Consider the following 122,500-nt stretch of genomic DNA (forward strand, 5'->3'; position numbering starts at 1 on the left):
CCAGATAATTTGACAGTCCCTAATCCACAGTTTCAACTTAAAGTCAGGCAAAACAGTACCACCATGATAAAATCACTGCTCGGAGGTTTCTATATTGAAGCCCAAACCAACGTTTAGGGTATTATCAAATCAAGAATAACAAGAAAAAAGGTCAGTAGGTCTTGTGCAGGCTAGAAGGAAAACACCCTTAACGATCTTAAAAATTTTAACCATCTTTTACCATGTTACAAGCACCGTCCAAGGCACAATACAATTAAACTGATTTCATTAAATATTCAAAGTTTTGGGATTACGTTTACACTCTTCATAGATAGACAAGTCGCCTCGTTAAGAAATATAAAATTGAAACTGGGAAACGTTTGAGAAGTTTCCTTTCATTGACCATTCTTATGTTCATCTAAAAAGTGAGTGATGGTCAGTCAAACCCAATCCTATAGCAAAAAAGATAACATAGACCTTAATCCTTTCATTTACCGAAACTAACGCACAACTTTCCTTTTCAGGACAGATATTCTTTCCAAAAGTTCGACTTGGACACGCGGAACTGCTCGTTTAAGCAAACATGAAACGCGGCAGACATGAAAACCTTCAAAGGAACTAGGCTTTCCGGGAAATACCTCTAAAACAGTGGCAACGGGATACTTCTAAATTCAATGATATACTTCTAAAACAATGCTACGCATACCTCGTTCTTTAAGCGTGATGCCAAGCCTCGCCTATAACTCGAAACTTGCGTGTGGCAAACAACAAAGAGAATGTGTTTATACCTCTTTCAGGTTTTGCCAGGTAGCTAGGTAGCCGCTTATTCACTTAGCCACGTAATCAAAGAAGCGAATAACTTCACTGACAGACATGTAATTTGAAATATCATTTCATTCACCTGTTCAATTCAATTGACGAGTTCGCTCACAGAGCGATTTCATCTCCTTGGCGTTTTTCTTTTTCTTTTTCTTTTTTTTTTTTTTTTTACAGCAAATGGATTTCAGAAACGACTGTTTGCAAATGTTGAAATGGGAAGAAACGAATAACTTAAAGTCGGTATGTTCATTTAAGGTGGTTGTTTTCAATTTTGATCGAATTTAATTCAATAGTGTTTGAATTTTTTGACAGTCAATGAATATTTTTAGCTCAGTCGAATTCACCAGAGCGCTGGTTGTTAGAAACGGAGTATCAAACTGAAATGAGCATTTCTTGATGCTAAACTAGTTTTTGACTACTTCCTTTTACCTCCCAGCAAATTAATTTTAGCGTGTCAAGCGTGCTGACAAAAATAAGGCACTAAAGTTGAGCTCGGTGACCAGACAAACACATATTACGCGATTGTTTCAACAAACCGAACGAGTAAAAATTCGCCAACTTCGCAATATGTAAATTAAACAACTTACTATATATTACAGAACGAAACCTCGCCGTTGTACAACGGCGAAGTGAATGCTTCGGTATAAATTACAGATCATAAAAAGCCGTAATAAATTAGTGCAACCCCGCAATTAATACTGTCAAGATTGCGATTAGAGAAACTGAAACTGAGCCATTTAGCCTTGTTCCTCGTAGCGCTTTCAAGATTTGCGCCATTTTCACGCCATTGTTCCGTTCGCTTTGAGCAATAAATCGTACAAGCTTAACACATTCGTTTTCCACGCGCCCGCGTGCGGAACACTTTTACAGATAAGTTTATGTTCTGAAGTTAAAATTAAGGAATAACTTATTCTACTAGGTTGTCTTGGTTAGGTCTCTCCGCAGCAGCAAAAGGACAGTGACTCATTCGATCAAAAAAAGTGTGAGAAAGTTGGTTTGTTGGTTACCAATGCTTGCCATAAGAGTTTCATTTGCTTTTAATTCCGTGCGCTACTCATCACTATCAATAAAATCTCTCAAACAAACAGTGCTGCAAAGTCAACTTTGATTGCTAACGGTTTGCCAACTGGTGTTGTTGAAAATCATTACGATATTAAACTATCAAACATTCAGCAAATTATCCAGCGAAAAAGAAGTTCAGGCAATGTAATTTCCAACAAACATCGATCCGTGAAATGTGTTTTCTGCTAAAGATTGTGTGCGCGCGCGACGAAAACAGCTCACGAAATACGTCTTTCAACAAACCCAAGCGACTTTTTTCTGGTGTTCTAAACTCCTATGTTTTTGGTTAGAAAGAATTGAATGATCGGCTATGAAAACAAGAGGCCAAGTTTTGTAAAATAAATACGAGCGTGAGCAATGAGCGTGCATAACGCTCTTTACCGTCGTCGAGGGTTTGCTCAGTTGCCATTACTTAATATGCACGTGTATCATTACCGAGGAAAGAAACCTCAATCAAAAGTACGAATTGTGTTGAAATGAGTTGCTTTAAGTTTCTCGATGTCCTGACGGTAATTTAACTGACCCAGTTTCAGTCTTAAAAAGGACGGAACTATACAAAAAACATCGTTCTTACAATCAGTTCACTGCGCGACCGTGAGACAACGCAGCTACTCACCCACCCTATGTCGTTTGGTGTCCCACTTAACACTTCCCGCCACTAGAACCGGCCCATTAGGTGATAAAATGTCATCACCGACAATTTGCCGATTGTCTCCGATTTAAGCGCGAACGGCATACAATTGAAGAGTCCCTTAAAATGAGAAACAAAAGCCCTATTGTCTTCTAAAAAGTCAACCATAACAATAGGCAAAGTTTGATACGACTACTTGAGGCAAGTCTAGATACGCCCCTATGCAGTCCTAGTTTCGTCCCAATTCGCCAACGGTATATTTCGGTGAATATTTCTTCGGAGGGCCTACGTCGCAACAGAAAGTCGTGTTTTTCTGGAGTTTGGCTAAAACTTCAGTAACACGGGCCTGAAATAAGTTTCTTTTTAGGAGATACGTGACCAACAGTCCGTTACTATATGGAGTACTCACATCGCCCGGGTTCTCAGAGCCGGCTTTTTTACGTTGTCGTAATGTCCGGGGGGTGCGGTACTATAGAGGGATGTCTGGCCCCGGAGGGTATGGTTTTGAAGCCGTTTATATGTTTATATGAAGAAGGATGGTTTGGCCAGCCGAAATTTAGTACTCTCTAAAACGTAATTCTACGTTGTATCGGTCTCTGCTTCTCTTATCATTTATATGTTTTGGTCTGAAACAGGAATTAGCGCTGATTTTGGACTCTGAAAGTCTGAAAACGGTTACCAAAAAATTACATGTGTTGGTGTGGAAAAACTGGGTCAGCGTTTGGAGAACCGAGCCTCCCCCCCTCCCCTCTTACCAGTCCACCAAAAATTGCGAGGGGATTGGTTCCGCCCGGTACGTGGTTTGACCATATACAATCTTTTACCGAAATGGTACCCCTTTCGCATACCTTAAAACAAAGAAAAATGTACGTCTCTGATATATTTCAAAGATCATGACCAAAAACAGGAAAATCCCCCCTCCCCCCACCAAGTTTTGGCGGCAAGCGTAATCTCCGTTAGGAATTTTAATACTTTGATCAGTATCAGGCTATTTCCGAGTTGCTTTGAATCTCATTATGAAAGCAAGGCTTCGTGCACAGTTCTTAGCGGAGCGCCATTGGCAAGAAATTTTAGTAAACCCATCAATGCCAGAAATTTTGGTTTGGTTATGACATCACTTCGTCTGACCGTCCGTCCGTCCTTCCGTACGCTCCGCCGTGTAAGCCAATGTGAAATGAGACACTCAAACGCTGTACTGCAGCCCGCGTTCTTCCCGGCGGTAAGTTACGTGGCCAGCTGCTTTTAGAAAAACAAACGAAAATTTTGAAGAGAAAGCTATAAATTCATGTATCGTGCGTTGAACATGTCGAGAAACGTGAAAAGGAGAGGAAGGGAGAGAAAGAAAACGTAGACGCAGGCGATGAATAAGTAAACTTCAACGGAGTTTAAAAGACAGCGACTGGCGAATGCCAGCCGTAACGACAGAGTATTTTGCCGTTTCAATCGGCTCGGTACACCTTGTGGAAGCGGAGATAGTAAGTACTTTTCTCTTTTTCTCTCCGGCTCTGTTTTTGAGCGGGAGGTATCCTGAAAGTCCTACAATCTACCTGGGTCCGGGAGCGGCAGAATTTTCCTATCTCTGACCACGGTAACCTGAATGCGCGGGAAATCTTGAAGTGACTTCATTTTACTCCGATCCGGTGCATCGAAACGTATTCTCTATGGCATGGGATAAATAAATGTATCACTTACTATTACGAATACGAATGGGTCGCTTTGACAAGCGGAAGAGGACCTAGGACGAATTTTGTCAGTGTAAGTTACTGGTTCAATATCCTCAGCGCAATCGGTTACGTGTTCCAACGAGTGTACTTTAGCCAAGTGCGCTACATTTATTCAACGGCCATACAATTTTAATTAATTACAATTACATCAAAATGTAAATTATTATAAGGTATAAGAGAAATTTATATTTAGAAGCACGCCACAAAGTTTTAAACCAATCAAGTTGTGTAATTGAATCATACCTTCCGGACTCTGGTGTAGCTTGGACGAACGAACTTTAACCAGCTTTAACAACCCGAAACAACGCAATTCATATCTTTGTACTTTTTAAAATAACGAAGTTTTCTCTTCGTCGATTTCACTGGCCAGTAATACGCTGTGTTCACGTTCTAGCTAGCACTATGGCCAGACTTTATCGTAAATCAAACCCAAAACTTAACTGAACCGTTTTTTGTTTGTCTTGTACTTTCTTTTTACCTAGCTCAGTCGACCTCAATCTATCTCAATCCTATGATTTGAGTTCAGTAATCAAACGCGGTCGAACTCACACTAAGTCTTGGCAATCGAACGCGATCGAATGTTTGATTGCTCAACTCTTGATTGCTAAGTTTACTGACAAGCTCTGTCGACGATTCAGTTCAAATTTCCGAAATCCTTTGAACTCAGTTTAAAACCGCATTTAACTTGATCGAGTACGATTTTCGAACTCAATCCTTTGGATTTTAATCCAAAAAAAGTTCGATTACTCTAGTTGGCTATATATACAGGTCTGTGAAGCTTGTTATTTCCCTTGTTTCTCAGTTACTTTCAGTTATGTTGTTCCTACATGGCTTCACTGCGGGAAATCTGTTTCAGTTGAACATAGAGGATTTAAAAATTCTATCTTCAGGTCGATCAAAGTTCGAGGTGAGGCTAGCGCTCTGGGTTGTGAACTGCATGCCAGGATAGCTCTTTCAGCTGCGATCAAAATAAAAGGGCTAACTGCACCATTTACAACGCTTTACATGGTTGGTCGGAACAACAAAATAACGAACAACAGAACAATGCTCCCAACCCTAAAAAAACAAAGGCAGCTGCGGGTTATCATAATGCAGTGCATGCGCAGTGAAAATAGAGCTTTTGAAGGGTGTAGGTTTACTGAAAATAATTTCACGAAAACACTGACCAAATACCATATTTCAGAGCCAACAATTGCAGAACTTTATTTAACATTCAGAGGCATCCAATGGTTCGGAGCGTGTTGCGGTGACTGAGTGTCTATTAAAAAAAAATCGCCTCAGAAAATTGGTATTGAATTGCGGAGAAAAACTAACGTTTCTCAGTTTGGGGATATGACTCAGTTTCGTAAGATGGGAAATTTAAATTCCTTTTGTTTTCTCAGGTGCAAAAATGGTAGTTAGACCAACTAGGATTTTCGGAGAGCAAAAAGCGCCTCGGAAATTCACGAAATATAAAATTTCTTTAGCTAAATTTCTTCATAGTTCGGGGTCACCCAACAGTTCGTTTCGGTGACTGAAAATCTGTTCGGAAAGACAGGGGTTAGACATAACCAGCCTCAGAAATTCGGACTAAATTCAGTGAAGAAAGACTTTTCTTTAGCGAAGGGTCACCTCAAACTCTCCCAAAGCTGAAAAACATCCGTGAATAAAATTTCCGTTCAATAAGGGGGGTTCACACCTAAACGCCATTTTCCCGCCACTTGACATGGAAATATCTCGTTCACGTTTCAAGCAATCCAAAAAAGTCTATCGTCATCCCGTGAATCTGTGTTGTGGGGTCTTTCGTGAATTTTTTGTTATATTTGGGAGGAGTAGTTTTTCTAGAAAGATTGGTAAAATTAAGAGAAATAAGAAATATTTGAGATTTAGTGAAGTTTTAAAATTAGAATTTGTAGTTAATAATTAATAGACGGACATCAAGTTAGTCCACTGGCAGCCTGGGGTGCTCTTGCGTGGGTATCAACTGTCTGTTGGTGTTCCAAAAATCATTTTCTTTTTTCTATCTCTTCTTAAAACCTCTTCGAATTTCATTCAAATTGAGGTGTTAACCCCCCTTAAAATTTTCGGCTATCCGGAATCTGCCCAGTAGCTAACCAGAGTGCACGAAAAACACCCACTGTTCACTGGTTTGGTATATTCAAAAAATGAATATTCTGTTTTGTTCCTTGAGGAGTCCGAAACGGACCTCAAGGAACTAAACAATGTTCTTTTTTTGGTATAAACCAAACTGGACACGTACCACTCACGATTTGATTTCGATCTTATTTTGTTTAATTTTTTGCGAACGAAGAAAGTAGAGCTTTTAGATTCCCATCACGTTGGCTGAAAATTTTGGTCGAATTCCTGCGAAATTATTTTTGTGGTAGCTTTACTTTTACTTGTCGTGCTCATTTGCCGACATGAATGTACTAGTCAGCGACTATTAATTTTATAGTAAAATAATGCTATTTTAAAATTTGAAGAGCAACGATTGCCATGTGCGGTAAAACCTTTACTGAAATAGTTCGATCGGTCGAAATGAGCCAGTGGATAAAACAGCGGACTACATTCAAGTTCTCGCATACATTTATTTTTTAATTCTACCAATAAACATTGTGAGGGTTTATATATTATATAGAAACACTAAGGTGCTAAGAGTTCGAACGGATCTTCCGTGTATACAAGTCAGGGAGCCATCCCCAGATTTATGACTGGATTCTATATAACACGCGTGATCTATATCTCAGGATTGTCTGAGCCCAGTCTAACACTTAAAAGTGTTCTCACTTTCTTCTCTGTCCACGCAAAACCTGATCAGAAGCGATTGTTCATCCGTGCGAAGCCTATCTTGAGCGGCTTAAAAAAGCTGTTTGTGAGCGCCGAAAGCTCCACGTTCAAGGGACACGAAAATGACTCTTTCTGCATTTTCTAGGGGAAATTTTTGATAAACCTAGCTCTGAGAACTTGTACAATGAAAGTAGCAAAAATTGCTGTTAATGGATTACAACTTGAAAACGTGGACCAACTTTTTTTTTTAGCTGATTCTTTTTTAGCCCAGAAAGTGGAAAAAAAACCTTATTATGGTCTTATTAATAAAACTAATTATTATCTTGTAATCCATACAAATTAGTCTTGTATATTTCTCTTGGTGTATAAGAACAAGGATATATATTTAGTTATAAATTATAGCGCAATTTTAATATTAAAATACCCAGCAAAATCCACATGGTAAAGACAGTGTATGCTACAGGGATTTGCAAGAAGCAAGGAAGTTTTGGATATGAGGTTTTGGATGAAAGCAGCTCCATCTTCGGTAATTCCTCTGAACGGCAATGTTTGCTGGACAAACAGTTTCGTTTTAAGTTAGCTTGTGTTTACTGTCCACTGCCTTCTTCCATCCAACATTTTCCGCTGTACCTTGCACGTCACTTCAGTCTGTCAATAAACATGCACCATTCCATACAAAAACCTGCATGATGTTAACGGAATAACCACATTCTTGCAAACATTCCTGTTAAAATACAGTATGGTTGATAAACATTGAAACGTCGGCCCTTTAGCCCCTAACATCAAAGAACAAATTCCCCTATCTTGTCCCCATACTTTTCTTATTAAAGTACTGTGGAGTAGTTATTAAAATATCAGGAAAATTCACCTTGGGTGATCATATCCTTAAATCTCATGATCTCAGGGGTTGAATAAGCATTGATATTACAAGGAGAAATATGATGCTGATCTTTGTTGGGGCTTAAAGGGTTAAGGATGGTTAGAGCAGAGGTTTCGAGCTATGCCCACCCACTTTACACTGAAAATCCGTACACACTGTATATTGGTGTAAGCACAGAGCCTCATCAAACCCTACTGTTCTTTCTGTGCATAAAAACAAATCAGCCTGATTATGTTTTATTTTCCACGTGTCTAAGCAAACCAGAGGCAATCCTTTTTGTTTCATGTAGCAAAGAAATCAGATACTGCATTTCCCCTCATAAAGACCCACGCTGTTATAAATGCCCTCCCTTGAATAAGAGCCCACCCTCCCTCGGCCAAAATAGACTAGAAATATGTGACTCGCAAAACCTCGCAAAGCTAGGGCTGGGTGGACAGTTGATTTGAAGTGAAGGATCCCCCCCCCCCCCCCTTCTCTCTTTCTTAAAATGTTAATACTGTTATTAAAGATATCAGGAGGAAAGCTCCTTTTTATATTGTCACTCACGTCAACTACACTGGCATCAATAGGAGAAAAGTTTCTTCTCCATAAAGTCACTTCCTCCATGTGCTAGTGTTTACAGATGAATCACTCATGTTATAGTTTGTTAATAAAATTCCAGTTCGTTTAAAAAAAAAAATTTTTAAGTGTCCCCCCTCCCACCTCAACTAAGCACCCTCCTTTGAATATGCGTCAAATATTGTAAAAACACTTAATAAATACTCATATAATACTATGTTAAATATATTCAAAGTAAGGATACGTCCAAAATAATAAGTATGTCTGGAATGTAAATGAGGAAAAAAGTGAAAGTCAAGGAAAACAGTGCACAACAGACAGTTATCTTATACAAAAACCAAAAGAAAACAAAAACAAAAAAAAAAAACTTTGCAGAGATATATTATTTTAACAAGAGCAAGTACTTGTCTGAAAGTAAAGTGTACCATATTAGTATACATACACGCACAATACAATATATGAACTGACACTCCTGTTGTTGGGCTTTTCAGTGACAATATGCTAACATTATAAAATCAAAATTAAACAAATACCGGTACACAAATTGCTAGCTTAAGAATAAGTACTAGATAAAAAAGGGAATTGAAAATACTTGTGAGCAGTTGCTGTTTAAAAAGTCTTCCAGTATCAGTTATCCAGACAAAAGAAACAAACCCCAGAAAAAAAAATCATTGATTTAGCCGAGCAAAAATTTAATATTTGAGGCAAATGAATTCAGCAGGTTGCCTGCTTAATGAGTGAACCCATTCAGATTGAGTGTGAGGTTGTCTTGAAGTTAATAGGGACCATGACGGCAATTCCAATGAAAACGTCACTTGAAAATGTAAGTTCACTTTACTTCAACTACAGTACTTTGCAATATATTCCATCCAGTTCAACTTGTACAATGTGGCCAAACTGACCAGGTACAGAATTAGTAGGAAAGGAATTCAAGTTAAGACAGAGAATGAAAAAAAATTCACAATCAATTGTGCTCAGGCCCTCCACAAAACCTTAATACTTGTAATCATTTCACTTTGTTGCCTGGCCAAGTGCAGGGCATCTGTTTTTCTCATTAAATCTTATTGTTTGTGATGTTCTTGTTACCATCGCCATAGTAACTGCCTAAACTCATTAATAATTGGTCAAATCCTATGCCCTGCGCACAAAATAATTTAACTTATCCCTGATGGGTATGTTTCTTCCTTGGGACACACTCCATGGTCTTACTTGAAGTATCTGTCCTCCTCTACCCATATGACTTTATTTATTTACTACTCTGCAATACCCAGTAACAATAAGGATACAAATATTCCTCCAAATATTCCAGAAGTGCTAAGGTCCCACCAGGAGAAAAAAAATTTTCTCCATTGTGTTCCTGCTTTTAAACAAATAAGAATCTGTGGAGAAAGCAGCAAGGAAGAATGTTACACACTAAGTCTTTATCGTTGAGTAAAATACATGACTTTTGTATGATCATTCTGTAGCAAAAAGAACAAACTGGCTAGAGTACAGTGAATAGTTTTTAGCCTAGGAAGGAGATCATGCTACATGTACAGTGTAAAATATATGGAGTAAGGAGTTTGAAAAAAAAAAATACTGGTGACCAAGCTGTTACCCTGGTCTGTTATGTGTGAAGTGTTGATGATGGATTGACAGTGTTTTATTTCCGAAATAGGAAATGGCATGGAAGGTTACATAACCTGATACAAACTGACAGGGAGTTTTTAAGAATCAAAATATTTTTATGGACCTGTGCAAAGAGTTTACAAAAGTACTTCCAAATTCTCCCAGACTGGCTTGCACGTTTGTATCAGCTTATGTAAGTATAAATTAAATTAGTGGCCATCTTCTATTCATTTTACAAAATTAAAAAAAATGAGACCTGTTTAACATGGAATTACCTTGCCTTTAGCATTGGCACATGAATTTGAAAGGACAACAATTTATTAATATTAGCTACTTACAGACATGAAGAAGGAAGCTATAAAATAGAAGATGAAGCCTTTAAGAGCTGGGAGTCCAAGAATTCCAGCTGAGATGCCAGCCATGGATGCCAGTGATGTCCGACTAAAAAACATAAAGATAATACACAGTCACAGTCACCCTTTAACGAGTCCCAACAAACTGTTTCTACTGAATTGACCTACTATAAATGGTCACCTTTTAAAAGGAAATCACTCAAATATAATACGAAACAGCCTGCCAGGGTACTTGAATTTCTAATGACATGCAATACAGACTGTAATATCTTGTCGTTATTTTGTTTTATTAGTCTGTTTTTATACTATGTCCTCCTTTGTCATCAAGGTTTTCATTAAGGGCCAGCAACCAGGCAAATCGACCATCTGTGAACACAACTTTGCCCAGCTTTTTTTCAACATCTCAACCAAGGTTTTCAATAAAAAAACATTTCCAAGTTAACTATCCTGCCCAGGTGCAATAACCTCTTGCCCAACTGTTCAAAATCTTCAGTTAATGAAACCCCTGTTATTAGTGCTGTTTCTTAACTGAGAAAGTGATTTTAATTTGTGGAGCACTTTTGTTTATAAACTGTACAATAAGCGATCAACTATGATATAGAATGGCATTTTAATTGTGTTTTACCTGTATTCTATGCAACCTGTATTAAGCGGTTACTTAGCCACTTCCTGAGGGTGACCGCTTAATACAGGTTCCACTGTAATGAGTAAAAAGGTAGAGTTTGGTAACAAGTCCATATAACCCTAGCCTTTTAGCTCCAAATTCATGATCACAGTTCAGGTTAGGTCATAGATGCATTCAAAATGGCTAGCACAACTAGCAGAACATCTAACATTAAACTTTCCTTAAAGCAAAAGTTGAATGTGTATGGTTTTCAAACATAAACAAGGACCTATCTGAGTTACATTTTTAAATCAGAGAAGACTTGTTGTTGCTGTTGGGCAAAAATTATTGACATGACTGTATAGGCCACAATCTCTACAAAGCCCTTCTTTTGTGGATTACATGTAAGTAAAGGCTCTGCGACTCAACCTCTATTCGCGCTCACTGGTTTTGAAATAGGGTTAGTATGACAGTGGTACATGTACAATTAATGTATGGGGCTGTGTGGAAATATTTCCCAAATTACCACTGTTTGCAGTACACCTATATAATATTATAATGCTATGTACAGTATTCTGCATATTTAAAACTTACCAAAAATCAATGATACTATTGTTGGCCATGATTGAAAAGGGACTGAAGGCCTCCTCCTTCCCTACACATGTAAAAAAAAAAAACCCGTTTCAATATTAACATGAACTTAACAAGACGTTCAGTTAAAAGATTAGGTTATTTTGTATAAAGCTTGACATGCATTCATGCTGATCAATTCATGTGACTCATTGACAAAATGCTGTACACAGATTTTGTCCTAGCAAGCAAATAAACTAATTTGTGACCCAAAATAGATAACCAAAATATATGGTCATCGTTAGTACATAGATGACAAACAAATGGTAAATGGCCACGACGTTCAAAAGGGAAAAAAAGTTGAAGATAAAATGTTACCGTGAACATGTTCACCTTCCGCCATCTTGGACTTTTTAAAGTTTCCGCTGTTTAGTGAAATTTGCAGGCTCAAGAATCTGTAGGTTACCAGTCCCTCTCCGTCGTTCTACAGGATGGAAGCAATGACAACATAGATGACCAGCAGTATTCGACGAAATCTATGCCAACTTCTGGCCAAGAAAGGGTCTTTTTTTGTTCTTTGAATGTTTAAACCTTTCGCCATCAAAAAGAATAGAATTTATATAGTTTAACTCCGATTTTAGCTGGTTTAATTTGATGTAGAAACCGTATTTGGGCGGATGTAATTGTTGTCGATCAGGATGGTGGATGTTTTACTTTGCTCCACTTATGAAGATCAAAAGCAAGACTTCGTGTTTGACTTCAAAGACAGAGGAAAGCTACAGAGACTCACAGTGCCAATACCAATTCCACTTAAGATTTCAGCCAAGGAGTTTGTGCAGAGGTTGATTGCATTTCATAATCTACCATGTTACCTTGAATCTGGTAAGAGATATCTTCCATGTACAAGTGAAAAGTGTTCAGTGGGCTGGGGTATGCGCGGGGTAGGGGGGGGGGGGGGTTTGGGATTGAGAGGAGGAGTCGTGAGGATAATGTACAGCACTGGTAAAGGAATGTTACTGTTTTCTCCTGTTGAAATTGAATATATGGAAATTCATACATTTGAACTGAGGATGAAAGAATGAATAAATGAATGATCATCGCAGTCACAGTGTATATACACAACTTAAGCAGGCTCTCTTTTCGTAACTCGGCTTAAGTTGCATATATAACTGAGATCATGATCATTCACTTATTCATGCATTCTCCTGTGTTGGACGGCATGCAATCAGATTAAATGTGGCTAAATGTAATTTAGGCAAGGTTAAAGTCAGCTCAATGCCGGTCAGCAGTCGGCTCTGATCACGGCTCAGGGGTGACCTTTGTATTCTTTGCTGGGGGGCACCCCATGGTTCGCATTGCATTCGCTTGCTTGCTGGCCTGTGAGATAAGTCATTTTTCTTACCTTATTTTCAAGCGCCCCTCTCTGCCCTCCCTTTGGTAAGTACGTATTGGGTCTGGTAAGTATTCCACTGATTGGGTTCAGTTTGATGGTGCCGTTGGTGCTGGCCGCTCGCAGGGTTGCCATGGATACCTCCTTCCCAATGCCACCAACCTTCTAGGCACCACCTCCCAAGCTCATCTATTGTTGATGAGTTTAATCCTCCTTGGGTATAATATTATAATGAACTTACAAAATGGCTGGCACCCAGTTGGCTAATGACAACTCAGTTGGTAGAGTATTGCATCGGTATCACAGAGGTCATGGGTTCAAATTCTATTCCGGCCTGAATTTTTTTCAAGTAAAAATGAGCTCATTTAATGTTACTACAATTGCCCTTATTTTTTTAATATGTAAGTCAAAATAGTGTTCAATAGTTACAAATTATTTCTGTGAGCACTTGTTATCGCATTTGATTACAGAGCCTAATGCAAATGAATCCAAGCGTGTGATTGAGCTTTACTGAATTTAATTTATTTTGATTAAAACAAATGATTTGAGTTCAATAATAGTTATGCAGAGAGTTTGTCTCTTACAGAGTTAACCAAGACTTTGGATGCATTCAACAAATCATCATGTCAAGAGCTTTATGACACCATGGCATGTGCAGCTCTTGAACAAATGAATTCTCCACAGAATATAAGTGAATATGTTTCATCATGGACTAATGCCTTCACTCAGGAACATGCCAGTTACAGCTCAGTCAGTGACAAGAGTGAAGAGACAGTATTCTCTGAGATGTACAAGTCACTGGTTCATTCAGCTGCACTTGAAACTCTCTTGCAGCTGGAAAATACATATGCACTGGCAATGGATGATACTGTCATGAAAAAGGAGAGTGCAATAAAAACCATGGAAGAAAAGTATGTACTTTGAATCTGTGATATTTCAGCTGTAAATGTGCAAAGTTAACTTTCCTACAGTATATGATGATTATCCTGTGGTGGGGACTCCGATATAAAAGTGATAGGGGTGATCGCCGTACCTTTTAGGGATTAAAATTCATAATTTGGTAACCCTTAGCCTAGGGTGTGTTAAAATCTAAAATGTCAAGTCTGTCAGAAGTACATTAGCCTGCAGAACAGGCATTATTTTTTGCACTTTTTAGGCCAGTGGAGACAAGCATGAGGCATGCATGTAGCGCGAGTCACGCGCAACGGGAGGTGCGCAAAAAAAAATAGCGCCTGTCTGTACACCATTGTTCATGCTGTTCCTGCATTCATAGATGAACGCAGCTATCCAATTGGTTATTTGATGTCATGTGATCATGAGATGTTACTCGACAACAAAATGGTGGTCATGTCATCGTGTTCTGTTGACGAAGCTATTCGAGAATCACTTCAAATGTGGCAAAGGAAAAACAAAAGAAATGTATAGGTTTATTGTTAAGAAGGAAGGATGTACTTGGATTGCTTCAAACTGGGTTTGGAAAAAGCTTATTCCGGCAATTGCTTCTGTTTCTTTGCTGTTTACTAAACAGAATGCTCTTATAGTTTTTTTCCACTGCTCATTGAACAATTTTTGCTCAAGAATATCCTTGCAATCAAATTCACGTCAACCTTGACACTTTCTGGATGGCCCATGATAACCTATTGACATGCACAATTTAAGAAAATAAAATTGGGTTCAAGTGGACTGTTGACCTAAGTAACAACTGGTAACAAAAGGATGCAAGTGTACTAATATAAATCTATTGAAGGCTGCAGAGTTGTTGTTGGCTCCAAGGACAATTTTTTCTCCGTGCTGTTGAGCTGTTGGTGTATGTTTTCATGTGAGTTTTAAAGTTGGATCCGTAGGACCGGCATTAGTTGTCCATACCAAATGTTGTGATTGGTTGGTGATTGGGGGTGTGTCTCGGGGCGGAACAGCATGAACAATGGTGTGTGGACAGGCATGATTTTTTTCACGCCCCTCCCGTCGTGCATGACTCATGCTCAGTGCTCGCCTCGTGCTTCCCTCTGCTCGCCTGAAAAAAGCCAAAAAATAGCGCCTCTTCTGCAGGCTACCAGTAGAAGTACATGTATGATGGTACCTTTTAGGGTATTGAACTGAAATATATGAGCGGAAGTAAATGTCAGTCAACTGATTTAAATTTTGTGTCATTCATTACTCATCAATAAAAGAACAATAAATATTATGATTTCAACTTATTTTATCACTTTAGTGTTGGTACCTCTTAGGAGTAAAGGTACCTTTTAGGGGTTCTTTTCAAAATTTCTGACAATCAACCCCATCACTTTTATATGGGAGTTCCCCCCAGGCATATTATATGGTCATGTTGAGTTCAAAAGTGTCATTTGTAGGATTATGGTTTTCTTGCTGGCCGAGCTTGCAAAAGAGGTAAGAAAAAAAGTTCTCATGCAGCAAACAGGGGGCTGGCTATGATTCTGGATATCTGGTTGATGCTACAGTTGTATGACTCCAGCTGTCATTAAGGGTCATAACCCATATCATCCTTTATGGCTGAATACCCTCAAAAGAACCTTGATGTTACGTGTGATATTAATGCATGGTCATGAGGTCATTTTACTCAGAAAGCAGCAAGATGGTTATGTACAGGTAAGAAACTCACTGCAACATGTGTCTAAACACTTGATGACAGCCCTGGACACGTGATCCAGTTCTTCTTCTCTTGCTATTAAAAGCATTAGCATACCCACCCTTTCAACCCTCTGCCATTCTGCAGGGTTTTTTGCTACCTAAAGTATGTTAATGTACAGTAACTAATATAAGGTGACAGGTAATTGGTTTTATCAACTGAGTTGTTTAGGTGAGTGTTAGCCCTTTGTCTGAGTGTCAGAAGGTCAGCCAGATTTCATATCTTGTTTTCACATGGGCCGAGTCCCTGATATATTCTGTAAACTTGGTTGATATTGCAGACTGAGTCACTTGATAAAGATGTACAAGTGTTATAAACTTTTTAACACTTATTTCTGTTAGATGTATGTTTCTTTGATACTCAGGTGTACGTCCACCACAAAACACTAAATTGTGATGCATTTGTTTGTAATAATTATAAATTTATTATTAACACATTGACAACATTCTTTATTCCTAGACAACAATGTGAAATGGAAGACTCCATTAACAACCTTGGTGTTGTCACAACTGACAAAGATGTCAATGATTTAGCAGCTAGACATTGTGAAGATGCTCAGGTAAGAAAGCAAAATAATATGATTTTTTTAAATTCTTCCTATGAGAGATCAATGATAAACTTCTCTTTGTGACTAGCCTGTGAACGCAAACATACTTGAAATGTGTATCGCTACTCTCCGCTGAAGGGACAGCCGGAAATACGTCTGCGTTCACAGGCTACCTTTGCAACTGGCACCGTTACATTATTTTATTTATCCATCCAAAAAGAATTATGGTGAAACCAAGGGGAGTTTCTTTTTTGTAAAATATCAGGATTACCATGGACTGGGAAAAGTCAAAGGATTTTGCAGTTCCAGAAAAAATCCATACCCACGCCATGGAAGGTCATCGGAAATTCTTAGGGGGAAGGGGGTCTTAAAAGTCAAAATTTAGAAGCAAAGTATGAGTCTAAACTGGAATTTCCTTGGGGGGTGGGGGGGGGGGTGGGGGAGTGCAAAACAATAAATCTTCCGTGGGGGGAATATGGATATTTTACGGAACTGCACATTGCATTAAGGAAAATTAATACTAAATTATCCTCAAAGCTAGTGAAGAGTCAGTGAATTTTATTTTTGGCCAGCCACTAGGTTTTGTCAAGGGTTTTCTTGCTGGTAAAGCCATTATTGTAAAGGTATTACCTGTTGTTGTTGTAAAGGAATTGATTTCTGTGGCTTTGTCCCTGTTTTTATTGGTAACAAGTTTGTCTTCTATGGTCAGTGAAAACTAGTTTGTGCAAGTCATTGAAAAGTCAGGGACTTTTCATTATCCTCACAAGTGGCAAACCTGAAAATACCAGAAAAATCTCTTAAGACATGGTTAAATTTTGTGAACATCATAACTTAAGTCTGTATGTATCCCAAATTATAGCAAATTTAGAGAAATTTGGATTCTTTGGCCAAAAATCGTCACTTGTGCCAGTTTTCCACTGTGCCCTTCAATATACATTCTGTAGTTCATGTTATTTCAACTATTACGCCTCCTTAATTTACAGTCAATTCACGTCACATGTGACCAGTATTTCTGAGAATGAAATGAACATTCAAATTTCTCTTTGTAATGTCTGACATGTGAATGGAATTTGTTGAACATTTCTCTGGAAATGTTTCCGAAAAAGATGCATTAACAGAAAGAAAAGATTCAAAATACTTGGGAAACAATAATATTATTATAATGTTATTCTTAAAATACTTAATGCTGTAATGTAAAGAAAAATTTATAGCTTTATACTGTCAATAAACTAGGGAAATTTCTACAGGAACTCGGAAATCTTGTTGGCGATGCTCAAAACTGACATGTAAATTTCAAAACTACGTTCAAATTTCAAAAATACCAGTCACTTGTGACGTTAATTGACTGTAATAATGTTGTCCTAATACAGTAATAAAAAATAAAAAAACCCATCAAACACAATAAAAACAAAAATATTCTAGTCTGAGCCACCGTCCTGTTTTGTTCCATAGATGCTGGAAACATACTGGTCCAGTGAGCTGTCACAACTGCATGAATTACAAAAGAGGGAATACAGAGAGTGGGTAACGAAGGTGCATGAAGACATGGTCCGCGTCTCTTCAGGTTTAGTTAATGTTCATATTTCATTATTTTCCTTGGTAGATGGTGCAAAATTAAAAAGTAGAAATCAGCTGTAGAGTAAAAAGTAAAGTAAAGCCAATTTTTTTATAGTTAACATGGTACTCGAACCTGAGATCAGTCAAGATTACGAGTCTGCGCCTCTTTAGAACCACTAAGCCATACCACCTTTGATAGAACCAGATCTTGACAAAATTTTAGCAGACAGCTTCTATTTTAATTACGGATTTGTTTATCGTGAGATGATTCCAGAAAATATCCAGACCCACCACTTGGTCGGTCATTGAACTTCAGTGAATAGGGAATGGGGGGGGGGGGGGGGGGGGGTAGGGGTGTGGTCGGGGTGGGTGTTTCGAAAGCAAGATTTTGAAAGAAAGTTGTATGAAGCCAAATTGGAATTTCCAAAGGGGTGGGTTTGGGGTTCAAAACTAAAACAACTTCTGTTTTGTCCAATTTGTAGTATTATTAAATTTATACTTAAAAGGGTGTTTGTTAATGATTGTTTTCATAGACCCATCATCAACTTTTGAGTCTTTTACAATTGGCAAGTGAGTACTGTCTTCGAAGGTACAACTGTTATTTTAGTTACTGTGCCATGCTTATTAATTTGCATGCAATTTCTCATTAGCTGGTCTACAATTCACAGTTTGTGGAAAAACCTAATCTATGGCAAATAATATTTCCTCTGTTTAGCACCAAGGTTCTCCTATAGCTCAGTGGTAGAACGTTCAAACTAGTAATCAGAAGGTCATACGGTTTAACTCCTATAAGGAGAACTAGGATTTCTTTTTTCCAAGTATGTCTCACTAGTGTCACTGGCTGAATTACACATCATTCTTAAATATTTCCTAAGTTTATTTACCCAATCTTTTGGTATTTACCTTTTTTGTTATTGCACACTATAGGAATCGTAGTCCCTCTGTTCAGAGCATACCAGTGCACAATGAATTTTCAAGCACTGAACATGAATTTCGGCTCGAAGAGAGTTTCACTATCCTTCTAGGTGAGTAAATATTTTATTTATTTACTAAGTATTTATTTTTAGTCAAACCCCTTCACGATGAACGTCATCAAAACCTAGATTTGGTGTGCATGATCATGATAGAGAGATAGCCAGTCTGATTGTAAGAGTTTTTGGTTGTAATGATTTTAGGAGCCCAAAAGAAAACTACACACAATCTTCGCCTGATTTGCGGCAACGCTCTTGACCTGTGCAAACACAAGACCAGACCCGGAGGGTGAGGATGCTGACAATGATCCTTTTCAATCTTGAAGATCAACTCATTTCTGTAGAAAATGCAGTATAAATTTATGTCAATTTTTTTTATTGTCCTAGATCAGTGCTGTCACAGCCTCACAGAATCCAGACAGCTCTATCGCTGTACTCTGAGACACTTACAGGGTTAATTCTGTTGGTGGAAGATCGTATTAACACTTACTCTGGAATCATGAAACGTAGGTTTGCTTTATTTGTCATTAATATTACATTCATCATGTACCGATCCCTTGTTAACTCTGAAATCTGGGAAGATGGCAAATTTGCTCACTGAGGGAGTGGGAGGTAGATTGGCCCCACCCACATCCAGTTCTCACTACCCCGACCCCCTTGGTACTATTGTGCTTTTTGAGAGCTCACACGTGAAAACAGGGGACTGTGAATGGTGTAAAATAAATTAACAGTGCTTTCTGTTTCTATGGAAAAATCAGTTGTTCTGGGGGGAATAATATGGAACAATGTCTTTTCCACTGGAAATGTTTTGGAAAAAAGGACTGTCCTCGGAGGTACACTGCATTCCCCTTGTCTCATTTTTTTACTGGAATTTTCGGAACATTGATAGATAGATAGATAGTTTTATCTAAAATCACCTTGCAGCCTAAAGGCTGAATTTCGTAATTAATATTATTATCTGAAAAAAGACCTGAGACCTATCTCACTCACACCCTGTGTTGCGAAGGTGGCTGAGGGGTTCATTGTGGATGACTACCTTATTCAAGTGGTTATGAGTGTCATTGACGACAGTCAATACGGAGCGATACCTAATTTATCAACAACAATGGCTTTGATTAGTATGCTAGATGATTGGTCTCTTGGCACTGATGGAAACGGCGCGACTGTAAGAACAATTTTATCACTGTACATGTACCATTTGGTGCATCATACTAGTACCATGTTCATTTTGTTGCCCAAAATTTTCAGGGAAAAGGACCATTCTATTTGATTTTCTACCAGAACAAAATGGTTTTCCATGTAAATGGACAATGCTCCAGAACTGTATTGTTTGAGTTGGTGGAGAATTTTCCATACAAAATGGAAAAAGCTTTAAATCTTTTCTTGAGGAACTCTGGAGTGTTGCCCAAAGCTGTCCAAAGTTATTGAAGGGTTTCTACTCAATCATGTTATTTTAAATTGACAAACATTTCGAGAGCTGAACACTACGTAACAATTAGATTATGAGCTCGAGATTTCTATCGCGTGATAGCTGATGAGGGCGCAGCCCGAATCAGCTATTATGCATAGAAATCGAGAGTGAATAATCTAATTGTTTTAGTATAAATCTACGAGTCGTTCAAAACTAAAGAAGTAAATTATCTATATCCTCATCGCAGACACTTCGAAAACGTGAGGAAGCGACCGCCATTTTTTTTTTTTGAAAACCGCTACTCACTATCTATCACAGAATAGATAGCGAGTAGCATAGCCAATCAGAGAATGGCATTCGTGATAGAACACTAGTAGATTTATACGTCTAATTTTGAATAAAAGTGCACCGACTTTTAATATTTTATTACCAAAGTCAAATGAGGCTTTGCTGTGGACGTATTTGTGATGTGATCTATTTGTGTTACTCTCAGATTTTGCCAGCATTTGCCAACAGTCCGGCACAGAATTTCATTTTCCTGATCTTGACAAACAGCTGTGTCTTATACAACAAAGCTTTGAAAGGAGAGATCGCACTAAATCCACAGCTAGCACCCAGCAACAACAACAACAACAACCACCACCAACTGATGTCGCACTTCGACCAACTACTCTCAATACGGGTAAATTTAGACAAGCGTTTAATGTCAGGAGTATCACTCACTACAGTTCACTTGCTTATCTTGTGTGATTGTCCAGACAAGAGTAGTTGTTATATAGTGTGTTGTTTAGTAACTGGCTTGAGACCAGCAATTTCAGTACCCGGTCTAGACAGTACATGAATCTACGTGGGGTTCCTGGTTGAAGTTAATGTGATCTTTCAAACGGTGAAAGTCATTATGCTTATTTTAGGAGTCAATTAGTCAATCAATCAATCAATCAATCAATCAATCAATCAATCAATCAATCAATCAATCAATCAATCAATCAATCAATCAATCAATCAATCAATCAATCAATCAATCAATCAATCAATCAATCAATCAATCAATCAATCAATCAATCAATCAATCATTATTTGTCCTCACTCTTGCTCAAAAATAAAATTACAACAAAGAAAATATTAAAGTAATAATTGGAGTACTGGCTCACTCAATCAATCAATCAATCAATCAATCAATCAATCAATCATCAATCAATCACTCAATCACTCAATCAATCAATCAATCATTATTTGTACTCACTCTTGCTCAAAAATAAAATTACAACAAAGAAAATATTAAGGTAATCATTGGAGTACTGGCTGCCTGGAATAACCATAGGGGCTAGTGGAGCCAGGCAGCCAGCTGACATCAGTATTAAATAGAAATAAAATACAGGTCAGCAAGAAAGCTGAAGCACAAATGCACACATTAAAAGAAAAAGAGGAGAGGAAAACGCTGGGATATTTGCTTGATGAAAAATGTTTATACACAACGAATAAAAAAGTGTTTTCTGCTAGGGGCCATAGGTGAATTGTCAGTTACCGACCTAAATTAATAATTGTACACCGAACCAGTGGGGAATGTTTTCACATGCTCTGATTAGCTTATTCACCTCTCGCCACTGTCTTGGGTTTTCCACCAATTTTTCAGCAGATATAAAGTGAGTTACTGGGTCTTGCTATCCACTGGTTTGGTATAGTTATTATACTAATTAAAACAATTATTCACCTCAGTGTTGGCGAATAGTTAACAATTATTCCACGAGCGCGTAGCGCACCGGCAGCTGTTAGTGAAAAAGCTTTAGTTACAAGAATCACAAACAAGTAAGTAAACATGTAAAAGTGCCAAACGTGTTTATTCGCAAGGAAAGACTTGTGTACCAGATAATCTAGTTGCAACTGGATTTGGCACGCCGTTTCACAAGTGTTTTTTTTGTTTTGGCGATTTTAGGAGAAATCTTCATCACTCGGCATTCTAACCTGGCTGAAGTCCATGTTGTGTTTCATCTGGTGGCGGATGACAGCATGAAATCGTCGACTATCAGCACACGGAATCCTGTTATAGTTGGATTGCGGAATGCGCTACACACGGCTGTGAGGCATGGCATTACCACCATCACCATACCACTGTTATTGTTCCATGAAATGACAGAGGTTAGTTCGCCCCCAAACCAGAAACTTTCTCGGCACTCTTAGTCCCCATGGAACCAATGGACGCTTTTCATTCGACTAATTTGTTATTGTTTTCCACATTACTATGCTCTCACCAAAAGCGTAGCTCCACTGCTCATTGTATAAACCAGGGCCCAGTTGTTCAAAGCCCGATTAAACTAATTCTGGGTTAACGTGAACTTTGATCGAGTTTAATTACTAATCAATAAAGATTCTTCTAAAAGAATTTTGGCCCTCAGTTTTGACTTAGACTTTTATTTCCTTTTAGCTTGAAATTAGCCTTTAGAACCATTTTTAACGAGCGGGATGAAAACCTCGATTAAATTTTAATCGTAGATTAGCGTTAATCGGCTTTCGAACAACCCGGCCCAGAAGGGCTAACGCTCGAAATGTCAGCACTCGAATCTCTTTACCGTGGCCAGTATACCTTTAGTTGTCAACTCTGTTGACAAAGTTAACCTAGCCTGTTCCAGGCTCCTAGAGAGACTGGAACAAGCTAAGTTAACCAAACATTCGTTTCCACTACCGACGCAGTACCACAGTTTCTTTACAAACAAACTCTCTTATCCAAACGTTCTCAAGCAGTTGATGATGTTGCATGGCGGTTTAGCCCTTGCTTGCGGTCACTGTTTTCTTTTTTCTTTTCACTTGAGTCTATTTTCGTAATCATGATCCAACTGGTTCGACACGAAATGTTTCCACTGACCTTTTGACACTTTAAAATGACTAAGACACCTAGAAAAAAGTTTGGGAGAAGAAAGTTTCGTTACAAAGTCGTTTGCCATTCCAATCCATAGTCGTTGCGCTACAGCGTTAAACATAAAATGCGATTATTTTGCGTTCTAAGAACCCCATCTACACATCCGAAAAACAAAAAATTGGCCTTGCACCGTCTAAATTGGGCACGATGCCGTCGAAGTTTTGGCATAGCAATTCTACTTTCCGGCTACGTTTGGCGGACAAAATCACCTATGGTGCTTCTGTATATGACATTGTTGATATAAGGAGTAAATTAAGCTCAAATATTCCAGTTACCACATTTCTGTTATTAAGGAAACGAGGCATTCCACCAGTCAGGGTCAGGGGTTTCATTAAGGGCCAGCAACCGGGCAAATTGACCATCTGTAAACACAACTTTAGCCAGCTGCTTTAAACATCTCAATCAATGTTTTCAATAAAAGAACATATCCAAGTTTACCATCCTGCCCATGCGCAATAACCTCTTTCCCACCTGTTCAAAATTTTCAGTTAATGAAACCCTGCAGGGTGCGTGTTTTTGCAAAAGGTTATGGTTATTTTATGAAAGCGAAAATTGCTTCACGTGCGGGTTTTCTTTTCTTCAGGAGATGACTGTTTCCTGGTGCATGAAAAGAGCAGAACTTACACTGAAGTGCGTCAAAGGTAAAGGAAATCAAAATGCTGATGAAAACGTTACACTTGAAAGAAGTTTTCTGGACTCCCCTTCGTGTTTAGGGGCATCATTGAATCTTACTGGGCCTACATGAGGTGCTTTACTCATTGTTGACAATGTCAGACCACTAAATGATAGGTAGAAATGAGACTGAAATACAAGAAATGTTAAAGGCCAGAGAAAAGCGAGGATCATCAAAACTGAACAACATTGAAACAGGTTGCGTGAAGCAGATGAAACTAATTTGTATCGGCCGGGAGGGGGGGGGGGGGGGAAATGCAAGACCGGCTACCGACCACTTGTGGGTAAACATCGCGGCTGAACACATTTCTTGCCTCCTGTGTGTTCTATTTTTCTGTTTGTTTTATTTGATGCAGGTTTCATGATGGAATGCAGCACTTGGAGCGGAGCAGAATCGTTCAATTTACAGTTCATGGTGCCTAAGGTAAGTGCTGGTCAACAGCCAATTTCTTCTTTACAGTATCCACAAATTACGAAGCATGCATGTGAATAGAACAAAGAGCATCATCGCCAAGTCAGGGGATATTATCTTCATCGCATTCTTTGATAATTGAGCGGTTTTCATTTGAGTGTCGAAAGCAATTTCGCTTTCGCTTTGGTTTTGTTTTACTGCGCTCTTTGGTTGGTCAGGACATTTCGCGCCATTTTCTTAACCAATGAGAAGCAAACCCAAATCAATCGTGCCTCGTTCCCACGCGTTTTCCCGCGCTTGGCGCCGATGACGTGAATTTGCTTCGAATTCTGATTGGTTCATCGCGCTGTTTGCACCTGTTGTGATTGGCCAGGGTAATTACTTTGGTTTTGGTTTTGCAACACGCAGTTGAACCTTTTAGGGGCACTGTCACGCGATTTTGCTGTATTTCGGTCAAAACTACTCAAAATATTGACAAAAGAACCTGTTTTGTATCATGAAATTGCTCTTACAACACCGAGAGGAAAATATTAAGGTTTTAGCGACCTTTCTAAAATACACAGGAAGAACCTGAAAAATTGGCCAATTTTTTCAAGTTGCAATCCACTTCCATCCCAATCTCGTACCCAGGTCCTCAGGCTTTTTGGTCAGCGGGTGGGCGCTCGGAGAGACTCTGGAGAATTCAAAAATATTTAAATTTTTTGATTGGCTGCTCTATTTTAGCTACGTTACGACTTCCATTGTTTTACCGCAGAAATCCTGCGGTAATAAAATTCCAGTACCCCAGAGTCTCTCCTGGCGACCAACCGCTGGCCAAAGAGCCTGGGGACTCTGGGTACGAGATTGCTTCCATCTTAGCCATCCGCAACCAAACATAATTTCTACTAGTTTCTGTGCACTGGTAGGGTTATTGTTAACAAAAATGAAACATTATTTTAACGATTCCATTGAAACAAATACGTTTTTTGGCTATTCATAGAGACACTAAAAATAGGGTGACAAGGTCCCTTTAACGGGGAATGTAGTGGCAACTAGAAAATAGGCTAAGATCGGAGGAATGAAGAATTAACTTGGGGATTATCTCTCATCTCTTGTACAGGGCATCTCCGAGGAAATGTTTCAGTCGTTTAGTCACGTGCTTTCCGGTATCTTCAGAGTATCTACACCACTTGATCTCACCTCAACATCAAGCAGATGACGTCACTTTCCCATGATGCTTTCGTTCAGTATGTTCCACAGGATACCCATCTGGCAACATTGATGATTTGTGTTTGCAGAATAGAACAGTATTGGACAAGTGATGAGGGGTACTTACCATTTACGCAAACCACCTGGATGGAAATTTTCGGCATAAATACGAAATGATTTAGCTTGTCTTAACAGAAGATGGATAGCACGCAAAATGTATGAACATCAGCTGTAAATCCCAAAACAAGCAATAAAAATACATCACTTTGGCCAGAAGCTCATAATTTCAGAAGTACTCCAAATGGAATAGTGCATACCATTTGATTTTTCAACTGGAATTTCCGGGTTTTCCATGTAAATGGTAAGCACCCAAGATCTTATTGGGAAGCAAGGATGGTTAGCGATGCAGAGGACGGAAATTGTAACTGATTGCAATTAAGATAAACTTGAAAACGAATGTGGAATCTCATAGCAGCATAGATAGAACATAGGAAACACCACTTCATGAAAAACATGTTCACAATAAATGTAGAGCTGCGGCGTTGCGTAATTTCTCCGGCAAATAATAATTTACTGGCGCTTAAAATTTTCACCAGTGCGTCAAACGTGGAGCACAAAGCCTTTCTTCCTATAACAAAGAGGCTTAACAGCTCACAAGCTTTTTGGAACAGTTTTTCTACAAACCTGAAAAGGTTAGACAATTTCAAGCTACAATCGACTCCCTTTATTGCGGACAACCTCGGGACCGCGAGTTAGTGTCCTTAATAGCGAGAGTCCATAATAGCGGGAACTTATTTTAGTCAAACGTCTGTAATTTGGTTTTGCCGGGGATTTAGCTTCTGTTCATATTATCGGGGTGTCCGTAAGGCGAGAGTTGACTGTATTGATATCTCAAAATAATAATAATTGTTACGCCACCAGTGTGTTCCTAAATTGAAAGCCGTGCATGAGACTTTTTTCTCGGACCTAGTCCTTCCTCTTCCCCAGGCGCAGACAACGGTGACGGCAACGATAACGTCACAAAACAAAAAACTTTATGAGCAAAAACAAGCGTTCTGCACGTGCGTTTTAAATTGTGTTACATTTCTGTGCCATCCTCTACAAAACAACAACGGGAAATGACCAAATTCAAGGCATTGTGGAGAACGTGAACAGACAACGGTGAATTTTGCATTCTCTTTCTTAACTTGAACGCCACTCCTACCAATTTAGTTTCTGGGTAGTTCGCCATTACTGTGGAAGTTGAACGATCGAGTTGAAATAATGGTGAAGTAGTACAGACGGCGGGAGTACAGCTATTTTCTAGTGACGTTTTCGTTGGCGTCACCGTCGACTGAAAGATAAATCAGAGCGGGAAATCAGGGGCGCATGGCTTGATGGACTGCCGTCCCAGAGCACCATGCGCACCACTTTGGACTGAGGAGAGGTATACCTACCCGCCCGGTACGCCTAATAAGCTATGTCGGGGCCCCTTCAGGGAATTGGGAGGGGGGGGGGGGGGGAGTAAGCGCATTTATCTGAGGGAAGCAACGACAACGCTGCAAAACAATAGGTATAATGAGGAAAAACATAGGGAGCTTTAGCAACGACGGCGGCGACGACAGCGAAAATGTCGCTATTAAAATAAATTCGCGCTTTTTTAGACGTCGTCGCGATTATTCCAACTCGCTCTTAAGTGGCAAATGTTGGTTAAATTAGCTGAGTTGAATTCTCGGCGACCGCACCCAAGTTTAGAAAGAGAAAGAAAACTTCGTCGTCGTGTGTTTACGTTCTCCATAAAACGCCCCATCAGGAAATTTCACTTCCTAGACGTGCAGTGATTGCAAAGAAATGTACCAAAAAGTGTAATGCACGTGCAGAGTTATTGTTTTGGTTATTACACCTATTGCCTTTTTGACGTTCTCGTTGGCGTCGTTGCTTAAACTCCTTAATAGTTCTAGAATAAACCCTGCATCACATAAAATAAGTTCTTATGAAGATAAATATTAAAAAGAATTTTTAACAACAGAGGAATTTAGAATCGTGTTTACGGCAGAGGACATGAGATTCGCGCTTTTGTTTTCTTAAAAAAAAAAAACGAGTAGATAGCTTAGAATAGTGGAAAATAATTCTGGACTTTGATGCTATTAAAGGCGAAACCACTCAAATTTACAGAGAAGCAGGCGAACGGAGGATAAACATGGTCACGTGGTCATTCCTGCAGTTATGTTGGTATAATTTGACCAATCACTACACTCGCACCAGAACTCGAAGCAAAATCCTGTATCCGAGGCTGTGGACAGGCAAGTTCAATTTCTTGCCACTTTGAGAGATGACACAATGTTACGTGTTTGCAAAGCAAGTACCGTTTCTATGACGCGAATAACCAGTGAAAGTTATGAATATTCCGTGTTGTGCGCCGTTCAATTTGGACACGCAGTCGACAATTCTCAAGTTTCAGCAGGCGAAAAAGATTGGTTTCCGATCACAACACTGTGTCTGGGTAGGTGGAATTTATCTTCTATTCGATCAAAAGGAGCCCTCTGAATAACTGAAAATTATTCCAGACATTCAAGCAAGTTACAGTAAGTAAGTTGAATAATCATAGGGTTTGTTCATAAGATTACGCTAGGCTGTAGACGGGACATAAGACTTAAAGGGACAATCTTTTTTATAACACCTTCCTTTATACACAAACATATATACAGCTTAAAGTTTTAAAACAAATTGAGCCATAATGATTTGTTTCAGTACAGACTGTGAAAGATGAGAGACTGTCCTATTGGTTGTTTGTTTCTCCTGCTAAGTTTAAGTAGTGAAATGTCAAAATTATAAAATGAGTTTGTAAACGTTTAAGATTCTGTCATCGTCATCTGAAATTGTTTGCGTAACTCGTTTTATCCGAAAGCAAGACACTTGGTTGCCATTTATTCTAAATTCAAATAGACAACAATTTTATTTTTCCTCGGCGCTGTATGACGCGCGTTACGCGCGTCAAAATTGAGCTAAACATCGTCACTTTCCCTTGCCTTTTAAAGTTGCTTTTGATTGAAAGACGAAGGCATAAAGCGGCTTGACGTCACTCAACAATGAACGAGACAAGAGAGACTTAGCATCGCGTTTACGGCAAACGGCAAACGCCAGGCTGAAATTTTCTCTTTGATGAAAAACAATGAAGCTTTTTTGGTTTAAGCTTATCTCCACCCAGTCGGCGACAGCTATTGAGCAAACACGAAAGTTTATGCATTTTAGAACAAACAGCGGCTTGACGTGTCCCGTTTGCCGTTAGCCGTAAACGCGAAGCTAAATCTCTCTAATAGTTGGAAATCAGCCGAGAAAAACAATTATCAGCTTCAGTTTGTAGCTCAGTCGCCGATAAGCGGCAACAATGACTACAAACGAAAACTACAATGGCACTAGAAAAGTGCGAATTTCCCACCGATCTTGGATTCCCTTCTCTGTACTGTAGAAATTTGATTATCGATGAGCAACGCTTGTCTGCTAGTCTACTAATCTAAGAGTTTTACCTTATGGCAAAAAGCTGTAAGACACGCGATAGAGTGTCTTGTTTTGTCCTCGGGCATAGGTTTTTTTTTTCTTGACTGGTCATTACTGTAGTTTTATGGATTTGCCAAATTTCTTGGTCATCTCTTTTATTTTTTAGTATTTAATTGTACATTAGTTCTGGAAATCCCGTACGTAGGTGTTAACTAATAAAATGTAAAATGGACCACCGTGGTAAATAATAAAAGTAATAAGAAGTCATAGACTAAGAAAGGTGTAATACATATCCATCGTGCCAGTGGGGTGACACAAAGAAAGAATTTGAATCGAGCCCATCGTTTTCGGACACTGATCGGGTGCTCTACCACAAGACATTGTGATCATTTACCAGTCATATGTACTACGCATCCCGCGTAGTGCTAGGATAAGTAGCAGGGGAGCGGCGCTTCCTCGCTTTGCGCTAGCCCGATTCCTCTCTACTGTGGCTAGGGCCTACCACGCAGGCTAGGATCAGCAGCATCGAATGCGTCTCGTGTGGTAATTAACAATTATTCCACGAGCGCGCGTTGGATATGAGATGATAGATAGCCAAAGAGGCGCGAAGCGCCGAGTTGGCTATAATCATCTCATATCCAACAAGCGCGAGTGGAATAATTGTTTTATTAAAAACAATCAAGAAATATTGTAAGTTATGGCTGGTTTCACTTAGCAAGAACAACCAGAAGACCATTTTAATGATCCCTATCCTCGGGCATGGTATAATAGCTCATATACCATGGCCGCTAAGCCAATCAAATCCCTGGAATTGCATTATACAATGATCCAGTTTTTAATAATGAATAATAGAACATGTACCGAGCGATAACTCATAATCTGGACTCGGCAGAGGCAGGGGAGCACTTCCTCGCTTCGCGCGCGCGCACACAGGCTAGGATCAGGAACATCGAACGCGTCTTGTGTGGTGATAAATAAAAGAACAGTGAGAATAATTCATAATTTGGGCTCGGAACTGAAATGAGAAAGATCTGTGTATTTCACGACCCCGTGACATGATCATGTTTTCAGACTCGTTTCTTGGTTGCGTCAAGCTCTTGTTTTCAAAGCCAGCCGAACAGAAATTAATCGTGAGGCAAACACCGTTGCTATGGAGAATGCCTGCTGCAAATGCTAGTTATGTTAAATTATTTTACGCATTTTACGTTTGGAAAGCGAGTGTAAAGACAAGTGAGTGTGCTGCTTCCGAGAGACGCTCTTTTAAACAGAGTCAAGAAAGACTTTATTGCAGTAGGTTCACATAGAAGCTGAAGAATTTTTTAAGCTGAACATTTTTCCTTTGTAAAACCAGGTAATTATATTTTGAGGTATTGAGGGTAGGCTATCAATGAGAGTTTTTGAAATGATATCATATAACTGTGCTCATTTTTCTTATGAAATTAGATTATATGTCAATCAAATGAAGGTTTCCCTTGGTTTATTGATCGAATTGGTCGCGATTGGCCTCTAGTTGACGACCATGGCTATAATCGAAACCTGTCTTAAAATTTAAAAACAGCAAAGTATCGATACAGGTCAATAATATAATGCGCCTTTTTTAAAATAAGGTTCATGCGTGTAAACGACGTCTGTTATGTCCGGCTGCTAACTTTAATATCAATATTTAAATATAAATTTCTATTTGCAGCAAAATGAAGCATTTTAGCAAGATTCTCTTGTTGCTGTTTGTGCTGTCCTTGGTCAAAGGAAGGCCCGCGCCTGATTCAGAGAACTGGAACGAGGATGAGGAAGATTGGGGCGTTGAAGAAGGAGATTGGGAAGATGACGAGGAAGACTGGGGAGATGAAGAAGAAGATTGGGGCGATGAAGAGGAAGACTGGGACGATGAAGAAGAAGATTGGGAAGATGACGACGAAGACTGGGGAGATGACAAAGAAGCCACGAACGATGAAGAAAAACCAGGAGAAACCTCGAACGACGAAGATGAAAGTGACGAGCCAACGTTCAAAGAGGAAGACGAGAAAAACAGTGATGCTGTACAAGGTAGTTGATTGTTGAAATACATACTAAATGACACATTCTTAATAAAGTTCTTTATTGATTCCAAAAAATAAACTTTCTGGATTACAGTAAACTGATCTCAAACAACATTCATTATTACTGATGCGAATGTTTCATCCAGAATGCCCCTATGTAAGTTATAATCAAACCTTAGAGGAAGTTACCATAAGAGTGAAGTAAATTGTGGAACGTGAGTAAATGGTATAAATGTCTCTGGTTATTGATCGTGACCTGATAGGTCAACGAAGTCGAGATGTTACAATGCCTCTCTTTCCCCGAACTGAAAAAAAAATCCCTGTTTATTTTGATCCTGATTTGTATCATTTCTGACCATACAGAGAGCGGCAGCAAATTAGACAAGTTGGAGAATCTGCTTGTGACTTTCAAGAGAGGTAAGATCGATCGATATCATCGGGATTTATAAACTGGTGTATATCAATGTTCTTGGCATGTAATTCCATCGAGATCGTACGAATGGCTTGACGTATCGCTAAGGGAAAGAATCCGAGGGATAATGGATAACGTAAAGAATCTCAGAGGCGTAAATAAATTAGTTTTGCCTGAGGTTAAAACCACATGGCATGGATTGAAATCCACAGTGTATATTGCTTCCAAAGCTTGGAACTCTCTCTCTCAGACGAACTTAGGTCGATGACTAATATCAAATTATTTAGACAAGAAGTGCGAAAATTTCATTTTTCGGATAACTCTTTCACTTAATTACATATGTACATATTATTTGTTTCTTTCTGGGCACATTAGCGTGTATTTTGCTTGAGGCCTAAACAACCTCAATCAGATCCGAGGGTAAATAAAGTTTCATTCATTCCGAAATTTTCTAAGTGGCATTTTGTCGTTCTCTAATCTGATCCACTTTCTCACTTTTATCTTATTTCTTTTAAAGAATTGGACCAGATGGAGGAGACACTGGAAGATGTTACAGCGTAGGAATGAAGCCTTGATAATACTCGGCAGTCAATAAAATCGTAGTTGTAGATAAAACTCTAACCCAACGATGTGATCGTAGCAGATTTTAAGGTTGCAACTGTAAGTGCGCTTATAAGGGATCTTAACTCATTTAGCTCTGATATCAAAATGCAGATTCTCTTTACTGTTCCCATAAATTTCTTACGGTAAAAGTTGAGAGAAGTTGTTGAAGTATCAAGATATTTTATCCATAGTGCGCATGCATTTCCTTCCATACAACTTACATGTTTTGACATCAAGTATAAGTGGTAATGGTGAGGAGAAATTTAATTTTGGTCACTACTGATCATTGACGGTGCAAACGTCGGGTAACACGGACCAACATGAAATTTCTCCTTTACATTGTTACTACTTGATCACAATTATTGCAAACATATAGGTCGCGAGAATAAAGATAAAATGTCTTGATGTTTAAACAAATGCTCTCAACAAGAATTACATAAAATGTATAAAGTTGAGTAAGTAGAATATTATTATGAATGTCGGTTGTGATTAAGGGTTAAATTGCGCGTTTTGTTGTCCTCAAAAATTAGACCTCCGTTTGCCGACACGGTGTCACCGAGTTTACAACTCTGGCAGACTGAAAAGAAGTCATTTTCACAGAACTAAGTTATCAAATTGTTGTTACACACATTTGATTAAATATCGCTTACTTAGTGACTATAGACCTAAACGCTTAAATAAACTGAATGGGATTAAGCAAAATCTGACTTTTTTTTTAAACGATGAACGTTTCTGAGACTTTCTTGTCTCTGCTAGAGATTATCCTACGCATGCAGGCTTTGCTGGTTGTTCCCAACTCAGTCTATCAGCTTCGATCTGACTGCTTAATCGTTCCCCAGTTTTTATCACACTCTATTAATTCGCTTTTCTGTTTAGCTTGTTGCTTTTTTGAATTGCCTTGCCGTTCTGTTGCAGTTTTCTAGATCAAATAGCTTCTTCAAAAGTGTTCTGAACTCCCAATATTCCACGTCACAATTTGCATATTGAACCCTCCTTCTGCAGCATTTGCAGGAGAGTTTAAAGCGCTCGTTAGCGCCACTCCGGTGAACTTCGTAGTTATCGCATTCCGTCGTTTGCACTTTCTCAGCTACCCTCCTGTATACACTCGTAACGAGGCTGGAGCAAGTGTTCACATACTCTCCAAGTATCTTTTCCAGTTCGTGTATCCTGGTTTTGAAGATTTCTAACTTCGTTTTATCGGGAAGCTCGTTGAAGCATTCGCTATTTTCTAAAGCACTTAACGGTAAATATTTACTCTCCTGAAGAGATTCTTTCATCACAGAATCAAGAGCAAATTTATCTGCAATCATGTAGAACTTTACACAGTTCGTGTCTTGAACATTGCAAGAAAGATATTCGCAGCATAACTCTTTGACTCTCTCCATTTGATATTCCTCAGCAAGTTCCAGGAGAAATTGATAGTTTTCACCTATAAAGAAGAAAATCAGTTTGCTGAGTACATGTATATGCCTAATTTATCCCCACCCGCTATGTATAGTGCGATCCTAACCTGGAAGAATAGAAGTTGAAATGCCAAACCCACAGCAAACATATACATTCTTTTTCAGTTAATTCGTGAAACCAAAACCAAAGTAACCATACTCTTCAATCAAAATCACAACAAACGTAAGTAAAAAAATGAACCAGTCAGAATTTGAAGCATATCAGAAGTAACCGACTGGCTCAAGCGCGGGAAAACGCGTGCGAGCAAGCCACGATCGGTTTTGGTTTTTATTACTTCTGATTGGTTGAGAAAGTGGCACGAGTTGATTATTTTTAACCAATCACAGCGAAGTAAAACAGAACCACTGCAAACGCGAAGTTAATTATTTCGACATTCCATTGTAAATTGCTCTAGAAGTAGGAAAAAAACTTATTCTGACTTAGCCATTGTTAAATATATATTAAAAGTTATCGCAATGGGCTGAATAACAATAGTCACAAAGTTTGAACGCTAAGAGCCAATCAGAGCCCTAAGGAGCTGGTTTCAAGGACGATTAGGCACGCCACGATTGGTGTTCGCTTTGCTCGTCATGATTCAGTCTGAGGAAACAGCGTGTTAACTGTTAGCTAAGGTATTGATACAAAATATTAACGGCAGACTGATCCCAACGGCGGAGGTGACGAGCTTGATAGAACAAACAACAAAGGCTAGAATAACTGAAATATATTTGTTTTTAAAAAAACAAATTTTTGTCCGATATTTCGGTTTGCAATACAAACCTTTCTCGGGGGCTGAACGAAAAAGAAAAGTGAGAAACGTAAAAGGATCGTTACAAAAGAAGATTTACAATATAAAATGCGTGACAATGATTGGTTGTTTAGGACTAAGTTACAAGTGATCCGGCACCTCTCATCGGTTTGTCGCTGTGGAATTGCAGATTTTATTGTATTTATTGAAACAAGCCAATCACGAGCTAAAAACAATCACGCTGTATCCTGTTTTGTCAATAGTACGGAGTTTTCCAATATTCTGTTCCGAACGGGGGCCGGGAAAGAGAAGCACCTCGGAAGCTACCTGACTACAATTTCCATTCCTATCGAAATGGTCGGATCCTTTTTTTTTTGGCAAACTGGTTAAGAGGAGGAGCTGTGTGAGGATCCGGTAAAGTAAAAAACAAAACAAAACAAACGCACAAGCAAACAACAACAACAAACCTTACCTGTTATTTTCTGACCCCTCCCATTCGTATACACGACGTTAAGCAGTACTTCAACCTCTCGAGCCTTTTTTCCTGGTAGCTCTATCTCCTTGGCGTTCTTCTCTGCGAAGTCGGACGTGAACATTTTCTCGAATACTGGGGACCACATTGACAAGGTGCTCTTGTGGACGTGAAATTTGGCCCCCTCTACAGACAGCACCACATCGCTGAAGTGCCATGGTTGCGAGAAATCAGGATTATACATTGGAAATTAACCTGGAAATTTTAACAGTGGCAAATGATTGTAGAGCAAATTCGGCGTTGTATATACTTCACGCCGGCATTCTGCTCAACACCCTACCCCACCTCAACCCCCCCGCATCTCCCAGCCCGATAGTGAAATTGACGACGTTGTAAGGTCTTGTAACCAAGGATTCATGGTGTCCCATTCCCTACCATCCCCTCCCTTCAGGTATATCCTGCGTGTTGCCACAGACAGATTTGCTAGGAATGTGTTGTGCATGGGTTTTAGTAAAAGGTGCTCGCACTTGGCTGCTTGTGTATACTATAAATCAAAGGCGAATTTGAATTTTGTGAGGTTGAAAGGATTACGATGAGCGACAGAGAAATTGAACAACAGAGCCACAAACTAAAATTCCCCAAATGCAAGTTATGTAATATGAAAACATACCAGGCTTTTGTCTGAATGTTAACTTCACTCCAGTCGTAAGCTTAGAGCCCTTTAGCATAAGCATCAGATCTTTACCAACCTCAGTACGCTGCGTATTACGAGCAACTGTCCTCGAGAAAAGCTGTAAAGCGTCCAACGATTAACAACAGACAAGTCAGTAAACAGACACAGAAGATTTAATTATGCTATCTACTAAGGACACAATTGGCGACCCACCGTCACGCATCCATAACCTTTAAGAATGCAAGAACCTGTCAATCAACTACCGAATTCAGCTTAATCCGTGCAACATTGGTGATGAAACACCATACAACTGACACGGACTAAAAAGAACCAAAAACGAATTTTGCAGTGAAGCATACGCATGAAAAAAGGTCGATTTTTGATGTTCAGCGGAAGCTACGGTAGCTCTACGATCCTGCCGATACCTTTCGCCCGAGTTTATTTCCCGTTTTCTGATTTAAGCCCTACCGTTTTATACTGAGATAAGCCGTTACATTGGGGACCTCAGGAGAATTCGCTTTAAACAGACGTTGAAATAGGATTTTTTTTCAACTAGTAGCAAAGCTGCTAATATGTAAGTGTTTGCTCCAAAATTAAAATAAAAAGCAGGGGAATTCGCTGAACTCATTCTTGATCTCAGCGCAAATGGGAAAAAAAGATTTATGCATATTTTTAAATATGCATAAAAAAGAGAAGAACATTTGCTAACAAAAGCAATTATTTGCTAAAAAGAATCGTTGACAGCTCATGAATAGCCTTTTATTGTTGTACATCAATTGAACTAAATTCAGTGTCAAACCATTATATTCCTGGATAAGGGGCCACTTTCAAAAGAAACTCAGGGCGGTGTTGAGTTGGTGAGGAGTAGAAACGAACGGTTTGGCCTTATCAATAGAGTTATACTGCTAAGCCAATTTACCTTTTGTCATTAACTCTGTTGATAAACCAAACATTCGTATTATATTTCTGCCCAGTGTTATTATATTGAGTGAAAAATCATTCAACATTTTATTACCTCAGTGCAAGGACTCCAAAATTTTCATTGGACTGATTGATATCGACACAAAATTGGTGTATAAGGTATTCTGCTCAAATTTTTGCACTCTTTTGTGGACGTTAAAAGAAATAAAAGAAATCATGAAGAAATCACGGGGTCATATTTGCAGGTAATCAGATAATATTTTCTGAAAAGCTGTACCACTGTTTTTGTTTTGTTTTTCAAGAACAAAAATGTAAATTATTTTTTTATTATTATTTTTAGAAAAGATTGAATAATATTTGGCAGTTAGCTATAAGTGTAGATAGAATTTTTTCTTTAATTGCATACTGCTGCCACACAGATAACCTTTTAAGTTTGATACAGATAATTATGTTATCGAAATAACTGATTTCGTTTTCGTTGAATTATATTGTTTACGCTTTATTGGAAAATTAGACAAAATTACCCTGTTTGTTCCATAATGTTACAAATGTTTTGAAATTAATCTTATTCCAGATTAGCTCCCGCTTTCTCAGAACTTTGAGAACTTGCTGACCAGCCGGTAAGACTGAAAGTTTTGAGCAAGGGGCGCATTCCTTTGGTCAAAGGCAAGACAGCTCTTGAAAACGGATTTGGCATATTGCATTTTTTTCAAATTTGTGGTTCAAAGGAACGCCAAATGCCGAAATTAATCAACCTCGTTCTTGGGACGGGAAGAGGAGAGACCCTTACCAGCTTAACCCGCGGATCTGTCTCTCGATCTCCCCCCCCCCCCCCCCCCAAAAAAAATAACCTCTGGCACCCAGGGGTAAGAGACCGTGGGAACGAGGTTGGAAATGGATTTGTGTTCGCCATTTAAAACGCCCAAAGCAATGCAATTGCGAGTCAGATTGAAGCGTCCAGGGCCCGGTTGTTTGAAAGTCGATTATCGCTAATCCACGATTAAAAGTTAATCGAGGTTTTTATCTCGCTCGTCGGAAATGGTTTAAAAGTCTAATTTCAAGCTAAAGGTTGAGAAAAGTCTAAGGCAAAACCGACGGCTAAAAATCTTTTGGGAGAATCTTTATTAATTATTAATTAAACTCGCACCAAAGTTCACGTTAATCCGAGATTAGCTTAATCGGGCTTTGAACAACTGGGCCCAGGAGGAACATTTATCCTAGACTGCGAGCAGTCTCTCTTTTGCTCGAGAATCCGCCGGGAAGAACGCGAGTCGTGCGCGCGAGCGCCCGCACGACTCGCGGCGCGCGAAACTCGCCCTCCGACGGTTCATTTCGGTGGATAGCTCAAGCTATTTCGATGAAAATCATTTCGGTGAAAATCTCAAGTTTTCTTCGCAAAACGACTGCTCAAAAATTCCTAACACTGGAAAACTGATATTTGTCGTTTTCGAGGAGATAGGGGCAAGCTAGATACCGGTCGTCAAAAATGCGAAAAAGGCCACTATAGCATTTTCGTAAAGCCACTGACAGGTCGGAGAAGATTCCCTAATTCCTTAAAACTTTCTACCACTTACGTTTTCAGCTAATTTAGCATCCGAACAAATCATTGAACTGAATTAGCTTTAGTTCAAATATGCCTTTAAAAGGCGACATTTATATTTAAACGATTTTGCTTGAATGTTTGCGCTGGATGCCCTGTCAGTAACTTTTGACGAACAATAGTCTGCATCACCCTGGCTAGAAAATAGTACGTTTTACATGGTATGATAGAGGCCAATTTGTCAAAAATTCACCAAGGAATGTCTTACTTAAATAACTGACTATTTCCAATTGCTGGCAAAGTTGGATCTATTCCCCAACCTTCAGAAGAAATACAGGGTATGTGTAATAATAATAATAATAATAATAATAATAATAATAATAATAATAATAATAATAATAATAATAATAATAATAATAATAATAATAATAATAGAAGGATGCAGAAGGCTACCCTCTCGAGTTCTCTCAACATAGTGAGAACTTTCTAAGCTACCGTCACTTGACTTTCCCTGAGGGAATAGCTTAGGATTAGGAGCTCAATATAGTTTTAGTATCAGAGAGATTTAGATTGTCTATAAGATTTTTTATCTTTTATTGCCATTTTTTTGTTAACTCAGCAGTTTTCTTCTTATAGTTCCTTCAGATCGCATAGGTTACGCTGTGCGCCCTATGACAATGTGGTTCTATTTTAGCATCCATACGTTTATCAACTGCACATAATAATAATAATAATAATAATAATAATAATATTAATAATAGCATATGATGTGGTCATGTCTAATAAGTAAAAACTACAAATACGAAGCATGAAGTTCTGTTTCCCATCAAGGCCTCAAAAAAGGCTCCACACCAGGAATAAGGAAACATGATCTTCACAAAATACAAATGCTTAAATGTGTGTGACTGGAAGCTCCACCTTCACTGGAGCTACTTGAGTGCCGTATATCGCTAAATCCATGCTGATTTTGTGATATTTTCTTTTTCTCCTGACACATACTCTTGCCATCATTTGTAGGGCGTGGTAAACTATTTGTGGACTGGTTATTAAACCAATCAAAACTCTGGAACTGCATTATTCAATGAGTTTGAGTTTTTTAATAACACAGTGTATCTTTCACATGTCATTATTACAGTATATCATTCATTCTTCATTTACAAAAAGATTACAAAAGACCCCTACATTGAAATTGAACAGTACATGTATAATGTTGATTTATATCTTTTTAAATTATGTTCTTAGTTTTTATTAAATATTTTATAGTAATAATTACTACACTATACAAAATTTTTAAGTTCATTCTTTAACTTGCGACTTGCCCCAATCTCCCTTCACAAGAGTATAATTATTGTAGTTTATAGTGAAAATTTCTATCCAACTTAAGTCATGGACCAGCCATGGTAAAATTACACTGCTGGGGTTACCCTGGAAACAGTGCCAATATGATGTAAGGGTGCACCAACTTCATAACTGTTTTTTTAAATTGACCAAATAATAAGAGAATAATATTTAAAAATGAACCAATATTCACAGCTTTTTATATCAATATTTTGTGGCACCACTGTGCATCATATCAAATATTGCAATGTTATTTACCCAAGGTTATGTGCCCAGGCTATTAATTGAGTAAAATGCAGAGAATGCACGAGGTACAAAGGTGGGCTGTATCATAAAACTCAGTTCCAGTGCAGTATTAATAGTATATGTACAAACAGGAAAAAGTTATTAAATTATTTGATTTGTACAAGAAAACACTAATAATACTTGGTATTAAAAATTATTCTTTTTTTGCAAAGAGAATTTTCTCAAACATAGTGTGAAATATTCATGGGATTTCTTGTTTCAAGAGGCAAATAAAATGATTGGCCCATCCTTAACATGAAGAAGCCCTTGAGCATCTGTTATTCATATGTTCAAAGGTGGGAATTAAGTGGAGAAAACACACTCCGATGAGGAGATGCTAAGACTAACTTGGCACCTGTCAGATTGAAGAACTGAAGTCCACATAGGAGAGACAAATTACTCAGTGATGTCAAGAAGGTGTCCATTCGGTGAATAATTTGGCTGTATACAAAGAAAATTATTTAACAGGTTTTTCTTCGTTTCTTGTATTGTCCAGTTCAAAATAGATTTAAAAGCTTAAGCTGATGACTAATTTTTTAAAATATTAAGCATGCAAACTTCACATGCATCTTACCCACTGATTTACAAGTAGGGCAAAATTCGAGATGTTTCTCTTTACAGAAATACTATTTCATCACTGGACAAATTCAGGTGTTGCGGTGGTGGGTGAGTCTACTTCACTTCCATAGTCGAAATAATTCTCCCTCACAGTTGATTTTTGATCATCCTTAACTTTTGAATCTGTAGACCCTGTGCTGTCATTCCCTTGTTCTGAATCACTGCCACACAAGCCCAGGATATCAAGATCTGCTGCAATCTTTTTAGCTTGCTCTTCTGTTAGATATTTTGCAGTACCAGGCCTTGCCATGGAAGCTGGCTGAGTTGTTGTTGTTGGTCTTGCAGAAATAGGCCTTGATGACTTGGGTTTGGGTTGTGATAGTTCAGCAGTTTGTTGAGTTGGTTTATTCACTGACACTTCTTTTTCTAAACCTCTCCCTGATTCCTTCAGCTTCTTTATCTCAGCATCAAGAATATCTTTAACTTTTTCGATTGATGGCTTCAGCTCGTTATATTTCGCATCAACTTCCTGACAGATGTCAAGCTTGGGTTGTTTGCCAGAATCAGCAGTACTTTGATCATGATCAGATTTAGCTACTAAATCTGTAGCTTTTGCATCACTGTCATCAGCTGTGTGTTGGTTATGAGATGCCACAGTCCTCTCAGTTCTCTGAGCTTCTGGATAATCACATCCCTGTGGTTCTGGTCTGGGTTTTTTGCTTGTTAACCATCTATATGGACTGCTTTTACTTGTCTTGGAGTTGGCTGACCGAGCAGATACTGGTGAGCGCGAGAAATTCTTCAAACCTGTATCAACTTGTTTTCGTGGCGACATGATTTTTTCCACTCGTTTCTTGCCCAGCTCTTTAATGACAGCTTCTAAGTGAGAATCAATCAACTCTCGCTTCTTCTGAATTGTCCTTTCTTTGTCTCCTTCTCGCTTCACTCTCAACCACTCATCATAACTGAATGATTGCATCTTTTTTGGTGAATCACTGCTAGCTATTGCTGGCGCAGTACTTTTTTCTCTTGCTGTCTTTGGCCTTTTTAATGCCGTTTTAGGTCTAGTGTGTGACACAGTTTCACTGCGATCAACAGCAGTTTTTGGCCGCTGTTTAATTTTGTCATCACGTCTTGCTTGATTCTCTGATGACTTCCTGACACTTGAATGTTTTTTGTCCTCAGTGTCCTGAATGACAAGTTTATCATTGGATTCACTGCAAGATGGCATTGGTGCTTTGTTCATCTGGTTTGAAATATTCACAGGATTCTCCTTATTTGTGTAATCCTCAAGAACATTTTTGACTACAGGGGAGGACGCAGTAGACCGAAAACTCCTCACAACCCTGTACTCTGGGGGTGGTTGTGGGGGTGAATCCTCATTTGAGATGCCACCCACTCTTTGGGGTTCAACCCTGGTACAATTTCTCCTCCATGAGATTCGTGCCTGTTTACGCTTCTTTTTGAGCCACTCACCAACCTTTTCAATAGATTCTACTTCTCTTTCAGCTTTAATCCTGGCTTCTTCCTCCAAAGCAGCTCTCTTGGCTCGCCGCTCCTTTCGCTCTAGCTTTCTCTGCTTGCGGAAAACTATAGCCTTTTTATGAAGCCAAGCTTGTAGAACAGGGTTATCAGTCTCCTTAAGCTGATGTTCTGATTTGAAATCTTTCCTCGTTCCATCTGTATTTTTCACTTTGCTTTTGAGCTTTTCAGCATCATTGTAATCTTCAACATCAGTATTTTTGCTTGGTGCATTTTCAGCTCTGCGTTGCTTTCTTTTCTTTTTCAAAGCTGTGGATTTCTTCCTTTTCTCTGCTTCTTCATCGCTTATCCATTCCGTCTCCTCTGGTAAAGGAAACAGTGGGAAGGAAGACAGCCTTGTTTGACAGCCTTTATTCTTACAAGTTTTCATGAACAACACAGGATATTTTCCTGTTGGGCCAGTACTTTCTCTTCCTTGTTTCTCAACACTCTCATCACTCTTTGAAGCACGTTCTGACATTGCATCTTTCTTTCGATCGCTTTCCTTGTCGCTGGACGAGTCTTCAAGAATTTGTTTCAGAAAGAGAAATTTCTCCTTTCCTCTCGACTTGGGCATCATCTCAAGGACCGATAAATGGATTTCTACACCTGTAGCAGAGGCTGACAGTCTCTAGATAAGTTCCAATCAGTGTTATTTCCTTTCAGCGTATTTTCCGTGCCTCAAAGTTGAGTTATTCTGCACACAATATCGATCACGATCGATCACACAATGATACATGTAGCAAACCTTGAAGATCAAAATATGGCGACCACAAGGGTGTTGTCGCTATAGAAACCGACTGAGGGAACCTGGGTACAACGCGGTGTTGTGCGAAATGGCGGCAAAGCAGGAGGAAGTGGGCTGAATATGTTTATATTGTGTTGTGATTTCGCTGAATGGAAGATCTACAATCTGTGGATAAACCAGAGGAAGCTCTTTACTTAATTGTCGAGGGTGTCCGTTACGAAGGTTTGTGTAGTTGTGTAGTTTTTTATAAGAGTAAGATTTGAGCTTACTCCCGTGCGTGTGCGTGACCAAACTCAATGAAGCTCACAGATTCTATTCTGAAGCGTTCTAATGACCGATCAGCGTTCCAGGTATCTTCCTCACTATGCGTTCGTAACGATTTGTACACTTTACGTACTGTGGGGAAGCAGTTCTTCATATAAAGTTCGGGCTCTGTCATGGTTAGACTGACAAATTTCATGCCTGAAGTCCTGGGTTATTTTACACACGTTGCCTCTCATTTCAGTCATTTGTTGTGCTTAGAAACTTATTGTGCCCGTGGATTTTGCATCTATAAACCCACCTGGGTTTATACACAATAGCCTTGTATGGTGAATCAGGGTCACAATTCCACATCTGCTTGGGGGGATTGTATAAGTCGGAGGGCTACATGTGCGCTGGTCTGGCATGTAATTCCAATAATTTGGGAAATTGACTGATACCTAAAGAGGATGGTGTAACTGGACTGATTTTTTTTAACTTAGAGAGATCTGTGATAGTTTGACTAAGAACGGCCATGATTGGCTGAGTTTGTTATATAAAGTGAAAGTTCAAAGTACCTGTCTTCATTGTAAGGAGATAAGCAGGTACCAGAGAAAATCGAAATCACCTGACCTCAACAGAATTGTAAATCCTGCAATATCAATTTTCTGTTTGTTACTGGGATCTAATTTCTCTGTATCATCCATTTTAAAGTCCTGTAAATAACTTACTGCAAAGATGTTTTAGCCTGCTGAGCAGGAGGACTTTGTGTCTATTGCAAAGAAACTGGAGGGCTCATGGTCTAGTTGGGAAGCATGTCACTTTGGTACTACAAGGATGTCTATTGTACATGTAGTCACCCTGTGGTGATGGAATCATGGATTGGAATAATAATTTTGGAGAAAACAGTTGGTCACCTTAATCTAACTTCAAGAGCCAAGGTTGACATACATGTAATTTGTGACCATTGAACAATTTTTTAGAATAAGTGAGCCCTGATTGATATCTGTACTTATCACTCACCAAATTTCCACTTGTCAGTGATGCTTGTTTTAGATGGCTGTTTGTGATATTCCAACTGTGAAGCCAAAACATGGAAGACTTATTTACATTGGATTTATTTTATTTGGGGTTCTGCTGTCAATGCTGACATTTTTACCTGGTTTTAGAAGATTCTTTGTTTTGCATTCCCACTTTTGTAGCAGGAATACAAGCCAAGGAAAATGTGATGCTCTGGTTGGACACATTCTTCTCTACAGATTTTACATTGGAATGATGGTGTTCTTTCTAATACTAGCATTGATTAATTGCCAGCTTACGGTGTTCACATCGTTCAGTAACTGGCTTGAGAATGGGTTGTGGTTTATAAAGTTCCATGTGTTTTGTCTAAGTATCCTCTTAGCACTTTTGATTCCTGAAGGACACATCAGTAATGCCCTAATGCATGTGGGCTGGATTGGGAGTTTTGTTGTGATGGTCATTCAACTTGTTTTAATCATCGATCTAGCAAAATCTCTGAATGCTTACTGGGTAGAAAGAATGGAACTGTCCACAAGACCAAACACATGGTATTGGTCTCTGTTGCTCTTCACGTCTTTGCTATATACGATGTCAGTGTCGTTTGTTGTTTATTTTTATGCCAGATATACTGTGCCGCTGAGATACTGTAGAACAAACCTAGTTTTTCTTACAGTTGTTGTTCTACTGTGTGTTGTAGCTTCGTTGTTATCGATACATCCAAAAGTGAGAGAAACTGGACTCCTCCAAGCTGGAATTGTTACTTCATATTCAGTTTATTTTGCTTGGACATGCATGGTGCATTATCCATATTCCGTCTGTAACCCAACTTGGAACCTCTTACTTGGAAGTGAATTTAATTTCCACTTTCAACTGAACATGATTATTGATCTCTTGACAACATTTTCATTGCTGATTTATGGCGTTGTAAAGGTGCCATCAGTTCAACATCTGTCAGCTGCCATTAATCTTACAGACTGTTGCATTTTTCACTCAAATGATCATGAAGACCAAGAAAACTCTGACCATGATGACAGACCAATGCTGGTCTCAACATACCTCATGTTTTACCTCTTTCTCATTTTGATATGTCTGCATCTTTTAATGACGATAAGCAATTTTTATACCCCAGAGGGAATAGTTGGCACTGAGGATGAAGTTGTCGCATCTGAACATAATCTGATAGACATGGATGAATATGTTAAATCACTGAGTCAGTGGGTTGCGTCATGTCTCAGGATGGTAGTCTGTGTCATATTTCTACTCATGTACATGTGGACCATTCTAGCTCCACTGATTTTACCAAATGTTGACCAATGACAGCTTTTGAAATTTAGTAACAGAAATGACATTTGATTAATAAGGTACATATACAGCCATGTATTTATTAACAAATGTAACTTTATTTCCTTAATTCAATGTGGTTAGTTATACTGGTGGTATAGAAGTACTTTGTGTTACACGGAACTTGTCTTAGAGAAAAGTAACTGACAAAAAGTATTTTACTTCCCAAGGGAATATAGTACTTAGACTCCTGTTATCTCAGCGATGTAGCTAACATTCCCAACGGTGAAATTTTGATAGAAGAATTTTTTAGTTAGCGACACTGGCATACTTACTGTAGAAAAAGAAAACCCTAGTTCTCTCAATAGGAGTCAAACCTATGACCTGATTGTAGGTTGGATGCTCTACCACCAAGCTACAGGAGACTCCTGGGAGCTATAAGGCCATACCTAGTTTAATGCCAGCCTCAGCTCCCACGAGTCTTCTGTGGTAGAGCATACGAGCTAGTAATCGGAAGGTCTTAGGTTCGACTCCTGCTGGGAGAACTCAGATTTTTTCCTGTGCATGTCATCTGAGGTTAAAGACACAACATCTCAAATTTCTTTCACAATTTTATGCCTGTAAACAACAAGATTTCAATTATTGAAATCTTGTTGATTACAGGCATAAAATTTGGGTGACATTTAAGAGAAGAGATGACACATTTTACATTCCTGTGTCTTAATAATAAAGTGAAACAAAGTTTGTTTGAGAAAAAGAAGTTCAAGATAGCCAGGTCAGAGTAAATGTTAATTTTAATGGTCAAACAGCAGTCACCTTTAATGTAATTTGAATGGCCTCAGAATCATAAATGAAGAGTTTTTTTTTTTTGCAAAAGGGGGGTATATCGCTCTTTTGGCCAAAAAGTCAGAAAAATGCTCAATTGTTTTACAGAGTTTTAGGACGCACTGCAGATTTTGTGCGCTATAACTCAAGAAGGTATTTAAGTTTTTGTGCCAAGGCTAATTAACTAGGAAGTGGCAGTTTCATTTTAGATTTATTCCTTTTAGATTCAGTCTTTAGGCAAAAAGCAAGTAATTGGGTCCACATTTAATGCACAAAATCCTAAATGCATACTAAAACTGGACAAGTTGTTTTTTAAAACTTTATTTTGCCACACAAAGAAATTACAAACAAGGCACAATGAAAGATTTTAAATTTCAAAGAAAAAGTGGCAAGGAGACCGAAAAGAAACTACCGTAGAAAGCTTATGCGTGATTTGGCCTCCCCAATTAAACTAAGTTGACAATGACCAAGTTTGGAGTGTTTTTTCTGACTTTTTGGCCAAAAAGAGAAATAATTTATGTCCCTTTGTTGAGAAGCAATCAATTGCTCCTAATTAGTTTTACTTTATAGTTGGCACACCAACTGGTTATAATGTGTGGTAAATAGTAAAAAGTCCATTTGTGTATCTTTTGCCATAAGACCTGAATTCCATTTCTCTCAATAACTTATTGCCTTTTCCTTTCTGGTAGATCTTCCAGAAATTTCAGCTGAGGAGGTCACTTATTCACAAGAGATCCTCAGCAAAAAAAGATCCAGGAGACGCACAGGCCGACTGGTGACTGTGAACAGACAGAAAATTGCATTGTTCAAATACAAAGGAATTGTGTATGCTGTGGATGAAATGTGTCCTCATATGGGTGGGTACACATACTGTGTTCTTACATAATGTGTAGCATGATATTGACAGTTTTGTAGAATACAATGGAAGTGCTAGTTAAAGCCCCCCCCCCCACCCCACCCTGTCTTTAGTAAAGCCCCCACCCTTTCTCTTATAAGCCTCCTCACCCCATAAGTAAGTTCCGCCACCCATCTCAAGTAAGCGCCACCCCATCTCTTAAATAGAGTCCCCCTTCTAATAAGCCCCTTACCCCATGTGGAACATCAGAGTTTGTACTTTGCCAGCCCAAAATTGTGCATGTAATGCACCCTCTTCAAAACTTGTCTCACAATAAGGAATTGCACTGCAAGCTTCATGTAAAGTAGACTAGTCTTACACTTATTGCAATGTGCAGGACACTTTGCTCAGCAATAGTCAGCATGTCACTTGTTTTCTGCAATTTGTGATGGAATGCTGGTTGGAGCATTACTGCCTTGTGCAACTGTGCCTTAACCGCACACCCTTACCAAAAAAATGGTACGATCCACAGTCCGTTAGCTTGTCTGAGTTTATTCTCAAGTGATTTGTCATTATATTCTTTCACTGATATTTCAAACAAATGTATCAAATCACTAGGGAGAAAGAGTGTTTTGAACTTTTGTCTCATGTGTTCATTCTGTTCAGGTGGACCCCTTCATCTTGGGGATATTGAAGACCTTGGTGAGGCAGCATTGCCATGTGTTGTGTGCCCATGGCACAGTTGGAAGTACTCTCTTAAAACTGGCAGCTTGAAAGTTCCTGACAAGAAGAATATAACACTTGTTACCTATCCCGTGAGAGTAAATGAGAAAGGAGAGGTGTATCTTGGAGTGAAATCTTTGTTGCCGGACTGTTTCAATGGTGCAGTTGATTTCTGAAAACTAGCTGGCGGTAGCTGCATCAGAGTTGGAATTGTGAGATAGTTGTCTGTGGTTGGGTGTTCTGTGGCATCATAGTCATTCATGCAGAATAGAGAGTGTCACGTGTGCACAGATATCTTCAGAGTGCCCTGTGGTTGAAGCATGGATTACATACAGACAACAGTGTGTTGGAAGTTCCTCACAAGGTGTATTCAACAGTAGATTTTAGGAACAAGGTCATGGGGGATTACCAGAATATTGTTCACTCGAGAGAATTCAGTCAGCCAAGTTGCATGACTATTGACACATAATTATAATGAATCAGTAGCCTTCTTTGTGGACATTCTGACTGTGGGATTCAGAATGAGAATCAGTTTCATCACATTAAACTGATGTTCTTATTGATGAATAAATAAATAAATAAATAATAAAATAAATAAAGACTGTCTATTCACAATTTTTAAGGAAAAGTGTAAAGGAGGTAAAAGAGGTTATCCCTTTGTAGTTTATATCTTTCCTCGCTATAATAAAAACATAAACAAATAATACATTTCAAAATAATACATGAATGAGCAGTGCCTTTGTAGTAAGCCTCAGTGTCCGCTTTGAAGTTTTTGTTGACTCAATGCAACCACTCCTTATGGTCAAACATTCCATCTTATCTGCACACAATGACAATATAGCAATGAGTCGGTTCTCTATGAATATTTGCCTTGCCAGAAAGGGGACAACGATTGCTTCTTGCAATCTTTCCTGTTGGTCTGCTTTCTTATACTCAGCAGTGCTTCTCTCTGCCGCTGTTAATTAGCCTATGATGACCCCATCAGAAAAATCTCATTATCTTTATCTTCATCTTTCTTTTTCTTTCAAAGCCTGCAAGTCCATTGGTCATAGTTATTTGGATTATGCACCGTAAACGTAAGAAATGCAGGCTCTTTCTTTTCATTCCCTTCGTCTGTTCGTCTTGCCTTTCTTCCTCCCTTCGTTCGTCCCTTCCTTCCTCTGTGCGTCCCTCTTTTCCTTTCTTCCTCCGTCTGTCTTTCTGTCAATTCTTCCTCCCTCCCTCCCTTCTTTCCGTCCTTTCTCTGTCCATCGCTCCCTTCGTTCCTTTCTCTGTCCATCCATTCGTCAATCCTTCGACCTCCCTCCCTTCCTTTTTCTGTCCATCCATCGTTAACCCCCCCTTTCATTCCTTTCTCCTTCCTTCCATCCACCCTCCCTCCCTTCCTCCCTTTTGTTAGATTTGACTTCAAGTCTTGCCATTTCCGTTATTAGTTAGAGCCAAAACACTAAAAAAACCCAAACAAACAACAACAACGACAACAACAATTCATTACATGCGATCTAAAGATCTGCTTTTTCCATATTTATTTGCAAACCATACTTAAGTTACCACAACGTTATCCTCCCCAACTTTTTTAACTCTTGGTCATACGTGAGCGAAAAGCACTATGATGTACTATCCCAAAAATAAATAATACCGCTAGTTTGCAAAAATGTACATAACGGAACTTTTCTGCTTTACACTCTATATATTTATGTAAACGTTTAAAACAATTAACTTCTTGTTCATTCATGTAGTTTTTTTCTTTCGTTTTCTTTTTCTTTTTGTTAATTCTCCCTACAAAAAGCGATAATTTAACCATCTTTGTATGTTAAACTAAGTATTAACTAAGGGTTAAGTATTAGTTAAACTGTTTTTTGCTTTTTCTCCGTTACATTTACACATTTTTTTCTCTGTTTGTCAATAATTATTACTGTTCTAATGTATTATGTGGAGATAAAGAAAAATACAACTCATTCACGTAGTTTCGGTCGAATAATACTATATAATGCAAAGAATAATAGTTTAGAGAAATATTTGTACAAATAAAGAGAGTTAAAAATATTATCAATCAACAATGTCTTTTTATCGCTTTTTTGCCAAAGCTATCGGTACTTGAGGAATTTGAATGGAACTCCTCTAACTTGTCTTTTACTAAAACGAGTTCACCAGGGAAGCTGTTTCTTCTTTAACCCATCCTTGCATTTTACTCGGCGGTTTAGCATCCCAACTTGGACGAAAGGTTCTTCTAAGCCGAAGACCTTCGAGTTTTCAGTGTGTTCGTGGTTTTCACACACCGCTTACTCTCCAGGAGTCTCTTTGCAACTAAAAGTGAAAAGTAGGTTGACTGTTAAAACACTTGGTAAAATTAATGCGGACACATTCACAATGCGCAGTATAAATACCTGGTTTTATAAATGAAAATACTTATTACTTATACTTAAGGACTGTGCCTACTTTTGTTACTGCACATACGTTCTGCGCATGTCGAGATACTCGGGTTTCCAATGGGTGGTGCGTACTAATACAGGGATATTTTTGCGCGGTTTAAAACTATGCTGAGAAAGCAGAACTTAGCAAGAGCTTTCTTTTGGGGGTAACCATGCATTTTTCAGAGATAATAAAGCTTCAAAATGGAAAAAAAAAAACGCCATACATTGCTTTGTATTTTACTTTTTTTTTTTAATTATTGTTGCTTAATTATCTCTGAAAAATGCGTGGTTAACCGCAATTTTCTTTTTGGATTCCAATAGCCTGTTCTAAAATCTGCTTTTCCCGCTTAGTCATAAACCGCGCAAAAATACTTCTGTATTAGTACGCACCGTCCTTAATTCCTTTTTCTTCTTTTCTTTTTTTTTTTTCAAGTGAAACAAACAAACAAACAAGCAAAAAAAAAAACAATTAAACAAAACATTATCAAGACAAACACCTGATCCGTGGAGTGTGGCCGTTTTCTTGCCCCAAGTTGCACCCAGTCCTCTTTACCGTCTGATTGAGGGAGGCCTGTGGTCGAGTTCCACCTTTCCCGTTGGCTTGGCAACCAGCTAAGCAGCCATAACTTGAGTGGAAATACTAGTTTAGTGTCGACGCTTGTTTTCTTTTCCTTTGAAGTTTCTAAAGAGATTAGAAAGGAAGTGGTTATTTTGGATTTCGCAAGCTGAGGTCAAAGCAATTGAGGATACAGAAGTTAGTATGAAAAGCTTTGCTGTTAGCCACGCTTTCATAATGAGGTTCAGAGCAACTCGGAAATGGCCTATTTCCAAACCACTCATATTCAATACACGTAAACTTCTGTTACTCACCGAATACCAAGCTTGTCACTGTACCTATCACCATAGTAACTGTCCAACCAATAGCGCAGTACCACAAATAGGACATGCTGTAAAATCTCGCCATCGGATTGCTAAAGGGGAATTTAAAAAAATTCTTGATTAAATGACGCAATTAACCTCACACCAACAGATTTGCAGCTTTTCTCACTTACCCGGGTAGATGGACACTTGGGTAACGCATGCCTGTGTCATTGTATAGAGCAGCCTGGGTTTGGTTGAATACGTCAGAGGAGCAGTCCGAGATAGACACAGGGCCGGACGAATCACTTGGCGGGAAGAGCTGGGCTCCAATGAACAGCCATATCGTCATAGCGAGACCGCTGGCTACTCCAATATATGCGCCCTACGAAACAACGAATACACTTAATTAACGCCCCTGCTACTTTGCCACAAAAATCAATGTGAGCGGATGGCTTGTCAGTACACATTTCAGCCCTCTTCAACTGACACTCTTAGTAACATCAATTTCACCCTTTGATAAAAGAATTGAGCTTTTAGGCGCGTTTTGGGTGCATGTAAATCGTACCATTAGTGACGTCATCATGCTTAAATCTCGATAAGATATTTTAATGCGGTTTTGGTCTTGCTTCTTATTGGTTGAGAAAGTGGCGCGAGTTTTTGCTAACCAATCACAGAGCGTAGTAAAGCAAAACTGGATTCAAAAACTTATTAATAATTCATAAGCCTATTGACCTATCAAATCGTCGATAAAACATCACGTGCAGTGGTTTTATATCCGATAAAACCTCCTCCTTATTAGCGTGCGGTGTTTAATGTTTTTCTTGTATGCTAATTTCCAACGTTCACAAAAGCATCTTTGTTATGAACTCTATTGACACATGCTTTTCCAGGAATATTCTTGAAGCCGTTCAAAAAACTCGCAGCACGTGTTTTATCGGGCCTAAAACCACTCGGCTGCGCCTGGTGGTTTTAAATCCCGATAAAATACTGCTGATCGTGTTTTAAACATTACATAAACGCAAAATTATTTCTAACACTCAATTGAAAATCCCTATGATGACAAAGCAAAATAAGAGACACTTACCCTGCTGTTGGCTCGTGGTACTAGCATTCCAAGTGTGAACACGCCCAGTAAAGAACCACCCGTGATATAGAGTACAGCAGAAAACACCTAAAAAATGAACAGCAAAACAGAAGGTGCATTTAGCTCGAAATAAATGAACATAGAAATTGAATTCAATGGAGAGAGAAAGCATGGATCAACTGTAGGATTTTAATAGAGAACATAACGTTATTTACCTGTAGCACGGTATCACCACAGTGATGAAGTATGCAAGCACCACCTATCACAGCACTGCCCAACACAACGGCTGAAAAAAAAAAATTCACATTCTCAATCCAAAGAATCAAATGCGGTATCTATTCCTGGTCCGGTAAGCATTTTTTTTTTTGTCAAAACCGCTTATTTGTCGACTGACGCCAATGCTAAGTACAAACTTGCCCAGCAGAATTTCAGTTACATAAAATGGCAAAGTCTTTAGAATTAACCTTTCAAATAAAAATATTATTTAGAAGCGTACCGCATGCAAAATAGTTTGTTACAAAAAGTTTGTTAGTAAGTTACTTGGACTTTCAAGACACGGACCCCAGGACCCAATTGCGTAAAGCAGATTAACGGCTGATTACGGGAAGTTTTGCGCAACACTTCCCTGCGTTATATGATGGAGGATTTTCCCACTCACTATCACACAGCCAGAAGGCCGATTTAATCAAATAAAGAAAACAGAGAACAGGACATCATGCGAAAATCTTTCAAAACGCAGAAAGCTATTACAGAAAACTTCCCGTAACAATAAGTTTCTTATGCAGACCGGCCCAGAATGTCCTGTAATGAAATTTGTAAACTTACTTATAAGTTTGCAGGTTTTTGTGGAATCAAAGTCATCCATCTTTCGGAAATATTTTCTGACAAAATCTTCCAAAATGACCAGACAGAGAGAGTTGAGACCAGACGAAATGAAACTGTTGAAAAAAAAAAAAAAAAAAAGATTTGTTAGCCGGCGATCAGCATGCGACTTGGAGAGATTCCGGGGATTTTATAAAATAATTTTCTCAATCAGTTGTAAAGAATTAAACATTAGAAGAACTCGAAACATCTGGGAACAATCGCTTTCAGGGTTATTTTAATAGCATCTATCAGAGTCCCTCCCCCGCTTCCTCCCTCCGATCTGCCAGTCGTTTTAACGTAACTTTCAGCCGTTTCCTACCTGTGTTTCATATAAAAGATACAGGAAAAAGACCAACAAAAGACGTACTATTGACCGCTTACGATAGTTGGTGGGATGATGATGATGATGATGATGATGATGATTGCGGAAGAAGAAGATGATGGTAATGATAATGGCAATGATGATGAATCTAGAATAATACATCATTCTCATTCATTCACCAGGCTTGAAATATACCATCACATTTATTTCATATACCACACGTTCAACATTCAAATCCTAGCAGTATGCAGGATATTTGTCCCATAAACGCAGTTTAATGGCCTTAGCTATTACGAGCTCGAGTCCCTGTAACTCAGTGGTAGAGCATCCGAACTAGTAATCGGAAGGTCTTCGGTTCGACTCCTGATAGGAGCACTTGGATTTCTTTTTTCTGAGTATGCCTATGTCTCTTACTGAATAATACATCATTCTCAATGATTACAAAGTATGTTGATATGACTCTAGCCTCCTTCGCAGACGCTCTTTTGGCTCGTCACGCGCAATCTTTCCTCCCCAACGAGAGGAAAGATTGCCGTGGCGAGCGAAAAGAGCGTCTGCGAAGGAGGCTAATATGATTCTTACCTTAAGGATCCTGCAAATATGCAAGCAGTTAGGAATCCCGGCATTCCTTTTACGTGCTGTAGTTTGTCAGTGATGAAGTAGAAGAGAACCTATCAAGGAAGGCAATCTGGGTGAGGAGAAAATTAAAACTTGTGCTGTTCCATTTAAAACTAAAACTCAACTTAAAGCTGCTTAGACCGAAGTTGCCATGTAACCGATAAGCACCAAGGTCATCTGGTTTCCTGTCAAACTAAGGTTATCGAGATTTCCTACGAAATAATTGACGGTGATTCTTTGAACAGTTATTTGTTATTTGTGGGGGGTAAACAAAAAATTTCAGTCAAGAGAAAGCAAATTAAAGTTTCTTCTCAGTGGAAACTGTAAAAGACGGTGGCTCAAAGGTGTGGCAAACACGAGAGATGAAGAGGCGAAAACTATGTTGAACTACAGAAAAACAGCAGGGACGAGTTGCATAAAACTTAACGGCGGGCGTGAATGCTATTGTCAGACGTTAAAATACTGAATGTGACTGGGATGAATGTCTGGCGTTAGCAGTTACGCCCAACGTTTAATTTTATGCAACTCACCCCAGGAAACTACACAACTGTTCTCTAATCTTACGATTGGTTTAATGCAAACCGGGCATTTTGATTAGCTGTATTGTGTACGGCATGGAATGAAACCTATTATTCCATAGCTGTATGGATTATTTATTACCTGATCGTTACGTTGAATTTCTCCTGCTGTCAAAGGATCACAGTTTGCAAACACTGCGTACATGACAAGGCCATTGATACAAGCCAAGGTCATCATTATTATCAACACGGGAACACTTAGCCACACGGCCCTACAGGAAAAATTGCAAGAATGCCGTTGATGGTGATAATTGGTCTTATGCACATAGCACTTAGAGTGGTTTTCAAGTGACTTTCGAAAGTATTTGGCGTTTGCTTTGTTTTGCATTACTGTGCTTTGCGATTGGTTGACAAAACTCGCGCCACTAGAATTAAAACCCAAACCAATCGTTTTGCTCGAGTTTTCCCGCGCTTGCAGCAAGTTACATATATCTGATTCGTGTTCTGATTGGTTCATTGCGCTGTTTGCGTCTGTTGTGATTGGCCAGAGAGTAATTACTTTGGTTTTGGTTTTACGACATTCAACTGAAAACCGCTTTATTAGCTGGTCAGTCACTAACCTTAAAAGTAAAAGTTAGACTACTATTCGAATCATGTATAACCACCGGCTAGCCAAGGGAATGTCATTGCTAGATTTAGATTTAACTTGGCTGCCAATTTACGATCGATTTGTGGAGATCATGACTCAGTTCGACTCATTTTTTGCTGCGCGTTATTAAGGGTTGGTATCTCTACAGACCTCTTTTAGGGCATGTTGCTTTGTTACTATATATGGAAATAAGAATTTAAGTGTCCCTTGGCTTCTTAGTGAGGTCAACCAAACTTTCAAAAGGAAGCTTACCTTCTAGACAGGCTGACAAATTTAATGGACATATACCGCTGAACAGCTGTCTGGCTGACCGTCCATAGCGGCATGGCTGTCAACGCTCCTCCAATAGAAAGAGTCCAAAATGTATCTCGAACTGTGGGGTCTGGGTCCAAGCTAGAAAATTAACCAATCAAATCAACAACTTTCAATCAATAACTTTATCTTCCAGCATGCCATGAAGGCTCACTTATCGAGGAAACGGAAAATAAGAAACCGCAGCTAGGACCTCAAAACCCTTTCTTAATGGTACCAGTTACGTATTAGGTACTCACTTGAACAACGTCATCCGCTGACGGTTCTTATTAACTTGAATCACGTGATCAAAGCCTCCCGCGGTGTTGACACCCACAATACATAGCGTGATTAGTCCCGTCAGCATCAAAATAAGATGGAATGCATTAGTCCACGCTACAGCCTTCAGGCCTCCCTGTAAATAAAAACAAATAAACAAATCAATAAGAGTTTTCTAATTAAATGTCAGCAATAGGATTTGGCATCCAAGATGTTGTTTTTTGGTATGAACATTTTCATACCGGGTTAAAACAATCCGCCTGAGTTGGTTATAATGACAACAAAGAACTAAAGAAGGGCAATTCTAATCCGATTATACTGGCTTGCAGTGTCTAAGCAGTATCGGTTTGAGGGTTTCTTTTTGAAGCTCGATGGTATTAAATTTGTCTTGTTAAGTTCTTTGCTGTCATCATTGTGATCATTAAGGACAGTAGCTCTTAATACAAAGGCATTTAAATTGCGCAGTTATGACTAAGTGGGAAAAGTAGATCTTGGCAAGGGCTATTAGAAGCCAAACAGAAAATTAATTTAGAGTAACCCGCGTATTTTTGTAGCGTAGTGTACATGTACTGTAATTCTCATAAGTTATTCTCAGACATACATAAGAGTGAATGACGTTTTTTCCAGATTGCACTTCATTATCTTTAAAAATTGCGATGTCAATTAAGATGTCAAGATCTTCTTTTCCTACATAGTCATACGCCGGCCAAAAATACATTTTTATTATTTTTATCATCCCGTGATGAGCATTGCATAAGCAGGCCTAGGCACCGTCCTTTTAAGCTCATTATTCAGATAACACGTTATTGAATTTGCTGCTATATTTATCATGTTGACGTCTGCGGGACGATGATAAATTGTTTTACAATTTGGCGTTTTTCTTTCCCCTAAAACAGTAATATTTTTCATATCACGCATTCCGCACGTAAATTGGAACGACTGCTTTCGTCTCTGCACTTATTTAAGTTCATGTTTCCACTGTCTCATGGAGGGAGGAAGATCCTAGAATAGAAAGCGGATTATCCTAGCGCCATATGTTTTCTGTATTCAGTTTACATGCAAAAGGTTGTACATGGCCCCAGGGCTAGGATCTTTCTACCGATAGGATCTTCCTAGCTCTAGAGAGATACTAGCACCTTGTAAGCTATCTTCGCTCGGAAGGTCCTAGTACTAGGGAGAAAAAAAAAAAACGGCGGCGGCTGGGCGTTCAGCTGACAATTTTTCTTCTTCTCCTTCTCCACTTGGTAACCACTCCGACCGAAATTTCTGCATGTAAACCAAACGAAAATTGTTTCGCCTTCTAGGATGTAAACAGGGCCTAAATTTGTCACTGGTACATGGCGCTGACATTGTCCACTGTTTCAAAGGCAGGAGTAGTTCAAAGGCGATTAAACCAATCGAAGGAAAGGCACTTGTAAAATAATATGGGGCTAAGCGCAACACGCCGTTAAGTACTATACAGCATGGCGTTGGGATCCGCGGCCGCTTACTCCCGGTCACTGATAGAGAAAGGCTGGGAAAAGCAAAGATAATCTAGAAAGTAGCAAGACACTCACCAGCGCTGTATAAATCAAGCATACGGCTCCAGTGGAGACAATACTAGCTGCTAACGGAACGCCAGCCACTAAAAATAAATAATGATAAAATTAAATTAAAACAACGCGCACAGGTCATCATGTTTTAATTAAACAGCTATTTCTAGAGATTTTACCACAGTTAGTGAGTTTACCGGAGAAAATAAGCCAATATACTATGGCTAAAATATTCCAAAGTCCTATAGTGTAGCTGGGGAATCCATCCTCCAATGCGCTTATCTCAGTCAGTAAAGCTTATAAATTTTCGAAAAATTTAGATGGCTTTGAACCCCACCCTACAATATTTTTAAACTCTGCGAAAATTTGTATCTGGAAATGCTAATCACAGTGCCATAATAAAAAAATGGGGATCACGGTGCTCGTTTTTGAGTTATAACTTCTTAAAGCAAAACTTAGGGGTGTTTGAAATAGTTACACTGTTGCTATGGTAACCTATTATGACAAGAAAATGACCTTGACTTGTTCGCCAATAATTAGGCATTTGTTTGAAACCATTATTGAGGTATCAATTGATAAGGAATGATACTATTGATCCATCAAAGTATAAGTGCTGGAAACTGTTGTGAGCCACCTTAAAGGTCAGGGGAAACCACGTGCCAGCGAGGTGACAGGCATGCCACGAAATAAGTATTAGTAAAAAATATATATTGCATAAATACTAGAACTTTAAGCTGCCAAGGAACTACTATTAATCTGTGTATAAAATGAGTAAAATATGTAGATGTGGATAAAAAATATGAATGTACAAGTGAAATGGAAGTTGGAAGTTTCCGGTCCAATAGCGTTCATAGCTTATCTCGGCGCGCATGCCTTACCAGTGCTGATGGCTTGAGATGGAACATACAGCACAACGCATAGGTATAACAGCTGGAAGAACAGCAGAAATTCATCAGTTATTTGAACGGGAACCAAACATAATAAACGCTAAAAATGAAATGGGCCAGAGTTTCAAGTGTGGAAGCAATGCCACGCGCGGGAATTAAAATGCAGTAATGAACTTCAGCCAGATTTCAATTGGCCTCAGCATCGGGGAATATCAGTGTTGGTTATCAATGGTAACCGGAGCGAAACGAATTTACTCCCGATTCATGATTTGGTAGCTAAAACGAGTACACATCAAGTAGAATGTCACGTTGTTACGCGTTACGTTACGTCACGCTACGTTACACGTGACGTTATGGCTTGGCAAGCAATTGAGCTCAAATCAACTGACCAGTCCTTGTACTTACGTGGGTTATAGTGAAAAGGGCAGCTCCAATATAACGTACACCGGCAGAAAATCGCGCTTCCAGGTACTGAAAAGAAAAGAAAACACATTAAACAAGCCTGTACAACAAAAAGGGAGCCCTCTTTTTTTTTTGTTGCTTTTTTGCAATAAAAATGAAAGAGGCCAGTTTAATTGCCAGACACAGTTTCTTGTCAGATTGACTCACCCACTGCTCGTTTCCAGGGTCTCTCCTTGGGAACGAGGTGCTCGGTCTCTCTGACTGCCAAAGGGGAGATTCAGTCGGGTTACTTTTCAGATCGTTACTTTCGAAGAGTCTTACTTCCGAGATTCCGACATTCACTAACAACCGTCAAATCTTATCGCTATTGAAAAGGTTTCGGGAAAGCACTTTATTGGGGGAGTCGAATTACTTAGGAAACTTAACTCTTCATTACGATACTTAAACAAAACTTCCTGTTTTTAGTTTCTCTAACTAAAAGGTTCAAAAATTATAATAAATAAGCAAGATGACACTGAACTTTTAAAGGCAATATCACACCACTCAATTCGACAGTTATTAAACCTCAATCTTACAGGTTAAAGGCAAGTATCCTTTATTTGGGGAGTCGAGTTACTTTGGAAACTTTACTCTTTATTTTGTCGTTACGATACGTAAAACCCTCCTTGTTTTAGTTTCTACAAAGAGGTTCAAAACTAATATGATAAATAAGTAAGATGATAACTTTCAAAGGCAATATCACACAGCTGAATTTAAAAGTTATTTTATTAAACCTCAAACTTGCAGGTTGTAAGCCGGACAAACTGGTTTGCATACAAATTCCATACACCAAAACTTTATTTTTACCGTTACGGAAACGCTTACAGAAATTGGTTCTTTTCAATGTTGCGCAATTTGTCCCTCCTTTCCGGCTTCCCTACAGTAATGTACGATTTTGTTCTTTGATTATAAAATATTTTGTCTTTTCAAACAATATTATTTTTGCTCTCTTAAAGAGCATCCTGAATTAGCTTGACCTTATCAAATTTTGAGCACGAATTACTGTGCAACGATGTCGGACAAAGAAAATCAGTAAACACTCGTGAACACAAACGCAAAACAAAATTTGATAAGGAACCTTAATTACCTCTAGTTCATAAATTCACATGCGAAGAACCGATAAGCTGTTATCTATATTTTGTCGTTCTGTCGGTCGAGAAACATGTCAGCGCTTTTTGACATCTGTCAAGATTACATGTTTAACACGCAAAGAATTGTACAAAGCCAATTGTCTGATGTAATGGGATTTTTGATCTTTAGATATCCAGCCAGCCAGCCAGTTTACAATTACAAGATATATTTAATTCTGTGAAACAACTAGCTTGTTCAACTGAGCCATTCAAGCGTTAGCAACTAAACCAATATGCTAAACGTTAACTCTATAAGAGGCCTAAAATAAAAACAAATTAAACGTTTAAACAAAAACACACTTTTAAACCTTACCTCGCTAACAGAAGTAACTTTCAGTCGATGAAACATCGGAATAAAGAGAACATGTGTGATTCCTGCTACAAACCAGTGCGACAATAGCGCTAAAATAATATATTGTATTCCGTATGTGAATACTTCAGCTGTTGTGCCAAGTAGAACGAGTGACGAAAAATAGCTCGCCACAAGAGACAGCGCTACGAGCCAGCTCCTGAGGTTTTTGTCTGCCAGCAGAAATTCATTGGTGGTTCTTTGTTTTCCTCCGCGAAAAGCAAAGAATATACCAGCGGCGATTGGGAACAGAAGAAAAAGCGCGAAAACCAAAAAGTCCTCGGCGAATTTCATGGCTGTAGGAGATAGCTGCAAAAAGTTTCTTGTTTACCAGCTTTCTTCAAAGCCTGATTGAAGAGAAACGTCAAATGATTGACCTTGGTGCAATGTGATAAGCGCCTTTATAAAAACCGCGCGACTATGATGTGATACTGAAAATTAAGGCACAGCAAATCCCGGTTTCGCTGAGAAACAGGTAACACGTGACGGATGTTCGATATTCCGTAGTTACCCGAGTGCACATTAGATGCTGAAATAAAAAAGGTCACTGACTCACAGCTGGAATTGTAAAACAATCACATGCGTATGAACAATAGTTAGTAATCGATCACTGTGTGAATATCTTAAGTCTCTTAGGCCTTGGCCTTCGCATCACAATAGCGTTGACATCAATTAATTTTGTCAGGCAAAAGGCCAAGGAGTTTTTTTTGACGTTTTTATGGCGATTTTCATTTGTTAATACGAATGCTTTCAATTTACTCTGGCCTTTCGCCAGCATTGTTACATAGATGTCAGACATTTTTATCCACGCCCTGCGCGCGCTGCCTAGCGCATAGCAGATAGCTTGGCCGGAAATATGTCATGTTCAAACACTTGACTTGCTTTGTTTGGAAGCACGCGATCAGACAAACGTGCATTTTTATGAGAGAGAAAGCACTTTTTAGGTTTGGCTATCTCTAAAACAGGGAACGGGGAATGGAGGAATAGGAAATGGGGAACGGGGAACGGGGAATCTCTAAAATAGGGAATCTCTAAAAGGGGGAATCTCTAAAATAAGGAATCTCTAAAAGGGGGAATCTCTAAAATAGGGAATCTCTAAAAGGGGGAATCTCTAAAATAGGGAATCTCTAAAAGGGGGAATCTCTAAAAGGGGGAATCTCTAAAATAGGGAATCTCTAAAAGGGGGAATCTCTAAAATAGGGAATCTCTAAAAGGACGAATCTCTAAAATAGGGAATCTCTAAAAGAACGAATCTCTAAAATAGGGAATCACTAAAAGTGGGAATCTCTAAAATAGGGAATCTCTAAAAGGGGGAATCTCTAAAGGGGGGAATTTCAAAAAAGGGGAATCTCTAAACGGGAGAATCTATCAACAAACTGGATAAATCTATGAACGTTTTAGAAGTAAAGTTTTTCCTAAGAGACATTTACAGCATTTGCCAACAACCAATAATATTATTGACAGTTGTTGTTATAATTACTAGATATATAAGATAAAAATAAATTGTCGTCGTCGCTTGCCGCAATATCTTCGGTAGGGGTGGTCTAAAAAATTTATGCCAATCGATACCAAAGGGCCACATGCAGCAAGAGAAATCGAATTTTCTACAGCATCTTACTGCAAAACGGTAAAGATGAAAGCGCAATTGAATCTCTGAATAAGCCGTAGACTCAAAATGACTGGAACTGGAACCGGGCCTGGCATCTGTCACACGGGTCGACCATCATTGACTGGACCAGACAGATGTCTTTACGCCTGCATAAAGCTTATCTAGTGATCAGTTCAAAAATGCCAATTGTGAAATTCGCGGTTTTTGTGTTGCGATTGATCCATCAGCCCTAATGGCCTTACAACGATGTCTAATAAAAAAGCCGCCCCTTTCTTATGTCCAAAACTAAGTTAACCAATTTCCTTTTATGCCTTTCGAAAGTTGCAACAAACGCCCTCAATGTTTTTCAAGAAAAAAAAAGGTTTCACTGGTCAAGGAAAAAATTCACCTTATCTATGATGTTATCACTCAGGTACCAGACATGCTTATCTCCCTGGGATAAAGACATGTCTGACGTGGGCCGGAAGCCACCCAAATTGCAAATGCTAAATATGTTTTCATTGTGTCTGGCTGGTCACGTTTCATGGCGTAATTAACACGACTAGTAATGAGAATATAAGGTTTAATAGCGTCTGCTTTTTTATACCAAAAAGACAAATTCTCTTAAAGTAGTACCAAATGGCGGGGAATGGCTGCAAGAACGTGTTAAGGTAAGACATGTCATCCCGACCTTCGGTCGACCTTTTTTCAAGTCGGTGGCTTCAGGTCAACATGGATTACAATCTCAAGTTTCCATTGGCGTTTGCCAGCAAAAGAAAAAAGCTTGAAGCGTTTGATGGGCTCCCAAAATTTAGCTGGGACGAGATTACGAGCCAGGAAGTAATTGGTCAAGGCTCAGTTGGCGCGGTGTTTATTACCCAGTATCAGACAACAAAAAAGCCTGCCGAAACAGTGGTTGTAAAAAAGCTTTAGAGATTTAACAGATTCCCCCTTTTTGAGATTCCCTATTTTAGAGATTCCCCCTTTTAGAGATTCCCTATTTTAGAGATTCCCCCTTTTAGAGATTCCCTATTTTAGAGATTCCCCATTTTAGAGATTCCCCCTTTTAGAGATTCCCTATTTTAGAGATTCCCCCTTTTAGAGATTCCCTATTTTAGAGATTCCCCCTTTTAGAGATTCCCTATTTTAGAGATTCCCCCTTTTAGAGATTCCCTATTTTAGAGATTCCCTATTTTAGAGATTCCCCCTTTTAGAGATTCCCTATTTTAGAGTTTCCCCCTTTTAGAGATTCCCCGTTCCCCGTTCCCCATTCCCCATTCCTCCATTCCCCGTTCCCTGTTTTAGAGATAGCCTTTTAGGTTTTTCATGAGGTCAAGTTCAATAACAAAAAGGATTCCTATGAAAACGCCGAAGGAGCTCCTTTATTGGTAAAAGAGTAATTCCCTTTTGGAAAAATCACGACTAAAGTTTTCGTTATTCCACAATTTTCAAATTTTTTTGCTGTGCACAGAAGGATGACATAAATATTTTGTGGCGAGAAGAAAAGGTGTTGACTTGACTAAGGGCTGCGGTAACTTCCGGAGATAACGTGGACGTCTATATTGGGAATAAAAGATGCTTAAAGTCACGAATTTTGGCACTTCAGAAGTATGTTACGTACATGGTATTCACTTGAGGTTTTTGCAACGTAGGCAAAATAACCAGATCACAGGACTGTATTGCTCAAAACTCCCTTGAAATAGTCACACAGGACTTCACGCAAGCAACTTGACATTTCAATCACTTATAAATGTAGAAAGTTTTTTCTTAGCTTGGAGTTTTTTAAGTGATTTTTTGCACTCTTCGATATGAGAAATCGAAAGAAACCAGACGTCACGAGGATTATAACTTATGCCCGGCCACCCTAAAAGGATGTGACGCCTATTCAGAATACTCTGGAATCATCTCAGTTCCTCAACAGTGCGACAAGGGCGTGGGCATGTTGCATCACAACCCTCCAACTATTTTTAGCCGATTGTTTCAAAATAGCAGACTGGTCAAAACGTTCCATGAAACAAGTTTGCTCAATTTTTTCCTTTTTGTACAGTGGGGAAAAGAATAAGAGAAAAAATAGAAAAAAAAAATAAGAAAAACATACATATTAATCAGGAGGATTCCAAGAACCTCATGAATACGACAATGGCAAGAATATAACTGAGATTTTTGCATTTCATCAAGAGGAATTATCGATCCCGGAAATCTGTCGGTCGACAGACTGATCCACTTTAGCTAATTTGCACGAACTCTAGTTAAGCTAGTTCTCAGAAAGTCTTCCTTGAGAGCTAAGATTTCAGTTTCCCTCGCCTCTATTCAGTAAAAAAGCTCAAAATTAAAGGAGCAATTTCCGGAAATGGAGCGACGTAGCCTATGAGACCTATTCAGTACTAAACTGATCACGACAAACAGCCTAAGATACAAGATCGGTTGGGCAATGTGAAGTGAATATTTTTTAGGGCATGTGGAATTAAAAATAATGGTCTACTCAACAGAAGCTTTCACAATTTTTATTGCGTCAGTTACTTGACATTGTATTGCAAGCATCCTTCTAGAAAAAAAGTACGAAAGGTACCTTCTAAAAGACCCCTTTTAATATCAAATGCACCCTGCTGCAGTGAATATACAATACTCATCAAATGTTACCAATACACAACTTGAATTATATATTTCATGGAACACATACTAAGCTAATATTGGCATACTGAATTGAGCTTCTGGGACCAGCCTCGCGAAACACTTTTACGATAGATCTTAGGGATTTGTTCCTTAACAATATCCTATTGGTTGCATACACGTAGGAGGGCTTCTTGAATCGTGACCCAGCATTCACAAGGCATTACTTTTAACATACATTACGTAACGATCGTGGTCTGGCGCTTTCCTAAAACATAAGACAACGCTCCTCTTTGTTTCGACCAAAGACATGCATTAAAATAGAGCCTACTGTCTATCTGAAAACAGCAAACGATTGCGGGCTTGTTAAAAGTTGACACAAAGCTAAACGCCCGCCATCTTTAAACCCTTTCAATCTCGCTTTGTGCAAACAGGTCGGATTTCCTATTATGTGGATAAAACCCTAACAGTGATTATACAAACAACAATCTCTGAGCTGTTCTTTCCTATACTACTTTTTGTTTTCAATAGTTTGCACAACGTGTGAAATTAGAGGTTTTTTTCTAGCTGTTTCGAACAAGCTCAAGGAGTAGCAGAGTAGTGAACAAGATATCTTTACGTTATTTTTTGTTTGTTTGTTTTTTTTTTTGTATTTTTATTGCAAGACTTTTGTTATAGTGTTAGACTTAATGATGCTCATTACTACTTAAAACTTAGGTCATATTATCTCAAGTGATTTTGTCTCATACAAACTTAATATGTTAGAACGAGCTGAGGCAATGACTAAAATCTAAAATCTCCTTTTACGACAGAAAAACACAAAATTACTTAGTGTTAAAAGCCTAAAATTGATCATAGAGTAAAGGACATAACTTGATCTCTGCCAAGCTATTGAAGCAGTTGATCAAGTGAACGTCAATCTACGCGAGAATTTGATCAGATATCGTTGTATTTGTCATACCGATCCGATTATTATTTGGAACTCGTATTTGACAGAGAAAATTACCAAACACAGCATGACCTAGCCACTCTAAAAACAATAATTATTAAAAACAGAAGCAGCATTCACTGGCAAACCGATGATATCACTATTTGGCATCATTCTCAAGAAGTTCATCAGTGAATATTTGTCCCATCTCTTTCTTGTTCTCAGTATCCTGGACGGAGGGGCCTCCATCATCCCAGTTGATCTTGATTTCCTATAGCATAAATTTATACCCAATTGTTACCATGGTGACATTAATGGCGTGGTGAATAGGCCATATCCGAGCTGCTGCGAACCTTGTTATGAAAGCGAGGTTAAGTGTAAGCTTTTCACCTAAAAATTAGTTTTGTTTGCATATGAATAAAAACTAATTTTCAGAATAAAAACTTTGCATTTAGCTACGCTTTCATAATGAGGTTCAAAGCAACTCGGAAATGGCCTGTTACTTTGTTTACCGCTGGTGTAAAAATTTTAGGTCAGACTGAGCTAGCTCCCAAATAATGTACAAATGTACTCCGAAAACAGAATTAAGACAAGTAACACGTGCGACATCACAACTCTCAATATCTATGGCCAGCACCAGAGAAAATCAAAATTATAATTTCAGTGCAGTTATTTCACCTTCTCATGTATAGGCATCATTTCTTGCTCGTCTGCCTTTTGAATCCGTCGTTCTTCTTCCTCCACGAAGTCCCATTTAAAAGAGCGACCAGGGAGGAAACCTAGAAACCACTCCTTCAGCGGGAACAGCAATTTGGGATCAATTTCCCTCTCCTTGTCTTCCTTGTTTGCTTGGAGAAAAAATGAACATTGTTCACCTTGCGAATTTTTCATACCATACAAGATTTTTCACATCAATACTGTCTCGTGAGGAAACAGCTGGAGGTTGTAATTTACGCGGTATGTTATGGATGGAGGCTCTTGAGAAACCCCTTGCCGCGTTTTCGGCGGGAAATATTTCACAGCCATTGATCTGTGACGGAGGAGACACATTGTGCACATTGTGGCGGGAAAACACTGGTGAATACAATGAAACCCTTGCCGCTTTGGAGGAAAATTTAAGAGTGGGCCGATACTATATTTGTTCAACTCGATCCGATACGACTAAGATACCGATATTTGGCTTGTTTTCGATATCGATATCGATACTGATATTATGACGTCATCATCCAAGACTATCACTTGCGCTCTACAAATACTGTTTATGTCCGAAACCATTCAACAAAATACAGCTCTAACAACAGTGTTTCAACTTTAATTTTGTAATCGGCTCCTTAGAGCTCAGAGCAACAGCACATACACAAACTAAAAATAATAGTTTTCGGCACTAACACAGCCTTCAAATATTCAAGTGAGTGGTCACGTAAACCGTATCGAAAGGGATTGGAACAGCCGATATTTTTCGCAAGTATCGATATTTTTCAAGGTGATATCGAGTATTTGGTAAGGATATCGGCCAACCCTTAATGTTGGAATGAACTTCTCCATGGCAGTGGATATACGATAAAATGGGCATGTAAAAAATTACTCACCAAGAATTAAACTCATGATGCATCCAACGCCAAAGGAGACGATAACAGACAAACCGCTGAACCAGAGATACGACATGCTGTAGAAATCTGCGATCGCCTCACTAAGGTGAACAAAAAATGAAAGATAACTGCGTTTTAGTTTGAATTTAAACAACGAGCTGAATGCATTACTAGTCGGAGAATAGGAAATTTATATGAACTTGAATTTGTAACACAAACCTGTCATTTCAAATTGTTTATATAAAAAAAAATCATGGAAAAATGCCAAAGCTTATTCTGTTCTGAATAATTTCGTGCAATTTAACCGTCTGCATTATTTATCTGCTCTTTTGTGTCTACTGTCGTTTTTATTGATTTTCGCCCTGAATCACAAGGTTGATATCATATCATATTGGCCAGGATGTTATTCTGATGATAACGCAATTCATCGTGGGCGGGGCCATTATTGATTAAGGAACTAACGAAATCTGTGTCCAGGTCGAGTCATGAGGGGGTAACCCGCGCGTAGCTGCCAATGGCTTTTTGAGAGAGCGAAAGGCTCGTGAGGTTGGGAATAGAGGGCAAAAAAGGAGCCAAGTAAAAATGATAAAAAAAAAAAAAAAATGGCAGGCGAGGGGAGAGAAGACAGAAAGAAAACACCCCCTTCCACACTCCCTACTTCTCGAGAAGACTTGGAAAGGAAATGATTGCTACGTAGTCTAAAGTAGTGGCAAACACAACTTGATCCGGGCTCAACTATTTGACTGATTCTGTTTTGCTGAGTTGCCGACGATAAGTACAGTGAAACAAGGTTTGGCAGGAAACATCTCGCAGCATGCTGTGAGCGACGTAGCACATCGTGGATGGAAAACACCACATGAGGAAGGTATTGATAACAGCGCAGATGATGCAGGTGGTTTTCAGAGCTAAAAATAAGAACCAGATGAACTAAACGGCCAGTTAGAAAAAAGAACAAGTGGTACCTGTGTCCCTTGAATGGATTTCTGATATACCCATCTCCCCATTCCTCAAACACTGCAGCCGAGGCGTTGTTAATGGTGCCATTAGGAAACGTTGCGTTGGCATTTAACGCTTCTTGGTAGAAGTCACAGCCACGAACAGAGCGGAGACCTGGGTACTTGTTTGGCGGATATAACACGGATCCAAGGAACACCCAGGTTGTCAAGGCAGCACCGGTAAATATTCCAAAATATGCACCCTGAGACAACAAGAAACATCACGTAAATATTGTACAGATGAAGCAAATCCTGAGCCATAAACGACAGAGTGAACGAGATCACGGCTGCGAAGTCATTTTTAAAAACCGTTAACTTCTACAGATGTCTTTAAAGTTTGACCGTCAACCGTTAAGTGAGTATCCTCCCACGCAGACGTTCTAAGGGGTTCGTCACGCGCGTGACGAACCCCTAAGAACGTCTGCGTGGGAGGCTACTAAGTGAGGAGATTAAGTCTATTTCAATACTAGCTCAAAACTATTTGAACAATTAGGTTATTACTAAGCTGGAGCTTGGCAGAGAACCTTCCCTTAGTGAAAAACAGACATCCATTGTAAGTCTATCATAATAGGGTTCTGATTTGATGAATCCAGTTACTGCACCATACGGGAATGGTGATAATTTTAAACCTATCCTAGCATGATACTCTAGATTTAATACAATTGTTAGTTTTTTTAATGTTCTTTTAGGGTCCACAAAATAAATACTCATATACACCTAAATAAAGTTCATTCATTCATTCGTTCGTTCATTCGTTCGTTCGTTCGTTCGTTCGTTCGTTTCTTCGTTCGTTCGTTTCTTCGTTCGTTCGTTCGTTCCTTCATTCATTCAATGTAGAGTCAATCAAGCGCGCTTTCTATCAGTAAGAGGCAATTATTCTGATATTTTAATTACGGAACGACCATTAATTAGTTTCCATTTTCTATTTCATCTCTTTTACCTTTACGTCATATTTTCATTTCCAAAAGAAAAAGCAAAGTTTACCAAAGCATTCAAAAGAAATCGAAAAAAGGTAAGTAGTTCGAAATATTCGAAGGGTTTGGAATAGGCTTAAAATACCGTGAAAGGAGTTGACACAGGAGAATTGAAGAGATTATGGGGAACGTAGGCTTTTGTGACTGGTAAAAGAAGAACATGTCCATTACCTTAGAGTTAGCTCGCGGGACAAACATTCCAAGGAAAAATGTTCCTAACAGAGGACCTCCACAGATTCCAAAGATACTGTACGCCAGCTAAATGAGAGGGAAAGCCAAGTAACAATGTGTTTTAGCATACTGGTGTTCCAATAAAACATTAAGAGAGAATTAAATTCAAGTTCTTTTCAAGCAAATGTGATACAGACATAAACAAGGAATACCTGCAAAACCATGGTGCCCACATACTTCACGACAAAAGCTCCTCCAATCACAATGACTCCAAAAGAGAGAGCTGAAAACAAAACAATACAAACATTGTCGACATTCCACCAAGCAATGGTCAAATGCTTTTCTAATGCGTCAAAGACACTGGATTGCGCATGGCAAACGATGCCAGGTATATATGTTACTTAACAGATTTCCATTCCGTATGAATTCTTCCGCCAGTTCTCGTTTCTCTTTCGCTTGGTTGTTCCATGACGTGTAAACCTAGATTTACGGGACTTTAATGTGTTAATTCATTTATAAACCAACTTTCAATTGGCAAAATCATCTAATTGAAAATAATTCCAGATACTGAGTGAAACCAAGCATGACAAGAAACATCAAAAATAGTTTTAACTAGCGTGACAGGAATCGTCTAAAATATCACTAATTTCTTATGTCTTATGCTTGGTTGTTCCATGACGTGTAAACTTCGATTTACAGGACTTTAATGTGTTAATTCATTTATAAGCCAATTTTCAATTGGCAAAATCATCTAATTGAAAATAATTTCAGATACTGAGTCAAACCAAGCATGACAAGAAACATCAAAAATAGTTTTAACTAGCGTGACAGGAATCGCCTAAAATATCACTAATTTCTTATATCTGGTTTTATCAAGTGAGTTGATAACGTAATTTGGCCACCAAAGTTTCTGTAGAAACTGTCCCCCTTATCATTAACCGCCGACCGGTTGGCTCAGATGGTAGAGTACCGGACCAAACCCCGGCCGGACCAACACTCAGGGCCTTCAAATACCCGAGGAGAAAGTGCTGCCTTTGCTCTGACATCTGCAAATGGTTAGACTTTCTAGTCTTCTCGGAAAAGGACGATAAACCATAGGCCCCGTCTCACAACCCTTGTTTGTAAATAACTGTGGGACGTTAAAGAACCCACTCACTGTTCGCAAAGAGTAGGGGACGTAGTTGTATGTATACTCTCCTGGTTGGGTGGGTAAATGCTCGGAGATATTAGCTGCATTAAGCTACACTGTAAATCCGAGGGTAAATAAAGATATGATGATGATGATGATGATGATGATGATCATTAATATAATGAATGAGTTCGACTTTGCAGCTTAAAATAGTGAGTAAGCTCCTCCAACTAACCGACAATTTTGCATAGTTTGGCAGCATCACTATCAGTTATATCCGGGACTCTCTTTTTCACGATGTCTTCCAAGGTCACCAGCGCCATGGCATTCAGAGCAGAGGATGCTGTACTGTTGAATAAATAGACCAAGCGACGTCATTCTCCTAACAATAGCAATCAGGGGCGGATCCAGAAGGGCCGAAAAAACTGCAGTGAGACCGCAAACCCCCTCCACCCCTCCTTACCCCAACTTTTTCAAAAATTTAAAACTGTAAATGGTCATGTTGAACCAAGGAGTCATGTCATATCGTAAATTATGATCATCTGGGTGAGTGTAGTCCTGAGAAGGACTGTTTGAGGTGACATTGATGTTTCGACAACCTAAGCGGAAGTCATCTTCAGAGTCAAGTAAATTGTGAAACGTCAGTAGATGGGTAAATGGATACAAGACAAAAAGGGGACCGCCCTTTAGACCTTTTGAGTCATTTTTAGCATTTCTTGTGTTCTTTAGACAAGATCTCAACAATAAATTTTTCGCCGTGTTTCCATAGGATATTTTTGGCTGATGGCGATATGATGGGGGCGACGATTGAACCCTACCTTAGAGCTCCAGCGTACAGACAGGCAGTGAACATTCCAGGCAGACCTTTTAGGTGACCGAGTTTGTTTATCACGAAGTATGGGAGAGTCTGCAAGACGAACAAACAAGTGAATGGATTAATGAACGAAAGAAAGAAAGAAAGAAAGAAAGAAAGAAAGAAAGAAAGAAAGAAAGAAAGAAAGAAAGAAAGAAAAAGAGTGAACACGAATGAACGAACCATGAAACGAACGGACAGACGAGTAACTTGGTTTGTTCAGCTCTTGAAGTGTTTGTTATTTAGTTAACCAGATAAAATGTGGAACAACCTACGTAATATGCGCGTTAGTATACAGCTGTTTCTACAAAGGTTGTCCAAAAAAAAAAAAAAAAAAAAAAAAATAGCGTAAAAGCGTACGCGACAATGCCGAAAAGTAGTCTGGGAAGTACCCAATAAATTTCAAAAAATGGTCAGAAACCGTAATGCCTCGACCGTACAGCGAAGACTTGAGATGGCAGGCAATATGGATTCTGAGCTTTTATTGAAATTTATTGGGTACTTCCCAGACTACTTTTCGGCATTGTCGCGCCATCTCAAGTCTTCGCTGTACAGTCGAGGCATTATGGTTCTGAGCTTTTTTTGAAATTTATTGGGTACTTCCCAGACTACTTTTCGGCATTGTCGCGTCATCTCAAGTCTTCGCTGTACAGTCGAGGCATTATGGTTCTGAGCTTTTTAGAAATTTATTGGGTACTTCCCAGACTACTTTTCGGCATTGTCGCGTACGCTTTTACGCTTTTGGACAACCTTTGTCGAAACAGCTGTATACAGGGGACACATCTCAGACATCGATCTGACCGCACCATGAGATTATTGATATTCAAGAGACTGGAACTAAATTACCTGTTCCGGAGTTCAAACGAAGACTGCTAACATTTAATCAGTAATTGGTATCTATACAAGAAAGATCTCATTAAAATTAGTCAGTTTACCAAGTTTGAGATTCTGTCGTCAGATTGTAACCATGTAGAAGGCTTTCAAAAATCGGAAAAATAAGAGACTTTGTATGGATTTGGGGGACACCATCTCAGAGTAGAGACATTTGTATGGAATTTAGGCGACCTTTGACAGCTCACAGCCTGGTTACTACGCAATGAAACATAACCAAACTTGGTAAACTTACTAATTTTTATATGACGCAATTTGAACAACGTCTAAACTAGGGTCCAGTCCTTCCATAAACTTCGGAACGGGCTACTGATGACGTTAAAAACAATTGCACGTTTTTTTCAATTTCGTTTCGGTAGACACTTAACGTAAGTGCTGAATATAGACCAGCAGAAATAAAGGGCTAAAACATTACCTGGTCATTGCTGGTAATCTTTCCTTGCACGTTTAAATCGCAGCCGGAATACACAGCGAAAATCACAAGTCCGTCCAAACAGCACAGCGTCACAATAATGATCAGGCCAGGAACGTTCAGCCAGACCGCCCTTTAAACAAAAATACAGAAGTACTTTTCGCCTCTTTTAGGGTTTAAACACGTGAAACAAGTTCAAGAAGAATGCTTTGTATACCCTAGCATGCGTGAGCCCTTGTAACAAGTGAAATTATACAAACTTTTATGTTTCTGTTTTTTTTTTGTACGTCATCTTGGGAGCGTCTAATTAAAACTTAAACCAAAGAAGCTGTTGAATAGTTCGGGTGATTAATACAGTTTTGGTCGGATTCTTGAAGGTGTCTACCATGACGACACACTACATAAACTAGAGGTACATTACAGGATCCTTCAACCGCGCACAACAAGTGGTGGGTTTTGGGATGACTCAGTTGAATGAATGAATGAATGACCGAACGAACGCACGAATGAACGAACGAGCGGACGGACGACGGACGACGGACGGACGGACGGACGGACGGACGGACGGACGGACGGACGAACGAACGAACGAATGAACGAATGACGAATGAATGAATGAACGAACGAACGAACGAACGAACGAATGAATGAATAAATGAATGAATGAATGAATGAATGAATGAATGAATGAATGAATGAATGAATGAATGAATGAATGAATGAATGAATGAATGAATGAATGAATGAATGAATGAATGAATAACTTTACTAACGTGTCGGTGTCGTATAGCTGAGGGGAAAAGTTCCCTCTACTAATTTTGAATACCTGAACATCACAAATTTCCTAAATCTAAAATTAAACTGGTTGACTACACGATCTTAAAATACTGTCAGTTGATCAGTTTGCTAAAAGCTAGTGCATTATCCGTACGATTTGATACCTTTGTGCATCCTTGAATGTCCTGATGGCAAGGAAACGTTGAACAGCTGTTTGACTGACGGTCCAGACTGGCATTGCAGTGAATGCACCACCGATTGTCAGGGTCCAGAATGTGTTACGCACCTTTGGATCAGGGTTAAAGCTAGATAACATGGAGAAACATTTCGATTACAAGGCTGCTTTTGTCCAATCCTGGCCCTCCGCTCTCTGTCACGCAACTCACGGCGCGGAGGGTCCAGCAACAACCTTCTGCGCATGTTCAAGCTAAACCAATCACAGCTTAAGATGTAGATTGCCATGTGGGTTTCACCCGCCAAATTAGTCCAGTCGTGGCCCCTCTCTGTCACGCAATTCACGGCGCGCAGTGATTTGCGTGACAGAAAGCGGAGGGGCTACGATTGGATTAGGCTGTTTTGGGAACTTTAGGTATGGCATTTAATTTGGGCTGTCACTTTAGTAATAAGAAATATTGGATAGTTGGTGGATTATCAGGAATAGGAGTGTGTGGACAAAGCTTGGGAAAAATTTAGCTTTTGACGTCTTCTGTTATCTATCACTGAACAGACGTACGCACGGCAACATGGATTCTTTTTGTTTTATATAACAAAGAAGCAAATGTTGTTGATGGTGACGTCATCTATGCGTCTGTCCTCCAATAGATCATAAGTAAGAACCAATCAAAATGCGTGTAGAATTTAGCTAATTAAATAAAATGAAATAAACATAGCAGCATAGGGATAAAACTGATCCATCATTGTGATTACTTGGTTTGTGGCGTAATATCGCAAGTATGAACCATGCTTTAAACTGCGAGGATACACTGTTACCAATGAAACCCACTAGGAAGAGCATGGGTCGGTGATACACTGTTACCAATGAAACCCACTATGAAGAGCATGGGTCGGTGATTAAAAGGCAGTTTAGACGGTGTTTAACTAAGCGACGTTCTGAGCCATTTTCAATTTTGCAAACAGTCGTATCTAAACATTGTCTGCTGCTTACGGTAACAAGAAGGCTTGCATCCCAGACTAGAAAACTATTTATCTACTTAAAATAAACCACTTATAAACAGATTTGGACTCCCACTGCACTGATTGTCTTAAGCCGCGGCCTAAGGTAAACTCTGTTTAAATAACTGGCTCCATCATGTGTGTTTACATTTTTTAGTTTGGTATGTTAGACATGTTACCTGGGCCCGGTTGTTCGAAAGCCGATTGACGCTAATCCCCGATTAAAAGGTAATCGAGGCTTCCATCTCGCTCGTTAAATTTGTTTTTAAAAGCTGATTTTAAGCTAAAGGTAAAGAAACTGTCTAAGTCAAAACTGAAGGGACAAAAATCTCTTGGAAAAACAATTATTGATTGGTAGTTATAAACTCATATCAAACCTTATGTTAACCCAGGATTAGCTTAATCGGGATTGTTTACGTTGTTGTTGTTTTAATCTCAGAAAAAGCTAACTCAGTTTCAGTATCATAAATTAACTGAGACCACCAAGCTGCTCCTTCCCTCATGTCATGGTACTTACTCAAAGAAATTGAGTCGGTTAAAGTCCTTGTTGATTTGCCAAACTTTATCAAAGCCTCCAACTTCAATGCTCCCAACAATTACAACAATGACCATCCCTGCCACCATGATCATCGACTGAAATACATCTGTCCAAATAACGGCCTTCAGACCTCCCTGATGGCAGAAAAGAAATCATAATGTTTATCACATCAGCCTTTTATTAAAGGGGACGTATGACGCAAATTTACTGTCATTTCAAAACCCAAAATGATTGTCTGTCAGCAGAAACAGCGAAATAATTGTCAAGTTTGTTATAAACTATCAGCCCAATGCAATAAAACTGTCGATTAGTGCCGCTGGCCAGAGACAGTGTAGGCCGGTATGGATTGAAACTTGAAAAATGTTAGGCTTATGTTTTTCAAGTTCTCGCATTTTTGTTCCTAAATGCGCAAAAATAGATCACGAGTTGTTCCTTTCAAGAATTGAGTTGATTTCTTTCCTGTCGTCATTCTTATAAGGCCTTATTTTATATCAAAAACCCCATATTACTTCCCCTTCAAGGTTCGATTTCTTTATCATGAAGTGAGTAGGACTATAATACTACTCATTCGCTTGAACTAAATGCTGGTGTATCAAGCGTTCACTTGACGATACCACCCCCACCCCTCACCCCCCCCCCCCCTTCCCTCTTCCCACTTCTGACCACCGGCACCCACAGGGAACAGAAATAGTCAGGGAGCAAAGACCAAAAAATGCGAGTTTCATTTAACCATCACCACAGAAAAGGTCTAACACTAGATTCTGGTAGAGAAAGGCCTCCTGATCAATGCTAGGTAGTTCGTAGAGTTAAAATGTGGTATACGTTTCAAAATACAGGGCTTTTTTGTCACGCAATTTACTGGTCTGCATGGAAACGAGGCTGAGATCTACGTCGGCCTTTAAGCTCGCAATTAATGATCAAATGCGATTAAATAGTGATGGAAATTTCGCAAACAAGTACCTATATGTGAGACACATGACAAGATGATAATAATGAACATCACGTGACTGCTTACGTGAGCATTTTTGCTCGATGTTATTGGGAAATATCAAGTCTATAGCACGCACGTTTTTGTGAATATTACGGTTACTTCGGTATAAATTGGTCTAATTAGCAACGTGTACTACGTGTTTGCCGGATTAACTGTAAGCTACTGCAGCAAATTCTCTGGCGAATGAGCCTAAATGTTTTTAATTTGGAACTGTTGTACTTACAAGGCTTGTGTAGAAGGTACACACTATTCCTGTTGTAAGAATAGAGGCTGATAAAGGAATTCCAGCAACTAAGAGGAATAAAACGAAACATGTTAGAAATGACAGTACTTATAAGTAAAATGCGAGCAGTGTCTCTTTCGCTCGAGAATCCGCGGGGATGAACCCGCGCTCATTCAGTTTTTTTGCATTTTTCCCCGCGGATTCTCGAGCAAAAGAGAGTTTGCTCGCAGACTAACTTATAAGTTGATATTGTCGGTAATTTTCCATTACAACCGAATTCTTGCTACCTTTATTCTTGTTTTGTCAATATAGACAATGTTACGCTTTATAGCTTCTACTATTATAAGCTTTATGATTCGATGTAATATCTTACCAGCTTCTAAGGCAAGAGATGGTGCATAGAGCACAACGAACAGGTACAATACCTGCAATAAAACAGACAAACAGATAAATGAATAAGTAATAATAACAATAACAGTAACAGTAACAATAACAATGACAATAACAATGACAATGACAATGACAATGACAATGATAATGACAATAATAATAACAATAACAATAATTAATACATATAATATATTTGGCTGATTAGGTCTCTTGTAGATCCTACGTCAACTAGCAGCATTACCGTTCGCGGTCCTTTTTAGTTTTCACGTCTATGTTATTTTTTGGGGCCGAAGGTCTTAACAGATCCGATATGCTGCGCCTTTTAAGCATGGTTTTGTCCATGCGTTTCAATGTTAAGATGGTTTTATTCATTTACATAACATTCAGATGACTTTGCGAGACAGGAATTCGATGCTTTGCCTGCTTTCTCCCTGAGGCATGTGATGTCGCAGCGCGTGATTCGGAGGGCGGGCAGGTTCAAAGTACGAAACTTGATAGGGCATGGGTTTTGTTGCATTTTATTTGAGCTGGCTCGACGCTCTGTTGCTGGTTTGTATAGAACTGCCACACCGTGCTGACGAGTTCCAATAAGAACGAAACAGCTGTCCACGGTTGCAGCCCTGTTTTGTCGGTTTCTGTCAGGTTGTTGTCTCGCAAAATCAACTTTTTCACGTAGTATCAGCCTTGCAGTTTGTGTTACAGTTTATTTTTGGCTGATTAGGTCTCTTATAGATCCTACGTCAACTAGCAGCATTATCGTTCGCGGTCCTTTGCAGTTTTCAAGTCTAATACATATAATCAATTTTTTGCGTCGTTTCGTCAGGGCGCAAATCGCCAAAGAAAGGAATCGTTTGAACGAAATGACCATTCTCTGTATTCACAGTGTTGCTGTAGTTAGCTACAACACATCCGACATTTTAGACTGACAATCAATTAAAGCAAGTGACACACTCGGACACCAACCCACGGCCTGGCCAGTACCTTACGCATGCGCACAGCCATATCATCCGGGCAGTGGCAGCCATGGACAGCTGTTTCGGCCTTGTTAGGCCTCATCAGTATTTCATAGCCGTCGGGTCAAAGAGCGGGGAGTAACCAGCGTATCAGAGACCCTTTACTGTCGAGGCGTGTGTAAAACACCCCTTTAAGCGACAGCTCCACAGCGCACATGTGGTAGCTGTTGGCTGGGGACCGCACGGCAGTTCTCCCACGGCATGCCCTGGGAAGGTGGATCAGCCTTTAGGCCGATCGGTGTGTCAGTAAAATTGATTTTAGACTGAGTTCAACAAACACTGCTTTTGCATTAAATTTCTTCTTCGAGTGTCAAACAATAATTCCACTGTTGACGTCACAGACCACAACTAGACCCATTCTCCTAAATCCACGATCTTGATACAAAGTGGCAGCAATTCTACAAACTTTTAATATTGTCAGAAAATCGAGAAAAAGTCCTTAGGCTATGACCGAAATTTTTTCGCAAAAATGATCAGTTGTTGTGTTTCCTGGTAGTTACTCGTTCGTTTTCCGCTTCTTTCGCTATTTTAACTCCTTGAGAACATTCTCGCATGTGGAAGGAAAGTGCTAGGCTATATCTTCAATACGGCAAATGTTTTCAAAATTACCGATTTTGCTGCGCTTTCGCGCATTATGCAGAACAAATTAATTTGTCTTCTCTCAGCCTATCAGAATGGGGTTGTTGTTGTTGTTTTTTTTTTCAGTTCGTGACGTAGCTCACGTACGCGCGTGTTTCCCCTAGCTCGAGCTCTGATTGGTTGTTACGATATTTGCCTTTGTGGTGTAGTTGGCCAGCTGTATCCGCAGATATTAAATTTCCTTTTCTCTTCGCGCGAAGAAAACGGCTGAAATGGTATGAAAGGAAACCTCATAACAGAGGGATATCATCTGACTTGCTTTTAATAAATCTGAAGAGCGTTCCTCGTTAATACTTACATATTCCAGAAGAAAGAATACGCATCCCACCATCCTGACTCCAACAGAGAAGCGGAGCTCCAAATACTGAAATGGAAAGATCACTCATTAACAATCATCGATTCTTTATCGGCCATTTTTAACAGCCCTCTTTGTCTCAAACCAGGGGTACCTACAAGGTGTATACATCAAGTATAGGGAGGGAGGGGGGAAGGGAGGCAGGTGTCGAACCCTATGTCATAGACTGAAATTTGATTTATTTCATTTCATCGCTTCATTTTCGACTCCTCGCAGACGGATTTGTTTGTTGGTAATCCAATTAATTCAAATTCTTGGGACTACTGAGTGTTTATATGTTAATCGAGCCCGACATACCGTACAACTGATCGTTAACATCTGTGGTTGTTTTCAATGATCCACGGAGGGATCTTAAGCGGAGGATTGGCTAATGGAAGAAAAAAGCGTCTGCTATCGATAGTTGATTGGACACTTCCTCATAGTTGTCAGCCGTGCTGTTTTTTCACGGTTTCAAGACAACATTGCTTATTGGTCTTTGATATTAATCTATACATTCTTAACATTTCGAAAAAAAATGGCGCAACGAGCGATCTGCAGACAAAGCTGCAAATGCACTTGGGATGCTAATGTTAGTCCCTGTTTGTTTCCCTCTGGACTTGTACATTGTAACGAAGAGAATTGACCCTTCGTCGACCGGACAGCTTCGCTTTAACTTCTTGGGGAGAGGCTGACTTTTCCTATCACAGTTTATATTTTTACAGCGAGTATCCAGCTAAACAAATTTCACGAAAAGACGTCGATCAAAGCATTAAAGTTGATCAAGTTCGTGAGAAAAATCAATATAGATGTAAATCTTACCTCATTAGCGCAGGTAATATTCACACGTCTGAACATAGGAACAAAAATAATAGCCACAGTTCCGCAAATGATGAAGTACGAAACGATCAACACATAATACTGTGCGCCATACGTGTAGATCTCAGATGGGACGCCGAGCAGGGTTATAGCTGAGAGGTAAGACACCAACAAAGAAATCGCTACCGGGAAGTAGCGCATTTTGCGATTCGCCAGGAGGTATTCGGCCGTCGTCTTCTGCTTTCCTCCAGGTCCACAGCCATACCATATTCCGATCAGAGCAGAGATCAACAACATGATGGAGAAAACAACATAGTCAACGACGCTAAAGCGATCGTCAGCCATGTTTAGTACACAGCCAAGCTGATGCTAATTGATGCTGAAAGAGCTTGAGCTAAGAATACCGGCTCTGCAGAGGTACAGGACGCCTAAATTAGTCGAGCGTGATATGCAAATCACGCGATGTAGACAATGTTGAATAACACGTTCGTTTTCAAATTTGCATGAAACTATGAACAACCGGAACCCGGCGCTGTATTTAATCTCGATTTAAAAAAAACCCACCGGTTTCCTGACCACCATATCGTTTTCCAATATAGTCACGTTTGGATCACGTGATTGGGTCCCCTAAATACACCAGGTTACTGATCGAGCGCATCTTTATCACGCCACCTTTACTATACGGGCCATGTCACAAATACAAAGCAATATTCACAACGTACAATATGAATGAGTGTTTGAGGTACAGTCTGGTCAGGGGGTAGCCTGCGGCTCCTTCACCCATAACCCACCCTTGTAATACGTGACAAGCCTTCAATACCTTGTGCGTAGGCGAATAGTGAAAATTCAGTGCCATTGCAAGTGAATGCTTTCTTGCACGTCTGTTTTGATCAAGGAAGATTACTCTTCTGTGTTTGTTCGATTTGTGCTGAAAGTGCGATAATTATTCATGTACGAAAATTACAAGATTGAAGATTCTTGCATGTCCACCAGTTTTGCAATCTAAGGTGCTCAAACTGATTACCATCCTTGCGTAGCTAATTTTATCACTCTACACCGTGATCAGCAGTATTTCTAGAATTACCAACGGAGGAGATTTTATTTCTGAAGAAAAACGGTATCTACATTCACACTGAAACCACCAGTAAATCACTGAGCTGCGACGTCAAAAAAAGAGTTCGTGATTGTTGTCCTCAGAGATTCCGGTTTCTGTGATTATTGTGAGAGTACGTCACGAATCTATGGATTTTGTTTTTTGAAAAGCTATTAAAATATGTCCCTTGGAGTGATCATTTCCGTGACACGTACATCAAACATTCTGAAACCTAAAGTTTGCCTAAGCTCTAAAGAATCGGAAGGCAATCCTCGGATGGGGATGTCATTCACGTTGACGTTGCTGAGAGACTCAGAGAGACACGAAACCCTGACGCCTAGTACATGAGTAGCTCGTTGAAGGATTGCGTAACAAGAGTCATTCAAGAGCACGAGCTGTGAGATTTTCGCAGGGGAGGGGTGAGCGAGACGAACGCTTTCCCAAGCCACCCCTTCCAGAAACAGGGAGCATGATTTCACCGGCACCTACGGTTGTTCTCTGTTCCGACAGAAAACAGAGACGCCCAATATTTCTAATGTTGGTGTTGAATTTGCGATCATTTTGTGTAACGTAGTGCCGTTGTTTGACCTCGTTTACGGTCGGAATAATCAGGCAGTTAGTTAACCTCGTTTCCAGGGTCTCCTCTTCCCGTCCCCTCCTTCCAGGGGTCAGGAAGAGAGAGACATACTGGGAAAAAATTACCATTTGTTGGGATTGAGCTGACACAAACTCCAGGAACAAAAGTCAGTTTTTCAAATTCCTTCAGGTTTAAACGTTTGCGTTGAAGTTTTTTTTTTGGCAAATTTCAATGTAATCAGCAAAACGTACAGATCCTGGAAGCTTTAAAATCTTTTATGGATATTTTGCGCAATTTCTGCATGTAAGAGAACAGAAAGTTTTTTTTTACGCAATACAGTAAGCAAAAATATAGATCGGAAAGCTTAAATAGCTCTTTAACTTCTAAAGAGACCTGAACGGAAAGTTGCCCCTTAGTTTCGGTAAATCGAAGCATTCACGAGCAGACAACACACTACCCTGCGAACAGTGGTTTCTTCAGCGGACGGTACGCTAGCGTAGCGTCCGCTGGAGAAACCACTGTTCGCAAGGTAACAACACACCTACCAGCTGTTTTCTATTAAGAACTAGAAATAGTGTTCACTAGAGCTACTCCCGGTTTTGAATAGTTGTTTTTGACGATTTGTATTGAATATAAATATTGTGTATACGACTGTTGTAATTTGACGGTTCAACTAAATTTATTGAAGTTAATATTCAAAGAAATAGTCAACATATTGCTTTGTAAATCTGACAATGAAATCTATGACAATCATACAATATTGTATTTCAACATTGTGTAATTTTTGGGCAAAACATGAAAAAAACTTGCAACAGTGTATCGCCAGAAACTTGTGTCATGAATAACAATCTATTTATATACATGTAAACCAGATAATGTAAATCTATTTTAAGCATGTAATATTGTATTTCAACTTTCCAACACCACCTTGCGCGCTTGCTAAAAAATTACCCGAGACCACCGTGCGCGCCTAGTTTCATCAAATCGGAAAACCTTCCCATACTACAAACACTTTTCTTACTTTTTTTTTGTTAAAATATTTCTTGTTTATATGCGCACGGGGAATTCTAGAGTGCTTCCTCGGGTTTTGGCTTCTGAGCCAAAACCCTGCAAGGGCAATAAGTTGTTCGTTGAGTTGATTTTCCGTCCTTGTTTTTTGTCCTGTAATGGCGGCCGATGACGAATACACTATAGACTAATGAAAAAATTATGATTTTGATGAAGTTCTGATTAAGTTAATATAAAGTTTACAGCCCAACGAGTGACCGATGGAACGACCGAGTGACATTTTCCCCAATCACGTTCGCAGACCCTCGTTACCCTGGACAATGTAACAAGGGCTCTGGGAAGGAGATATTGCGATAACTCGTTAATTATGCATGCGCGCATTCACGAGTTAAAAATATTCCGCTGAGTAGAAATAACTCCCATTTTTCGAAAGCACAAAATTTTGATCATTTTAATTGAGCAGTCTCCGTCGGGAAATGGCTAAGTGAAACGGCTTCATAGATACAGGTTGACCACTTAATACAGGTTGCACAGAATACACGTTAACTATAAAAGCGAGCATTTGATATCCTGTTGTGTACAGTTTATGTACAAATTAAAAGCGCTTATAAAATCAATTACTTAGTTAAGAAACTGCAGCGATAAAATGGTATGACAAAGGTGAACATGGCATAGGGGTTGATAAAACATTAAAACCAAGATCCTACACTCAGTATTTCAGGTGGTTAGAAATTCAATTGCCTGGCACGCTATTTGTTACCATATTTGAGTGGTTTCCTTTTATACAAAATGACTTTTTAAAGCAGGTCAAGACAATAGAGACGACTCGTTGGGACTTTAATAGTTAGGGGTGACCGCCATGATCGCATAATAGAGGTCAAAATTGCAGTAAAAGGGACGTAATTTTCTTGATTTTGACAACCGACCGCTTAATAGAGGGTGACTGCTTAAGCACGGTTCCGCTTAATACAAGTATGACAGTCAGTATATGGAATACAAATTGATGGGTCACTCACTGCCATCGCTAAAACGGGAATCCAGACTAGGCCTTCTCTTAGCTCCCCAATGTCAAGAACTTAGTATTGTATCAGGCTAACCTTAGAGCCAAGGCGATGTTGGTCAACTTCCGATTTTTCAAGTGATCGACACTTTATCAGTGTGGATAGTTTTCGTGTTTGTCCAAATGCCGGTTTGAAAAGTTTGAGAACCCAACATCGGTGTGGATCTTCTGATAAACTGTTATATACAACTTCAGTATAATTACATTGCTTGTCCTGCGTGTTGATCAGTCTGCTTCCATGGTTGCCACACAAAGGGTAAACATCCAGTCGCGTGTGTGAACACTTATCGTTTCCTTGTGTAGCTTTATGTAGTACTGTGAGGGATAATTTTGTGTAATTTCTTTCTCGAAACTCGACCCATCGACACAAGCAAAGATGGCTACTCAACGTGGTGGCCTTAATACGTTACATGAAGGTTTTGTGGTGGATGCGCTGTTTACTCACTGCACAATACAATATTTCAATCACAGAAGAACGCCAATCAAACGTTGAGCGCAGTGTTAGTGATTTGTTAGCGCATTACACTGTTTACTGTTTAATTAGCTAAATTCTTGGCGGTTTACCCATTTAAATAGATCGCGGAGCCAAAATTTGTGTCGTTTCGCTGTTATGGCCCAAGACAACCTTCCTGCAAATTCTCACTTTCTTAGCGCCGCCGTTGTAGCGGAAAATCACAAGTTACAAAGAAATGGCGGACAGGTATTGAATATCGATAATGACTGGGATGTATGGATTCCTATGCTGCCCCAACTCGATGAACTTCCATGGACGCTGCAAGACATTGCAAAAGTTCTACGACTCGGAAGGACGCGGGAAAATTTTCGCGCCATTTCGCCGCAGGCTGTGGAGCGCGTGTCGTTTCTCTTACAAAGACCTTTGTTGCGCATTGTACGTGAAGCGAAGCGACTCTCAGTTCGTTATTCCAAGTGCTCGAAACAAGAAATCCAAACAAGCATTCGCCTCGTGTTGTCGTTATCGATGGCTAAAAGCTGCTTAGCTTTGGCGTCTAAAGCGCTGTCTTTGTACTTTATGTCCACCGATAGATTTCGCCGATCTAAGCGGACTCGCAGTGGCCTAATTCTACCCGTTGGTAAAATGTTTCGCTGGCTTGTGAACATGAAAGTGGCGTCTCGTATCTATGACGCAGGAGTAATTTACCTGAGCGCCTGTTTAGAATACATTGCTGAAGAGCTTGTCTACAGAGCTGTCACCAATTTAGGTAATCTTTAATTATCTGTTAATTAATCATGCTAATCATAGCTGGAGACAAAGACGGTTTAATAATATGTTTACTTTATCGGCGCTGTTGGTGGTAGACCGCTAAATGACAAAATTATACCTAGATCATGCAACTTGAAAACTCAACAAGACGCCAACATTGTTCCTTATTTTTTAAGTTTAAGGTTAAATTATAAACTGAGCAAGCGCAGTTGTCATAGTATGTCTCCTGATTAGACTAAATTGCCTCTTTTGTTTTACTAAAAACTTGCAAGCATTCATTCTTTAAAAAGCAATTATTACTCAGACATTAATTACAGAGTTATTTCATTATGTTTTAGTTTTTTGATTCGGTGCGTTGACCGTTCAATATGATGATTGTCGGTAAAACGTAATCAATTCACAGGTTCCACATTTCGATTAGTGATCTGTTATAATAACCGTAAAAGGGACTTTACAGCTGTAGAATAGCTATAAACTTCTCGAATAAACGGCTGCGAGTGTAGCGAGTAACAAAGAACAAAAGGAGTTTAAAAGGGCGTAGTAAAAAAGAAAGAATTCCAAAAGTAAAAACAATTTCAAGTACCGAGTTAGAATGACTATCGTTGTGTCAAACCGATACTTCCGAGACTTCACAAGCAATATTAATAATATAACTTAAAGAAACGCATTTGTCTTCGCTGTTCACTTGCAGGCATCAAATTCGACAATGGGTTGAGCCGCGCCGCTGGAATGAAGCGTGCAAAAGAAATATATGTTGCAACGCTGTTCAGTTCACTGCGGAGGCAACATGTTGTATATCTACGTTTTACGAAACATTTTCATCCAGCATTTTGGTTGAATGAATCGACTAAACAATTGTCTAAGAAACGCTGTCTAAAATGATTGAACAGCCGTTCAAACGAGACTTCACGTTACAGAAAAAAAAAATGACATGATTAATATATAAAGAAGTTGAACATTGTTCGCCTTGCAAAATGAAAAATGAAAATTGTTACTGAATAAATTAACTGCACTGAATTCGGGCAAAATGTTCGTTCATCGATCAGGACTGACAACTTGTCCGCGTTAAACAATATCATGAACATAAAGTTTGGGATAGTTTTCGTTTCAATTCTGCATGTCTTTGTAGTCCTTTAATGTTTTTCATTTCTATTTCAGTTGCCTCCATTGCTACGCTGGTGCATGTCTGAGTTGCCTTATTCTAGCAGACGCTGCCTTTTTTTTATTGATAGAGTTATTTGCTTTACAATAATTTTGCTTATTGTCACTGCCAGTGTTGAGATTGTTGTCCATATCGCCATTAGATGGCTAGCGTAATCTTCTGCAATACCTCGTTATACCGCTTATATCGGTTTGCAGAACCATGGCTTTTTATATCGGCAGTTCTTTTCCATTAGAAGCCTGTGCTATTAGTTAATGTTGCCACCCCAGTCCCGTTCAATTTCCTTGGTGTGCTCGTTTTCCGCAGCATTTTCATCCAGCGCCGAGTTCTGAATGAAAAACAATTTACTGAAACATTGTGCTCGCCGTTTAAAATGTTGACAAACAATATATAAGGTTTCAAATCCATTAGTTTTAGGGACCACAGACCGTTAGTAACCACTGATGTACTGCAAACAATCTGCTAACAATGTTCAGCTAGTGAAATTCAGTTAATATCTCTCTGATTTAATTTTTTACTGCGCCCTTTTAAACTCCTTTTGTTCATTGTTACTCGCTACACTTGCCGTATCTCTTTGATTTACTTATCAAAGTTTTCAAATAATTTTTTTCAGAGGGTTAAACTAAGTGACAATTGAGGTAGTTGGCCGGAAAACCTAGCGCATGTCACGCAACTAGAGTGATTCAACTCTTTATCGAATGCTTTTAAACGAATCAATTTTACAAACCTTATATAGAGGGAATAGACCAAGTTACACCTGAGGTACTGGAGGAGTGGATCAACACAGATGCTGACTTCTGGGGAATATTCCAGCCATATTATCACCTACTGTCTGGTAGAACCGCCTTTGGTATTACAGACACCATTGACACCTACGCATCTCCGAGAAAAGGTACCTTCTTAAAAAATTGGTTGATTAATTGATTGATTGATTGACTGTATGATTTGCTTATTGATTCATTGATTGACTGCTATCCTAGGACATAACAAAGAGGCTGGACTGAGAGGCGAAAGGTTCTGCTATTTTGTTGTTGGGTCACTCGAAAATCACCCAAAAATTATTACATGTATTAGGGATATGTATAATTACTTCCAGTAGTCGTATTCAGGTTGTTTTGCTCAAAGATTTTGTCATAGTTTTGTTAAGGAGTATGCTCAATTACATCAGTACTCCCTTGTTCGGGTATGGGGGTTGAGAATACTCCCTGTAATGGCCTATAGGGGGAGACTCGCCACACGTGAGAAATCGCGAAGACAAAATAAATTCTTCTCCGTTATCGATCTCCGACTTTTCATTTCCAAGTTTTCATTTCCATTTGTGTCATGCTATTAATTTGCTCATTAATTTGCTCATGGTAGTTCGAAAGTCGTTTGATGCTAATCACGGCCACGATTAAAAGATAACCGAGGTTTTTCGCTCGCTCGTTAAAAAATGTTTCTAATAGTTAATTTCAACCTTATATATGGTAAAGAAAAGTCTACGTCAAAACTGAGGGACAAAATCTTTTTGGAAAAATCTTTTTTAATCAGTAATTAAAATCGACTCAAAATTCACGTTAACCCCCTGTGGGTTAGGGGGAGGAGACGGCTGACATTTCAGACTAAGGATAAGCTTAATCGAGGTTTTGAACAACTGGGCCCTGAGTACTAAAATAACTATTGAGTCTGTGGATGTTCAAAGTTATTTATCAGAACCTCTTTGTATTTACTGAAAATAAGAGGTTATATCACTGAGAGGCTTTAACTTGACTGTTTTTCTTCTCAGCTACTAGCAGTCCCAAGGTAGGATCTCCAAGACGCCGAGGATTGGATAAATCCTTAGCAACCACGTGTGTGACGTCAGTTGGTGAACTCACTGATCTGGTATCGCAGGCTCAAAAGCGGTTCGCGGACGTGTACCAGAGTAAAGATAACAAGTTTATCTCTCAAGTGGACTGGGCATCAAACGCTTTACACACGTTGTTTTACTTCATGAAGTGCTCACATCAGGTTGACGAGGATATTTCAGACATTTTGGCGGCTACAAGACGGTAAAAAAGAAAACAAAAAATGCTTCTTTGTTACAGTAATCTAGATCGTAATCTTGGACCTTTTCCAGTATCTTGCTCTGAGTCTACTCCTCCTTGTTGCAGGGCGCATTCCCATCTTCCTCCGCTGGTTGAGTGGCTAAGGGTAGCCAGCCTTCACGCCGAACACCGTGTCAGCGGTATGGTTGATGATGATGACGTCAGACAGGTGGCGCGGTTGCTGATGCCTTTTAATGATTGCGAGCCAAGATCTTTGTGGTAACTGTTTTCCCTCTCCTTATTTGGAATTACTACACGAAGGAAAAACTGGAGAACACCACTATTCGTAATTTCCAACTCTTTTATTTCCATTTTTCAGCTCTGGTGGTTTGTTGTGCGTATCCAGGTCCCTCTCATCCGTGGCCACAACAACTAGTTTTCAACAGGATCTGGGCATGCGCATGCTTTTATGCGGAAGAAGTGATATAATACCACAGGCTCTTGCAATGTTGGGACCCGAAAAGGTCAACGCTATCAACATACAGGCAGGAAGATGTAACTTAAAATGGAATAGACGAATAAATACGTGGGGAAAAGCTAACAATTTAAAAATGGAACACACAAAACACGAGAAAAAAATTATAATTGATAACGTTAACTTAATTAAGTGATAAGTTACAAATATTTAAAACATCATAAGACAGATAAATTAAACAAAAGTATTGAAGAGGTGAGAAACGTAAAAGGTGCGACCTGCACTGTTTGCAACGTCTCACATTAATGGTCGAGAGGACAAAACAATGACCAACAAAACAGTGTGCCTGACACTAAAAATCAAAGGAGGTCATCTGGAGGTTTATCTGGGTCCAATGGAAATATAACTTTAAAAAGGTACAGGCCTACTGACGTACAAAAGCATCTTTCCTTTCCTAAATGACTAGGGAATGACACCACTGATGTACGCATGTGCGGATGGTAATGAGGCTCTTTCAAAAACTCTAATAGAGTACCACGCGTTATTAGACACTCAGGTAAAGTCAACGTCCTTGTTGTCTTTCTTCTGTAACGATGAAAGATATTCTAACCTTGAATGCCTTAAGTTGTTCTTTTTGTTGCTTTGTGGCAAAGGTGCCGAACAACCAGCAAATTTATCCGCTACTTAACCTGGAACTCAAATCCTGGACCGCTCTGAGTTTTGCTGCCATGAAAGGCCATGTTGACATTTGCCAGGTGAGACAATACTGTAATAAAGTTTTAGACAATGTAAATGAGATGTGTGATAGTAATTGAAAAATTGATAAATAACAATCATTTGATTGATGCTTGGCTTGTTAATTATTCGTCCTTACCTTAACCTCGAGAAACTCGTTTTCCGTTTGATTTTCTTTTTCGTTACTATTTGACGTTTTTTCTTAGCTTCTTTTGGACGCTGGAGCCAGTCCTAACGGTGCAATGGATTATGGGAGAGACAGCCAAGTAGAGACTCCATTACAGCTGGCTTCCGCTGCAGGTAAGAGGTCACGTGTCGGATCGTAAACAATTTAAGAGGCGCATCCACAGCGGTCAACGCCACCTCTGTTCTTCGTTACCTTGTAACTTCAGTTTGTATATAGCAAATTGTCGTGTGGCAGACAATATTGGAGCAAATAGCTCGACAAATTAAAACAGACTTCAAGGCGAAGTACTTCATAAAGTGTCTTAAATCTCTGGAAAAGGCTAAGCTTCTGGATTTAGAGATATAGACGCAATCATAATAACGTAAGTCTTACGTCTGAAAAATACTTGTGGTCCTTAGATTCAGAATCAAATTGGAACTTAAGAATGTTTGATGAAGTCGAATTCGTGAACTGCTGTCTTAGCTATCTATGTTATAAATAGCTATCTAGTAAGTGTAAGATTTTGATTTGATTTAATTTTTAGTTTTGCTTTTTAGAGAGCCACAAGTTTGTCGGTAATTTTAATTACTGTTACATGTTGCCTTCTTCAATTAAAGTCTTACCTTACCTTACCGTACTATCTTGTTGGTGAGCAGGGCCGTACCTAGGATTTTTTGTCTGTGGGGGCAAACTCGGCACACCCCTCATAGGGGTCTACCGTATGTAGACAGGGTTTCTAGTTGAACATTAATTTTGTTTTCACTCCTACACAGAAAGTTGCCTCTACGACGTTTAGAGAAAAAAAAAACACACCGAAGCTTTTTGTTTTAAATTGCCATGACTTCTTATGGAGTTAACATCTTGTTTAGCTTGAAGCAAACATTGTTTCTCATTTTAAAACACAGTCGATACACTGCTGTAAACAAAGGGAGAAAATCACTGAGCTTCCACAATACAAACGCACTATATCAGTGGAGCGAAGCATTTGCAAAAACACAGTCGTTATTTAAATACAATTCAAGCCTTTTCAGTATTACTGTGACACGTTGCATAGCTCTATAACACGCTACAACGATTACTAGAGAACCAAAAAACCAAATAGCCGTGCCAAGAAACACAACTCCTTGTGACAAACACTAATAGTCGGGCCCGGCATTGCAACAATTACAGAATGAAGCTCATTGCATGATACAGGCAATGATTAATTTCTGTCCTAACATTACACAAATCTCAACAAGAAAGGCAGTTAAAACTATCAAGCACTTAAAAGAGCCAAGCCAAACCGAGCTGAAATGCCCTATGTGGCATAAAAACACCGTCGTTGAACACGCGAAATAAGAGATCATATTCAAAAGGAAGAGAATTTGTTACAGCGAGTTATAGCTTTTTCTGCGCGCCTAATTTACACCTACTTTTGTTGTATTTGTTTGTGCTACGTCTTTCATACCTTTCGCCCCCACACCTTTATAGATCATTATGTATGTAAATAGCCTTTCTGTCACTCCTTTTACCCTTTTAAGCCAGTTTTCTTTGCATAAGTTTTTAGTGTGCGCGCCATTTTCAGTGTTGTAAAGTTGTGTTTCGCCGTTTTTTTGTTGGTCGTTCGTTTTCAATTGTTTCTCAGTTGCTTATTCCATGTCGTTACTTGTAGTATTTTTTAACATCTTTTATTTAATCTTTGTATTTCAAGAACCGTTCTGGTACGGATTTGTTTACCGTCGGGATGTGTTTGGAATGGTGAAGTTTTCGAATAAAGTGACAAAGTAGAGAGCTGAGTGTAATTAAGCGGCTACAGAATTCAAAAGAGGAAACTCAAAAATCATTAGGCGCAAATGAGCTGTCGGATGATGAACATGTGATGGTTAAATCCAAACCCGCTACAAATACTTGCGAGCAGGGCAGGCTTTTAAAACCAATTTATCTCTGAAAAAAATATACTTGTATAACCTAGATTTAAAAAGACTAAAACACGCGCCAGAAAGTGGCGTAGGCTTGTCAGTCTTCATTTACACACCAAATTCTAAACCATAGGCAGCACAAACTGACAAAATCATTATTTTCATAAGAAAACCGGTACTGGCTTTTGCTTCAAAAGATTTTCCAAAATAATTATTTGGAATTCACATTGAAGGAATATTTTTTCAGTCAATTAGTCGATTTTCTTGTGATCAGTGTGATGTTAGAAACAAATTGAGTTTTCCTGGCGGGGGCAGCTGCCCCCTCTGCCCCCGCGCTAGGTACGGCCCTGGTGAGGGATCATGGATCCTGCGTTTGACAGCTAGGCGTGTCACCTGCCATAATGGGACTCACAATTAATTAAAATTTAGTTAAATCACTGCCTCACTTGATCCTATTGATCTTACCCACCAGGTGATTACGAACTAGTCTCCGTACTCCTGAGTAAAGGAGCGGATCCCTACATCAGTGTAAACACGGCATCATTCAGTCCTGGCTCGCGGGGGTTTGGGAACGCTTTTGCTGCTGCGGCTGCGCATGGCCATAAAAACATCCTTCGAAAACTGTTGGCGGAACCTGGTGGACGACGGGATACCGACATGCTATCACTAGTGGAGATTCTTTCTGAAGGTCTGTATTTCTTGCCGTTTTAATTAAATCTTTTGTTGCTATGTTTTTTCACAAAAGAAACATGTAGAGGCCCCGTAAACACTTGTCCGGATAAATTTGAAAACGCATCTCATCTTTTTCACTCCGGTTTGGCCTTCCATCCAGCTTAAAATGGCGTACGTTTCCGCCACCACCGAAAATTGATATTTTTGACAACGTTCATCTTGAGTAGACATGGTCCTGTCCGTACTACTCCGGATAAAACAGATATGTGTTCAAACTATCACGATAAATGTGAGCGTGGCCTTCGCATAACTTGTACTCGGCAGAGTTTTGTTTTTTTGCTTGTTTACTTCTTCAGTTTTCTCGTACGGGAAAACAAGCCCTGATTGGCTGAGTAGATACCTTTATTTGTAGTCCGATGATTAGCGGAGTGATACTTTCTAGTTAGCGTAAGCTAACCCATGCTTTTTCTTTTCATAATGTAGGTTCGCTAAAAGATGGCGGAGGCGAAAGAAAACTCACAAAGAAACGAAGCAAGGCTCTTGAGGTGACAGATGCAAGCTCGTTCATAGCTTATGTTTCAGTAAAATCATTGTGAAAGTATCGTGGTTTACGTTACACTAACATTACTGTTATATCTTCATCAGGAAGCCATGTATCATAGCTGTGAACACGGATGTCTTGACATCACCATGGAGTTAAGAAGCTTAGGTTAGTTTGAGGAGCTTGCCGCCGTTTAGCGTGAATGAGTTTTGTGGAACGTTTGTTACCTAGAAATCGCCTGCAAGGTTTTGTAAACAATGAAAAGGGATAAAAACAGAATCTTTAATTGTTTGTGGGGATCCGCAGTGCAACGACCAAGCTGATGAAAGGATCTTCCTTAGCTTGCGAGAGTCGTACCCGCTTCGCGGTCCGTCGCATTTTGTCGCTGCCGGCCAATCCGGCTACATCTAGGGATTTTTTCCCGCTCGCCAGTCAAAAGGAACGTGGGCTCTGTTCAGTAAAAAAGTTGCCTTTTTTATCAAAATTTAACAATCATAGCCATGTAACGCGAATGGCTTTCTCTTTGAACGTGTTTAACAGGTGTACCATGGAACATCCATTGCTGGAGTCAGACTGTTGGTCACGCGTACGAGAGAGCACAGAAGTCATTCCTGAGATGTTTGTTGCGTGACTTTCAATCTATGTCAGCTGATGAATATACAAACGATTTCTGTGACGATGGACTTGTCATTCTATTCAACATCTTCAGGGAATGCGAGGTGAGATGTGCTGTTTGTATTTGCATATGTTACAATTTCGACCATGGCACCGGCTTTACAAATATAATGCAAGTACATATCCTTCTATATACCTCCAGCCTGATAAAGGTACCCCTTTCAAGGCGGAGCCTCCCCGCATTATAGGGAAGGTACCCTCCCCGGCTTCTCGCAAGGTGATCAGATTTGCTCGATTTTCATAAACTGTTTCAGTGAAAGTTAAACATTATGTTTATCGCAGTTTAAAAGCACGCGATAGTCTACTGCTGTAATTTGGTTACCCTCCCTCCCCTCCCGGAGGGCATTAGCTTGGTCTAATAAAGCCCAATCTCGTACTCAGAGTCTTCAGGCTTTTTGGTCAGCGGGGCGACGCCGGGAAGACTCTGGGGACATCGAAAAAAATTCAATTTTTTTGATTGGCTGTTCCGTAACGGTTTCCATTGTTTTATCGCAGAAATCCTGCGGTAAAAAAAATTCGATGTCCCCAGAGTCTTCCCGGCGTTGCCCCGCTGACCAAAAAGCCTGAAGACTCTGGGTACGAGATTGAATAAAGCCCAGATATTTACGCCCAATTATCGTGTGGTGATTTTAATGTTTTACTGTTCAGGACTTGGCTCTCTCAAAGGAACTCGCCTCAGTGTTGTCATGTTGCTTTGGTAGTGAACCACTTCAAGAAATTGAGAATCTTCCTGTTACACAAACGTCCATAAGAATAGGTAAGAAAACAGGTCAACCAACATCGGCTGTCCATCAATCTGTCAATCCAACATCAGTTACATAAGCGTTTATTTAAAAAAAAAGGCACTAAAGTGGATGCCTCTGAATTTTACATTTTTTTGTCAACTGCACAAGGCAAATTGGTCCGAGACTTAACCCCTTAAACCCCAATCGTGACTAGCTTCTAATTTCTCATTACAATGAACCAACGTGATCAAATATACTGTTAACAAGAAGACAGGATATGATAAGCAAAGGTAAAAAATATCTCGATATTTCAATTGCGATAAATTTCCCAGCAAGAACTGAAAGAAATTGCGTAAAAAACAGGAGGAGAAAATATTGTGTGTGTTGATGAGCAAAATGGCTCACTACATCAACACAAATGAACTTTTTCTGTAAACGTCTATTATCAAGGAATTAAACGTCCTTTTCTGAGGTAGGTTTGCGAGAAATTTAGAGAAAAACCGGCGGGCGTTTTGAGAGGACTTCAATAGTCCAGAGTTCAAAATGGCGCCCACATCACTCACACGAGTTGATATTAGGGCTTAATGCGTAAAATAAGGGGACAGATAAGACTAGATAAGATAAGATAAGATAAGATAAGATAAGATAAGATAAGATAAGATAAGATAAGATAAGATAAGATAAGATAAGATAAGATAAGAAAGTTTTTTTTTATGTCACATAATGTGGTTTTCAATAGGGCACTGCATAAAAATTAAAACTGAAAAATAAAATATGACAGAGAGGGAGACCCCCAGTATAGCCCTTGGGATATGTGAATTTCACATCAGCTATTTTTAGACGGCGTGAAAACGGAAGTCTGTTTCCCGAGACGTCCGCAAACGTATTAAGGCGCCTGTAAATGCCTCTTTGGAAAGTCATACTGAATATTCAACAGCCGTCATTACACAATGCAACGTTGGCACGTTCCGATGACTGCCTGTGACGTCACACTAACCGTTTGCGGACGTCTCGGAAAACCGACTTCCCTTTAGACAACGTCCAAAAATAGATTATGTGAAATTCACATATCCCAGCGAACGTCCCTAGTTTCCCTCTCTGTCCCTTATTTTCTCTTGATTAAATATAGTCAGGAGCCAAGTGTCTGGCTTGCAGTGGTGTTGTTGGGGTTAGAATGGGTCTTAAGAATCACCTGCTACCTCTTGTTTTACACCAGCATCATCTACCTTAATTAATATTTCCCCCTTCTAGTTTACATCTCTGTATCACGAGATCGCATGCTAACCTATTTTTCTATTTCATTCCAAACGCCTTCCTTACGTTCCTTACGCAGGGCCAGATTATATTAATAGCTCTGAAATGTCTGACGTCACCTTCATTGTAGAGGAGCGACCATTTTACGCTCATAAGATCATACTCGCAACGGCTTCCAAGAGATTCAAGGTAATTCCTTAATTTACTAGGAGATGAGTCGTAAGCTGAGAGTATCAGTGGTTTACCTGCCGTGTCACGCCCGAACGCCGGCAAAATATGACAGGCGAAGTCGTGATAGGCTAGATGAGTAGCCTGTGAGATTTTCTTCTTGGTAAACAGGAAGCTGTGCACAGGCTAGAGATGAGTAACTTTCTCTAATGCTTAAAATATCGCAAAATAAGTGCTTAAACGGCTTATTATAAGGTTTCAACAACGCGGAAGATTGAACTCCAAGAGATGCAAAACGACAAAATGAACTCCGTTATGTTGCCCGGATAGTCGGTTTTTCATTGTAGATTCCAATCTGTTTCTCTCTATTACAGGTTTCTGCTGGACATTTAACTGTCACGTCACTAAAATATGCCGTTTTTTGCAGGCGATGTTGTCAAGCATGACCATGGAATCCAACGATGGAAGCAGCCCGTGCATCGAGATAAGTGACATAAAATATGAAACATTTACGGTAGGAAATTAAACCACTCGTACTCACTTTTTTAATTCTTAAAAGAAACCGCACTTTGTAGAAAAAAACGAAAAAAACCTATAACTTTGCTCAGATTCAATGAAAAATCTTCATTCTTACACTAAAATAATTGTCAAATTGTTCTCTACAGAATGAATGAGAGAATTCTGACGCGTCGTGAAAAAAATTTTCACGTTTTTTTTTTCACTAATTGAGTTTACGACCCCGGACTTTCTGAAAAACTGAAAAAACTTGTAACTTTGCTCAGATTGAACGAAAAATCTCCATTCTTGCACTAAATGATCGTCAAATTATTCTCTACATATTGGATAAGAATTTCCTGATGCGCCGTGAACAATAAATGTTCGCGTGTGTTTTCCACTAATTGGATTTAAAACTCATTCACTGCGCACGCCCGAAAGTTAACGACAAAACCGACCAACCAACCAACCAACCAAGTCAAAAGTCAGCTATCGCTATAACTCGTTCATTGCACTACGCGCATTCACGAGTTAAAATGCATGGCTACCCCAATTTTGTTTTTCAGATACCGAGAGCACTTGATAAGTTCTGCTTCTCCACATAGTTTAAACCGCGCAAAATATCCCTGTATTAGTAGGCACCACCCATAGGAAACCCGAGTATCTCGAGATGCGCAGAACGTATGCGCAGTAACAAAAGCAGGCACCGTCCTTAATATCTAGTGGAAATATAGTTGACCTGATCCTTATTTCCCTCATTTTCAGAGCGAGACAGAATTACCGTACCGTTACCTTTGATACAATTCTCAGTGCTAATGTTTAATGGCCGTGATAAAAACTGAAGCTCTCACTCTATCTTTTCAGCTTGTGATTCAGTTCTTGTACAGCGGAACGCTAGATCAACCGCGTGATCAAGTCGCAATTCTGGAAGTAAGTGTTTAGTAGTGCGACGCGTGTTTGAAAAACTCCCTGGTCAGCAACCTACTTCACAGAGACCACAGACGTTATACAAAAATTGCTGACATTTTAATATTCTTTTGTCAAATTGCCCCACTAGCCTCGGTCACTGAAGTATTTTTTTTTCTTTTTAAACTCAAGAACGAGGTTAGTAGGGCTAATTTAGAAGTAATTTACTTAGTGGGGCCAATATCAACCATTTTTGCATCTAAAGGTCTAATATCTATACGTTTTCTCAACAGCTGTTACAGGCCTCAGAGTTCTTCATGTTAGAGACACTGAAACGTCTATGTGAGCGCCTTGCCGCTGATCACCTCGACTGTGAAAGCGTCATGGACACATATGCATACGCGAGGGTCAGTAGAAATTCATCGTCTCCCGTCAAGGCGTTATCAGTCTTACACTAGGCTATACCTGGTGCATATTGTCTTGCAAGAGAAAGGTCTCATCCTAGCTAGCCTAACCCACTGGGTCTCCCCCACATTGCCCTCCTCTAGGAAATTCGTTATACTACTCTCACTATCTGAATGCTTAGGAAAGCCTAGGCTAGGATACCTGCAGTTACCTGTATTTATCAAAGAACTGTTAGATAAATCAAGCAAAATGTTAGAGACAAGCAGGGAAAGTTGTGACCGGGTGATTGCTTAAGTATTCCATGCGGGGAGTGGTTGTAGTAACCCGGCCTTATTGCTTCCTGCCACCAGTAGCCAGACTTTTCTATTTTTTAAAAATACAAAGCACTAGAAATAGAGTGAATTTTAACAAAGTGAATGGCTATGGTACAGTGAAGATAAGCTGTCTTTGTATTAAGCATTACTAGGCAAACAAAGAAATACTTTAAGATCTGCCTGTTGTGGAATTTCAGTTGTGTTCTGCAAAGGAGCTGATGTCATTTTGCGAAGGATTTATATTGAAAAACCTTGCTGCGATGATGGATGTCAAAAACTTTAGAGACGCATTGTTTAACAACAACGGCAAAGATGTAAGTATACGTTTTTCTTGTTCTTTATTAGCGCCAGTTTGAGCTTCCTTTTTTCTGCTGCTCTGAATGATACAGCATTTCCTCCCGCCCCAAGCAGACGGCCAAAGCGTTCTTAGAACAAACGACTCCCATGTCCGGGCGCCGTTCAAGATCCTTGCTACAAGGAAGCTAACAATATATAACTTGGATTTGAAAGCGGAGCTACCGTGAAACAAATCCAACATTTGAACCCGAGACCTCTGAATTACAAGCCTGGCGTCCTAATCACTGTAGCCTGTTCCAGGGTCCGCGGGAGACGCGAAGAAGCGGGCGAGAGGGTACGAAAACTAGGGGGGGGGGGGGGGGAACTATACTACACTTGATCACGCCGCCTTCCCCTATCACTCACTTCACTGTCACTCAGATTAAACGTTTACCTAAACGAATCCAGAGACGGTGTTGTAACTAAGTGGAGTATTGTCACTGATCCATTTACGTTCTCTTTCCTTTTAGCTGTTCACAGCTCTCAAGTCATGTTTGGTCCAGCGCATTAACTCTCGCAGCTTAGCGAAGCTACATGGGAGGTCATCTTTCAAAGTTTAAATATCCTACAAATCTAGATTTTAATGGTCATTGCAGCGGGAAGGCGCTAAGAAGGTGTGGAACTTTTGAAATGGTCATGAGACGTGAATGATGCATGCAAGGTGTTGGATTGCTACAAGGCCCGGATAACTGGAAAAGCAAGCATGGCAGAAGAAATCCGTCTTTTTACATAATATGCAACAAAACAGTAACAACGCAAGGCATGGAGCTTGGTTTATTTTTTGAAGTACAACACAGTCCAACAACACAACGCCATTTAGCATTTAATGTAAATCATGACGCGAACCTAATCTTTATTGGCCAATTAAAAAAAAATCTTTTACACTGATAGTTTTTTGTTTTACAGACGAACACAAGAAAAAATTCAATTAAGAGTTAAATAATCACAAACCAGTTAAATTATCATTGTGTGAATGTTTACTGCGCGTGCGTGTAATTAGTAGCGTTCAGACAGCGTCATGACGTCATCATATTATGACCTGATTCAAGTTGAATCATTAAACATTGTTTATTGATAATAATCGAAATTCTCTTAATACAGGTATGAGCTATACATTACCCTAGAAAACTTCTATCGATCTATCGATAGATAGAGTTATATAGATGGTTTATTAAAACCTCAATGACAGTATAAAGCTGAATGGCTAAGGGATTACACAAAATGCTAATTAAAGTAATAACAATAATCTAGTCTGGATGCTCTAACCACTGAGCTATGGGTGACTCATGCGGTGAGCAGGTCACAGGCTTGAAGTTATAAGTCTGAGGACTTCGCATCTCGCGAGTACACTGGACACTCATCATATAAGCGAATTACCTGTATCATACAAGCACATTAACCGCTAAATTACTTGCATCTCGCAAGTACATCAAATAAGCGTTATGTACAATTAGAAATTTAGCGAACCAACCAACCACCCAATGCTATGAAATAGATGATATATATCATTGTACACGATGAAAATTATCGGAAAAAAAGTTCCGAGCCCCCAGCAGGAATCGAACCCACGATCTTTTGGTTACTAGTCTGGATGCTCTAACCACTGAGCTATGGGTGACTCATGTGGTGAGCAGGTCACAGCCTGGGGTTATAAGTCTCCAGGAATTATAACACGAAGCCTGCGACCTGTTCATCGTGTACATATCATCTATTTCATAGCATGAGGTGGTTGGCTGTTTCGCTAAACAGTAATCTACATTGGAAATCACAAAATCTCATTTACAAACAATAATACTAGTGCCAGTACGACATTGATATAATAGGCCTCGGAAATGTCATTTCTGAGGTGCCGTGAACCTCATTATGAAAGCAAGGCTAAGTGCAACGCTTTTCATATGAAAATTAGTTTTGTTTCCATGTTTTTCATAATAAAAACTTTGCACTTAGCCTTGCTTTCATAGTGAGGCCTAAAGTAACTCGGAAATGGCATTTTGAAAACCCAGCAAGACTGTTGCCGTTCTTTTAAACTACCTCATAAACAGTGGTGTCAGCTACATACTTAAAGCAGCCACTCGCAGAGGGTACATTGAGATCGTTGGTCCCGTGGGGCGGCCCTGCAGCGGCTAGTTTAACTCTCTGGCGTCTCTACATTCATCTCTACATTTGGTACATTTTGGTGTCTCTATACGTTTATGAACAAGTTTGCTGATATGTTTTACAATGCTGTAATTTCATCTTGTGGCTCTTTATTCAAAACATTCTGAAAAATACAGTTAAAAGAAAAGAAATTGAACACTTAACGTTGGATATCTCAAGAAGTACTTTTTCTTTGAATCAATTATAACTATAAATAATTTATTCAAAGGAAATTTTGAATGAATAAATTAACGTTACCTTCTCGTCATCACTGTCCGTCTCATCACAGTAGCTTTCTTCTTCCCAGTGGAATTGGTGACCAGGCAAAAATCCACGTAACCAGGCCTTCAGTGGGAACAGCAATTTGGGGTTCAATTGCTTTTGCCGGTCTTCCTTAGTTTCTTTGATGAAAACAGAGAAGCTGTTGTTAAGAATGCAATAACGGGTTGTGCAATCTGGCAACCAGAATGTTACAATAGCTACGAGGGCAACGAAATTCTTCTCTTCCTAAACAGTATAGTACAATACTGTTAACAGTTCAGAACGAAGCGAAATCATTGTACGAGTGATTGACAGAAACTGGGAACAAAATTATTCACCTGACTGAACCATACTTAACGGCGGTGACAGAATTTGAGGGAAAATAGGAATAGGTAAATTTTTCTTCATTACAAGACAAGCAAAAGACAGTGGATTGTTTTGTTTGAGTTAGAAAAAGGGAACTGGCATCACACGACCGTATATAGTGCGCTTGTTCGACGGGTACTGTTTGATGGCTGATTACTGTATAACCATCAGATTGACGACTTTCTTGTGATATGTTTAAGCAGTATAATTAGGCCTTCTGGAGCTTAGGCAATTCAACCCTGCATCAGTGTTTGAAAACAGTTGGTCGTCAAAACACTACACAAATGATGAATAGCGTATTGAACAAAACTAAATGGGAGAGGAAAATTCTTCAGTAGGTGTGTACGTAAAAGATTGTATAATCACCAAGAGCTAGACTTGCAATCAGTCCGACAATAGTTGTTGCAAGAAACGACAACGTGGCGATCCAAAGGTATGATAAGCTGTACAGGTCAGCTAATGGGGTGCTGCAAAATAAAATCAGAAACCGAAAGAATTTTAAATAAAGTAGCTTTCGGAAAAGTTTGGTCATCTGGGCCGAGTTGCATAGGTGGGAATTTTCTACAACTGCTCTCTGCTTTTCGAAGAATTTTCTCGAGCGCCGTATTGGATCACTCGGCTGAAGAAAGTTTTTCAGTGTGGTTAGTGCGAAAACTACACCTTATTCGCTTCGTTGTTTTGTTGCCCCATTACAGATCACGTGACGCTACTTAAGCGAGTAGTCTCTTTTTGAATCGGTCATATTCACGCTGTCATGCATTGTTTACTTCCACTGAAAAAGACAAAGGATCGGTTTGTAATGGGCAATTGCATATAGAGAGAATAAGGTCTGTTCCTTTGGAAGGCAGGAAACTCCCCCCGCGACTAAGATTCCCACTTATCTTGAGATGCTTTATGCTTTCGCAGAGGTTCTGCCGGCGTGTGCCACGAATACAGAGCTCCGAATTCGCCCGGTTTGTTTTAGGAAACTTGGTCCTATCCCTCGTGATATTCGACCGCGCTGAAATTATTCAAAATGGCCGCCGTTTGTAGAAGACACGCGAATACGCGAATAACAACATCGTAACTGATTGAACTTTTGGTCATGTGTTTTAATTGTCTTTGGGTCATCTGCTGCCAAATACTATGAAAGCGAGGTAGGTTACGTTACCGTGCTATTTGCAAAACAATCAGTCTTCCAGAGTGTCTTACCTTGCGTATGGTTTGTAACGGTTCCTGATAAATCCGTCGTCATATTTAGCCAAGATCTTCGCTGTATCGTTGGCAAAGGAAGAGTTGGCCGCTAAGGCTTCTTGATAGAAAGGGCACTCCCTGACCGAGCGGATGCCTGGATACTTGTTAGGAGGATAAAACAAGGAACCCGTAAACACCCAGAGGGCCAAAGCAAAACCAACAACGACTCCAACGTACATTCCCTGGGTGAAATAATTGACAAAAATGTCATTAATATCTATTTATTGACGCAACAACAACGGCAACGTTTATTGAGTCAATACAATGTTCTGTTCAAGATTCAAGTTTCATATCCCAAAAAGGTTAGAAATAGAAGGGAATTTCAGGCCATATTTCACTTGCTAGTTCAATGTGATGAAAATGAAATAGATAGTAGTAAGTACAAGGTGAAAATTCTCGGAAAAAAAATTCCTGGCCCCCAGCAGGAATCGAACCCACGGCCTTCCAGATACTAGTTTGGATGCTCTAACTAACTTAAAGGTCGTGGGTTCGATTCCTGCTGGGGCTCGGAAAAAATTTCATCGTGTATAATTATTATTATCAATTTCATTTTCATAACATTGGGTGGTTGGCTGATTCGCTGGTTCAATGTCCTTAAATAATAAGGAACCTCGTTCAATTATGCATTAAAAATTCACCGAATAGTCTATAACCCTTATTGGTCATTCTTCTTAAGCCTTTCCCAGATTGACAGGCCAAGAGGTTACGTTACTGGACAAAAAACGTTGTGAATAGAAAAAACAAATAACCCAATTTCGATATATTAACATCACTTCTTGGCTCCGGGGAAAAAATTGCAGAGTTTATATAAGTTTATTCCTCGGAGCCTCACAGTGATGTTTATTGTTTCAGGCTGAATTTTGATATATCGAAATTGGACTATGATAGTTTGTTGCTGATCGTCCGCTAATAAATTTTCAGAATCAATTTATACCATACTAAAAATAAAGATTACAATCGTTAAGGTCATGAAACATTACAATCATCATGACCAAAGTTTCTTCACCTTTGTATTTGCTCTTGGAACGAAAAATCCTGCTAGAAACAAAGCCAGACTGACTCCACCAGTTAAGCCTGTAATGCTATAGGCAAGCTAAACAAAAAAAGGCATTTTAGAACAACTCCTTACAATTGTGTTTCTCTACCGCGCGCTCTCATTCGATATTTAGGTATTTGACCTAATGCTGGAAAGTGTTTGCGTGCTTGAATTCGAACAAAGTCATTTTAGTGTATAAAATAGTTGCTACGCAGTGTTGACGTTGATTAGGTTTCCGTAATTTATGGCACGAAAACAAGTACAAAGTAAGGAATGCTTTCCAGGCAACAAAACAACCTTTTGAAATAATCAGTGCTTAGGGCCCCCCTAAATATAAGCCTTGTAACTAAATGCATCTATCGCGTACGCTTTGCTGAAAATTAAAAGAGGAATTCTCGGTAAAGAAAAATTAGGGTTCTCCACTTTCTTTTCCAAAGAAAATGAACAGAAAACGGTTTCCTCATACAGATTTCGGCGATTTTTCTTATTTCGCTTAATACTCTAGGTGTACTTTCCTTTCAAGGGATGTTCTCTGAAAGTTTGTGCCTCGAAATTGGGCTATTACAATGCGTCCAACTTTCAGAGAATATCCAGCAAGCCTCAGACATGGGCAACATCAAAGGCATGTATGAAGGCATCAAACAGGCCACTGGAAAAGCAACAAAGAAGACGGCACCCTTGAAATCCAAAACAGGAGAGGTGATCACAGGCCAGGACAAGCAGCTGGAAAGATGGGTAGAGCATTACCTCGACTTCTAATCCAGAGAAAACTCAGTCTCTCCAAAAGCATTGGAGACCATTGAAGACCTGCCTGTCCTTGAGGAACTGGACGCTGAGCCGACCGTAGGGGAGCTTAGCAAATCCATTGATGCACTGTCCAGTGGCAAAGCACCAGGTGAAGACGGCATTCGTCCAGAGATCATCAATATCGCTGCTGAGCGCTGTGGGCAAAGTCTTCGCTCGCGTGGTTCTGACCCGCCTACAAGTCCTCGCCAACCGCATCTACCCCGAGTCCCAGTGCTGTTTCAGGGCAGAGAGATCAACGGTGGACATGATTTTCTCCGTGCGCCAACTACAGGAGAAATGCCGCGAGCAGTAGATGCCATTATACATCGCCTTTATAGAACTGACCAAGGCCTTTTACCTTGTGAGCAGGGGAGGTCTGTTCCGGCTCCCGAAGAAGATCGGGTGCCCCTGCAGCTACTCAGCATCACTGCCTGTTTTCATGACGACACGCAGGCAACAGTCAACTACGAGCCTTTCGAGATCCTGAGTGGAGTGAAACAAGGCTGTGTTCTATGGCCAACCTTGTTCGGCATCTTCTTTGCCATGCTACTGAACTCTGCATTCCGCCACTCAGACGAGGGAGTCCACCTGCACACTAGAAACGAAGGGAAGCTGTTCAACCTGGCTCGCCTAAAGGGAAAGACCAAATTTCGAACTGTTCTCATCAAGGAGATGCTGTTTGCTGACGATGCAGCCCTGACCTCACACACTGAGGAAGGCCTCAAGCAGCTGATCCGCAAGTTCGTCCATGCCTGCAATGAATTTGGACTGACAATCAGCATCAAGAAGACCAACGTCATGGGCCAGGACGTTCCTGCTGTACCCTCGATCAACATCAACTGTGAGGTACTCGAGGTCACCGACCGCTTCTTACCTCGGTTCCACAATCACCAACAATCTATCACTTGATGCCGAGATCGACAAACTTGTCACTAAGACTTCTGCAGTCATATCAAAGCTGAGCAAGAGAGTGTGGAAAAATCACCAGCTGACCTTGAGCACCAAACTCAAGGTGTACCAGGCATGTGTCCTCAGCACCTTGCTGTACGGCAGTGAGTCTTGGACAACCTACGCTAGACAAGAGAACCGCCTGGAAAGCCTCCACCTTCGCTGCCTGCGACGAATCATAGGCATTATGTGGCAGGACAGAGTCACCAACACAGCTGTCCTAGATAAGGCAGGCTCCCTCAGCATGCACCTCATGATCTGTCAACATCGACTACGGTGGCTGGGACGCGTACACCGTATGGAAGACGGTCACATCCCAAAGGACCTCTTGTACGGTCAGCTACCCTCGGGACGCCGCCCTTTAGGCCGCCCAGCTCTCCGCTACAAGGACGTTTGCAAGCGGGACCTGAAACTGACGGACATCAACCCAGAAAGCTGGGAAAAGCTCGCAGATGACAGAGACAGCTGGCGTCATGCCGTACGTGATGGTTTCAGGAGTGGAGAGGAGAAGAGGAACCTCCAGCTGGAGAACAAACCGACACAACGTAAAGAGAGACAGCAAACCACGGACTCTAACCAGTCATCCAACTTTGCGTGCAACAATTGTGGCAGAGACTGCCATGCTAGGATTTGACTGCTGAGCCACATCCGGCTCTGCTCTCAACAGAACGACTGACCCAACAGGGCGCATACCATTGTCTCCTGAGACTGTAGGATGCCTACTACTACTACTACTACTTTCCTTTATTTGAATTGTGTGTAAACATAGTTGTTCTTTCCTTCTTTACTTTTCTAAGCAGCTTTTTAGTTAAGAAAGTCTTTTTTTCTGTACTGCTCCGTGTTTTTGTCAATAAAAAAAAATTCATTGAAAAAAAAAAGCTCGTAATACTCTTGAGTCCTTGCTAGTAAAAGTGATCAAAGTACCTCGAAAAGAATACGCCCAGCAACTAACTGAGATACTGAATAATTAACAAACAAGGAAGCAAAAACAATAATCTCATATCACAGAACTTAAATCATAAAATACATATGACGTGGAGGATTGTTACCTGTAGCACTGTTGATCCAGCGTATTTGACAGCAAATGCACCGGCCATGATTATGCCGCCAAACACCACAGCTTGTCAAAAAAACAAAATATGTTTTCAGACTTGATAATAAGATGCCCTTTTCCCATGGTACGTGCATAAAATCAGATAAGCAAACAAGTTGTGCTAAACATATTGTATATTTTAGTTGTTTAAAACTGACATATAACGCTATACTTTCGTAAAGAGAAAAATGTAACTGCGGCATCGGTGAGAGAAATGTAATCGGTTATCTCAAGCCGACTACAATTCGTGAACATCCTACTTAAGAGCACCTTTAAATTGAGTGTGGTAAATCAAAACAAAAAGTGATCACTCGGGCCAATCACAGCAGGGTTAAACAATATAACGAGCCAATCAGAATTCGATGCCAATACAACCGTCGCCAAGCGGGGGAAAACGCGTGCAAGTAAGGTCGATTGGTTTTGGTATTGGTTCTCACTGACTGAGAAAGTGGCAAAGGGTTCTGTCAACCAATCACAAAGCAAAACCGAAACAAATGCGAAATATACATTGAAAACCAATAAAATAAAAAATAAAAATAAATAAAAAAAAAAAAAAAAAATGAAGAAAACGTTTTTCGCCTCCACCAAACACGATCGCTAATATCGTGGGAGAAATTTGCATACATTTCAAGTTAAGCATTTTCCGACTGTATGTGTTATCGTCATTTTTTAAATGTAAGTCAGGTCTTTATTTGAAATAGCTCTATATATTTAGGGGCACCTGAATAGATATCGTTGCTAGATCATGTCTATTTTTAGTATACATTTATTAGAGAAGTAAGGCAACTTCTCGAACAAAAGTTCCCTCGCTGTTAAACAACCCCTTTCAATTAACATTCTCTGACTTCATTTTTTTTAGTTCGATTTAGCCAGCTTTTTCGGAACGCCTCAAGGCTCTCAGGTACTCACCAATAACTTTGCTGATCCTAGTGGCTTCTTGATCGTTGACGCTGAACTTTTTCTTAACGATGTCCTCTAGTACCACTAGAGACATGGCGTTTAGTGCTGATGATATTGTGCTATCAATCAATCAATCAATCAATCAATCAATCAATCAATCAATCAATCAATCAATCAATCAATCAATCAATCAATCAATCAATCAATCAATCAATCAGTCAATCAATCAATCAATCAATCACTCGCTCACTCAATCAATAAGTCAAATGAAATCGACCGATGGACGAATCCACGGCCAGCCGTCCATCAAGCCAGCCAGCCAGCTAGCCATGAATCTCTAACACCGTGCTTAAAAGCAAGAAAAGCAAACCACGCAACAAGCAAATTTAAAATAATTTACAAAATAAATCAAATACCTGAGAGCAGCGCTGTACAGGCAAGCGGTAAACAATCCCGGCAAGCCTTTCAAATGTCCAAGTTTGTTGATAACGAAAAAGGGAAGAACCTGCGAAGAATGATCATTGAAAATAACGCGGTGTAGGGTCATGACAAGGTACAAAACTTAGTAGATTTATTTAGAATAACGTATAAATCAACCGTTAGTATTTCTAGGTAGCTTTATTTAGAACGGCACGATCTGGTAACTAAGATCCACCTTACCTAGCGGAATGAACAGCACTTTTTTCATAAACATTCATTGGAAGGGACACACTTTAAGCTTCAATTCTTCAACAGATGAAAAATTAGAACGATCTTCAGTGGACATCATAATTTACAGTAAATCAACTTTGTTTAACGAGGGTGACACTATATAACACTGAGTCTGTTACGATTGACAGACCTGTGGCCCTCCGATTCCAGATCGAATTAGAATTCGGAAATGTTGGTTTTTGAGGGGAGGGGAAAACCGGAGTACCCGGAGAAAAACCTCTAGGAACAAGGACAAGAACCAACAACAAACTTAACCCACATATGACGCAGAGTCCGAGAATCGAGCCCGGGCCAAACTGGTGTGGGGCGAATGCTCTCACCACTGTGCCATCCCTGCTCCCCTCAGTATAGCAGGAGCCACATAAAAGAGTGATGTCAGAATATTGAATAGACACACACAACGATATCATGTTGTGGCTTAAAAATGAAAAAAGGCTAATTAACTCAAGAGATCGTTCGATCCGTGTTCTCTCACCTGGTCGCCTCTCGTAATCTTCCGTTGTTCTTGCAAGTCGCACCCGGCGTAAGTTGCAAATATAACCAGTCCGTCCAATGCGCAGAGTGTTATCACAACTAAAAGGAGCGGAATATTCAGCCACAATGCTCTAACAGACACACAAGCAAAAGACAATAATTAATGCTGTCATTAAAGTGTATCAATTGAAGTTACCAAATTCCAGTTAAGTGAGGGATGATAATCTCTCTGCTACAAGAACGATTTAAGGCATTCAGTATTCGTTTGTTTGCTGTCATTTAAACGTCTTGTAGAATCCAAGGCTTCTTTGGTAAAGTGAAATGATCGTTAGAGCATTTTTAGGCAATTACATGCCGTTGCTTCTAGTGAAGGTTAGTTTTTGATGTTGTCTTGTGCAATCCAAGATGGCGGCCATTTGTGCGTTGTAATACATGCCGCCATTTTGAACATAGAGACGGTCTTGGGACGAGTCGAGTTTCAGCTTGTTTGATCGGTAATAAGACTTATCTTAGCAGTTATTTGAATTTGGAATCCACTCGAAGTGCATCAGAGAATAAAGGGAGACTAAAACCCCGGCTAAACTGGCGATCAAGCATTTTCATCCAACATCTCATTACGAGAAACAAAACATTCGTGACTAAATGAGCAAGCACCAAGCAAATCGATGACAACCGTCGAAGGCAGGCCGAATCTCAAGAATTAATTTAATAAATTTCCAAAGCTGAAAAATACAGCTCATTCCTTGACTAACCAGCAGCTGTAGCCTTTTGTCCTTTTGTCCCTTTCAATACTCTTGTCGTCTAAGTCTTCGTTTCTGTCTATTGTGATATTCTTCATATGTACATTTAAAGAGACAGCTTTTTTTCATGAAGATGAATTGCCTTCTCCTCTTTTTCACATAATTTTATCCAAATTTTCTTAAATAAGAGTCTGAGGTTAAGCACGTTTGTTTTTTACAAAATACATCGAGGTCACAAAAATTTCGTTTCTGATTGGTTACTTTTCCCCGTTTGCGGAAGCTGTCTTGGCAGAGGTGGCTAAACGATCAATGATTTGTCCGTAAGGAAAACTATTGGCTGAAAATGTTTGATCTGTACCGAACTTGGAAACAGTATTAAAAAAAAAAATAAGTTCTTCCAACACGGGGGGCAAGGCTTGAAGAAAATCCAATAATTGTAGTGCTGAAGTCAAATGTTATTTCAGGTTCAAAGCTTTAAATACAGTGGAATGCCGATTTTTCGAACCTCCTAGAGAAACTGAATTTGATTTTAAAAATCAGGAGATCTGTACCGAACTTGGAAACAGTATTAAAAAAAAATAAGTTCTTCCAACACGGGGGGCTAGGCTTGAAGAAAATCCAATAATTGTAGTGCTGAAGTCAAATGTTATTTCAGGTTCAAAGCTTTAAATACAGTGGAATGCCGATTTTTCGAACCTCCTAGAGAAACTGAATTTGATTTAAAAAAATCAGGAGTTCTGACCAAGGCAAATCCAAGGGAAATTACTTTTGGTTCTAAGAATCGCCGGGGGTTTCGATTCGAAAAATCGAAGGTTTGAATATCGAGATCCCACTGTAGTCGAATTGTGTTTGACTTTGTTCAAATCGAGCTCATCAATCAGATGTACTCACTTTTTCGCATTCGTCATCGTCTTTATGGAGAGATACCTCTGGACAAAGTATTGCGCAATACCCCAGACAGGGATCAGGGTCATAGTTGAACCGATTGTTATCGACCAGAAGGTGTTGCGAACTCTGGGGTCTGGATTGAAACTAAAAGAGAAAACAAACAACGACAACGAACATTATAACATAGTGAGCGTGCTTCCCTAATTCCTGTTAGCGTCATCATAGTACATTTCTCAACATATGCACGGCCGCGTGTCCATAAAATGACGTGTACAACTTGCAGACAAACTCGGGTTTCGTCGCTTAGTTTGTAAACAGCTGATAAGAACCTTTGTTTTTCGGTACAGCGCATTGAGAGAATTTTGTAACCAATCACAAATAAAACCTGTTTTCCGCGTACCACTTTTCGATACTTTGTTGTCACTATGTTATAAAATAATTGGTTCATGCTCTTAGCTGTGCATATATCGAGTATTGGATGCACTTGGAAAGTATAGAGAGCACTCAAGAAGCTAGAGTTGCTCTCGGCGAACTCTTACGCTTCTCTCGTGCTCTCCCAACTTCCCGCGTGCATCCATAACTCGATCGATATACGCACGCTCAGCATGAACCAATTCTTAAGTTCACTGTCAACAAACTAATTCATACCACATTGGCTAGGATAACTTTGTTGACAATTACTAGTAACAGCAAAAATTTGCGTGATAGTGGCAAAATATTTTCCGGCTTCCTGTTGCTAAATGTATATATAGAGGTATGTATGCTTTGTCTTTCTGTGTGTATGTACGCGTGTCCCTGGTGTTATTTCATTTATGCCAGTACTTCCTTTTTATTCTTAGTAAACAGAGACTTGTTTGTGTTGTTGATTACACTGTTGTTGACAAAGCTCCTAGCTCCTAGCATTCATGAATTACTGGAGGCTGCTGTTTCGTGGTTATGACTACTTTGTTTATTAAAAAAAAGAAAAGAAACGTTCCTTGGATGACTTGCAAGTCCTTTAAAAAGAACATGCGTGATGCCTTATCCAAGCTCACAACGAGAGGCCAACCTTGAGATCAGATCTCTAAATCTGAGGTAATTTTAAACATAAATTATTTAAATTGGTACATACTCAAAAAAGTTGATTCGTCCGTATCTTTGATTGATCTCCCAGACTTTCTTTAGACCACCTACTTCTAGACTCCCAGTAATAGCCACAGTGATTAGGCCTGCCAGCATTATGACTGACTGGAACACATCTGTCCAAATCACTGCCTTAAGGCCACCCTGCATGTAGACATGAAAACGTTCATTAATTTGAATGCGCAAGTTCTACAAATGTATAGCAATTATCATGAAATTCAACCGCACTCATAACTCAGTCTTACTGCAGACGTAACGCAGTTGTTTTCATGCTACAATGCCATACAGTTGAGCCGCAGTCACTGACTGCGGTCATAACGCAGCTATACGCTCGCATAACTTCATCTTAGTCGTCGGAATTCAGTTTATAAAAAAGTCATACGCGCAACGTAAGTTTTTCTATGAGCCTTATATGACATGGGCTATGAAATGAGGAGAGACCTCAAGCCAATGGTACTGTGGCGTCGCAATAAACCAAACAATATTATCAGTTATCACCAGTTATATATTCTCTACATCTCACTTACCAACGCTGTGTAAAATGTACAAACAGCACCAGTGGCCAGGATAGTAAATGTGAGCGGAATCCCTGCAACTGAAGGCAAACAAAAGCTCTTCGACAAAATTGTCACGTCAAATTTTAATTGAATTACTTCTTTTAAATCAAACAAATCTAACGGCACGGATAGAATTTCATTTCCGAGCATGCGCACCAGGGGTATTTGTTGCTGTTGCTGTTTTGAAGGTCATTGTAGTTGTAACTTAATTTACAATAACCTTGGCAGTGCCTGGTGTTCCCGTGATTCAAGTTAGATGTCAATGTTTTTTTAAAGTGTTTTCCTGTTTTTCCGTAAATATATAATTGACAGTTATTCTGTAAGAAGGTTTACCACCACCTCCTTGAAGGTCAAGGTTAGGAAGAACACTTACGGCCTGTTTACAAGGAGGGAGCTAGGGTAACCCTTGCACTAAAACAATTCTTTGTTTCTTCATGCGACGTGTTTTCAAGGCAGGTAGCTAGGGTTACAATAGCGCCAGGGTAATCCTACTTCTTGCTAGGGTAACCCAGCACTAGGGCTACCCTTCCCTTCCCCACCCTTTAATCTATTTCCAGTAACTCCAGTTGTGCTGTTACTGTCCATTGGTGCGTTTCTATAAACCGTATTTCTTATCGCTTATCGGAACCATCTGGCCCTGCTTCAAGTAGAGTCACAAACATTCTTACAGAATAGTTTAAAGTAAGGTCAGTAAGGCTACAAGCCTTACTTTATAGCATAGTTTTAGTTTGTGTCGGAGAGAAGGGCAAGCTACCAAAGCAATAAAGAAGATTGGCTGAAGATAGCCGTTAACACTCGGCTTCTCCGCCACGAGCGCGAGAGTGCTTTACATTATGTAGTCTGTAACAAAATTTAAAAAGACTTATAGCGTTGCATAGAGCTAAAATGAGTGATTACTTACCAGCTTCCAACGCCAGTGACGGAGCAAATAGGGCCACAAACAGGTATAAAGTCTATTTAACATTGAACAAAAGACATCAAGAAACGTCATATATACGTGGCATATCTGGAAGTTGTATGCTCTGTGTCAGTTTGAAGATCTGGTCACGTTCTCCAATCTGATTGGTCAATGAAAATGGTCCGATACAAGTCGTATCAAAGTTGCCGATATGCAGTTCATGAGTGGCTAAAACCGTCGGCAATAATACAGTTATCACCGAGGGTTAAAGTCCGTCTGCGCCCCAGGCTAGTGCTCATCGAACACCTTTTTTTTTTCTGTTCTTTGTTGTCCATGACGTCTGAGTACGTTCCAGTAAAGGGCATTATTTATTTATTAGGTACGTCGTGATTAACGCCATATAATTTATTCCTAGTGCACAGTTCGAAATGTTCTCACAATTGACTATAACTCACAAACTAATGTGGGAACGACCTTCTTACTTCCCAGGCTACATCTAGGAGTGATAAAAACTCGTTAAAACATGTGCGTGAAACGAAAAGCATCAAAAAGAAAAGAAATAATTGAAAAATTACTTAAATGACTTAAATTACTTAAATCTTTCTATATATATTCCCGCAAAAATATAACTTCAACCACCTCCCAAAACGCGCAAATTTGCCGAAGGAACAGCTCTGGAATGTCAAAGCTGCGCAGTTCGATGTGTGTTCTGCAAGGTTTGACTGCTGAATCGCTCGTAAAAAGCGCGATTCTTTCTCGGCAAAGTACTTCCAAAAGTATGGCAGTTCTACGTATTTTACACCAGTCAACAATGACCGACGCCATCTTTAAATAGGCTTACTGCCGAACGGGTTGAGAGAAAAATGCAAACTCTCAGTCAAAACTCGATTTTTGGCCGCCATGTGGTTTTTTTTTTTTAATTATTGCTTCTGGGATTGTTTGTATCATATCTGCTGGTGTAGATCAAGATAAGAAGCGACTGTGATTCTTGGGTGCGTTCGATCGCCTTATTATGGAATAAGGATGTATGCCACAATCACTTAAAAGATCTCTCACAGGAGGTTTCTAGATCTGGAGTTAACGGAATACAAAATGGGTCTTGAACTGATCGTGTCTTAGCTAGCAAAAGGTTGCAGTTACATCAGTCTCACATCTCACATTTTGCCCTACATACACCCTTTATTGCGGACACCCTCGGGACCGCGAGTTAGTTAGCTAGAAATGGCTTAAGGGGGAGTTACACCTGAACGCCATTTTTCCGCCACTTGACATAACTTTAATGGAAAATATCTCATTCGCGTTTCAAGCAATCCAAAAACCCTATCGTCAAATTGTGAATCTGTATTGTGGGGTATTTTGTGAATTTTTGGGTGATTTTTGGGTATATTTGGGAGGAGTAGTTTTTCTAGAAAGATTAGTAAAATTAAGAGAAATAAGAAATATTGAAGATTTAGTGAAGTTTTAAAATTGGAATTTGTAGTTAATAATTAATAGACGGATACCAAGTTAGTCCACTAATAACCTGGGGTGTTCTTGCGTGGGTTTTAACTGTCTGTTAGTGTCCCAAAAATCATTTTCTTTCCTCTACCCCTTCTTAAAAAGGGTCTTCAAATTTCATTCAAATTTAGGTGTATTGCCCCCTTAAGGAGGCTCGCAGAAGTTTTTCTGGACTTAGGGTGAAAGTTTCGAAATTACAATCTCGCATAGAAGATAAACTTCGATCTCCTTCATACTACATCATAACTACTTCAACATATGATCAAAGTTAAATTTTTCATCGGTTTCCAAGCAACAACTGTTACCATAGCAACGGTAGCCTATAGCTTCTCATTTCAAACATTGTCGATTATCTCGAAATCTAGTCAGACACTTTATGACTAAACTTTAGGGATTTAAACTACTCAATCTAGACAACTTCTCGGCGAAATTATAAAATAATCTGTAAGAGCGTTTTCAAGCAAATAATAAATCAATTTTAATAGCGGGAATTTATTTCAGTCAAACGTCTGTAATTTATTTTTCCGGGGATTTAGCTGCTGTCCGTATTATCGGGGTGTCAGTAATAGCGAGGTGTCCACAAGGCGAGAGTTGACTGTATGTAAACATGGAATCCAGAGGCCATTTGTTTATTCTTACCTAGGGAATACTGAGGTCAATGGAACGTGACGGGTTTATCTCCGCCAGTCACGAGAAACAAACGCGGAGTGAGCAGAAGTTTTGAAAATGAATACTCAGCACTGAAAGTACGAAGAAAAAACAGCGGGAATTTATTTCAGTTAAACGTCTGTAATTTGTTTTTGCCGGGGATTTAGCTGCTGTCCGTACTATCGGGGTGTCCGTAATAGCGAGGTGTCCGCAAGGCGAGAGTTGACTGTATGTAAACAAGGAATCTAGAGGCCATTTTGTTTATTCTTATCTTGGGAATACTGAGGTCAATGGAACGTGACGGCCTTATCTCCGCCAGTCACGAGAAACAAACGCGGAGAGAGCAGAAGTTTTGAACATGAATACTCACCACTGAAAGTACGAAGAAAAAACAGCCCACCATCCTCATACCAACAGAATAACGTCTTTCTAGGTACTGAAAAAAAAATTAACGAATGAACGAACGAACAAACGAACCGGAACGAAGGAACGGGTGTACCAACAAACAGATTGAGAATGCTAATTTAAGTCTGTAAAAGGATTTCTACCTCAGGACGCGGGCTCGCTGTACGAGGTGGCATTTATAGGGCCTGAAAGAGAATTTTCGAGAATTTGGAGCAGCTCTTACCTCATTAACACAAGTGATATTTATCCGTCTGTACATTGGAATGAACACGGTGCTCACTATGGCACAGAGGATAACATATCCTATAACACTCAGGTAAAACTGTGTTCCGTAAGTGTATATCTCTGCTGGGAGACCGAGCAATGTTATCGCCGAGAGGAAGGACACTAGTATTGAGATCGATACCGGAAAGCAACTCATCGTTCGGTTCGCTAAAAGATATTCGGCGGTGGTCTTCTGTTTTCCTCCCATAAAAGCGTGCCATATTCCGATCAGAGCTGAGATCAACAGCATTATGGAGAATACAACATAGTCAACCACACTGAAGCGATCGTCGGCCATTTCCTCGCCTCTTCCACCGTCTTCTTCACTGTGTAGCTGTTGTAGCTGCAATAGCTGGCCAAAGACAACAAAAGGCTGTCTGTGGGGCACAAACAATAGCCTGAGGTTACACAAACAAATAATAGCCCTCACCGCAGATGGACTAAGTTAATTAATAGGGGTATCGAATGGTCCTCTACGGTGGCTCATAAGGGACACATCGATTTTTTTCGTCGCAACTTACTAACTTGCGATCGAAAGTTATTAACCTGCTATCGCAACTTACTAATTAACATTTTTGGTTACATCGACATGCGTGCATGCGTATGCGTGTTGACTCTTGATCAGTGGGAAAAGATGGTTGCTAACTACATCCATGAGCGTTTCTTTTTGACCACTCTCTTCGTTTTACTGAAATTTTCAGATGGCTGGGCTCTTCCAGATTATCTGCCAACCATAAGGAATATAGATGGCAACCATGAACGAAATTATTTGATCGAACAGTATTTTTGCCTCGGTTTTAACTACCCCGAGATTATGTCTTTTCTGCTGTTGTGTCACGGCGTTCGCTTAAGTCTACGTCAACTAATAAGGATTCTTAGATCTCGAGGGCTTCGACCAAGAAGGAATCATTCTAGAATTGAAAGGGTAGTAAATGCAGTAGACCAAGAGTTGCAGAGTAGTGGAAGTTGCATTGGCTATTGCAAGTTAATAAGTTGCGATCGCAAGTTATTAAGTTGCGACGAAAAAAATCGATGTGTCCCTTATGAGCCACCGTAGTCCTCGCAAAATTTGGCCTGTGCTCGAATTGCTCGCAAAAATTACACGGGTGCTCGCTTGCTCGTGCTCGCAAAATTTTTGCAACTGCTTGCATTCTCGTTAACATGGGCTCGATTGCTCGAAATTTCGTTATAATCCTCCTTTGTAGTTATTTTTTATACATATATAAACGATAAATCAGTTATGATAGGGTTAAAACATCCTTACCTCTGGCTTCAGTCTTTCTTCAACAGTTCAGCCTGTAACTGACTATTGTTCTGTTTTGGAGGTTTCAGCCAGATTATTAGCTATTACTTGGAACAAAGACCGTTCGATACCCCTATTAATGATAAGAGAAGCAGAGACCGATACAACGTAGAATTACGTTTTAGAGTGTACTATATTTCGGCTGGCCAAACCAGCCTTCTTCAGGTACAATGAGAATTTGCATTGGGACATACGCTTTTTCTTGATTACAAGTATTTGAGCAGTAACGGAACTATAACGGAGCTACGAAGTATGGGTGGTACTTACTATGAATCAGTCCTTTAGGGTCGAAAGGGTTAAGGAAATACAATTTCAGTAGAGTATGGTATTCTTTGTCTTCAGGTAAGAAATATGAATTAAGTTGACTGGTTGATAAAGGGACAAAGAGAAGCCAGGCCTGAAGTAAGATACGTGATTAAATCTTCAACTCACCCCTCCCCAAAACAACGATAAGTACCCCGTGCCAACCGCCCAGACAAAATGTTAGGTATTTTACGTCTTTCTATAAACGCCCGGATATCATGAACAAAATCTCATCATGAACTTACATCTGCTTATCTCGGCCACTAATAATTCCGACGAGTACTCTTACCCTCGGTGTTGGTGAAATGTCTGCCAGTGATGACGCTCTGAGATGTGCACATTGCTGTACACTTTGTGATTTCTATGTCTCCTAGCATTGGAATCTTCCCACAGTGTTTTAATTTATGCGCAACGAAAATTGGATCAGCGAATGCACTCAAAATTTAATTAATTTATGCTAATTTCACGGCTCCCTTTATTACGTCAAATAAATAAATAAAGTACGTAATTAAAATACTGGAGTATTTAGCACTCATTTGATTTGACTGATTTCAGAGTGTTATTTACAAATGGCTGTTGAGAGTCTCGACTGGTTTCATCTGATCGAGCCTAATAACTGAGGTATAAACTGCAGACTTCATCACACTAAACACCCAGGCACAAGAAAAATGCGCGCAGAATGAATTCCTGCGTAGTAAATGCATGTTTAATTTGTATTTTGTTTAATTTTAGGATCACCGTAATCCCCAATCAAAGGCTCCTGTGAGCCAACTCGTGAATGCAGATGTGAATAGCCGGGTTACCGTATTAAAAGCGGTACTCGCATCAAACTGAGCTTCAACAGCTACAAGGATTCGCGGACCCCATGCCGCATATTGTGGGAGTGCATTATGCACATAATGTTACTTAAAGGCAATTAAAAGCCCCGGCTAAACGATCTAACATGGTTGTACAACATTTGTTAGTTCAACGATGTTGAAACGTTTAGCACCCCATGTTTGATGACGTGTGTTTAACATCTTTTTGTTGAAAGAATGTTTTGCTTTCGTCGTGTTCTTAACGAATTAAACTTGAGACATGTGAACGATTTTGGTTGGAGAATATCCTTCCTGAAAGGAAAGTTGCCCCTTAGTTTCGGTCAATGGAAGGAGTTAGCAGACAAAACCCCAAATCGCGATAACTCGTTCATTGCGCATGCGCGCACAGAACTGAACTTTAAATAGAATGTTATTATTTAACGACTTCCTTCATTCTGTCTTCATTGGGTCCACTCTGTTTGCCGTTGTCACGTACACTACTTACTTAGGTTCTTTTCGCCCACACTTGAAGGATATGTGCAGATTTCTGGGAAATCTGATCGAAGTAAAAAAATTTTTTATTTCTGATTAAGGTTTTAACCCTTTTTTAAAGCCCGATCAGTATCAAATTTCTCCTTGTAATATCAATAATGCTTTTTCAACCCCTGAGGTCATGAGAATGAGGGATATGATCACCCAAGGTGAATTTTCTTGATATTCTAATAACTTCTCTCCAGTACTTTTATCCGAAAAGTATGAGGACAAGGTAGGAGAATTTGTTCTGATTAGAGGTTAAAGGGTTATAGGGTTTTGTGCTCTTGTAGTGAACAGGTTCACTTTTGAAATACCAAACTGGTCGCGAATTAGTCGAGCCGGCTGAGGGCTGGCTTGGATAGTCCGGTGGACTCTCTGCAAACCAATTCTCCCCTCCTTCTCTGAGAAAAAATACAAAAATTTTCATGTCTATGGTGTCGAAGCTAGAAATGACTTCCATTTTCATTTGTTTGCATTATCTTTCTTCTCAGACCTATTTGTTGTTTGACCAAAGGCGAAAGGCATTGACTAAAAAAAAGAAATCATCTTTTATTTCATCACGTCACGTCGAATTACATCGCCGGAGTACAAATGGTAGTTGAGTAGTTTGCAGACTACTTTGATCATATCATTATTGTTTATATAATGGTTATATGGCGGACCATACGTCGGGATATAATGGGGATATCATGAACGAGATGGCCCGCTAAAATTAGGTTGTTGATCTAAGTGATAAGCAAAAAGGTTAATCATCAATATTGCAATGTACAGTCGAACCTCTTATTACGGACACCAAGGGGACAGGAATAAGTCTCCGTGTTATAGAGGTGTCCATTTTAGAGAAGTAGGCTTTATATGGATTTCAGTCTCTCAGGGACCAAGTGAGTCATAGAGAGGTGTCCGTACTATAGAGGTGTCCGTAAGGAGAGGTTCCACTGTATTATATATTGAAGATACAGTGGAACCTCTCCTTACGAACACCTCTCTATTACGAACAGTTCATTTGGTCCCTGAGAGACCGAAATCCATATAAAGCCTACTTCTCTAAAACGAACACCTCTATAATACGGACACTTATTCCTGTCCCTTTGGTGTCCGTTATAAAGAGGTTCGACTGTATTAAACAGAAATATTTTCATGACGCATGGTAACTGACTGTTTACTTATATATCAACTCTTCTACGAAAAAGCAATTAAAGCCTAATGAAACTGATTACACAGTTCACAAATGTTCACGAGAGTCATAAAGTAGAGATTTAGGGATTCTAATTGAAGGGCTCGGGGCATAACCAACCTATAGCGCATTTTCAGAGCTGTATCTTTTGTTGATGACTTGGCTCACATTTGCAAGGATACGATTCTTTGCATTTGGCCTTCAATTAATTTTTGGGAAACGATGCCACGAGATTTTTTCGCTTCCAATTATCACAAAGCAAAGCGCAAAGCAGCGGACAAAACACCGAGGAAACATCTCTTAAAAGATTGGGAAAGGTAAAACCTTCTAAATGCACCATGCTGTGGTCAGTTATACCCTACCTGAGTCCTTCAAATGTTTTACTTTAATCATGAAATACATTGAATCAGCTGCTGTTGTCCTTCGTCTTAGTCGGAGCAAATATCCTGTTTGTGGCAGTTCAGATACCAGCTCAATCTCGTACCCAGAGTCCTCAGGCTTTTTGGCTAGCGGCTGGTCGCCAGGAAAACAACCGCTGGCCAAAGAGCCTGAGGACTCTGGGTACGATATTGATAGCTATGAACAGTGTTTATTAAATTTTGGTTTCATTTTGAGCTTTGACTCAGTCTAAGGTGCAAAAGAAATAATAGAACGTACTCAGATGTACAGACTCGCACATTTAAATGTTTCCAGATTGAAATATATCAGGTAGATTCATGCTTTTGTTTGTGAATATGAAAACTCTTTCCGTAGTGTATGGAGAGTCTAAAAGCGTGTTTCGCCATATTCGGTTACTTCTTCATCCAAAATACTGTGCGCACGACGCTTTTTTTGCCCTTCTGACTGTTTTTCTGGATCGCTCGTACTGACTTCCTGGAACTGACCCACTACGACTTCCTGAAAAGTAACAATAAGTCAAATTATCCTGAGCATCAGGCCTTCCTTATGGGAGAGAGGAGGGGCAGGAAGAAGTATGACATCCAGGCTAAAGTAAAATAAAAAGATCTTTACTCAGAATGCTACAACATCACTAAGTTGCTTCCATGTTATTGATGATGATGACGATGATCATGAAAGTAAAATAAAGAATCTTAACCCAGAATGCCTGCATTCAATTTATCACTAAGTTCAATTCGTGTTGTTGTTGTTGTTGTTGGTGATGATGATGAAGATGATAACGTTTTTAACAACGAAAGCGTGACTTGCGTTCTTCATGTAAACTCACTGAGTTGAGTTTATCAGCCACTCGAATTGAAGAGCTTAGAGGATACTGAAGGGGTGAAATAGGAACTGGGATTTGCCCTTTTTTCACTGAAAAAATGGGATTTGACACAAAAGGAATGGGATTTGGTCATTAAAAGTGGGATCTTGGACCCATTCCTTCAGTACCCTCTGCCTTAACCTGTTTAGCACCTTAATACCCATTTTTAAAGAATAAAAAGCAAGATGACAAGCCCACTGTAATTTGGTTACTCTCTGTATGGAGTTTGATAGCCTTTAAGCTCATTCATTTGTTGCAGAAGAGTTACTTATAATCGTGCTGGACAGATGGACACATTCTATATACAGTACCCTCTGGGCCAGACCGTCCACTTTAGGCGGGCTTTCATCGATATCCCACTCAAAAGTGTGATCCGGCAAGAACCCGTACAGCCATTCCTTCAGTGGAAACAGCAGTTTGGGATCGATTTCTCTTGCACGATCCTCCTTGGTTTCTAAGGAGATAAATGAAAAATTCATTCTAAACTCCCTGTACTTTACTTCTTTGCATCCTAATAATACTATTCCTACTACTGCCACCTTCAAAATGCATTAATAATTCATAAGCTCATTGACCTATAAAATGGACGATAATACATCACGTGCAGTGACTTTATATCGATAAACCTCCTTATTAGTATGCGGTGTTTTATCAGCTGATAAAACACTCCTCATTAGCATGCATTCATTAGTAAGCATCATTGTTATGAACCCTATTGACACACGCTTTTCCAGGAATGTTTTAGAAGCCGTTCAAAAAACTCGCAGCACGTGTTTTATCGGGTTTAAAACCACGAGGCGCAAAACCGATAAAACACTCCTGCTCGTTTTTTAAACATAACGTAATATTACCGTAACCATAATACAGTGGAACCTCTCCTTACGGACACCTCTATAATACGGACACCTCTCTATTACGGACAGTTCACTTGGTCCTTGAGAGACTGAAATCCATATAAAGCCTACTTCTCTAAAACGGACACCACTTTAATACGGACACTTATTCCCGTCCCCTTGGTGTCCGTAATAAAGAGGTTCGACTGTACTACTCCAAAGACAATCTATTTCACAACAGATCGTAAGAAAATACACTTATCACATCGACGCCTATCCCATCCCCTTACTCTAAAGGAAAACTCAGCGCTCAAAACTGCGCCTGTACTTTATTGCGGTGAGCGAGTTGAAGAGTCTTTAATAAGAGAAGAAAGAAATAAAAATCGAGTTTTTTTTCCTCGTATACTCACCAAAGGTTAAGCTTACTACCAATCCCACTACAAATGACGTCAGCATAGAAAGACCGCTGAACCACAAGTATGAAATATGATAAAAATCATCGGCGATACCAACGCTGTGAGCAAAACAACAAAACGGAGTTGAGTGATAACAGTAACTATGGCTACCGGCTTGTCAGGCCGCGGTTTACGGTATGTATTAAGGTTACCCTATACCTTTAGAGGTGTCTCGCGTCCAATCGACGTAGCACGTCCGGTTTAAACTGTGGATACCTTAACCCTGATATCAAATTAAAGCTTATAGAGCTGGCTATCAAACTATACCAAGAGTTTTGTGATAAAGTGAATTGTCGAATTTTTCACGACCTCTAAAGGTGATTGTCCGAATCATCTTTTGAAAGCTACAAGTCAAAGCGAATTTTATTTTTTTGCTAATTTAATTTACTCATCAGTTTCCGGACCAAAGCGCTAAAAAAATGTGTCTGCGTTTTGCCATATTCAATCGCAGTGAAAAGTTATAGAACATTTTCGTGATAAGATAAAAAAAAAATGCGCTCTCGGAGAAAAAATATTTCGAAATAAAATTCGCAGACAAGTTTTTGTTGTTTATATGTTAAACTAGCTACTGTCCAAATTTGAAGGCAAACGAAGAAATTCCCTTTGAGTTTTAGCTCTTTAAAGTGTCTCCCCCAAGTAAAAAAATTGATTTGAGAAAACAGTGATAAAAATTCGAATTTTATTCATTTTATTTCAAAATTCTTGGTATAGTTTGATAGCCAGCTCTATAAGCTTTAATTTGATATATGGGTGTAGGTATCTACAGTTTAAACCGGACGCTCTACATCGCCGCTACATCGCTTGGACGCAAGACACCTCTGAAGGTATAAGGTAACCTTAATACGTGGTGCTATTTGTTATGCTGTACAAGGTGGTTCTTAATACTCAGTCTATAGATGAAATCCTGTTAGTGTTACCATTCAATAAAAGTTACCGTGAGAACTTCCCGTACAGAGCTGTTTTCTGTGCTAGACTTTAGAGCTTGTGCAAAATCTGTTTTACTTTATTAGAGAAGTTTTCAAATGAGTATGGAAACTTAATTTCGCGATTATCTTCTTGTTTGTTTTGCTTTCCTCTGGGCCGCCACGACTTACGCGCACGCATTTTCCCGCGCTTGACGTCATTTACTTGTATTTGCTTCGAGTTCTGATTGGTTCATGGTTTAATTTGTGTCTGTTGCGATTGGCTAGAGTGGTTTTGTTCGTAAATGCACGCTAATAAAGGTTTATGCACCTTATAGATAGACATCACTAAGTGTCTCCTAGCCCTAATCGTCACCTAATCACAAATAATTCAGTCAAATATAAAGTCATAGGGCGGGTTTCATTTCGAGTGTCGTGGAACCAAAACCAACGTAATTGCTCTGACCAATCACGACAGTTGCAAACAGCGCGATGAACCAATCAGAACTCGAAGCAAATACATGTATCAGGCGTCAAGCGCGGGAAAATGCGTGCGACCAAGTTACAATTAAAGGTTTTCTTTCGCTCCTCGTTGGTTGAAAAAGTGGCGCACGTTTTCTAGCCAATCACAAAGCGTAGTAATGCAAAACAACTAAATCAAGCACGTAATTTCGACATTCAATTGAAACTGCTCTATGAAAACTGAAACTTACTTTGTCTAATACGAGGTACTCATAAACTTGCATTGCTGTATATTTAACAATTATTACACTCGCGCCTGTTGGATATGAGATGATAGATAGCCAACGAGGCTATAATCATCTCATATTCAATAAGCGTGAGTGGAATAATTTTTTTTTTAACAATCAAGAAATATTGCTAGATCTTGCTGATTTCGCTTTGCAAGAACAACCAGAAGACAATTTAATGGTCACTAATTCTCGGGCAGGTATAATGGCTCATATAGACATTTTTCATAAATGGCGGCCGATAAATTATTCCTTTGTTTGCATGAAAATTAGCCTCACTAGCCTCGTCAGCATGTGCAAAATTCAAAAGAATTTTTAATCTGAAATGAGGTTAGTAGGGCTAATTAACATAATTATATTGAAAAGAATAATAAATCTGCCACCATTTATGAAAAAGGTCTATACCATAGACCTTTTTCATAAACGGCGTTCGATAAATTATTTTTTCGTTTTCATGAAAATTAGCCTTACTAGCCTCGTCAGCATGTGCAAAATTCAATAGAAATTTTACTCTGAAACGAGGTTAGTAGGGCTAATTAACATATATTGAAAAGAAAAATAAATCGGCCGCCATTTATGAAAAAGTTGTATGGCCGCTAAGCCAGTCAAATCCCTGGAATTGCATTATACAATGAACCAGTTTTTAACAATATGAGGTAGCGATATACCTGCATTGCTGTATATAATTTACTATCCTCAAAAACTGAAAATCCCTTTACGCTGTTCTAGACGTTACCGGTAAGTAAAACCACTGAAATAAAGACTGCACACCAGCCCTCGTGTCCTGCTGATTGTTTTAAAGAACATAACGAAGCGATTTCTTTACTTGTTTGAAGTGAAAGAGCTTATCAAGGCAAACCTTACCCGTGCGGCTTGTGTGGGTTGTGCATGTAGCCATCACCATACTTGTCGAGAATTGCCATCGACACATTTATTTGGTCGGCGGTGACGGCAGAAGCGTTCATCGCTGAAAAGTTGCCTGCTATGCTTTGGTGAAACAAAGCATCTTGGTAAAACTGGCAATCCCTCACGGACCGGTTGCCGGGATACTTGTTGGGGGGATAGAAAACTGATCCCAGGAAAACCCAGCAAGTCAGT

The 122,500-nt window shown here is 39.5% G+C and overlaps 12 protein-coding genes across 15 annotated transcripts in view; 5 read left to right on the forward strand and 7 right to left on the reverse strand.

Annotated features, from left to right (window-relative positions):
- Positions 1–7,258: 7,258 nt before the first annotated feature.
- Positions 7,259–11,992, reverse strand: LOC146486235 (ER membrane protein complex subunit 6-like). The gene is made up of 6 exons (XM_085095930.1): positions 11,933–11,992; positions 11,579–11,639; positions 10,366–10,468; positions 9,706–9,798; positions 8,664–8,683; positions 7,259–7,663 (listed from the first exon to the last, which is right to left on the reverse strand). The coding sequence occupies exons 1-6, from the start codon at positions 11,955–11,957 to the stop codon at positions 7,633–7,635; spliced, it is 333 nt and encodes a 110-aa protein (XP_084952056.1). The 5' UTR covers positions 11,958–11,992; the 3' UTR covers positions 7,259–7,632.
- Positions 11,993–12,035: 43 nt separating this feature from the next.
- On the forward strand, positions 12,036–25,410 carry LOC146486236 (FERRY endosomal RAB5 effector complex subunit 3-like). Its single transcript, XM_085099620.1, has 13 exons — positions 12,036–12,436; positions 13,531–13,855; positions 16,051–16,150; positions 17,591–17,702; positions 18,229–18,265; positions 18,623–18,720; positions 18,871–18,955; positions 19,054–19,172; positions 20,571–20,759; positions 22,011–22,213; positions 23,575–23,632; positions 24,020–24,087; positions 25,175–25,410. The coding sequence occupies exons 1-13, from the start codon at positions 12,253–12,255 to the stop codon at positions 25,271–25,273; spliced, it is 1,677 nt and encodes a 558-aa protein (XP_084955746.1). The 5' UTR covers positions 12,036–12,252; the 3' UTR covers positions 25,274–25,410.
- A 2,196-nt stretch (positions 25,411–27,606) lies between these two features.
- On the forward strand, positions 27,607–32,493 carry LOC146486237 (uncharacterized). 4 transcript variants are annotated; one of them, XM_085099635.1, is made up of 4 exons: positions 27,607–27,745; positions 30,428–30,783; positions 31,140–31,193; positions 31,706–32,493. In XM_085099635.1, the coding sequence occupies exons 2-4, from the start codon at positions 30,432–30,434 to the stop codon at positions 31,747–31,749; spliced, it is 450 nt and encodes a 149-aa protein (XP_084955761.1). In that variant the 5' UTR covers positions 27,607–27,745; positions 30,428–30,431; the 3' UTR covers positions 31,750–32,493. The 4 variants fall into 4 exon arrangements, with proteins under 4 accessions (XP_084955761.1, XP_084955765.1, XP_084955780.1 ...); XM_085099639.1 differs by having other exon boundaries at positions 27,673–27,827; XM_085099654.1 differs by having other exon boundaries at positions 27,713–27,831.
- Positions 32,494–32,517: 24 nt separating this feature from the next.
- LOC146486238 (kelch-like protein 24) lies at positions 32,518–35,257 on the reverse strand. The gene is made up of 3 exons (XM_085099627.1): positions 35,125–35,257; positions 34,455–34,709; positions 32,518–33,220 (listed from the first exon to the last, which is right to left on the reverse strand). The coding sequence occupies exons 2-3, from the start codon at positions 34,696–34,698 to the stop codon at positions 32,664–32,666; spliced, it is 801 nt and encodes a 266-aa protein (XP_084955753.1). The 5' UTR covers positions 34,699–34,709; positions 35,125–35,257; the 3' UTR covers positions 32,518–32,663.
- A 4,035-nt stretch (positions 35,258–39,292) lies between these two features.
- On the reverse strand, positions 39,293–42,053 carry LOC146486239 (uncharacterized). Its single transcript, XM_085099889.1, has one exon. It carries the CDS (start codon positions 41,868–41,870, stop codon positions 39,846–39,848), a length of 2,025 nt encoding a protein of 674 aa, XP_084956015.1. The 5' UTR covers positions 41,871–42,053; the 3' UTR covers positions 39,293–39,845.
- A 31-nt stretch (positions 42,054–42,084) lies between these two features.
- Positions 42,085–48,928, forward strand: LOC146486240 (Rieske domain-containing protein-like). The gene is made up of 3 exons (XM_085099986.1): positions 42,085–42,260; positions 46,094–46,261; positions 46,906–48,928. The coding sequence occupies exons 1-3, from the start codon at positions 42,188–42,190 to the stop codon at positions 47,136–47,138; spliced, it is 474 nt and encodes a 157-aa protein (XP_084956112.1). The 5' UTR covers positions 42,085–42,187; the 3' UTR covers positions 47,139–48,928.
- On the forward strand, positions 42,487–46,087 carry LOC146486241 (serine incorporator 1-like). The gene has a single exon (XM_085099937.1). It carries the CDS (start codon positions 43,335–43,337, stop codon positions 44,613–44,615), a length of 1,281 nt encoding a protein of 426 aa, XP_084956063.1. The 5' UTR covers positions 42,487–43,334; the 3' UTR covers positions 44,616–46,087.
- LOC146486242 (sodium-coupled monocarboxylate transporter 1-like) lies at positions 48,450–59,794 on the reverse strand. Its single transcript, XM_085099927.1, has 15 exons — positions 59,166–59,794; positions 57,687–57,752; positions 57,273–57,324; positions 56,419–56,486; positions 54,844–54,998; positions 54,545–54,685; positions 53,786–53,915; positions 53,090–53,178; positions 52,147–52,259; positions 51,537–51,607; positions 51,322–51,408; positions 50,429–50,619; positions 50,247–50,347; positions 49,874–50,058; positions 48,450–49,269 (listed from the first exon to the last, which is right to left on the reverse strand). The coding sequence occupies exons 1-15, from the start codon at positions 59,493–59,495 to the stop codon at positions 49,234–49,236; spliced, it is 1,815 nt and encodes a 604-aa protein (XP_084956053.1). The 5' UTR covers positions 59,496–59,794; the 3' UTR covers positions 48,450–49,233.
- A 3,483-nt stretch (positions 59,795–63,277) lies between these two features.
- Positions 63,278–78,743, reverse strand: LOC146486243 (sodium-coupled monocarboxylate transporter 1-like). The gene is made up of 15 exons (XM_085099908.1): positions 78,239–78,743; positions 77,384–77,449; positions 75,417–75,468; positions 75,044–75,111; positions 73,809–73,963; positions 72,283–72,423; positions 71,345–71,474; positions 70,004–70,092; positions 69,421–69,533; positions 68,269–68,339; positions 68,057–68,143; positions 66,879–67,114; positions 65,917–66,017; positions 65,006–65,175; positions 63,278–64,598 (listed from the first exon to the last, which is right to left on the reverse strand). Exons 1-15 carry the CDS (start codon positions 78,578–78,580, stop codon positions 64,488–64,490), a joined length of 1,932 nt encoding a protein of 643 aa, XP_084956034.1. The 5' UTR covers positions 78,581–78,743; the 3' UTR covers positions 63,278–64,487.
- Positions 78,744–78,981: 238 nt separating this feature from the next.
- On the forward strand, positions 78,982–98,105 carry LOC146486244 (ankyrin repeat and BTB/POZ domain-containing protein 2-like). Its single transcript, XM_085099874.1, has 20 exons — positions 78,982–80,071; positions 82,550–83,193; positions 85,094–85,249; positions 86,123–86,387; positions 86,490–86,642; positions 86,743–86,908; positions 87,305–87,394; positions 87,492–87,593; positions 87,780–87,873; positions 90,110–90,325; positions 90,793–90,854; positions 90,955–91,018; positions 91,391–91,569; positions 92,174–92,282; positions 93,584–93,693; positions 94,100–94,186; positions 95,032–95,097; positions 95,367–95,480; positions 95,990–96,106; positions 96,599–98,105. The coding sequence occupies exons 2-20, from the start codon at positions 82,584–82,586 to the stop codon at positions 96,686–96,688; spliced, it is 2,850 nt and encodes a 949-aa protein (XP_084956000.1). The 5' UTR covers positions 78,982–80,071; positions 82,550–82,583; the 3' UTR covers positions 96,689–98,105.
- Positions 96,885–113,552, reverse strand: LOC146486245 (sodium-coupled monocarboxylate transporter 1-like). Its single transcript, XM_085099917.1, has 15 exons — positions 113,051–113,552; positions 112,793–112,858; positions 110,281–110,332; positions 109,350–109,417; positions 108,812–108,966; positions 107,704–107,844; positions 106,074–106,203; positions 105,304–105,392; positions 104,897–105,006; positions 103,944–104,014; positions 101,131–101,217; positions 100,083–100,306; positions 99,258–99,358; positions 98,523–98,665; positions 96,885–98,388 (listed from the first exon to the last, which is right to left on the reverse strand). Exons 1-15 carry the CDS (start codon positions 113,387–113,389, stop codon positions 98,344–98,346), a joined length of 1,821 nt encoding a protein of 606 aa, XP_084956043.1. The 5' UTR covers positions 113,390–113,552; the 3' UTR covers positions 96,885–98,343.
- A 3,012-nt stretch (positions 113,553–116,564) lies between these two features.
- The window catches only part of LOC146486246 (sodium-coupled monocarboxylate transporter 1-like), an 18,274-nt gene continuing 12,338 nt past the window's right edge, over positions 116,565–122,500 (reverse strand). Inside the window, exons 12-15 of the mRNA XM_085099901.1 lie at positions 122,267–122,500; positions 119,707–119,810; positions 118,775–118,917; positions 116,565–118,099 (exon numbers count right to left, since the gene is read on the reverse strand). The exon at positions 122,267–122,500 is cut by the window's right edge and continues 32 nt beyond it. Coding sequence (XP_084956027.1) covers positions 117,968–118,099; positions 118,775–118,917; positions 119,707–119,810; positions 122,267–122,500 — 613 coding nt within the window. The 3' untranslated portion in view covers positions 116,565–117,967. The remainder of the gene's footprint in view (positions 118,100–118,774; positions 118,918–119,706; positions 119,811–122,266) is intronic.

The sequence above is a fragment of the Pavona decussata genome, unplaced genomic scaffold (genome assembly GCF_977016875.1).
Source record: "Pavona decussata unplaced genomic scaffold, jaPavDecu1.1 SCAFFOLD_21, whole genome shotgun sequence".
NCBI classification, from domain to species: domain Eukaryota; kingdom Metazoa; phylum Cnidaria; class Anthozoa; order Scleractinia; family Agariciidae; genus Pavona; species Pavona decussata.

Excerpts from the sequence above, each read along its gene's own strand:
- LOC146486236 (XM_085099620.1), top strand. The coding sequence starts at position 12,253 with ATGGTGGATGTTTTACTTTGCTCCACTTATGAAGATCAAAAGCAAGAC. Across the intron at positions 13,856-16,050 it reads ATAAAAACCATGGAAGAAAA|ACAACAATGTGAAATGGAAG; the intron begins GTATGTACTTTG and ends CTTTATTCCTAG. Across the intron at positions 18,956-19,053 it reads CACAAGACCAGACCCGGAGG|ATCAGTGCTGTCACAGCCTC; the intron begins GTGAGGATGCTG and ends TTATTGTCCTAG.
- LOC146486235 (XM_085095930.1), bottom strand. The coding sequence starts at position 11,957 with ATGGCGGAAGGTGAACATGTTCACG. Across the intron at positions 11,640-11,932 it reads GGAAGGTGAACATGTTCACG|GGAAGGAGGAGGCCTTCAGT; the intron begins GTAACATTTTAT and ends TTACATGTGTAG. Across the intron at positions 7,664-8,663 it reads ACATACTTATTATTTTGGAC|GTTTTTGTATGGAATGGTGC; the intron begins GTATCCTTACTT and ends AACATCATGCAG.
- LOC146486240 (XM_085099986.1), top strand. The coding sequence starts at position 42,188 with ATGGAAGATCTACAATCTGTGGATAAACCAGAGGAAGCTCTTTACTTA. Across the intron at positions 42,261-46,093 it reads CGAGGGTGTCCGTTACGAAG|ATCTTCCAGAAATTTCAGCT; the intron begins GTTTGTGTAGTT and ends CCTTTCTGGTAG. Across the intron at positions 46,262-46,905 it reads TGAAATGTGTCCTCATATGG|GTGGACCCCTTCATCTTGGG; the intron begins GTGGGTACACAT and ends CATTCTGTTCAG.
- LOC146486239 (XM_085099889.1), bottom strand. The coding sequence starts at position 41,870 with ATGATGCCCAAGTCGAGAGGAAAGGAGAAATTTCTCTTTCTGAAACAA.
- LOC146486238 (XM_085099627.1), bottom strand. The coding sequence starts at position 34,698 with ATGTATAATCCTGATTTCTCGCAACCATGGCACTTCAGCGATGTGGTG. Across the intron at positions 33,221-34,454 it reads GAGGGGTCAGAAAATAACAG|GTGAAAACTATCAATTTCTC; the intron begins GTAAGGTTTGTT and ends TCTTCTTTATAG.
- LOC146486244 (XM_085099874.1), top strand. The coding sequence starts at position 82,584 with ATGGCCCAAGACAACCTTCCTGCAAATTCTCACTTTCTTAGCGCCGCC. Across the intron at positions 87,594-87,779 it reads GCCATGTTGACATTTGCCAG|CTTCTTTTGGACGCTGGAGC; the intron begins GTGAGACAATAC and ends GTTTTTTCTTAG. Across the intron at positions 90,326-90,792 it reads AGTGGAGATTCTTTCTGAAG|GTTCGCTAAAAGATGGCGGA; the intron begins GTCTGTATTTCT and ends TTCATAATGTAG.
- LOC146486241 (XM_085099937.1), top strand. The coding sequence starts at position 43,335 with ATGGCTGTTTGTGATATTCCAACTGTGAAGCCAAAACATGGAAGACTT.
- LOC146486242 (XM_085099927.1), bottom strand. The coding sequence starts at position 59,495 with ATGAAATTCGCCGAGGACTTTTTGGTTTTCGCGCTTTTTCTTCTGTTC. Across the intron at positions 53,916-54,544 it reads TTTGTCAGCCTGTCTAGAAG|GGCCGTGTGGCTAAGTGTTC; the intron begins GTAAGCTTCCTT and ends TTTTTCCTGTAG. Across the intron at positions 50,059-50,246 it reads AGTGACAAGCTTGGTATTCG|AAACTTCAAAGGAAAAGAAA; the intron begins GTGAGTAACAGA and ends TAATCTCTTTAG.
- LOC146486245 (XM_085099917.1), bottom strand. The coding sequence starts at position 113,389 with ATGGCCGACGATCGCTTCAGTGTGGTTGACTATGTTGTATTCTCCATA. Across the intron at positions 107,845-108,811 it reads GGACGAATCAACTTTTTTGA|TTTCAATCCAGACCCCAGAG; the intron begins GTATGTACCAAT and ends TTTCTCTTTTAG. Across the intron at positions 105,393-106,073 it reads AGATTACGAGAGGCGACCAG|GTTCTTCCCTTTTTCGTTAT; the intron begins GTGAGAGAACAC and ends CATTCTTCGCAG.
- LOC146486237 (XM_085099635.1), top strand. The coding sequence starts at position 30,432 with ATGAAGCATTTTAGCAAGATTCTCTTGTTGCTGTTTGTGCTGTCCTTG. Across the intron at positions 30,784-31,139 it reads AAACAGTGATGCTGTACAAG|AGAGCGGCAGCAAATTAGAC; the intron begins GTAGTTGATTGT and ends CTGACCATACAG. Across the intron at positions 31,194-31,705 it reads GCTTGTGACTTTCAAGAGAG|AATTGGACCAGATGGAGGAG; the intron begins GTAAGATCGATC and ends TTTCTTTTAAAG.
- LOC146486243 (XM_085099908.1), bottom strand. The coding sequence starts at position 78,580 with ATGGCTGACGATCGCTTTAGCGTCGTTGACTATGTTGTTTTCTCCATC. Across the intron at positions 69,534-70,003 it reads CTGTACGCTGGAGCTCTAAG|TACAGCATCCTCTGCTCTGA; the intron begins GTAGGGTTCAAT and ends TTTATTCAACAG. Across the intron at positions 64,599-65,005 it reads TGATGCCTATACATGAGAAG|GAAATCAAGATCAACTGGGA; the intron begins GTGAAATAACTG and ends TTTATGCTATAG.